Below are 144179 nucleotides of genomic sequence, written 5' to 3'. Positions count from 1 at the left end.
CTATTTGAAGGAGAAAAGTTCAGAGGTCAGCATGGTCACACTGAGAGAATTTGCCCAGGATCAGGGACATGGTCTGTTTAGAGGGCACATTACTGGGTTACAGGGACTATATCTTCGCTAATGTCTTATGTTGTGAGCACAGAAAGAAAAAGATCTGTATTTATCTGGAAATCTAATAGAGTTGGAATCAGTACTGCCATAGTGCATTTTATAGTTACTATAGGCACCACCTCCCCCTACTATACCTGCTATCCCACAGCCACAGTCCCTTCCCAGAGGCTATTATCCCCCCACTGCTACTATAGGCACCATCTCTCCCTACTATACCTGCTATCCCACAGCCACAGTCCCTTCCCAGAGGCTATTATCCCCCCACTGCTACTATAGGCACCATCTCTCCCTACTATACCTGCTATCCCACAGCCACAGTCCCTTCCCAGAGGCTATTATCCCACTGCTACTATAGGCACCATCTCTCCCTACTATACCTGCTATCCCACAGCCACAGTCCCTTCCCAGAGGCTATTATCCCCCCACTGCTACTATAGGCACCATCTCTCCCTACTATACCTGCTATCCCACAGCCACAGTCCCTTCCCAGAGGCTATTATCCCCCCACTGCTACTATAGGCACCATCTCTCCCTACTATACCTGCTATCCCACAGCCCCAGTCCCTTCCCAGAGACTATTATCCCCCCACTGCTACTATAGGCATCATCTCTCCCTACTATACCTGCTATCCCACAGCCCCAGTCCCTTCCCAGAGGCTATTATCCCCCCACTGCTACTATAGGCACCATCTCTCCCTACTATACCTGCTATCCCACAGCCCCAGTCCCTTCCCAGAGGCTATTATCCCCCCACTGCTACTATAGGCACCATCTCTTCCTACTATACCTGCTATCCCACAGCCACAGTCCCTTCCCAGAGGCTATTATCCCACTGCTACTATAGGCACCATCTCTCCCTACTATACCTGCTATCCCACAGCCACAGTCCCTTCCCAGAGGCTATTATCCCACTGCTACTATAGGCACCATCTCTCCCTACTATACCTTGTATTCCACAGCTAAAGACTATTTCCAAAGTCTGTTATCCCCACTGTTACTTTAGGCACCAAATATGATTCTAATAAACTTTCCAGTATAAATTGTAGGCATTTTCAGCGATGGTTGTGTTATTAGTCAAAGTAACTGCAGCTGAAAGAAAAATTTGCACTTAAAGGAGAAGGAAAGGCAAAGTCACTTGGGGTGCCAAAATGTTAGGCACCCCCAAGTGACTTGAATCACCTACCTTTTACCCCAGGCTGGTGCCCCTGTTGGGAGAGAACAGCACCAGCCCGGGGTAGCTGTGAGCTTCCTCCTTCCTGTATCACTCGCGCATGCGCAGTAGAGTGAGTGGCGGAACTTTAACAGAGAAGTCGGCTTTTCACTTTTCTGCGCATGCGCCTATGTGTTAGTCACAGCAAAACAAAGGCGGAAGCGCTGCAGCTACCCGGTGGCTGGTGCTGTTTTCTCCTAACAGGGGCACCAGCCCGGGGTACAAGGTAAGCGATTCAAGTCACTTGGGGGTGCCTAACATTTTAGACTTTCCTTCTCCTTTAAGACTCTTTAAATAACGTAGCAGAATTCAGCTCCCCTCCAGCCTGACAATGCCTGGAATCTGCTATATTGTTTCAATAGTCAGAACCATCAGTGCAGTAAGGGACAAACAAATAGTAACTTTTATGGATATTGAAAAGTTGTTTAAGGTGGCATTTTCTTTCATTACCAAGTAATTTGGGTGGGGTTCCCCCTTTATGGACAACTCTACCCCTGCTAAAACTGGGCCTGGCTGGGCAGACCAATGAGAGAGTGATTGCTGTAAAATGAGTGTAATTGGAGCAATAATGCCATCTGGCAGTGAGCAGTATGTTCCCCTGTGCAGTGGGGTTAGTCTTTGCAATATGATGCAGCTGTGGGATGCATTCCCCTGTGTGATGTAATGTCTGTACAAACAGAAAGTGGGAGCCAGCATCTCCTAACCAAGTCCTGTTCTGTCTGAGGCCGGCTGGGAGGATTTCTGGAAGCACTCAGCAGCATTCATTCCATATTCTCCCTGCGTCACACCAGCAACTTCCATTGGACTTCATTAAGTAGAAAGTTCCACCACCCTAGATGGGGACCATGCTGCGGGTTAACTATACACTATATTCTCCCTCTGTCCCACCTGCAGTCATCCAGAACTTGCCTAGCTACAACTCCCATCATCTCCTGACAGACAAAGGTTGGCTCTTTATTGCTGTAAAACCTATTTTCCTGAACATGTTGTTATATTAATCATCTTGTATGGATAGACTGCAAGCTCTTCCGGACAAGGTTTCTATTTCTTTACATCACTAATTATGCTCTTCCAGTCTTCCAGTACATTTTGGCTTTGTATACACTGTGTACATCTATGGTGTTATACAATAATAAACTTTGCATACATAAATATACACATATATAAATATAGTTTTTTTTCCTTCTATAAATAACATGAACAGTCTGTTCTCTAACATAGTGCTCTGCAATTCTTTCCATGCACTGGCCAGACTTTTCCTCATATCACATGACTAGATTATATGAAAAAATTCTGTTTTACAAATAGATCCATAGAACCTTAGAGCAGGCTGGGGGGCTAAAAAGTGACTTGGAGGGACACCAGTTGGACTGTTTTTGCCCCTTATTATGCATTGTCATTGTTATTATGCATTATGCATTTACCCATTATTTATGCATTGTAAACACCATTACACAGCACTTATATACAGAGACTGTTCATCATTGATATCAGCCCCCAGTAGATCCTAGGCTAGGGCCACTTAGGGTTGTTTCACTGCCAGAGTATAAGCTCAAGACAAAAAACAGCCCCTCCGCTCAAATCTGCTCTCTGTTGTGTCTGTACTGCATCGGCCCAGGCGCAGATATTTCAACACCAAAATCTGCCCCCTGTGTCTGCACCCAGGCCACTGCACTGTCTCCGGGTGCAAACCCAACAGAGAGTAGGTTTGAGCAGAGGGACTGTTTCTTGGCTTGCATATAAACTGCCCCATGTGGCCTTAACCTTAAGCAGGCAATACATTATGATCAACTCTTTTGGCAAGGTCAGCAAATAAGCCTGATTAACGTCTGCCTGATTTTTGGACAGATATTGGTCGGGTAAGCCTGTTGGAGGGCCCTCATAATTGGATACCGAGATAAACTGCTAAATTGGTCTGAAAGGCCTGAATCGGCACCTTAAATTTGCCTGTGTCATCAGGAGCCAATTAAACTGTCTGTATGTTTTTGGAGTATGGGGGGAAAACCAGAGGGAAAACACAAACATAGGGAGAACATACAAACTCCTTGCAGATATTGCCCAGTGCTGACCATCAGGCAGGGTAAGAAGATGGCATGTCCCCAGTTCAAAAAGCCATCCATGGTAACAATAACTATGGGAATGGATAACATAAGAATAGTAACCCAACATGACCCCACTGATTCCAGCTTTCACCCTCTGCCTATGCTGTGTTGCTGGAGCATGATAAAATAATTGCCTCCTGTAAATCAGCTAAATATTACCAGGGACTGCCAGCCTTAAGACTTAAGCCAGAAACCCAGACTTAAAGTCAGTCCCTGAAAGTTGGTAAGTATGGCATATATTGCCAGCAGGGACCTTTATCACACAGTCATGTGACTGAATGCGAAGCAAGGCCATCATCATAAATTATGGGGTTCCATACTACTTAGTTAGCAAGGCCTTCCTAAAATAAAATCAAATGCTGATATATATACAGGGGCGCCTCTGCCATTAGGCGAGTTGAGAAACTTGCCTCAGGCGGCAGAAGCGCCCCAGTTACCAGGGGCGGCAAAAAGCCGCTGCTGGTAACTTTAAGTTACGCTCTCTGCACTAGCGATCTCACCGCCCCTGGACCCGCTCCTGCGCTCAGAAGGCGGCGATATGTCCAGAATCGCCCCTGCATATATAACAGGTCTGACCACATCTGATCTGCCAGTGACCCAGCCAAAACCCAGCCTATTCCTTCTGCAAGACTGACGAATTTGACTTTGAAGAATTTGACTGCCGCATTTGTCCAGGCTTCTGTACTGCCATGGTGACTGGCCTAGCAAAACAATAAGATACTATAATTGTTTTGGAACAACTTACCTTACTGAACCTTGCCAAGAGTCCAGTTGAAATATCTTGGAGGCCCACCTGCCTGAAAAAGCCTTGTCCAGCTGCCAAAATGTTGCTAAACTCTCCCAACAGTGCAGGTTGCTTCTCTGAGATCAGTAGGGCCCTGATAAGTGAATTGTTTGTGTCAGATTACTTGTAGTGTTAGAACATTATGGGGCCAATTTAAAGGGGAGAGTAAAGCCGGTCATACACACTGGGCTCCATTGCCCGATTTGGCACCTACACACCTACGTTATGGGCCAAATCGAGCCTATGCAGGCCCATCAGGAGAAGACTGTATAAAGGCACTAATGTGATCCACTGCCCCACAATGATTTTTAAGGCAGATATCTATCAGATAGGCCATTGGGGAGTGCCCATACAAGGGCAGATAAACAACAAACTTGGTCTAAAGACCAGCTTAAATCTACCCATGTATGGCCAGCTTTAGACATATTCGTCCCATTGAGGCTGGCTGCTTGTGAAATTGCCCCAAAACATTCCTCCCAAACACAAGACAATTAGAGGCTAGAAGCCATCCTGCCGGGCAAGGTTTTACTTGATAATGAAGTGCCTAACTGCTAGTGTTTCTGTGCATGTATAGGCTCGTCTAACATGCTACTCACTGTAATTCCTATTGTTCACTTTGAACTTCTATTGTTTTACATTTGCCAAGTCTCCTCTTGCAGGGAGATAAAGAAGAAAGAGAGAATGTAATGTGATAGAAAATAGGGTTAAGGTCCCCATACACGGGCAGACACAACTTCTTCAGGCAAAATACAAGTTTATTTGGGCCAAACTCCTCCCAACATAAACATCACAGTTCATCAGCAAACAATTCATCAAACTTAATCATGACTTGTCCCTTCTTTGGGACTCTTACCTTCCAGGGTAGCTCTCACACTCTGGAACCTTTTCCCGAGACTTCTCGCATCCCCAATGTCCTTCTCACATCTGTGGTGACTCTCACACTCATGAACACTTGGGCTACTCACTAAGCCTTGATGTTCCGCTTCTCATTAAAGAGATACTGTCATGATGTTTATAGTACAGGTAGGGGATCAATTATCTGGAAACCCATTATCCAGAAAGTTCCAAATTACGGAAATGCCGTGTCCCATAGACTCCATTATAAGCAAATAATTCTAATTTTTAAACATGATTTCCTTTTTCTCTGTAATTATAAACCAGTACCTCTACTTGATCCCAACTAAGATATAATGAATCCTTATTGGAGGAAAAACAATCCTACTGGGTTTATTCAATAGTTAAATGATTTTTTGGCAGACTTAAGGTATGGAGAACCAAATTACGGAAAGATCCCTTATCTGGAAAACCCCAGGTCCCGAGCATTCTGGATAACAGGTCCCATACCTGTATACTTTTTATTTCTAAATGACACAGTTTGTTTTTTTTTTTTAAAGATTTTATTTTGCATTTTTCAATTTTAAACAACAACATAAGGGAAATTTCCCTTTGAGGAAAATAAGAAAAGAAGAAAGAGATAAGAAGAGTCAGAAAAAGAAGAAGAAGAAAAGGGGGAGTGAGCTGGAGGGGTGCTATATCCAAGGTTTACATTTATACAAAGCCAAGATGGGGACCTTGTGTCTTTTTTGCTGAGTGTTTCAGGTCGGCTAAGGTGGTGCATCTGCCAGGAGCCATGTCCCCCATATGGCCTCAAATTTGTCCGGGCATCCGCGGGCTTGATACACTAGCTTCTGTTTTGGTAGGGAGTCATTAATGAGCTTTTTCCAAAAGTTCAGAGAGGGTGGTCCTGTAGATTTCCAGTGTAGTAACAATGCCTTTTTGGCATAGTATAGCAGTTGTAAGTAGCACAATTTGGCTGGAGGTCCCAATTGTAGGGTGTCCAGTATACCTAATAAGCATAGACTGGGTGACAATATATTGGGGAGTGCCAGTGCTGACTCAGCGTAACTGAGCACCTCTCGCCAGAATCCCTTTATTACTGGACATTCCCAGAAGAGATGGTAGAAGGTCCCCACCTCGTTGGGACATTTAGGGCATAGATCAGAGGCCCCAGGATATATTCTAGCCACTCTTTGTGGGGTAAGGTACACTCTATTCAAGAACTTGATCTGTATGTATCTATCTCTACTGGAGATGGTTATCTGGGGTACCTGTTCTAAAGCGTCTTTCCACGTCTCTTCCTCCCGGTCTGGTATGTTTTCACACCATTGTTGTTTAACCTTATGGTATTGGGGGGTATTTGTTTGCATTATTACTATATACATGTATGTCAATGCTTTAGCCAGATCTGGCCTACGGAGATACCTCTCCAATGTAGTTTCAGTAATTGTTAGCGGCCTTGTAGGGAATTGTGACTGGAAAGCATGCTTTAGTTGCAGGTATTGAAATAACATGTTTGTTGGTAGCTGAAATTCAGCTCGAAGTGCATTAAATTGTTTACATTCCCCACCCATGGTGATGTCTCCTAGTGTTTTTATTCCCGCGGCTGCCCATCTAGCTATTTCAGGCACAGTTTGGAAGTGTAAAAGGTATTTGTTGCCCCATATAGGTGTCCATTTGGACCAGACAGGTTGTTTATTTTGAGCTACTTTGAGTGCTTTCTGAAAGGACTCTACCACAGTATTAATGGGAAGTGTTGTTTGATAGTATGGAGAAATGCCCCTATAGGGTAGTTTAGCTAACGCCTCTAAGGATCCTACGATGGCAGCCTCTAATACTAATGCTTGGTTATCTAGCCTCGGGACAGTCCTAAATGACACAGTTTACATAGCAAATAATTCACTCTACCATTTAAAATTTTATTCTTGAACCAACAAATTTATTTTTTTTAGTTCTAATATTGGTGTGTAGGCGCCATCTGCTTTGTAGATTGTAAGCTCTTTTGGGCAGGGCTCTCTTCACCTCTTGTATCGGTTATTGATTGCTTTATATGTTACTCTGTATGTCCAATGTATGAAACCCTCTTATTGTACAGCGCTGCGGAATATGTTGGCGCTTTATAAATAAATGTTAATAATAATTGTGCCTGAGTCTGAGCTTTCAGAAGGAGCCGGTGCTACTCATTAGAACTGGTTTTAGGTAACCTATTGTTTCTCCTCCTCCCATGTAACTGGAGGAGTCCCAAGCCGGACTTGGATTTCTTACTATTGAGTGCTATTCTGATACCTACTGGAAACTGCTATCTTGCTCCCTTCCCATTGTTCTGCTGATTGGCTGCTGGGGGGGAGGGGGGTGATATCAGTCCAACTTGCATCTCAGCAGTATAGTGTGACTGAAGTTTATCAGAGCACAGACCACATGGTTGTGGCACCCTGGTAAATGAAGAATATGGCTAGCCCCATGTGAAATTTCAAAATTAAATATAAAAAATGTGTTTTTGAAAGATTTCAGTGCAGGATTCTGCTGGAGAAGCTCAATTAATTGATGTGTTTTGACAAAAAACATGTTTTCCCATGACAGTGTTCCTTTAAGCCTTGCTGACTCTTCTCAGCTCTCATACACTTGGTCATGGCTCCCTTTGCTCCTTGCAGTGACAGGCACCACCCCAGCCCCTCTGGGAGTTCCTCACACAGGCAGGCAGCCTTCCTGCTCTGTGCCCTGCTCTGAGAGACCTTTCAATCTGAGTGACTCCTTTCTGAGTGACCCCTCCACACTGAGCGACCCCCAAGGAGTGGGAGCACATCCCCTTTAACCTCTCCAGGCAGCTCCTCTCTCAGCTGCCTCTTAATTAGACTGAGAGGGATTATTAACCCTATCTGCACTAGGAATCCCCATACAGTCCACATCATACACACTCCTAGGGCGCCTGGCCAACTCGGCCCGCCTCTGGGAACAGGGTTATACTTATAAGTCCCCTTTTTACTTGAAAAAAGGTTCTGTCAACGATTTGTTGCAGATGTTAAGCTCAAGGGAGGTTACTTCTGGCCAAACCCCTGGCACACCCTTGGCAGTGCCCTTTTATGCCCTTCCATCAATGACCCCATTGCACCGGAGCACTATAGATATATATATGATTTGTCTTGTCCGGTGGCCATTCTAATTCATGTCTAATCTGTGACTGACTATAGACTACAGCTGGGCATTCATATGCAAAATGAATGGCTCTTTGCCAAATTTGGCACCAACATACTGGATTAAATTAGGATAATTTTACCACTTTGACCTTGGACCAAGTATAGGTTTAAAATTGGGCCTAGGATTCCTGCTAGGAATGAAACCGAGAAACATACAACCCAAACAATCATGTAAACTAACTACACATATCCTAGTGGCAGCAAGATCACTTCTAGCAGCTAACTGGAAACAACCCTACATACCTGGTATACCAACACTGATAACAAAAATAAATTGGATCAAAGCCATGGAATCGATCAGAGATAGACTCCTTGACAGGAGCTATGAAGGGGAGCTGGAGTGGTATCCATGGGCCCAGTACCTGGAGAGCCAGCAGACAGAAAGCACCGTATAGAAACTGACTGAGAACCGGTAACCTTTAACCCTTCCCCTATTCTGTCCCCCTCTTCACTTACTCCATTAACTCTACCCCTCTATCTTTACCCCACTTACCCTATAACCCCAACTACTCAATCAACCATAGCCCGATAGAAACAAGAAAATAACCATGAAAACAAAAGGAAAAAATGCACAAAGTTATTATGTTATTCATTTTGAAGCCTTTATTGTATAAAAGTAAGAAAAGCAGTTGAAATGCATGACAAATTTGTTGATTGTTCTTCTTTTTCTCTTATAAAAAAAATCAATAAAAATTTTCAAATTAAAAAAAAAAAAATTGGGCCTAGGGTGACCAACTGGTAAAGGGCTGAATGAACACAAATACGTGTATACAGAACTCATCCAATAGGAGTGTTTAATCTGCCCGATATATCTCTGACTATTAGGTTGGCTCCATAGACAGGACAATAAGTTGCCAACTTATCTTTTTTGTCTGTGTCTGGCCACTTTAATTGTAGATTCAACTACTTTATAAGTGGTCCCACATGAACATAACTGATTATATTGGGGGTGGGAATAAAAGAAGTGCACACCCCAGAAAATCACCTCTAGAAAAGAATGCTATGGGCCTGCAAAGGATAGTGTGTGATAAGTCTGACTTTGTGGTCAGTAGATACCAGGTATTCAGGTGAACAGCAGGCAGGTTTATGGTAATATCACTTTGCAAACCACTTCGGTGCTTTCCATGTGACATCCAGGTCACTGTCTCTCCCCCTCACCACCCCATTCAAAAAGCAAGGGGAAGTTCTCACTTTCACTTTTGACAAAGTGTCAGTAATGATGGTTTACCATCATTGTGCAATCCGGGGATAGCCGAACCACAGCTCTGCAGCTGAAGGGCAATACCCGATATCCACAGCCAATCAAAGTTGTCCGTCAGGCAGATGTCGCTGTCTCGTATTACTTTATATAACCACTTCCTATAAATGCTGTCATTACTCTGTGTTTAATACAATCCTTATCTGGCAGAAAGTGACTAAAGCCCCATGTCATGGGATACTGACCTAAAATTAAGTGATTGCTGCTCCCTAACACGTGCCCAGTTTGTGAGTCTCCAGTGAATGCAGTTATTCCATTAAATGGATACGGACAGTGGCATAACTAGATAATATTGGGCCCCACAGCAAATTCAATTTAGGGCCCCAAAACATTACTAAGTTAACCAAATCTACTAAGATATATTGAAATAGCTCATTAATAAGGACCTTACTGGACCCCCTACACTCCTGGGCCCCCAAGCAACCACAGGGCTGCTTCCTTTGTAGTTATGTCCCTGCAATATGGCAGCACTCAGTGATATTAATAAATGCACCAATGCAGGGAAGGAATGTTCTGTGCAGACAAAAAGCTATAATAACATAACTGCATGAGTGTTTAACAAATATAAAATAAACATCAATCAATCATAATGAAAATATTTCATTTTTATTCTACAGGGCATGCAATAGTCATACTATAATTGGCTACAAGGGGCTTCTTGACTGATGCATATTTTGAATATTTCTGTGCAAAACAGATCATCCCTAGGCTGGGGGGGTCCCTAAAAGTAAATGAGCTGGGAGGCCTTCTTACACCAAGGCCGTGTTTGCTTTTATTTTTCTTTGTTTTTGTTTGATTTTGCTTCAAGTATGGCTGACCCAAACAAATACTTACAGTATTTTTCTGCTCGGGGTGATTCATGTTTGATTGAGATGAAGTACAAAGGCAGGGTTATTTGTGCATGTGTAAGCAATTATGGCATCAGTGGAGATCTCCCTGCAAGTCTCATGTTCTCCTTTCCTTTAGAATGAAGCATGTTCTGCCGCAGAGAGAAGAAGAGGTGCCATAGTGCATGCAGCCCAGGTAAGAGAGTATCTCCTGCCGCACATGTGTCTGGGATGTTGTTGGTACATAAAGAGCAAATTGTGTAGCATAATATAATAGCATTTGATTCAACAAATACTAAAAAAACTAGGAAATTACATATATCTGCTTTTTCTATACGGGTTTTTTATATGTGGAAGAAATGAAAACACATGTAGCAAAGTGCCAGGGATTAGACATTTCCAGGTTCTTGTTTTTCCTATGAGAATGGTGCATTGTGAGCCAATGAGTGGTTGCACTCATGGCATTAAAGGTGCTACAATGACTACCTTTTCCTTACTATACCTGCTATGCTATACCTACTACAGCTGAGCTCTATTGGGGTTCCACTATGAGACCCATGGAACTCAGCACTGCTTGAACCCCCTAAAGACAACTCATTTAGATGTTTAATTGGCCACACAAGTTGATTGTAAAATATAAACCCACATATGCCAATTATAAAACAGACTTGGTAATGCTATAGAGGAGTGCTGGAGCTATGTGATGAATACAATTCAAAATGACATAGTTTGGCCCCATGCTTCTATGAGGACCCTCTCCCCATCGAGGGCTCCAGTTAGTAGTCCACTGCTGCCTGGGTTGTTGGTCCTGTAAACTTTGTATAAAGTGGACCCAATAAAAAAAAGTCAACTAAATTCCATGCCTGGCCACACCCTAACATACCCAGCCAGAATAAACCTGTGATCCACCTAAATCCCACCCACTCACCAACAAGCGCCCAATTCCCTTTAAAGCCCACATATTGTACCCACCCTTCTCTCTAGGTCCTGCTTTGTCATTAGCCCGGGGCAATTCTCACCCTGGAGCTGCCCTGAGGTGGCTCCTGCAATGCTGCCCCCCCCATCCCCACCCCGAGTTAAAAAATGGAAATTTAGAAACCAGAAATTGATATTGCTCTGTTCAATGTTTTAATACACAAACACCTAAAAATTCTATACAAAAGCTCCTCAACTCACCTCATGGTAGCATTGCCCCTGGTCATGGACAAGCAGGGGAACAGCTGGGGGGGGGGGGCAGGAATCCAATTAAAGCATTGTACCCAGACTACTGCAAAAGGTATTGGGCTTCCTGCCCAAGGAGTGGGGGTTTAGGTGTATCCGAAGCAGGGTTTGGGTGCATGGGCATAGTGTCTGAGCAGACCAGTGGTTTGGTCTTGGAGGCATATGGCTCACCTCAATTCCTAAAGGCATCCTAATAGCAATCACTGATTAGTTTTGACCACTTTGTGCTACACATTAGAAAAGGAAACCAAATATTGGATTGGTTGCCATAGGAAACTGCACTGGTTCAGTAACTTAGTCCCTCTGTTGTCATTGGGCTACAGCAAGTTCTACCAGCTGGGAATGATGTGCAAGATCAGTGTTGCTCTGAGGTTTTCTAATGTGTCTGCAATAAAATTTCTGTTAATGTTCTCCCCATCCATATAACATTTTCCAATTTTAAAACTGCTCCTGTTTTTGTGCTTGGGATCCCCTGTGCTGGATCTGTCATGTGTTCCAGCCAGTGTTCTGGGGGAGGCGAGGCCCACAGGAAAACTTAAACTAAGCCGCTCCCCCCCCCCCCCAGCTATGGGCCACCTCTGGCACACTGCCCTGCTGCCCCTCCATGATGATCACCGCTATCACAACAATAGTTACCACTGCCTATGTGCCCAGGCCTATAAAACCCAATGAGACTGGGGCCCACCACTCCCCCCAGAGGGCCAGTTCAACCCTGATTCTAGTGCAGGACAAAACACAGAACTGCGAGGCTCATCTGTAAGAGCCTTTATGAAAACTTTCAGACCTAGGCCCAAATTTGAACCCTATCATAAACCAGACAACGAAGAGAAGTTCCTAAAAACAGAACTGCAGGAATTAAAAAAGGAAAAAAAAACAGTCATACAGTTTGTGCAATCGACTTGTGTTCTACTGAGCTTCTGGTGGCCCTAAACCAAAGGAAACAGCAGCTTCAAACTTTTGATCAACATGACACAAAGTAGCATATATATCAAAGGGTGAAAATAGAGCAAACTCGCCACAGTTTGCTAGAGGGTAATTCCTCTGATCTCTAATCACTGTATTGGTTTTAAGGGGCAAATTTATCCAAGGGTGAAAATTGATATTGCTCTGTTTTAATGCTGTAATAGATACCCCTAAAAATCCTATAACTATAAAGAGATTAAAGAAAAAGAATAAAGAGCTGTGATATTTCCCTCTGATGAAATGAGGTGAGCTCTATTTTCACTCTTTGATGAATATACTTCTTATACTTATACTTCTTCTCTTAGGCTATCGATACACACAAAAAAGGGTATAAACCTGATCTATTCATTTCTACGTTGTTACTGCCTATATTCTCTTGTTTTAGGTTTTATTTTTGAGTGTTTCATGTAAATGGTAGGTATAAACATACATTTTACTGTACTTTAATCCAGTGTTAAAAATCCATCCCTCCTACTCTGGGGCATGTTGGAAACTGTTTCCTCTGGAAAGTGTGAGCAATGTTACAGAAAAAAGAAATGAAGCAGAGAGTGCGTGAGAGAGACCCCTGACCACAAACCCACTAATCACTCCTACAGGGTTGTGGGTCACAAAGCAAACAGGGCAAAGGGAAGCTGTATCACATATTGTGTTAGCTAAAGCTGATTTGCAGATTTCCATGATTTTACTATAAAGGCCTTATATTTAAATATTGGATTTTCTGGCAAGTGATTATAATCATGTGCAGGACACAGTGTGGGATATAACGGTATCTGCATTTTAGTATACATAGCAGTGGGCATAACAGACTCTGGGAAGGGACTGTGGCTGTGGCATAGCAGGTATAGTAGGGAGAGATGGTGCCTATAGTAGCAGTGGGATAATAGCCTCTGGGAAGGGACTGTGGCTGTGGGATAGCAGGTATAGTAGGGAGAGATGGTGCCTATAGTAGCAGTGGGATAATAGCCTCTGGGAAGGGACTGTGGCTGTGGGATAGCAGGTATAGTAGGGAGAGATGGCGCCTAAAGTAGCAGTGGGATAATAGCCTCTGGGAAGGGACTGGGGCTGTGGGATATCAGGTATAGTAGGGAGAGATGGTGCCTATAGTAGCAGTGGGGGGATAATAGCCTCTGGGAAGGGACTGTGGCTGTGGGATAGCAGGTATAGTAGGGAGAGATGGTGCCTATAGTAGCAGTGGGGGGATAATAGCCTCTGGGAAGGGACTGTGGCTGTGGGATAGCAGGTATAGTAGGGAAAGATGGCGCCTATAGTAGCAGCAGTGGGATAATAGCCTCTGGGAAGGGACTGTGGCTGTGGGATAGCAGGTATAGTAGGGAGAGATGGTGCCTATAGTAGGAGTGGAATAATAGCCCCTGGGAAGGGACTGTGGCTGTGGGATAGCAGGTATAGTACGGAGAGATGGTGCCTATAATAGCAGTAGGGGGATAATAGCCTCTGTGAAGAGACTGTGGCTGAGGGATAGCAGGTATAGTAGGGAGAGATGGTGCCTATAGTAGCAGTGGGGGGATAATAGCCTCTGGGAAGGGACTGTGGCTTTGGGATAGCAGGTATAGTAGGGAAAGATGGCGCCTGTAGTAGCAGCAGTGGGATAATAGCCTCTGGGAAGGGACTGTGGCTGTGGGATAGCAGGTATAGTAGGGAGAGATGGTGCCTATAGTAGCAGTGGGGGGATAATAGCCTCTGGGAAGGGACTGTGGCTGTGGCATAGCAGGTATAGTAATTAGAGATGGTGCCTATAGTAGCAGTGGGATAATAGCCTCTGGGAAGGGAATGTGGCTGTGGGATAGCAGGTATAGTAGGGAGAGATGGTGCCAATAGTAGCAGTCGGGGGATAATAGCTTCTGGGAAGGGACTGTGGCTGTGGGATAGCAGGTATAGTAGGGAGAGATGGTGCCTATAGTAGCAGTGGGGGGATAATAGCCTCTGGGAAGGGACTGTGGCTGTGGCATAGCAGGTATAGTAATTAGAGATGGTGCCTATAGTAGCAGTGGGATAATAGCCTCTGGGAAGGGACTGTGGCTGTGGGATAGCAGGTATAGTAGGGAGAGGTGGTGCCTATAGTAGCAGTGGGATAATAGCCTCTGGGAAGGGACTGTGGCTGTGGGATAGCAGGTATAGTAGGGAGAGATGGCGCCTAAAGTAGCAGTGGGATAATAGCCTCTGGGAAGGGACTGGGGCTGTGGGATAGCAGGTATAGTAGGGAGAGGTGGTGCCTATAGTAGCAGTGGGATAATAGCCTCTGGGAAGGGACTGGGGCTGTGGGATAGCAGGTATAGTAGGGAGAGGTGGTGCCTATAGTAGCAGTGGGATAATAGCCTCTGGGAAGGGACTGTGGCTGTGGGATATCAGGTATAGTAGGGAGAGATGGTGCCTATAGTAGCAGTGGGGGGATAATAGCCTCTGGGAATGGACTGTGGCTGTGGGATAGCAGGTATAGTAGGGAGAGGTGGTGCCTATAGTAGCAGTGGGATAATAGCCTCTGGGAAGGGACTGTGGCTGTGGGATAGCAGGTATAGTAGGAAGAGATGGTGCCTATAGTAGCAGTGAGGATAATCCTCTGAGAAGGGACTGGGGCTGTGGGATAGCAGGTATAGTATGGAGAGATGGTGCCAATAGTAGCAGTGGGGGGATAATAGCCTCTGGGAAGGGACTGGGGCTGTGGGATAGTAGGTATAGTAGGGAGAGATGGTGCCTATAGTAGCAGTGGGATAATAGCCTCTGGGAATGGACTGTGGCTGTGGGATAGCAGGTATAGTAGGGAGAGATGGTGCCTATAGTAGCAGTGAGGATAATCCTCTGAGAATGGACTGTGGCTGTGGGATAGCAGGTATTATAGGGAGTGATGGTGCCTATAGTCTTCTTTCATACCAGTCTGTGTGATTGTACAGCATTAAAGGGGAAGGAAAGGCAAAGTCACTTGGGGGTGCCAAAATGTTAGGCACCCCCAAGTGACTTTAACCGCTTACCTTGTACCCCGGGCTGGTGCCCCTGTTAGGAGAAAATAGCACCAGCCCGGGGCACCTGGAGCGCAGCGCTTCCTCCTTCCACTTCCTAAACTGCCGGTGGCCGGGCATGCACAGTAGAGCGAAAAAGCCGACTTAAATGTTTAAGTTCGGCTTTTCACTCTACTGCGCATGCGCGCGCAGCGAAGCCGGAAGGAGGAAGCGCCGGCAGCTACCCCGGGCTGGTGCTGTTTTCTCCTGACAGCGGCACCAGCCCGGGGTAAAAGGTAGGCGGTTAAAGTCACTTGGGGGTGCCTAACATTTTGGCACCCCCAAGTGACTTTACCTTTCTTTTTCCTTTAAGCTTATTTTTGCCTATATGGATAGTATTTCAGTAAATACCGGTATGACTGCAAATATGTTACAGTTGGACACATAAAATTCTACTTCCATTACTGGCAGTTAAAGGAACAGTAACACTAAAAAATGAAACAGCTTTAAAGTAATAAATATATAATGCACTGTTGCCCTGCACTGGTAAAACTGGTGTGTTTGCTACAGTAACACTACTATAATTTATATAATAAGCTGCTGTGTAGCCCCGGGGGCAGCCATTCAAGCTGGAAAAAAGGAGAAAAGGCACAGGTTACATAGCAGATAACAGATAAGCTCTGTAGAATACAATAGTGTTTTATCTGTTATCTGCTATGTGCCTGTGCCTTTTCTCCTTTGAATGGCTGCCTCCATGGCTACATAGCAGCTTATTTATATAAATTATAGTAGACTTTCTGAAGTAAACACACAACTTTTACCAGTGCAGGGCATCAGTACATTATATTTTAATTACTTTTATACACTTTCATTTTTTGGTGTTACTGTTCCTTTAAAATTAGTCAAAAATTATCCAGTATCCTCAATTTTTTTGGAAATAGGGGGCCACATTTATCAGTATATGCATTTCACACCCCACTGATTAGCTTCTGCCCAGAAATAAACCCCTGCCTCTGTGCAAACTGTACAAACTTCCAGCTTCCGCTTATGATGCCCTTGATTTACTAGCAAGTCAGGTCAACATCAGCTCCACAGCACAAGTGCAACCACCACTGGGAGAAGGATGAATATCAGCAGTATCTCCCCCTCCCCTGTGCAACACACACTATTGTTGTTCCTCAGAGGTCACTGAATTGGGATCCTTTAGCACAATAACGATTCTGTCACACTTACAGCCCTTGGGGAATTGTCATTAGCTTCACATACTTCTCTTCTGTCTAGCAATGTTCATTATCTATTAGCTACCATGTGCCATAGGCTGTTCCCACACACTATAATAGAATGAGTCGCCAAGCATTTCCAGACTTTATAACTGGAATACTACCATTGCTGTAAGAAATGCCAGGATAGGGTAGAAAGGGCCTTTGGCAAGACTTTAAACTGAGCAAGAGTTTGGTCTTTGTTTCCTACAGCAGCCATTCACTTTTGGAGGTTACATACCCATTGTGTTGGCCTAAATAGTAGGCCAATGCTCAAGTTCCACACTGATAATATTCTGGTTTTGAAGCCATGTGGTACCGCTTTGGTGTTTTTACTCCATTGTAACCTCAACAATGTGGTACAATGGAATCAACGCAGTTATCTTGACATGGGTGCTGCCATTTTCAAAGGATTCTATCCTGGAAAAGATTTCTAGAGTGCATATAATATGTGACTCAGCATTCTGAGCAGGAATGCACTCTGACCGGTTGCAAGCACTGAGCGTGTGCTACCTGGCTGTGTTAAGGTATTTTTAAGATCTTTAAAGAGATAAGGAGTACATGGAGTTGCATACTTTTTGAATATATGGAATGCCTATTTTTCTGCTGGCCAGGTTTTTTGTGTATGTGTCTGTGACCAAAAATGTCCCTCAAAAATGTCCCTCATTCAGAACTGTACTAATTCATAATAATCTTCAAGCCCACTGGTTCAGTCTTTTTTCACTATGGCCTCATCTGCCCGTTATAGTTAACAGCCAGAATTCACTATTGAGATATAACTGCCAAAATGCAATCAGGTACTGGAGTATAAAAATAAGTGGATCCAGTTGTGGGTTTAGTGGGTCAGTTTTAGGGGTGTTGAAGAGAAGAACAACCCCATCAGTTCTAGGCATGGGGGCACAGTGTGGACTACTGTAGGGGGGGCAGTGTATTTTTGGCCTGGGGTCCCATAGACAACATTCCTTTTTTTTTATTTTATGCAGCAATATCTGGGACATGGTGTTGCTTGTAAAAAGCCAACTACACTAGAACTAAGGTATTTGAGGTGCTTGGTGGCATAACATCAACTTTGTGGCCAAAGTCACTAAACAGCTGGGCAGGGCGCACTGTGAATACAGGCAAAAGAGCAAGAGCTAGCCAAGACAATCAGGCATCTTTCTTTAGTTAGTGGATTTAGGCTGGAAAATAGTTATGGAGGTTTAACCAAGCCAGCTTGTTGCCTGGTGAAGAAAGGTGGCCATACATTAAAGGATTCACTGGTTTGGTGAGGTTGGATTGGATCATAATGACAGGGTTACAGGTGGCTCAATATGCCCACCGATACAGCCCGTCAGAGGAAGGACTGCATCAATAAGCCAATGTAGTCCTTACCCTGATGCGAATAACATCTGGCAACAGTGGAGTAAGTAGATGATGCTGGGACCTACAGCAAATTCAAAAACATTGGTAAGTTGACCTGTTTTAACAAGATATATAGAAAATGGTCATTAATTGGGACTGCACCCCCCAGCAACCGCAGGGTCTGCTTCCTCTCTAGTACACTCCTCTCAGGCAGAGTTTTGGCCAAATATCAAATGGGCAGGCCTGTTAGAGGGCCCCATACATTCACAGATAAGCTGCCGACTTGGTTTGAATGGGCTGAATTGGCAGCTTAAATCTGCCCCTTTATGGGCAGCTTAAATTGATCTTCACTTTGAAGAAGATTGTTATCAGCTTTAGACCTACTTAACTACTAATTGTTTTTTTTTTTTCTTTTGTTTTTTTTGTATTGAATCTCATCACACTTATCATTTATTTCTGTGCTCTATATCAAGACCAAAGTTAGACATTAGTAAACATCATACGCAGTCTTTGAACTGATCGTCAGCGAAAGCCACGGCAACCCCTGAACTGACAAAAAGTAAATATATTTTACAAACACTGCATTCTTTTTTTTCATGAGACCCAATTGTTAGTGAAGTGCTGTATAATCAGAAAGATAGTTTTTTACTTCTGTCTCATTGTAGTGAATGTTTGCAGGAGGATTACTGGGCAACCTGATAGTGAAAGGTACAATTCACTTGCAAAAAGTGATATCTCCTTGGAGTTGACATTGCTTAAAAATGTATTTAAACAGCAGAGGTGGTATGCAGCAGTAGTGCCGTTACGCGTGGCAACCAAACAGCTCTGCATTGGTGCAGTGTAGAACTCATGGCTGTTCATTATAGGGGCATTAACTATTAAAGTCTATTTATGGGGCCCTTATTATAAAGTTGCTGTATAATTTAAATTAATACTCTTTTCCTATCAGAGCTGTTTCATGCAATAAATCTAAAAGCTTTGGATTAAAGCCCAGATTACAATTCATTTGTATGGCTTTGCTTTGTACTAAGGCAATTTTTTTTTTCAGTTTAGTTTTGCAGGTCCACCTGCCTAAGCCACAGTTTGAAGGGGGGCTGATCTGAGTGAGTGATGGAGTAGTGAATGAGCGAGTGGCAGTGGGCAGGAGTGTGGGCTGGAAGAGTTGCGGGTGCAGGGGATGAGCTGGTGGTGCACTGGGCCACGTAGTATTGCCTTGGATAGCAGTACGGAAATAATAAAATATTAAAAAAAAGCTATAGTTCCAAGAATATCAAGGAAAGCAAATATAGTACATATTCACCCCAAAGCTCAACCTAACTGGCCTTTAAACTGGACTGTCAGGTTTATCTAGGGGATCAAATGGCCATTCTCCCTAATTATCACTATAACTGGTCTGCAGCTTGAGCCCACACCACTAATTTCCCCCCTTCCCCAGGCAGGTCAGCCCCACCATTTGGGAACCACTAGCATAGACTATTCAAATACCTAACAACAGACAGCAGTTCTGTGCTTGAAAAGTTTTAGGCCCCCCATTGATATAGGACTTACCCTCTGGGATCTATTGGCGTAACCTTACCTTTCCTAATGTTCTAATAGGCAAAGAGTGTGAATAGTTTGCTATTCAGAGGTTAAGGGTAATGCTTTGCAAGTGCATAAAGAACCCTGGACCCAAAAGCCTGGCCCTGCTCAATAGCAAGGACCTGGAAAGGGAGCGGTGCCACTCTGACATCAGGCAAGCTTGCCCCAGGTCGCACTTAACTAGGGCTGCCTTCTATAGTAACAAACAGCGGCAGAGTTTCATGTTTTTAACTGTTCTAGTTCAGATAAAGCAATTGCACTGTCAACACTAAACCCATGCCTCCCCCCAGAGTGCTGAAAATGTAAGAGTGGAGGTGGAATCAGGTACAGGGGGTGGGGAAGGTATGCCCCTCAGAGGAAGCACAAAATCCATGGAGCTCGAAAAATAAATCCTGTAGAATAAGTAGTTATAATACAGAGACGCAGGGCTGCTGACCATTGGAGGAATTATGAAAACCACATACCTTTATTTTTATCCTTAGATGCCCTTTAACCCTTAAACTGCCTGTCTGCACAGCTCGTTCTGGCACCAAGCGTTGATAGGAATGTGTATTTTTCCATAGGATGGGAACACATTTTCAGTCCTGGGCCCAGCATTGCTGGTGTTCCTCTGACTATTTCCATGTACGGCTTCCAACTCTGGCTTAACCAAGGGGCACAAGAGCAGTGCTGTACAGGAAATGCAGGAAAGGGGACAACCCTAGCACAGAATAAAATAAAAACATGCAGCCATCTTGAAATGATGTAACATAACCATAAAGTGAATTGTGCAAAGCACATGTGTTTATATTGGTAGGATAGAGGGAGACCTGCACTGGGAGCTAATGCATTTGGTGCAGCCGTTCCACCCTTGTACAGTTTTAATTGCAATTAGGCCCTTGGGAGGACAAAGCATGCAGAGATGGGATATGGGTAGGGGCCTGTAAATAGATGGTAAATAGAAAACAGTAGTATCTATGCATACGTTTCCACTAACAAAGTAACAATTTGCTATTACTGTCAGAGGAATAAACTAGTCTGTTGCTGTAAAACATGTTGTCAAGAAACAAAACGGGCACCTCATTCATACTGTCTGTAACTCTACATGACATTTAATAGACATTAAGAAAGAGAATGTGAAAGTACATGAATCAGGAACATCCCCATGTTATTGCTGGCTGTGACTTTTTATCTTTTAGAAAGCAGTGGGGGTGATAACGTAAGGAAGTGTCCGCATCCAAATTACATATTCCATTTTATGTCTTTAAATACAAGGGAATCCCTGGCAAATCTGCAGCTTGATACTTTGTGTGTAAGGCCCAAAATACACAGTAGTATCAATATCCATATGAATGAATGTATATGAATGGTGTTGCTATATTGCTCCAACAAAGGTAAACATTATTGGCATAAAAAGAACAATTTACTGCTGCTCTTTAGGGTGAGCTCTTACCCATTACTAACAAGCAATAGGCCAACTGCCAATCATATATATTCATGAAAATGTGGAGGGAATATAAAAGTTACCTGTCAAAAAATTCTATATGGTAGGTGACACTTAAGCCAGTGATACATTGAAAGATCTGCTTTGGCGAGGTCTCCAAATAAGTGGATCTTTCCCTGATATGCCCACTTTGACGTAGGGAATATCAAGCTGATGCGATTGGATCACAATAACAGAATGCAGGTTGTCTTGCAAGGGCCTCATCAATTAGCCAATGTGGTTCTCACACTGATGGGATTCTTATACCTGCCTAAACGATATCTGCACAATTTTCAGCCAGGTAAGGCACACCTGTAAATTGCCGGATTTACATTTTGGCGGTGGTATGGCATTTCGGGGAGATTAGTCGCCCGCGAACAGGGAGATTTGTCGCAGGCGGCTTATCTCCCCATGTGCCAGAGCCCTAATCTCCCCGTGTGTAAATCAGCAGCTTTAGAGCGAAGACACACTGGGCAATTAGTGGCAGCGACTAAATGCCCGCAAATTGTTACTACGCAGATTAGTCATCGTGACTTTTTAAAAAGTTGCGGCAACTAATCACCCAATGTGTCTTTGCCCTGAATCTGCCTGTGTATGGACATTTTAAGGTGTGATAGCAAATGCGTCGCTGCAATATCCCGCAGTCGCCAAAGTTTCCTCTCAAGGCAACTTCAGGCGACTGCGGGACATCGCAGCAACGCGTATGCCATCCCACTGGCGATTTGCATTCTAAACGGTGGGATGGCATTGTGGGGAGAGTTGTCACTGGGTGACTAATCTCCCCATGTACCCCTGCCCTTAAGGGTGAAGACACATGAAGCTATGTAATAGCAACTACTTGTTAGGGCTCTGGCACACAGGGAGATTAGTCGCCCGCGACAAATCTCCCCTGTCACGGGCGACTAATCTCCCCGAACTACCATCCCACCGGCGAAAATGTAAGTCACCGGTGGGATGGCACACGCTGCGCAGTCGATTTCGGCAAATTGTCAAAAATACCTTGCGAGACAATTTCTGCGATTTGCCGAAATCGCCTGCGCAGCGTGTGCCATCCCACCGGCGACTTACATTTTCGCCGGTGGGATGGTAGTTCGGGGAGATTAGTCATACATTGGCCACAACATCAGGATGATCTTCAGGCCCTTTATATTTTAGAGACATAGGTTTCTGGAAGTTAAAAGGTTATTTTCCATAATGGTCCAAGTTTCTGGGACCCAGGCTCTGTACATAAAGCTAAACCATGACATTTTATTTATAAAATACATTTAGTCATGGGATTATTGATCCGTGGGTGTCAGAGCAATGTCCAAGGTGTCATGCCACAAGGGTGTTAAGTTATAAAGCATGGAAAAAAAAAAAAAGATCATGAACAGTTTTCTATTTGGTGCCTGTAACAGGATCTCCCCAAACCCCTGCCTGCAAATGGCAAGGGGGTGGGGAAGAAAGTGAAAGAATGTAGTATTATTGTTGGGTAATGTTACAGAGGCCTGGTCATTTCCTGGTGCAGGACCCCTGACCCTAAATACACAGTAACACACACTAACTCTCATCTAGGAATTACTCCGAGGTGGCCTCCCTTTACTCATCCACCAAATTCACTCCATGCCTCAAGAACAAATGTGTTAATCTATGGCACTAGTCCGAAGGTGGGAGATTCACCACATTATTCCCCACACATTTTATTTTCTATCAGTCTTCTTACCCCATTCTAGTAGGCTAATGGAAAACTGCAGCAGATAAAAGCCCCTGCCCAAATGTCGACAGTAGTACCAAGACTGAATGGAAGGGACCTGGCTGATGCGCATGGGGTGCTGACAGGAGGACCTCTGAGGGGGCTGTCTGTCATCACTCTGTGACTGTCAGCCAGGGTGCTTTCCATTTAATAACATTATGGGTGGTGACTGGTGTGTTTTGACCACCTGTGTCTTAAACAGTGGGAAAAATGCCCTATATACTTTTAGTTCTACAGTGGCTCATGAGGAAGCTTACTTGTTTTCCTTTCAGTCTGTTATTCTTTACTTGTCCCTCCCCTTGAGCAGCATCAAGAATAAACAGAAACACAGAGGTTCTACTTGGCTTGTAGATTCAACATCTGTTGCACATAATGGGTTAAAGAGCACTAATAGTATTCTTTAAAGCAGTACAGAAAACTCACTTACTCCTGTTTCATCTATGACTAACACGATGAAACCCACTACCTCGGCTAATACTGAAGGTAAACAAAAAGCATGACCAGGGCATTAAGATGTTAGAGAAAGGGGCACCACTAGTGAGAACTGGCTATCTCGCTGCCGTGTTGTCTCCCAACTGTTCACACCATATTATCCTCCTGAGTATCATTCCCTCTTGCACTATCTGATCCCTCACACAGTGTATATGAAAGCAAGAACCCTTCTGAGATTATCCATAGCCTTTCATGCAATTTGACTCCACTTTCCCTTTACTCTATATCCTTCCAGGCCCAAAGGTGGATTTCTTACATGCAATATTGGGAAAGAATCATGTGTTAGCACTTAGAAACAATCCCACAGACTATCAGTGAAGGCAGTTTCTTGGGCACTGACTGCACTTTCAGCACAAAAAAAGAAACATTGAATACTTGACTGCCCATGCCCTGACATTCCCTGTAAGGGTGCCATATTTTCATCCTATTTTCATTGCCACCGGGTGGTCAAAACACCCATTTCCAGCCATGCTACTGCTACTAATTAAATTGCCCATGCTGAAAGAGATATGGCAATGTAATCGCATATGCCATCCCATCAGCAATTTACATTCAAGCCGGTGGGATGGAATATCGGGGAGATTAGTCGCCCGCAACAAGGGAGATTTATTGTGGGTGACTAACCTCCCCATCTACCACAGCCCTAAGTGTTCGATGTTGCAACAATTACATCTCATGCAATTGAAAAGAGTCCATGTCCTGCCCCTCCCCTTCCCTTACTTTTAGATAAATCTCATTGCCTATATACACTGACAGTATTCTGTCAAATCTAAAAAAGCTGGCAACGACACAAATGAGATCAAAACTGTAAAAAGTTATTAGAATCCTATTCCTTTAAAAGTATTATTTAAAATCTTGATTGTTATTCTTGATACAAGGGCTGAAACAGAAAAACATGTCACAATATTGATAAAAAGAAGTGTCATAAATACAATTTAGGTAATAAAAAATGTATAAAGGGAAAATTTGAGTTAATATTCTAATAGAAAGAAATAGACTATCTTCAGTCTACAGTGTAGCAGTATGCCTAGGCAGGATAGCAAACATGATGTCCCAGGGATCTTCTGTCCACATAGCCTCTGCTGGAATCCTTTATCTGTCTACAGAAGCATAGCCTGAGTGTTTAATGGAGCAGACTTCATTAGCCAGGGACAATGACATGTGGCCTTGGCATAAACTTGACATATTTTGGCATTTCATTAAGGGCTCTGGCACACGCGAGTCTTTTTCGGCGATTTCCGGAAATCGCCCCGCCGCGTCTGCCATCCCGCCGGCGACTTACATGTTCGCCGGTGGGATGGCAGGGGTAGGCAACTCGGGGAGATTAGTCGCCCGCGAACAGGGAGTTAATCGCGGGCGACTAATCTCCCCCGTGTGCCAGAGCCCTAAGTGTCACAAGCCCTGTTGCACAAACATGTAAAACAGTTATTTATATTATACACACATCTACAGGTAGAGAAGAAAAGAATTAGGTGGATTGGCTATTTGGCCTAAATAGTTTATGTTAGCTTTGGGTGCAGGACATGAATGAGTACTGCTGGCCACTGGTGACTTTAACTATTATCGCCATGGGCCACCAGAAAAAGTATATGGTGCACTCTGTTAACACCTTAGGACTAATAGATTCATAACACTATGCCCATTGTCCCAAGCACTCCCTTTGAGTCTCTCCCTCCCGCCCATAGTTTGTCACCTTTGTATTAGTCAGTAAAGGGTAAGTACAGGTCATAGCATTGTGCCCCTTAAGGCAACACCTCCTACATCAATTGTACTTTCCCTTTCTTCTCCAACACTGCAGATTCCTAGGCATCCTCCTACAATACCTGTCCCTTCCTATAAACATTCCTGCCTTCCTTCCACATTCAAATGGAAAAAGTGTTGGGGAGCAACACAAGCATAAAAATGGTTCCTGATGGTGCCAATAAGAGCAATAATTGGCTATTTAATTACCCGTATGTGGACTGGCAGCCTACAGAAGGCTCTGTTTGGCATTATATTGGGTTTGTGTATGCAACCAAAACTTGCCTCCAAGCCACAAATTCAAAAATAAGCACCTTTCTTGAGGCCACTGGGAGCAACAAGTTGCCTGGGAGTCACTGGTTGGGGATCACTGGTTTACACCATACCCTGCATATTATTCCCCAGTGACCTGGCCCCCACAATTCTCTGCTTCCTTAGGCCCATTTGGAATACAGTATTGCCCTGTGTGGTTTCTTTTGTGCTTAATGCAGTGATCCCCAACCAGTGGCTCGTGAGTAACATGTTGCTCCCCAACCCCTTGGATGTTGCTCCCAGTGGCCTCAAAGCAGGTGCTTATTTTTTAATTTCTGATAATGAGGCAAGTTTTGGAGGCATAAAAACCAAGTATAATGCTAAACAGAGCCTTCTGTAGGCTGCTAGCCCACATAGGGGCTATTAAGTAGCCAATTATAGGTCTTCTTGTTACCCCCATGAACCTTTTTTCATACTTGTGTTGCTCTCCAACACTTTCTCCATTTGAATGTGGCTCATGGGTATAAAAGGTTGGGGATCCCTGGCTTAATGTATAGGAGAAAAAAACAATTACAGTTAACTTCTACTTCCACTATGGTGCAGATCAGAAAAAAGATGGAATTATACAGAAATCACTCTCAGGTATGACCTTACGGATAAATTCTCTCTTTATAATTGAGATCAAGGGGCCATCTTAGGTTAGGGCCTCAATTTGATGGGGAAAAGTTAGCAATAGAGCTTAGGGCTGCCCAAGCAGATGCTGAATGAATGCCTTTGGTGAGATACTTGGAGTTGCACTACAGCTAAAGGGCCGCATATTGAACATTAATATGTGTAAAGTAACTGTGTAACAACTGCGCTCACTGGGCCTCTGTAACACACGGGCCCCAAGTTCACTCTCGCCACAAGCGGCCGCGCTGCTGTCCCACTACTACTCCCCGGCCCCGCAGCTGTCCCACTACTACTCCCCGGCCCCGCAGCTGTTCCCGAACTACAACTATTTACAAAGTTTAGTGGGAAAGCACTGGGAAGTACAGGTGGGCTTATAACATTGCCAGCCGCTGTATGTATGGCGCGGAATTGCCCCACTTGCCCCGACCCTGTCACTTTCCAGCGGCCACATGTTTCTCACTGTAACACTCTATAACACACACCTTCCCGCCCCTCCTCTCCCCGTGACGTCGGTATCGTGCGTCGGCGAAGAGGGAGATCTCCATGGAGACGCTGTGAGCTGGGTGACGTCATGTGGGGGCGGCTCCCCGCGGCGTGGGCGTCCCGCGGGTGTAATCTGAGCGGGGGGGGGGAGGAGGAGGAGAGCCCGGGGCCCGAGCGGGAGGAGGAGAAGCAGCACAGACCGGAGCCAGGCACCGAGGGGAGAGCAGCGCCAGTGGGACACAGCCATGAAAACCCCGGCAGAGCCAGGTATTCTTCCCCGCACAGTGGCAGCAACTAAGCGCTCCCGGACACACGGCTGCTGCGCGTACACAATGCGCTCCCATCGGCACACAAGTCATGCAAACTGTCACACAACTACCACTGAGAGTAGGCAAACTACTGCACAAAGTGCAGCGCACAACTCTGAAGCATACAGCTCTTGCGCAAAGTGGAGTACACAACTCCCGCACACACAGATACTACACAAAGTCAGAGACACAACTCATAAAGTACACAAAGTATCACACACACGGCTCCCAGGCACACAAACAGTATACAGAATGAGAAACGCGGCTGCCATGTTCACAACTGCTGCACAAAGTTACACACACAGCTCCCAGGCACACACACACTATACAGACTGTCATACACATCTCTCAAGTGTTACACAGATAAGGCACACTACTCCCAGGCATACGGATACTACACAAAGTGACACACACATCAGGTACACAAACAGAAAGCAAAGTGAGACCCCCAGTCCCTAGGCAGGCAATCACTAAGTGACACACACAGCTCCCAGGCACACAACTGCAGCACAAAGTGACACACAGCTCCCAGGCACACAACTGCTGCACAAAGTGACACACACAGCTCCCAGGCACACAACTGCAGCACAAAGTGACACACAGCTCCCAGGCACACAACTGCAGCACAAAGTGACACACACAGCTCCCAGGCACACAACTGCAGCACAAAGTGACACACACAGGTCCCAGGCACACAACTGCAGCACAAAGTGACACACACAGCTCCCAGGCACACAACTGCAGCACAAAGTGACACACACAGCTCCCAGGCACACAACTGCTGCACAAAGTGACACACACAGGTCCCAGGCACACAACTGCAGCACAAAGTGACACACACAGCTCCCAGGCACACAACTGCTGCACAAAGTGACACACACAGCTCCCAGGCACACAACTGCTGCACAAAGTGACACACACAGCTCCCAGGCACACAACTGCTGCACAAAGTGACACACACAGCTCCCAGGCACACAACTGCAGCACAAAGTGACACACACAGCTCCCAGGCACACAACTGCTACACAAAGTGACACACACAGGTCCCAGTCACACAACTGCTACACAAAGTGACACACACAGGTCCCAGTCACACAACTGCTGCACAAAGTGACACACACAGCTCCCAGGCACACAACTGCTGCACAAAGGCGCAACCACAACTGCTTCACAGTATTAGAGACTTTTGCCCAGTGTCACAAGGTGAGGAAAGTGCTGCACAAAGTGACACACAGCAACACAACAGATCGGGGCTTTGTAATACACACGGCAACTACACAATTCAGAGAACACACCACACTTCTGCAGCACTTGATTACAGAGCACAATGCAACACAGTGAAACAAATACCAAACACACTAAGTTGTCCCAGCCACACACAATTATTCAAACACACTAGGGACATTTCCTATAATCGCATGTGTGGATTGTGGACTATTGCACTTATTAGATGTTGTGTGACACTTGTGTGGGTCACATTGTGATGTGTCAGTGAGATATGGCAGCAGCCTCTTGCTGTGTTATTGTCGCAGGCTCCCTATCATTGCTGCAGTAGCAATAGACGCGATGGGGTCGTGTGTACTTCGTGCCGATGAGTGTGCTGTATTGTTGTTAAGTTGTGTTGGTTCCTTGCTACTCATTAACCCTATTAGATTTCGGGGTACCTTGCGTTGGGTTTCCAGGCCCCCCAATGAGGATACAATGTATCCGATCTGTACGGAACAAATGGAACTTTTTCTCCCCGCACCAAACAACGTGCTGTTAAGGTGGCGGCTCCGGCCCGGACCTCTCGCCTGAACTTTGATTTCGGGAAAAACCAAGTTCTATCCTCGTAGGGGGACAGGGGTTGTGATTGGAACTTGGGATATGAGTGGCGGGTATTGTTCCACCGAGATTAGCGGCACAGCAGTGTGTAACATGTAGGAAGCCCCGACTCACACACTATTGTGCTGCTTTGCCCACACTTCCTTCTTCTCACTATAGCTAACACATGCTGGCATGGGGGCTACTGCCCATTGGGAATTGTGTACAAAACTTGGGGTGTCACCAGTTATTGGCTGAGCCTAGCTGAGATTCATTGGAGTTGTTATTGTTCAGCATCTAAAGCAGAGGTGTGTGAGTTGTGCTTGTATTGTGACAGCCAGAAGGTGTGTGTTGTAGTTGAACCACAGCTGGATGCTGCACATACAAGGCAATCCCCACAGCTATCTGGCCTTGAATTTGACATCTGCGCTTAAAGCAGATTCATCTGCGTGGTTTCCCTATATTTTTTCCCCCGGAGCAGTGTTTCTGGCACCGGCGCTGGAATAATGTTAATGTGTGTAATTAGGACAGCTGGCTTTTATTTTTACAGAATGTACTAGTTTGGAAGCTAAGTGGCATTAGTGTTTCTTTACACCTTTTATTTCTAGAGTGCCCCTAACTACCCTAAATCCGACTTTCTACTGTGTCTGTGTGGGAATGAGCCAATCGTTTCTCCGCGTTCATATAGGGGCTTCTGCTAATGGGCTTAAACGCTTTTTATGAAGGCGACTTGTACGTGTCATTTGTGGCGCTCACGGCTAATTGTTTCCAAGCCAAACAAACTGTTTCCAGGTGTCCAGCATCCTCGGAGGACACAACCTGTCACCTCAAGTCCTTAGCTCCCTTCTCCCTCCCTTTCTAAGCAATATTGTTTTGGGTCTGCTTTCACCCTCAAATTGGCGCCACCTTAAGCCCACCCCCCTCTCTGGGTAGCCTGATTGTCTGTCTTTTGGAATTTGAAGCCTTCATCCCCCCTCCTCCTCTCTTCCTAAAGTCTATTCTGCTTCTGTTAAAACTTGTCCCTCCTTGAGCCTTGCACATTATCACATAGCGAGTTTAAAAAACAACAGGATTTAAAAAAAAAAATCTTTCTTTTACTGAAGAATAGGCAAACTAAATGAATATACAAGAGTCCCATTCATAGAAGTCAGCAAAAGCAGGGTTAAATACATGTGCTTGTGGAAAGCAGAGATTGCTTTGTACTTTCATATAGTGAACCATCACAAAGGGGTTTCACTATAACGTTTTCACTATCGCAGCAGTTTCTCTGTAACTTTTTATAAATATATATATCCAGTGTTGGGGAATAGATTACAGACCCATGCACAATACTCTTTGCCCTGGCACGTGCCTAGTTATCCTTTACAAGGAAGGAGTTAAAATTGTTGTGTTAAGTTGCAGGCCCAGACAGATGGAAATTCCTTGTAAGGTTTCCACAGTGTAAATGTAGCAGTGTCTGTGCCCCGTTGCTGCAGACTGTGTCTTTAAAGCTGTCCTGGAATCGGAGTGATGTAATGTTAGTTTTTGAAGCAGAGATTGAATTCCAGCCTTTTAGCTTTTGGCTCAAGGGATTAGTGAGAGGGTGGTGTGGTTTGGAATGGGGAAAAGAGGGAAAGGGGGGGGGGGGGTTGGTGCATTTAAAGAGACAGCAGCGCTGTTGCTTCTTCCAGGAACACTTTGTAGAAACTTGTTAGGGCTTTTTTTTTTTATCTTTCAGACAGGCTGCCCCACACTTCCCTTTATAGTCTGGGAAGACTGGCCACAGGGTGGGCAGGGTGATAAAAGTTGTCTTGTATTATTGTTAAGGAAGGGACACCGTGTCAGGGGGAGTGATACAAGTGGAGCCTGTGGGGGCTGTTTGGAACAAAAGCCAGTATGCAGTCAGGGGGTCTGTTTGTGTGGTTTAGATATGCAGATTGCACAGAAGGTGAAGAGTGCTCTCACAATTGTAAATTCTCCTTTTATGTTCCTTTTTATAACCAACTTCTTTGCTCCTCCACCCCTTCTATAAACATACAGAAGGTGTTCCCATGATAAGAGCCTGTACCTACAGAAACACAGTCACTGCATAGGCATGCGGGTGATGGAAACACGCACGGTCTAATGATTATCCACAGCCACATATGTTGTCAGTATGAGAGCGAGCCGCTTAATATTATTGTTATCAGGTTACACAGTACTGTACAGTGCTATCGGAAATTAATCTGACATACAGGGCTCCCAGGAGGGAACAGAGTGCCCCGTGTACGTAAGTTTACCATCTGAGAAATTCTTCAAGAGCTGTTAAGGAAGTCAGAAACATTTTCAAATATTTTATATATTGATGATGCAAATAAAAATAAACCCTCCTAATCTTCTTGCTGCTGTTTCAGAACTACAGCTCCCATCAGCATGTGGGAAACACACTGGTAGTTTTGGCACAGACCAGCAATATTATATAGGATTTCAGTGTATTGTAAGTTGACTTTCAGTGAGTGTTGTATGAAACTTTATAACCTCTGTTCTGGAAACTGGAAAGTTCTGGTTTCAAAAGACACAGATTATTTTCAATTTGTCATTTTTGTAGAGGGGCTTGTTGCGTGTATCATGTGACACATGGCCTTGTGCAAATATTCACACGCAGGTAGATTGGGTGTCTCCTAATGAGCTGTAGATAAGTCAGGCAATGGGAATGGACTAAAGGTGGCTCCGTTGCTGACTAAAGGTTGCAGTGCGAATATGAGACCCTATAAAGGAGCACCTAAAGGTAGCCATAAACATTTAGATTTTAGTTTACTATGAACGTTCGGGTATTGATTGTACATTTTAATGCAACAATCTCAAACTAACATTCTGATTGAAAATTGTAGGATTAAAGTCCTAGAAAGAACAAAGTAGACAATGTTCTGACCATTAATAATTGCCAGACAACAATTGTATGAAAATTGTTTCCCAGAAATACATTGTAGTTCCCAAGGATATCGCAATACATACAGATATTATCATTATCCAACTGATATTTTCTAACCTATACAATCGACTAAATGACCACCGTGTTATGAAAATTGGTGGAACGATATTTAAGAGCCCCCACATGGTCCAACAAAGTTTCATACGATTATATTAGTGTATGAATGGATGGCTTAAGGGTGGTTATATGGTGTATCAGCATAAGGTTTCCCACAATCACATGCATTCAGCTCCTTGTGATACACATTTCTGCATAGGCATGGTACATGAAAAACTGCTTAAAGGGGAACTGTCAACATTAATGGTAAACATTTCCTCTGGGAACCTGAAACCAACATCACTGGAAAAGTTCTGTTCATTTTGTACTCTTGCATAGGAAAGTGCTTTCATTGTGTATGTTTCATAGCTGAGATCCCAGGTTTACATCACTGGGAGACAGAGCCCCTGACAGGGTTAATTAAATGTGATTGAGATAAGAGAAGCAGTAACAGTGTTAGTGCCCTTATGTGGTGGCAGCTGCTTGATATGGCACACACATCCTGTAGACCAGGATCCCCAACCAGTGGCTCGGGGGTAACATGTTGCTCATCAGCCCTTTGATGTTGCTCCCAGTGGCCTCAAAACAGGTGCGCATTTTAGAATTTTTGGAGTCATAAGGACCATGTGTACTGCCAAACAGAGCCTCCGGTAGGCTGTCAGTACACATGGGGGCTACCAAATAACCAATCACAGCCCTTACTGGGCACCCCCTGGGAACTTTTTCATGCTTGTATTGCTCCCCAGCTTTTTTGATATTTAACTGTAGCTCACAGGTAAAAAAAAAAGTCTGGGCCCCTGCTGTAGCCAGCGCTTGAGGTGGTTGGTATGGTGCCAATACACGCACAAATATTTTATACGACATTCAGTGGGTGTATGGTGTGTTGAGATGGCCAATATCAGCAAAAGCTCTGGATATTGGTTGTCTCATCGATAGACCAGGGTGGAAAATTTTGATCAGTAGGGTAATGCTGAACTGTCAGATGGGTTAGACTTCTGTTGGTTCTACCTGCATATCTGAGATTCAGCTGTTAGGGCAAAGAAAGACAGGGCGATTTAGTCATTGTGAGTCGCTGTGATTTTAAAAATCTAGTTGTGGCGATTAATCACCCATTACAAAAGTCGTGGCAACTAGTCCCGTGTGGTACATTTCGCACGCTGCGACTTGTATCGAGCAATCGTTTGTTTTCAAAATTGCGCCAAGTAATCACCCTGTCTGTCTTCGCTCTTAAGCTGGCCATACACGTGGTGATCTGACATCGTCAGATCCGCCACACACCATTCAGGGCTGAATCGGCAGGTAAGGAGGTAGAAACAATAGGATTTCTACCTCCTTCTGCCGATTCAGCGCTGAAGGGAGATTTTGGTCAGGCGCCTTCTATGGCGCCCGATCAAAATTTTCCAACTGGTCCGATCAGCGAGTCGGCCGATATCAGCAGCTTCCTGCGATATCGGTCGACTCGACGACATACCATACACACACCGAATATTGTATGAAACGAGGTTTCGTACGATATTATCGGTGCGTGTATGGCCACCTTTAACGTTGGTTGAGGGGACACACAATCTTTCCTGCATCCAGTGGTCACCGGAAAGATCGTTATTGCAACGTGTATGGCAATCTTGAGCTGGAAAGACTCTTTCTCATGTTCTTCAGTGATTCCAGCCTGATAGTGCCACTGTCTACCCAGGGCCAATGGCATAGTGAGTCTCTACCTTGGTTAATTTTAGAGCTGCATTTTATTGAAGTATTAAAAACATGGCACTTAAAGCAGCCCCCACATAAGACTTGAATATATAAAACTGTTTATCGTTGCAGACAAAATGCTGCGAGTGCCATGAGCCTTAGAAAAATAAAGGCAGAAACAACATCACAGCATTTTTAAAAATTGCGGTTAAATGTAAAAGTTTTCCCTTTAAACTATGCATGCTGCTTCTCTCAATCGGAAAGGCAACTACAACTCTCCTTTGCAGCCCACGGTGGTTTAAGTGATGTGCTATTTATCATCCACAAAAGTGAAAAACCATTGGTTTACTTTAGAGATTTCACAAAGTGTGTGTGTGAAGTAGAAGAACTCAAACATTTAATTATGACTCAGGCTGGGAATGAAGCTGCAAGCCCCTTGTGTACTTGGGGGGAGGCCAGGATTTAATAGAAAGTATGGGGGTGTTAGAGTGGTTTTGTTCTGCTGCTGATCAAGTTAAATCTTCTCAGCTGACACCAGTTGTATCTGTGTGTTTTGTGTAGCTGAGGCTTCTGGATCAGTCACGCTCGCTGTGGAGGAGAGCAGCGTGGGTTCCATCTTATGTGCCCCCACAGATCAGGCTGTGAAGGAAAGGGAGGGCTCCTGAGTGGCACCTATGTGGGAGGAGAGGGGTTTGGAACACATCTGACAGCGTGGAATGGTACACTCACCATTGCCATGGATGTATGTAGAGATGGCTGTGTCACACCCTCAACGCTTTCATTTGTATTCCCACTTAATTCCTGAGCTAAAAGAGCTAACAGTTACTAGTGGGCTTCAGCTGCTACTTAACGTGTGGGAACATGAAAGGGATCAGGGCAGTGATTGGCACGTCCTTGGCATTAGACTTGCACGAGTAGAGTGGATTCCCACACCTTGGCTGGCGCGCACAAAGCCTGGTATTCCAGCCCCAGCCGTTTGCCTTTGTTTTTCTATAACACCTTCTGTCGTGGCACCTGTTGAATTGGTAGTTGTGTTCCTTGAGGAGGGAGGTATTTCAGGACAAACTTGAAAGCGTTCTGGGATCTTAACTATTTGGCTGCCAGGTCTGTAGCACAGGAAAAAAAAAAAAGATATATTGCGTGCAAGGGAACAATCAAGCTCAGTCAGGCTGTCAAGTTCCTGGCGGTTTATATCCTGCCTCAGTCCTTGTGATTCCTGTATTCTTAGTCTGGGCTCACGTGGGTAACTTGTCCATGCAGGGTTTCCCATCAGAGCCCATTCCATAAGGAGAGTGACGCCTAACATTAGGTTCCAAGTTGTGGACAAAGGGGGATAATTTTGAGTATTTTGACCAACATATTTGTTCTACAAAAAAAAACCACACAAAATCACCCTGTGTGCCATTACCCTGCGAATATACACAAATCTCCATATTTGTACCAGAGGGCCCACTGTTGTTTCCAGTCTATGCAATAAAAGTACTAATTCTGTAACGTGTGTGGGTGAACTTGAACCTCCCCTTATCCTCTGTTAGACTACACCCATTGTAGGGTGATTTTGTGTCTGGCCATATTTCCCAAAAACCTGCACCATGCAATGAAGGCGAGAAAAAAAGTAATTCTCACTAACTTCCTATGATAAGTTCTTGTGTCGCAGAGTGCACCAGGTTTATTGTAACAGGGAAGTGGCACTTAAACTGAAAATCGCCTGGTTGGAAACTACTTACAGTAAAAGTTTAGCTGTTTTGGTTCCCCTAAATAAATGTGCAGGAGAATATTGTACTGGGAGCAAAACTCATTTCCTCTCTATAGTCTTCATTTAGACATATGGTTGGGTGCTGCCATATTGCTTTTTTGGTCAGAAGCATTGTCTGTAGATAATAAATCTTCCCTTATTAGTCAAAACAGTGTTTTTGCAGTTGTTGTATATGGAGGATGCACGACTGTAAGCAAGAGATTTCTTTTTTTTTTTTTTTTTTTTTTTGGCACCTTCTGGAGTCAAGTCCTGGTTTGCAGCTCAACATTTGGTCAAACGTAAATTGCCTTCTGACCAGGATACATACACACATACAATGTAATCTAACATAATAGTATAACCTGTGCCTTAAGTATTTACAGCATCTTGGATTCAAGTTCCACTTTGTGTTTCCACAATTAGAACCCACGTAGTGTTATAATGACCTTGTCCTAAAGACACACCCTTCTGTTCATCCCATACCTTGCCCTGGTTCCCTCCTCAGCTTTGCTGGGACCATATCCAAAGGGAAACTATACCTTAAGCAAGAAGTGTGGCAAATATGGTAAGCAGGAGGAGCTTCCTCCTTGTGGATGTCTTCTTTAATTATTAAAGATTATGGTGAATTATTGCTTGACTCTAGCAGTCAAAGGTTAAATGAATTCAGGGCTTGTACTATTATACACGGTTAAAAGAATCTATTTGATGCAAGGATCCTGCATAAGCTAAGCCCTCTGAAACCCCAAATAATGTATTGCTAAGTTATTAAGTGGAGGAATTTAAAGATTCAGTTTCTGGAAATAAATATACCATCATTGCAAGCTAATTTATATAGGGCTTTTGTTAAATGTGGCTCTCTGATTTATAAATAAATAAAGGCCTGGTGGGGGTTGAGTGAGTGTAGCGATGAAAGTACTGCAGGAATGTTAACGAGGGGAGATAATTTTTGGACTTTGGAGTCCGTGATTGGAGTTTTGAAGCAGTGACCTTAAAGGGCAGTGCACTCCTTTGTATACATATGTACACGTGTGCATTCAGTGTATTCACATTAAGAAAACGCATATCTGCCCTGCAGATGAGATTTACTGGGTTAAAGAGTTAGTGTGAAAGTGTGTGTAGAACTTTTTCAGAAATGTAAGTGGATATTTTCATATTTTGGAAAAAAGTAAAAACAAAGGCATAGATTCACAAACTGTGGGTCAGACCACCCCCGCCCACCTGGCGGCCCAGAGAGGTTGATGGGCCAAATTCTTATTTGTTTTTCCTGCCTGAAGCTGGCTGTAGATGCCCAGATAATATTGTTCGAAACAAACATTTCTATAGTATTCTCTGCACGATTGGGCAACTTTGAAATTTTCATTGGTGATACAGTCGGCCAATGAATGATGCAAATGAGTAAGCGAAGAGGAGCCTCAGGGGGCAATAGAAAGCCAGAAAGTGTTGGAGATTTGCTTGCGTACCTTTAAATTAAAAGCTTCACTGGGGCAGGACCTGATATGTATATAAGGGGTAATGGAGACACTGGCCACATAGTCCAGATATAACGGAGTACTGTCAGGGAAGAAGGTCTGTTCCAGTAGCCTTAAGGTGGCCATACACATAGCAACTTCAACCTTTCGTGCAACCATCGGTCTCACGAAAGATCATTCCCACCATCCACTGGCGTTCAGGGCTGAATTGTCCGATATGGAGGGAGAAAAAATAGAAACTGTACTTCCTTACGCCAATTCAGCCCTGAATGTAGATCTTGCTTGGGCGCATGAAAATCTTTTAACCCACCCAAGCGACCGATATCCGCAGCCTTTTGTGATATCGATCGCCTTGTCGAGCCGTCATACGCACACTGAATATCGTACGAAACAAAGTTTTGCACGATATCATTGGTGCGTGTATGGCAGTTTAATCTGTCAGTGCTGGATTATGTTGCTTTGAAGGGTTTCCTCTTCTGTAAATTTGGAGGTGAGGGGGCTACTATCACTGATGTCAGTTTAATCAAAATCTAGCTAATGAAGTCAAGGCATCTCTAAGGCCTGTAGCATATTAAGAATACACCCTGTGCGCCATTGGCCTACATGTTATATCTACAGAAAAACTCAAGCTTTTGCTCCCCTTTAATCATCAGCCATCCCTGAGCCGTGGGAGCCAGTTGCACAGACATTGCCCTGTGTCAACAGAAAGTTTCTGATTCATTTACATTGTGCAGAGGGGAACATAAAGGCATTTAGGCATGGGCTATTTCTCCAGTGTGAGATTTAATAATGATTTTTATAAAAGATAATTGACTTGCTTGCTGGTGTATTTTCCTGTCTCTTGTTTGTGTCATTCTCTTACGCCTTCTCAGCTTGTGATTTATATGTACCCTCTGTCCTTTTAGTTGGCAGCTAAACTGTACGCTTCCATATCTGTATAATTGATGCAAGGAACATAAAGTGGAGCTATAAGTTATAAACCAAGTGAAATATGGAATATTCCCCTGTTTCTCAATGGAGATGAAACTGCCATACTGTTTAACCAGCAGACAAGCTCACAATAGATTTCTTAAACAACCATAGGTTGGTTATCTTTGTAGAGTATTGCATTTGAGGCTGCTTCTGTTAAAACAGCTGATCAGAAAAGTGCTGTTGGCTTTATGGGCACCATGCCCGCCTACCTCCATGCTCTGCTCGAGTCCTGGCCTGCCTGCACAGGCTGCACCCTCTCTACCCACCCTTGTTAAGGTATGTCTACATTGCTTTTGCCCAGTGAACAAAGAATGTTTATGGGTCTTTGTGCTGCTTTGTCCCTCTTTGGTTGGACTAGTAAGGTTTTCTGTTTCTTCCCACAAATAATATGGGTGCATGTTCAATGTACGTAGGGCAGCATATCTCTAGGTTTATTAGTGGGTGCTGCTATATTGCTTGTCTAACTAGAGGCGTACACTGTTACTCTAATCACGGCCACTTGAGGTGCTGTTTTACAGACGTTTAAAAATATTTCAGTATGGCAGTTTTAATAGCCGAGGTCCAATTCCTGTTCCTTCTTCATAATAAGGAGACACAATGCGGATTTTTTTACTTATTTACTCTTCAGGATAACCTTATCTTTTTAGGTTTATCAGTGCAATGAATGATCGCTATATGTGTTTTTTTTTTTTTTTTTAATCTGATTTTTTTTTCCTTGGTCTTTGCCTATCAGGAGCCACATTGAGCTTGGCTCTGCGCATAGCCTTCCTGTACATACAAGCTGTGGGTTTTCCCCTGGAGATCAGAAGGAAGACTTGTGGGAATCCTGCACTAAAATAGATGTACTGTTGAGATTGTGGGCTGTTGACATTTTATTTTCCCAAACGTATACTGGCGAGGCCTAACTCTTCTCCTGCCGGAGATCTGCATCATGTGGTGCTTTGTGTCCCCCACCCCGACACACACACATACACACACACTAAAGGGTTAATGTCCCATTGCAGGTACCACTCCCACGCAGTGGCCCGCGGCAGCTCACCAGGGATCACAAGCTGAGCTTTGTTTAAAATTTGTCACACCCTGGGGTGGGTTTTGGGGCTGCCAGCCAGCCAGGCGAAGGGTGGGGGTTAGGGTGGCTTTTAAGGTAATGTGGTCCCAACAAAGCCTTATTTGTTTGGGGTCTCTGGGAAGAAATGGCGATACAGCGAAGCATTTTCAATTAACAGATCACTTGTTTTGTATGTTTGTTTTTTTTTTTTTTTTTTTGGTGGGGGGATGGCTGGTGATGCAAACACTACGCTGCCTTTTTATCCTCACTAATATGGTTGGGCAAACACAAGCATAGTGAATTCCTTTACTGTACCAAGTTGTATGTAAAGGGGAAATAAACCATGACATACATGGCAGCCACTAAGTGATTTATACTAACAAAATATGGCCCCTGTTGGTACAAGCTCAGCTGTGATTACTCAGTATGCTATGCACAGAGAGGTGGCAAGGCGTATGTGTGTGGATCGTACCTGTACCAGCATGTTGGTACATGGCATTCAGTGGAGTAAAATTATTTTAGGATAAAAGGTAAGTCTTCTCTTAAATTCAAACATGGTCACGGATGCCATATGATGGGCACGTATGCTCATTAATCACCCAGCACCCAACTGAATAAGAATCAAAACGTAGCGACTATGTATGTATTTTTTAAAATATTTAAAATCCCTGGCTGTGATTGGCTCTACAGTACTGCTCGGGCAGGAGCAGCTTCTGTTCTGCTGTACATAAGGGCTCTGGTACACAGGTAGATTAGTCGCCCGCAACAAGGGAGATTATACGTGGCGGCGTGATTTGCAGAAATCGCCGAAGTTGCCTCAAGAGACAACTTCGCCGATCGCACCGTCGCGTATGCCATCCCACCGGTGATTTACATTTTTGCCGGTGGGATGTCATATCGGGGAGATAAGTCGCCCACAACAAGGGAGATTTGTCGCGGGCGACTAATCTCCCCGTGTGCCAGAGCCCTAAAGCTGTGCTTGCAGTGTTCTCCCTTATCTCACCTACACTTTCTAGGGATGCAGCAAATCCAATGTTTGGTTCCCATATCTGGAGTATTTCCCAGCAGCTCTTAAATTAGAATGCTACATGCCATAAATCCCTAACACTTTCTATATTTTCTGTTATTCGGGCCCTTCTTTTATTGTGTGCAATCCCTATTGACAGCAAAGAATAAACCTTAGGAGAAACCCATGTCGAATAAAAAGGGGTTAAGTGTGCAAATGTACTTAATTCCTGCTTTGTATGTTGTGTGTCTGTTCCATATCTCTCCCCGTGACCTTGCCAGAGATGGAGGTGAGATCATAGCGCTCGTCCTCTTGGTTTAGCGTTTCCAGAAAAAAACTCTCCGTATTGATCCGTAACTCTATCCTGCTGCCCTTGTGGTGGGTGATTATAGGGCACTGGCAGGTATAATTGGCGCAGTGTGGTTAGTGTATGCTTGTCTGCAGTTCTCTCTCCTGAGGCTGCAATTGTACTCTCTTTGGCTCTGGGGCCCAACTCTGTCTTCTATTTCTCCTGCATGCTGGGTCACTAGACTTCTGCAGTGCTCCTGGGTCCTCTTTTTTAACTCTCTGAACAGAGTCACTGGTCTTTGCAGAAAATGCAAACTAGCAATTATTAATGCCAGGTACTAATGCCAGGGTCTAATGTTAAACATTAGATGGTTTGTTTGTACTGCCTCTTCTATTCTCCACTCTCAGTCAATCCCATTGACTTGGACTACATGTGGCACAATTATTGCCAGGACAAGCTTTTGCCCACATTATTGGTTATTTTGTTTGCGTCCCATATTTACTGCCTTATTCTTATTTATCCAAATGGAAAGTATTCAACTGCAATTTTCTTTATTCCTAATCCTTTAAAGGATCTGCTCTAGCAGTCTCTGCTCTGCAGCATGGCAGCTCCCACTCATGTAAAATGCAGCTATGCAGAGCATAGGTGTTCTTAGTCTACTGTAGTTTACTGTGTATCCATTGTATCCACCATTCCTAGTGTATGCAGGATTAACTTTATTTATATTCTATTTATAAAGACAATACAATTTTGAAAGCGCATATACTCGTGCTTAATTGTTTATATGGGTCATACAGAGCTGTTTTTCCCAGCAGCAGCATTTAATATAGATGGCAGTGAAACAGCACCCATAGTGGTCAGATATTGATAGTGCTCTGTCTGTTTACTGTGAAACAATAACATGTAAATATGGTGTAGTCTCCATTTAGCAAATTCTGTTTTAACAAATTTGTGGCTTTGCCTGTTAGCTTGCAATCTGGAGTGTGAGAGAAATGCACAGAAACTATACTTGGTATACATGGTTTATACATTTAAATTAAGGGGATAGTTTGGTAAGGTTCAGAGATTCATGTTCCAGTTAATTTGGGTCATGGGGAAATGAGGGCTGCAATGAGCCTTGTTTTAAGAAGCAGCAGTAATGGTGAGGGCTTGTTGACATACATGCTGTTTGCCCTTGTATAAGAACATTTCATGTTTATATAGTGTGACTCGTACAGTACAGCACAGCAGATGTTTACATACTCTGAAGCCATTGTGAATAGGCCAGTGTGTTGGTGTGTAGTGCACGAGTGAGGGACTCCAGACAAGGGCTTGTTGTTGAGGCTTGTCATGCTAAGCTGTCCATGCCAGCTGTTGGTGGAGGGCACTGTTCATGCCTGGGCACCCTGGCACTGACAGTGTCTATACAATTGTTGTATTTTTGTTTGATCCACTGTGTCTCACTGGCTAAAGATAGTGGTAAGGTGTGGTCATTCTTCAGTTCTTTGCCCCCCCCCCCCCCCATCCCTGCTCAGCAGAGTTAGCAATTATTCCATTGTGGAACTCGCCCGTGGGTGCCATGCCGCTGCTCCAGCCTTGCACACAGAGCCCCATTGAAGTCGGCTCTTAAGGATACATTCAGACTGTGATGTCAGACACTGCTAACTTTTCCTCTTTAATTAGGGAGAACAGGCCGGACTGTGTGCTTGAGTCAGACTAAGGGGGAGGGAGAGTTGTTTGGGAGGGTGGAACGTGGGGGGTAGAAGGAGGGAGCGTGTGCTAAGGAGTGCTGTGATTCACCAGGAGATGTGGGGGCTCACGTCTGGATGCCTGCCACTCAGACACAGCAGAAATGCAACACGTGGCCCACCCATGTGCTTAACCCTCCCCGTGCAGGTGGGGTGGCAGCGCTTTGCCTGTGCCTATGAAGTCAGCACTCGCGCTCCGACAGGAAAGCGCATTCGAGCTATTTTTGGTCAATACTGTTCATTCTTGAGAGTTGTCATTGTGTGGCTCTACGTGCATCATCGTTTTGTCCTCATGATCTCCTTCTCTGCAAGCATGCAATGGCCCAAGCTAGGGACTTGGGGTGGGATATTAAGTCCATTCCATTTGGGTCATCAGGGGGTTAAGTGATTTTGTAGAGTTGGGGGCGAGTCAAGTGGTCCAACCCAGGCCTCAAATCAATGGTCCCATTGTATCTACTCTCCCCCTAAGTCTGCCCTGTGTCTCCATCTGGTTTCACGTGCTAACAGCAGCCAGGTCTGTGGGGCTTTTGTACCTGAACAGCACAGCAGTGTATGAAGTCGAGAACAACTCTGGATCCTCCCCATTCAATTCTCTGGCCGTCTGCAGTAACTGCTCGTCGGTGTTAAAACTAGAACTTGCAGGCCACATCAAACCAATGCAAAAATGTATAGAGAGAAGCTACAGTTCTTCTTACCCCCTGGTTTTATTGGATTCTGATGTGTACGATTAATGTTGCCTCAGGGCACAAAACTTGTAAGGCTTTTGTCTATTCTCTTATGATAAAATTGACATGTTTCCTATATACACATTCTTTGAGGGCCTTCCTTGTTATGAAGTTCTGACATGTTGTCTGACCCAGTTTTAAAAGTTAAGACACATGCTTGACCTATAAACTGAACTATTTCTACCCCTCCTCTGTGTGTGAATTAGATGGAGTACCTGTTGCATACTGAAGCAGTAACATTGTGGTACAAGAGGCACGTGCAGTCTGTCAGCCGTGGCCCCATGATGATGAATTGGCGCAATAGGAGGAGACAGTCTGGATCAGAGCGTTATCCCTGACTGCACTACGGGACAAAGTCCTGCCGTGGGAGGGATGCGGAGGGCTTGGCACCTATCCCGCCTAGTGCGTACAGGAAACCTAAAGAGGAAAGAGATGAAAAGGTCAAACACTGAGAGAGTTTTCACCTGGGCCCTGAGCCAAGCTAGAGAGAAAGCGGCCGCTCGCTTAACCCTTCCCCATGATATGGCCTTGTAGCACTCACTCTGGGCTTTGTATCTGGTAGTACTGACTAAGCCAATACCCAAAACTGCTGTGAATTCCAGTGGAAGTGCACCGTGCTTGTAGCATCGCTTGATACTTAACCCTGGATATGTCCTGGGGGAGGCTGAGATCATGGTAGTCTTTAGTGTGAGACTGACTGGCTGTGGTATAATGGAAATACTGGTGTGCGGCACAGCGTGCCTTGCTGTTCAGTCATGTATGTTAGGGCTGAAAGTTGGCTGGCGCAGCATCCCTGAATTTTATTTGTGCCAATTAGCGGGTCTCTAAACTGAGCTGTGCAGCTAGAGCCAGAGGCTACAAGTGACCCTTTAATGCAGAGATATTAACCTTTTCGGTTTTAGGCTCATCTCTGTGGTCCGACATTTGGGAATCCCCCTTTGTTGGTCATAATGGTTACTTTGCCACATTGGCAGGCAACATACGGTACAAGATTTTTACAGGTTCCTGAAGGGATAGATATTATTTTGCTCTTAATTAGCAAAAGTGATACCCAATTAATGTTCAAGCACAATGTAGGTTGGCAGCACACCATTTCTTTGATAGAGCTGTTTAGGACCTGTACTATTTGTTTGTTCGCAGTCCTTCCCACTACAGATAAGAAACTGATTTATATTTCAATTAGCGCTCACGGTGCTTATGCCCCAAACCTTTCACTTATCACTTATTTTCTCCGTTCTGGTGAGTATATGCTCATGTTAAATTCAAAATGCAGGATGTTCACTCACCGCTTCCTTTTGGTGGCCCGGGTGCCATGCCTCAGACCCGCAGCATGGGTAGATTCAACTTCAATAGCCAGCACAAAACGGCATGCACTCGTCAGGCTCCAGGACAGCGGATAACATTTTAAAAAAACTTTATCAAAGATAAAAACCTAACGCATTTCGTGTGACTGCACACGTATTCATAGTCACATGAAACGCGTTAGGTTTTTATGTTTAATAAAGCTTTTTTGACATTTTATCCGCTGTCCTGGAGTCCGACGAGTGCATGCTGTTTTGTGCTGGCTATAAGAGCTGTTTAGGAACCTGTGTTGGAACATTTTCCAAGTAGTTGGCCAGTTATCCATTATACATCTTAGTAAGAAAAATTTAAATGATGATTTCACAGAAATATCCGTGGAACCCAAAAAGAGGCGAAAAAAAACATTTGGCAAGATGGGGGTTAAGGTTTTATTTGCATGTCCCCATTGATCCCCACATAGACTGTCCCTCAAGGGGTTGTAAACCCAATTGTAAAAATTACATATAAAATGCACTAATTGCATACAGACAATTTTAGCTACCACTACCCTCCATCATGGAACTGTGGCAATGATTGTGTGACTTTCCACACTCCTGATAGCACTGAATTTAAAGCACCCTAATGTGAATGGACATTGAGCGTTGGCAGGTAGACCCTGGTGTCAGAATGTTCAAGCTTTGAGGAAATGGTTTCCAGGCCGCCATGTATATGTCTGGTTAGTGTTCCAGTTGTGGATACTGTTTGCTTGCTGAGAAAGTACTTCCTATGCACCACCTACGTGGGAAGTTAATAATATTTTCCATATAAAACACTCTCTTCTATTGAAGCCAACGTAGGGTAATCATAGGTGGTATCACCTGTTACTTTATGGACGTCACTTCATGAGGAAGTGGATTATTTGATAAGGCTCCCTAAATGGGCCTCTCAAATTGGGCCAACGTAATGTGGTAACGACTACGCACACTCAAGGTGCATTACTGGCAGTCTGCTCACCTCGGCTGTTTTAGACAAATGCCACCTCCAAAATAGCCAACAGGGTGGGACTGAGGTCTGTATACTCTCCCCATGCACATGTGGGTCCCCTCCAGGTACTGCAGTTTCCGCCCACAATCCAAAACCATGCAGGCAAGTTGTTCCAGGATTCTTTAGCACTGTATCAATAGAGTAATAGCAATAAACACCTACCATATTTGCTGTACAAGTTGAAGTTGTACAACAGTTCATATGATGCAAAGTGGCCCATCATTACTTGTATATTACTCTACGCTCCTAGCGTGTGTGCATGCCCATCACATTGTACACAGGAAGTGGAACGTACCAAGTGATGGTCTGCCCACATTTTGTTTCCACTGCTTTACTGTGTCTCTGTGGTCAAAGGTGGAGAATTTTTGTTGTCTCTGTAACCATGGGAATTGTTTTTGTGGCACAGAGGTGTGATTAGCACAAACATGACTGCTTATTACCTGGTATTGTTGTTCGTTCTTTATGCCATCATGTTCAGTTGTGTGTCCCTTGCCCTTGGGCCCGCTGGTTGTGGCCCCAAATCGTAACAGAAGTGACTTCCATACCCTGATTCCTTTTAACACTTTCTGTTGGGTGACCGTGTTGGAAATGGCTTGCTCTGGGTTAGAGGCATGCATGGCCATTCCCTGTGCTGTACAGTGTATGCAATTACTACTTCTATTTTCTGCCTGTGTATCTGTTAGGGTTTGTCCACCTTTTTGCCTATTTATGTAAGTAGCCTTATCTCTCCCTCCGTCCCTGCCAATCCTTGTTCCAGTACATACAGGCTCTAATGTAAGTAGATGTTGGGCACTGAAGGGTTAATACGCATGCTGTATACTTGGTGTATTGTAGATCTGGGTGTATTTTCCTGATCCTTATTCTTGAAGTAGTTTATTTTTAGCTTGGCTTTCACTCTTTCTCTGTATAGCCCGTTGCTTGGAGACTGCCACTGGTTTCTCTTTCCTGCCTGTTCAGACAGCCGCCACCTCCTATTGGCGTACGTTTGGAACCCTTTCTTTCCTGAATATGGCCCCACCATCGGCTATCTCTGTCACGAGTAGACTATGGAGCTGCCAGGGCCCTTTCTTTTTTTTTTTTTTTTTTTTACTGTGCCCTGCTGGCACCATATACACACCTCCACTAGTGCCTGTAAAGTGTATTGCAGGCCTTGAATGGGTTAGATGTGTGGGCTACAGCAGGTAGAGCATGATATTTAGCAAATACTACATTATTTTTGGTAGGGTTTTGACAACTGCTTAATTGTCACATTTTACAGTGTATTCATCTTTCTGGGCTCAAGCCCCACCTGTCTTCAAAGGTGAAAGTGCTGGGGTCAGTGAGGTCTTCTGGGGCCTGTTTTGTCTTTTTTCATTTTGTTTGTTTTAATACAATTCGTCTTTGTAACTTTGTCCATTATGTTATAGTTAACAGACCTGCTATCCCACAGCCACAGTCCCTTCCCAGAGGCTATTATCCCCACTGCTACTATAGGCACCATCTCTCCCTACTATACCTGCTATCCCACAGCCCCAGTCCCTTCCCAGAGGCTATTATCCCCCCACTGCTACTATAGGCACCATCTCTCCCTACTATACCTGCTATCCCACAGCCCCAGTCCCTTCCCAGAGGCTATTATCCCACTGCTACTATAGGCACCATCTCTCCCTACTATACCTGCTATCCCACAGCCACAGTCCCTTCCCAGAGGCTATTATCCCACTGCTACTATAGGCACCATCTCTCCCTACTATACCTACTATCCCACAGCCCCAGTCCCTTCCCAGAGGCTATTACCCCCCCCCCCCCCCACTGCTACTATAGGCACCATCTCTCCCTACTATACCTGCTATCCCACAGCCACAGTCCTTTCCTCATTACTACTATAGGCATTCTTGTGCTTTCTGCACTGTAAGTATGTGTCATGATTCAGAGCTTTTCCCCACGCTCTTCCTACCTACATCTGCATAGCTTTTTTTTTTTATATCTAGACGCATGGCAGTGAAACCTATTTGAATCCCTATGAAAGATTGTGTTATTGAAGTGTGCAACCCCAAGCTATTGTAGATAACTACTATCCCAATAAAACCAAATAGTACTACTAGTACTACCCAAGAATGCATGGTTGACTTTGGTGGCTACATGCGTTTATAGTTAATTTTATTAGAATCTACAATTTACATTTTTGTGTAGAAAACTCCAATTCTGTGTTGTGTGACTAGTGATGGGATGCATATTCTCATAGTTTTAGGTGTGACAAGTAGGTCCCCCCCCCCCTTCTTGAATCTTGCCATTAAATGACCTCACCCTCTTAATGCCTTTCCTTACGTCCTTGGCTTCTCTCCTCTTGCTCCCAGGCGTCCATTACAGGGACGTTAAATTATTGATGCCTCCTGATTTGTTTGGGGTTTGGGGAAATGGCAGAACCACAGAAACCGCTCCTCCTCCCTTACCCTCTGTTATATTTACAGATAGGAAGCATCTCTGGAAGCAGCAGGGGCTGCTGGGAGGAGATGAGGTGGGGGGGGGGTCGAGTATCCTGTGGACAAATTACATTTGATAGTAACCGCAGACGTAATGAACGGGACTCTGTAGAGGTCAATTCAAAATCGCAGTTGGATCGTCACTTTACCAACACTTTCTTTGTTTGCTCCTTGTTTTGCAGACACTTTTTCACCTTTCCAGACAGCAGCTACTCCTAATAACAATATCCTAGACCTGCCCGGGCATGCTGTAGAAATATGCATTGTCTGAGAAAGGAGGATATCTGATACAGACCGACACACAAAATCATTCTGAAGTGTAAAATAACAAGAGCAGTTAGCCAAATCTCTAATTCCTTTATTCCACAATGACTTAATGACTTGTAAACAACCCATTACTCATTTAGGCTTTTTTTGTTTTGTCAAATGCAGCAAAAACACATCTTGCTTAAAAGATGTTTACATATTTTCTTGCCTATAGGATGTAAACAGGGCCTTTATAGTAGAAATATAAGCAGGCTTGTACTTACAAATTCTAGTTGCATTTTTGACCACGTGCAAGACACTGTGGTCTTTTTACACCCAACTGGGCAATTTATTGTACTGTATTTTTGAAGTTAAAACAGTTGGTCCACCCAATCCACAAAACCAGCAGATTAATTGAACTAGCACATTGTTCACATCTCCCATAACATAGCTAGTTGGCATCCCTAGAGATTAATTGTGTAGTCAACAGAACATAAAAGCAGCACCACAATGCAGCCCCAAAGGTAGCGACACAGAGACTTATTTATGGACTTACTGCCGCTTCAGCAGCCATCGCTGTCTAGGAAGCCATATCTTATATGTGACCATGGTCCCCTGCATATCGGGCTTACTTGCTGAGCCTGTGGTGCGTCTTATGCCATCTAGATGGCTAGCACTTTGAAAATTTAATGTTGACAGCCCAAAACTTGATGTACTAATGGTTTTTCCTTGGTGCCACAAATACACATTAAATTGGTAAATTACATTATTTAGTTTTTTTGTCTTAAGGTTTAAACTCTTGTGTGTGTGTTGTGTGCTGCAGGAAGACACATGGAGCTACTAGTAGCAGCTACTTGTCGTGTATACTAAAATACACAATTCTGAGCATTTACTGATAATTGTCTCTGTGTGTGTTTTAGCAGAGGCAATTCTTGGTGTTGTCAGGGTATTTTATGGCGTTTAGTAGCCATGAAATAATAGCTGCTGTTAGTAGCCCAGCATGTCTTCACCCTTAGTCCAATTTGGCAGTTTATCTGCCCCTTTATGGGTCTCTCTGTGTGTGCCTTACCAATATCTGGCTAAAAATTGTCCAGATATCGTTTGGGCAGGTATAAGAATCCCCTCAGTGTGAGAACCACATTGGCTAATTGATGAGGCCCTCGCACGACAGCCTGCATTCTGTTACTGTGATTTGATCGGATTGGCTTGATATTCCCTATGTCATAGTGGGCATATCGGGGAAAGATCCACTGATTTGGAGGTCTCTCCAAAGCTTATCTGACTTTTAGGTATATGATTGTTTGAATTTTATATATAGCTATCAGTGTTTTCCAACCATACCCCTGTGAGATCTGGATGTAGATAGCTTTGCTTGCTTGAATGGAATGGAAAGATTGGCAGTCGACTGCTCTGATATTTTAATTAATCTACTTGAGTTCATGCAAGAATATAACCTTAAATGTGAGAGATGTGCTCAGAGGACCAGGGCTAGAAACCACTGATATTGGTTGGCTAACTGGTATGTGGTGCACTGGTGTGCTACTTTCTGTATCCATAAGGACAGTGACCCACGGGGTGGTTTCAAAGGGCATTTTTGGTTACCTGTTGCCTGCAATTTCACCCAGGTGACAAAATGTGTGTCATTGTCCCAACAGTACAGAACATTTTACCAAAATGGCTAGTGTTTGCCTGCTGAGCATGTTTTAGGCTACATTTCATCTGGGATATGTACTCTAGAAATTGCTTCTCGCAGGAGAGGGTGTGTTGCTTTAATATGGTGGTTAAAGATGAACTGGAAAAGAAAGAATTAAGCTAGAAATGCTTTTTGTTATGTTTAGGGCTTTTGTACCAGTATTTAGTAACTAATACAGATTCACATTACATGGCAGCTCAGAGCACACTGAGCATGTGCAGTGTCACTGACACACAAAATCCAAGATGGGGAACTGCTGTGGATAACTTGGAAGGCCTGGATTTTTACTGTTATTGGGCTGCTGAATGTCCTAGCTGGAACAGTAAGCATATCAATTATAAAATACAGCATTTGTAGCTGTATTAATTTTTAGGCTTTAGTGATTCTTAAAGGTCACTAGCTAGATGCCTAATAAATATTGGGAAAATTTGGGAAGCCATTATGTTTTATCCATGTGCCTGTAGTGCTGAGAGCGGCTGTCACTTTGTTAGTTTTTCCAGTGATTCTCTAAAATTCCAAGGTTTTCATGATGAGTTTGGGCTTTGTTTTTTACACGGCCTGTTTTTTCACTGCCGCTGACCGTGCATATTTTCCTGCTTCCTGTTGTTGTTGGTACCGGCTATAGGTCCGGCTGATATTTAACCTGTGCAGTATTGGAGCGTGGTTCCTCTCCTTCACATGAAGCCAAGTGGACTTTTGAATTTCCGGTCACGGTGGCGGATCACCAGTCATTATTTTCTCCTCTGCTGCTTCCAAGCATTTATTTTTTTCCCCTGAACCAGACAAACACATTCCACATAGGTCAACAAAGTAAAGGTGAACTGTGTTTGCTGCTACACAATGGGCAATAAAGTGAATAAATGTCACCCTGAATTGTGAGGGGGCAGCCTCATTGTTTGTGACCCACAGCAGTAGACGGCACAGTATAAGAGCTTGGAATGTTTTAAAACCTGGTTGGATAACCTGAGCTACCTGTGTTGAAACTGCTGTATGCCTGCGTGAATAGTATACAAAGTATTGCTTCTGTAGCGAATAGCATTAATTTTTCCCTCGTTGGCTGTACCTCCTGCTTTCCAGCCAAGTAACCGTACGTACCAAATTGCTGCATTTTACATTAAAATATGTGCACCACATACGCAGAGAAGGGATGTTCTGTACAGATAATCAGCTGTGCCCTCGCACTTCAACTTGTATTTATTTTCCCTTTAATTAGAGTGCCAGGGCACGGCTTGACTTTCTGTACAGAGCATGGCTTTTATACCAAAATCTGTCACTTTGTGTGTATTTCCCTATTTCTCCTAAAAATGATTTCCCTGCTAAGTTGGCTATAGTAAATAACAGCCCTGGGGCAAAGCAAATAAGCCTGTTGGTGTTTATCTGCCGCTGAACTCTGTTTGGTTTCTTTATTCCTTGGCACTGACCCGGCGGTACTGCAGCCCTCGTGCGTGCCGCTCAGAGTGGGTTATTGATCCAGGCTAGGGGAAGAGGGCTATTTACTGGAGTCAGGAAGGAATTTGTTTATTTTCCTCCGAGAAACGGAATTGCCAAGTGCTGTTTGGTGGCTTTCTATTCTCTGCCGTCTTCCTGTGGGTCAATACAACTTCTCACCCGCAGGGAACAAGGGAAGGGGCAAAGCCATTGGGATATCTGCCTTCATTATCCTTTAAAGCACTCTCGCAACCTTATCATTATTATGTATTTATAGGGTGCCTGCATATTCAGCAGCGCTGTACAGTAGAAGGGTTTCTACACCAAGCATACAGATTACAGAAATTAGAGGTCCCTGCTCATTAGAGCTTACATCTAAACCAAAGACACTATTTTAAGTAACTATATAACTGCATGCTAAAGTATCTCTACCTGTGAGCCTCTTATCAACTGGCTAGGGGGATATCAAAATTACCTGACGCACAGAAACCCTATATCTCCTTGCATCATAGACATCAGCAGAACATGCCATCTCTTTGACCACTGCGTTGTTTTATTTCAGTCCTACAGAGAATGCCTTGTCCGAGACAAACAGTTTGGTAGCACCAGCTCATGAATCACCTTCTGCTCGAGAAGGAAGGTTGCACAGTAATGCCATGACTTCACCCATTGTTGTTGACTGAATAAAGCCGAGTTGGGTTGCTGTGGTGGTGTTGCCAATCTGGCACATGTATGTTTAGATATGCCACTTGTATCTGGCACCGCTGGCCGGCTGAAGTTACTTATAGCAGAGATAAATTGGAAGATTGTTAGGTCTTTGGGTTTAAGTTTAGTTTCGGAGATCACTATGCTGTGTAGTAGCCGCCAGCGTTCTTTAATCACTTTTCTTACATATTATGCTTGTCTGTGTGGCAGAATCTTTGCCCAGCTCCTGTGTTTGTGTTATACTTGGTACCAGTGGTGGGGACGTGCATGTAAGGATGCTGCTTCCCTGGGAGTAGGGAATGGGACAGTCCTTCTCTCCCTCCCCCCCTCGCATTTTCCCTTTACCACTTGTTCCCGGAGGGAATGTGCAGGAGACGGCTGCTCTCTCTTCCCATATAAGAAAAGGGCCTTTGTGTGTGATGATGTGACCTCAGACTGGAGCTATTTGGTGTGTGTAGAGGATGGAGGGTGCTGTGGGCTGGCAGACCACATTCACACTCCGCAGTCACATGTCTCCAGCAGTTTCATGTGGTAAAAAATAACAGGCCTAGGCCTGTCCTATACAAACCCCCTCTGCTTGCCTGTTCTGCCTTTGCCTACTAGTCCTGTGCTACTGCTTCAGCCAACATTAGGCCATTATACGTCTATAAAGTGGCATGTTCCAAACTAATGTCTATGTAAAAGTTTGTTTGGTTTCCCTTAAAAAACGTGGGCTGATCCATAAGTGAGGCCAAGGGTTTGAATCCACCCTACAGGCCTATTGGTCAGATGTCCTAAAAGTGGGCAGCATGCAGCCAGCTGTACAGTAGTCAGTATTAAAGGGCAGCTAAAGCCCTTTTGCTCTGTCCAGTGTAGCTATTGCATAAGTATACTTCCTTGTGTGCCACCGTTCTGTACAGTACAAGTATTGCTAAGCTGGTGTTTAGTGGCTGCACAGTCCAGCCAACCAGGTAGTATAAGATCTGAGCAACATGATTTGGTCTGCCAGTCTGAACAGGCTGTTGTTGCTCATATTACTGGAGGAGCCATATATGTTGTTTGACTAATAACTGATAATATACACATGCACCACAGCCAACTCTTACTTTTAGGGCAAAGACACACAGGGTGATTAGTCAGCGTGACTTAGTCGTGGCAACTTTCTGCCCATAGAGTATAATTGCATCATCGCAACAAAACGCATGCGCAATTTCGGCGCGCAGATTAGTCGTTGCTCAATTGATAAAACCCACCAGGCACACAGGGTCTGCTTCCTCTGTTGTTGTGTACCACTGTACACACACACCTATGTTTTCAGTGGCTGAATAGATTTACCATAGAAATATGTGATAATTGGATTGTAAGCTTCTCTTGGGCAGGGACTAATGTGATATTAGAACAATCTTTTTAGTGACTTACATATAGAAAAATTATGCTTTTTGTACTGCCTTACAAAATGGGTGGTAGGAGAGAGTCCCAACTACAGGCCTGTAAGTCTGACCTTGGCAGCTGGATGAAAGGATGCTGTATAATATAATAATATGTACAGTCATTTTTATTTGTTGGACTTTGTTAATAGTGTTAAGGAGGGGAAGTGCAATATATTTTAACAAGCCTTTAGTACAGCATTGGGTACGTTCCTCATAACTAATTCACAAACAGCTCTGCGTCGGATCTGACCCTAAAGTAGTAAACGAGTAACCATGTTGGGGAAGGGGGGTACTAGAGTACATTAGGGGATTGTGGATGGGGCTTTTTTGTATTTAATATATTTCTAAGTGACATCTCAAGTGGTCTGTCTGAAGCAAGGTTTGAGCTTTTCGCTAATGCCACAAAGGTTTGTTGGATATGATACCCAAGGGGGATTAATTGGATGAACTGTGATTTGACGGAGTAGGAGATGTGGTCTAGCACGTGAAATTCAATGCCAAGAATTGCAGAATAATGCATTTATGTTGCACAAAATTCAAATAATGTGCTCCTAATGATGATGTCTGCAGCCATGAAGGAGGGAGAGATTTGGCCATTACAAGAAGATATTATCTAAATTAGCACACAAGGTATAGCTGCCTGCTGTTTCAGTGTGCCAGTCACCTGGGCAGGGAGATTTAACTTATGATTAAGGGCAATGACACACGCAGCAATTTGTTGGCGGAAATTTTTTCCTGCCGCAGGGACAGCATAAGTCGCTGCGACAAATAGCACACGGGTTTTTGCTGCACTAATTAATCGCTGTGACTTTTTAAAAAGCTGCGTTGACTAATCACTGCGTGTGTCTTTACCCTAAGGGTTACTATACATTACACATTTTCTTCAGACTTATACTTCGTATAGATGGATGTTTATTCTGATATTAGCAAACTAAACTAAGGGGCTCATTTTTGGCTGTTTGTAGTTCTCCCAATGACAATTATGTTATACTACTTCAAAGGCCGCCCTTCTTTCTGTCTGCTCTTAAAGGGATTATAATACAAAAGGAGCTAAGGACAATAATTAGGATTGCTGATAACCAGACACAGGCACATCTGTTAAACTAATTTACTTCATTTTCAAAATGCCTATAGTTATGTGGAACAGTAAAAGGTATAAATGTGTGTTATAACACATTCTGTCTTCTTTTCCAAAAACAGGGTTTGCCTTTCCTGACTGGGCCTATAAACCAGAATCAAGCCCGGGCTCGAGACAGATCCAACTGTGGCATTTCATTCTAGAATTGCTGCGGAAAGAGGAGTATCACGATGTCATTGCCTGGCAGGGAGACTATGGAGAGTTTGTCATCAAAGACCCGGACGAAGTGGCACGTCTGTGGGGTGTTCGGAAATGCAAGCCTCAGATGAATTATGATAAGCTGAGCCGGGCACTCAGGTGAGCAAGCATGAATTACATTATTAACATTATTATGTGGAGTAAAGTGGGCTTGGTACCTGCATACTTTATGGCAAGACTTTTAGCAGGGCTCGTGCTAATTCAGGGGTTGTATTATGCAGTGGCCATGGTTCTGTTTGTCGCCCCATAATCAGCTTTTAGGGGTTGATATACCTCATTGTAGTGGGTAAAATAAGTCCTGGCTTCATTCACTCATTACTAGGGGGCCACTGTGAGGAGTACTGCTGCTCTGTGCCTATAGAAATGAACAGGCAAGTCATTCATGTATATGACATTCGCGACTCCAAACCATTAGGAAAAGGATTACGAACGGCAACACTATCCCATGTTTATCTGTCATATCTGCAGGTGGGGAGGTGGGGGGGGGGGGGGGCGCTTTGTGCTAATTACAAGGTCTTCAGTCTCCAGTACATCTGGGAGTGTATGAAAGACAGATTGTTTGGCTTGGGTTAATTTAAGTGTTAGAGCAAGTAAAGTACACACTGCATAAAGTTAAAGGACTAAGGTCAATTACAGTGTTTAAAAAAGACCCTTTACAAAGAAATATCTTTAAAATTAATACTATGTAACTATATCAGCATAGGTAGTATCCTTGTAGTACACACATTATCAGGGAATTTGATGGGAATTGTACCCCTGCCAGCTGTTTTGTGTAGACAACAACACTTTGTGGTTTGTTGCTGCAACTTCAGGTTTGTGTGAACTGCCCTGTGTATAATAATGTATCTCTTGTGTCAGCCAAGGTGTAGACAAATCGCCAGTGTGAATAGCTCCTTATGCCCTTCTCTTCTTTTTCCCAGGTATTATTATAACAAGAGGATTCTCCATAAAACCAAAGGCAAACGCTTTACCTACAAGTTCAACTTCAACAAACTGGTGCTAGTGAACTATCCATTCATTGACATGGGCATGGGAGGTAAGTGCAGGTCCATCTAATTGCTGAGTGGATATGGCCTGGCAGATCTGCTAATACATGATTTTGAGTGATGGGGAAATGTCAATCAAAAGACTTTTTGGCTGTCTATAGGAAACCATTTAGGGTTTCCCCAAAGTATGAATTTGAGAGGCTTTTATGTTCGATCTCTTAATTTTAATCTAATGTGAGTTTTTTAAGGTGTGTATGTTTATATAACTTCTTGTTTCTTTTCTCTTGTAGGAGGGCCGGTCCCTCAGAGTGCCCCACCAGTTCCTTCAGGCGGCACACACTTCCGCTTCCCTCCATGCACCCCATCAGATGTCTTATCTCCCACTGAAGAGCTGCGATCGCCCACTCTTTTTTCCTCTGTGGCACGTCGCTTGGCACGGGGTTCAGTCAGTGACTGCAGTGATGGCACTTCCGCTAACTCTGAAGTAGAGGAAAGTATAAGCGAAGAGCAGCACCGCAGAGGCCCAGGGCCTGACATTCCTGCATTTAGGGGCCCTCACCTTCCACGGATTACACCTGACGGCATTTTCAGAGTCTACCCTCGTCCACGGGTGCCAGAGCCTCTCAGCCCATTCCCAGTGTCGCCCATGGGTGCACCAGCAGGTCTTCTCCCTCCACAGCTCTCACCTGCCCTGCCCATGACTCCCAACCACATGAACTACACCCCTTCACCCACACTAAGCCCCATGTACCCAGGGGGTAGTCACTTTTCTTTTAATCCTGAAGACATGAAGCGCTACCTGCAAGCACACACACAGAGTGTCTACAATTACCACCTCAGCCCACGGGCATTCCTGCACTACCCAAGCATTGTGGTTCCTCAGCCCCAACGCCCAGAAAAGCCCTTGCATCTGCCTCCTGAGGAACCACCCTTTAAGTTTAAACTGCAACCCCCTCCACTGGGCAAGAAACAGAAGGAGCGGCCTTTAGAAGCTGGATCATCTTCATCCTCCTCTTTAGGGGTCCCACAGATAAAGGTGGAACCTATTTCTGACACTGAAGAGGATGATGAGGAGCTTATGGTGGAAGTTACTGACATAAGTGAGGAGGAAGAAGAGGATGAGGAAGTATTTAAAGCTCCTAGTGCCCCAGAGCAGAAAGCTCCTCCACCTGCACCTTTTGGAAGGGAAGAGGAGCAAGTTAGTGCTGGGGGAGAAAGTGGCCGATGTATCCCACTCAAATTGCGCTTTAAGCGGCGCTGGAGTGAGGACCAGCGCTTGGAAGCAGAGGGCGTGAGTGGAGAAGAATCTGATAAAAAAGTGCGGGGGAACCAAGAGGAGCTCATTTTGCCCCCTCAGCCTGCTGGTGCTCCTTGTAGAAGGGTGAGTACTGACCTGCAGCGTGCCACAGAGGAACTCTCCCTGGAAAACCGGGATTCCTAATTAATGTTATATTGGCCCCCTGAGAAAGCAAAGACTTGCAGCGTCCAAGGAATTTTTAAACTAATTTTATTTCTCCAGCATTGCGTAGGCGGAGAAAACAAAAAAAAAAAACTCAGATGAATTGTTACCAGGAGTTTATCTCTGGACCCTTCTTAAACCAAACACATACAAATTTTAAGTCTGATTCTTGATTTTTGTAATTATTAAATTTTTTTATTTTGTTTTTCCTTTGACATGAAATGATGGCAAGTACAGACCAGATTAATTCCAGAAGATTTCCTTAAGAAAGACTACCCCCCCCCCCCCCTTTCCTTTTGAACCGAAGACGTCTGCGTTATAGATAACTTGCTGGGTGGCCGCCCTTAACCCATTCTAAGTAAATATGTAAATATTGCCTCACCCATGAATAGATAACTGCTCAGAGCCTTAATAAGCCACAGGGCTTCATTGCAATTTGGCTCTAGAGAACAGCAACAAAATCCCAAAGGAAGCTGCAAACCCATATTTGTAACCCTTCACTGCCCTCTCGCCCGGGCTCTGCTTTTGCCAGCGTAAGACTGGTGCTTACTCAGGTTAATTGGGGTGCAACACCTCTCATTTCACCCTGGGCATACTCCCAACTCCTGTGCATCAGCTTATTTTAGGGGTTTGCTGCCATAGGGCCTTTGATCGTTAAAACGTTGAATCTAAAACAACCAATGATCTTGTGTTTCCCTTTTGCTGCCTTACAAATTAATGGCTTTCTCTGCATTTTATAGACTGTTTTATACTATGTCGTGCACCCTTCCCCCTTACTTACAGAAGGCTGGATTTTGGCAATCTATCTCTTTCTCTCTCTCCCTTTCTCTTTTGGTTCATTCAATGTTTATTTTTGGTTAAAAGTTCTTTTTTGGGCAGGGTGGGCACAAGGATTTTTTTTTTTAAATGAGATTTTAATGTATAGAGGTTTAAAGTATTAATGAATTTAAAAAAATGCATATAGTTATACAGAATTTTACCCCTTTTGGTTATTTTACTGCTCTAGAAGCACATTATGAATTTATGGGCTTTTACCAAACAAACCTCTTTCCAGGTTTTCTACCCTATCCCAAATTCCAGGGAATCTGTTATGCAGGGCATATACATAAAATGAAACATGGCTGGTTTGTGGCTCACTAATGTAACTTGTAGTGTCTGTAGCCCTTGGAAGTCACAGTCCAACATACACTAATGTGCCTTACTGACAGGAACCTTCAGGCTGCATCACTGAAAGTCTTAAACATACAGTACCTTCCCTATCTTCCTAGGTAGGAAGGGCAGAAACCATTGTTCATCTGCGCTGCTGCTTGTATATAGGAGACTGAAATGGGTTTTAGCCCTCTTGCATATATACCCTTGAATGGAGTGGTGTTGGGCATTTGGCAGTGCAGACATTCACCACTATACAGATAATTTGCTGAAATAAAAGTGGAAGCTGCAGAATTTGCTCATATATGAAAAAGGGTTCTAGGTTGTTGAAAGCGATAATATACTCGGCTGAGGAGGGACACCCCTAACTAATAAGGTGTGTGGGGGGGGGGGGGGCTAGCACAGTATGTTATCATTATTATAACACATTATTTTTCTGCATAAATAGTCATTCATAGAACAGTGCAGTCTCTTTTAAGCAGGGTTGCACTGAATCTATGTTTTGACTGAATCTTAAATCTTTCTCAAAGTATTTGGCCTATCCCAAACCAAATACAAACCCCAAAAAGAAAAAAAAACTGCACGAGGAATGCTTTTTGATATTTTTCTTAATCATGTGACCTAGAGTCATGCAATCTTAAGGGTTCGACCAGGCATAAATCCTGCTGAAAAAGGCTAAGGCAGGATTTATTTACTGTATAAATGCAGTGGAAATATTCCATGTCCTTATGCAACTCTTTCCCTTACAGTAACCCAAATGTAAAGAAAAGCACTACTTATTGTGGAGGGAACCAGTAAATGACATCTCCCCAAACCCTCAGCCAGCTGTAATGGGTGGCCACCCGATCATTTGCTTATCTAAAAAGTTCACTGCCAAAGGCTTCAGACACCAGCCCTAGAAATCCTCAGGACTATATAAAGAACCCCCTCCCTAAAAACTGGAATCCTAAGCCTATAGCTTCAAGGGTTTTCTGTGACCAGTCTCACTGCCAGGGGGTGGGCTCAGAAAGAAGATGGTGTTGTGAGCTGCGTAGCCCTTTTGGCAGGGGCTAGTAATGGTGCAGCGCATACCAGCAGAACTGAGGGCATAGGGACAAGGGTCTCGCTCTGGGACGGGTACAACTGTTTTCTGAGTTTAACCTCAATATGTATATTAAATTTTCCCCTGCATACACAAAGATTGTAAATATATTTAGCAAAGTCTGTTCACATTTAAGAATGTATATCTCAAACAATAAAAAAAAACTTCAAAGTTCATCTCTTACACCAGCTGCTGTTTTCTTTCTCCTCTGTTATCATTTCTTCTTTAACATGTAATCATTTTGGGCTAGAGGTGGGGCTTATACACAAAAATGCTAGAGAAGTACATTAATAATGGGATAATTTAGTTCTGTTTAACCAGAGGTCCTCAGGCTCCATCTGCTCCTAGGGATTTTATGGCTCCCAGCATTCCCACATTCGCTTTGTATAATTGCCTACACCATGTAAAGTCATGGACAGCACTGCTCCAGCCTACCAGTGTGATGCACAAATAACTAATGTATAAGAATGTATATAGCTGCCTCTGCTGTAGGACCCCATCTACCTGAGCTTGGATTCTTAGCAGTAATATTATTCCCAAAAAAATATGGATTTAGAAAAGCATTCCATTTGCCACAAGGGCAATAATATAGTGAATGTGGTATCTGCAGAGCAGCCATGACAGCAACCAAGCTGGCCATACATGCACCAATATTGTATGCAACAAGGTTTTGTACGATATTCGGTGCGTTTATGGCAAATCGACAAGATGACCGCAAAAGCTTTGGGTATCTGTCGTGCTGTTGATGGGACGGGACAAAAGATTTTAATTGGGCGCCATTGAAGGCACCTGAGCAAAATCTGTGTTTAGCGCTGAAGCTTCAGGTCGAGGTAGAATCCTTATTGTTTCTACCTCCCTATCTGACAATTCAGCCCTGAACATCTGTGGAGGGTGGGAGTAATCATAGGAATAACCCCAAATATGCCTATAAACAAGGATTTTGGCCCAGAATAACCCTATCTTGTTATCTTTTATCAAAACATTTTTTAAGGTGGCCACCTAAGGGCAGATTTAAGCTGCTCATTCTGAAGATTTAAGATGCTGATTCAGAAGATTATCTGCTAATGTATGGGCCTTTCAACAAGTCTGCCCAACCAATAACTGACCGGTTTAAAAATCCCTTTGGGTGAGCACCAGAAGAGCTCGTTGATGTGGTCCTTGTCCTTGGGCCTGGATACCTTTGTAGTGATCCAGTAGTTTAGACCTCAAAATCGCCCACCTCAAGGTAGGCATATTGAGAGAAATCTGCTCATTTAGTGAATCTTTACATGTGTGTAATAGGCTTCTCACCATGCTTTGTCAGCCACCTATTAGTTACTTGTGCTGCACTGTGTCTTAATAAGTATGTGTGCCTATGGGACTCCATGCAGCCACATTTAGTAGTGTGGTGGCTACAGTGTATATTTTATAATAATACGTTCCTTTGTTCTTTCCTTAATAAACGTACAGAAGTAATCAAGTATTTCCATTATTTGGACGAGTGCAGCCTGTCTCCCAAAACTGTTCCTGCTGCTGTAGTCTTGTCCAGCTGCCTTCCAAACAGTGAGCCAATTCTGGTTCTCACCATGGGAGATTATATGGAGTGGAAAAGATCATATGTGGATAATGATCATATGTGGACCCCCCATCGCCACAATTCCATGGGGAGAGCTGGGATGAACGGCTGACCATTTTCCTGCCATTTGAGGAATGCTGAGTTCATGAAAAAGTAGCACAATATTCTATAAATACTGGAGCAAATCTGGAATGGGAATTGCATGTTATTTATTCTGTAAATTCCCTGTAAATTAGAGGTATTTCTGGGCAAGGCACTAACATCTTGTGTTCAGGTTCTGAATCCGTCCCCCCCCACCACCACCAAGACTGGGTACAGCCCCTGGCTGTGTGGAACAAGAGTGCTCAGCACATGTAAGGAATTGTTCTAGTTTATGATTTAGGAAGTGCATCTAAGTGTATTTAATCCAATTTTCTGTGTCTGGGTTTTCTCCTCTCTGACATCCCACCATCTCTTGTGTGCGGCAGTTCTACGAGAGTAGCGAGCTCTTGGTAGTGGTTCTCAAGCTTGTGCGCAAAAGGTATAATTATTCTAAGGTTCTTCCTTATAATGGTAACACAATATAATATTTAAGGTAAACGATACCCTTTTCCTTTTAAATTTTATTTGGTTTTAAAATTATCCAGCACTACTTCACACTGTATGGACCTGTGCATATTTTCTGCTATAATTATAGGCCACGCCTGCGGCAGATCAGTGGGAGGAGACTAGCAACATTTCCCAATGCTTTGACTGCTAATGTGCTGCAGTCCTAAGGAAAATCTGAACTTCTGATCTAACACTATCTGTGCCACTCAGAAATGCCAGTGATTAGGCAGGAATGCTGAATAGGTTGAGCCGCCACTGATAATTAGCAGTCACAAGTTTACTTTACATAAGATAGAAAACCAAGTAGGGAAGAAAGGAACTCAGTCTGTCTTGCAAATAGTTGAATTTGTAATGAATTATGTACTGTATTACCATTGGGGAAAGAAAACACGTTATAGGGATTGGGGGCCTAGTTATAAATCCATGCTTTCCTTGGTGACAAAATAAAGGTAATTGTATCAAAGCCATGTAGCTCTAACTCTCTCTGTGCTGCGCCTCTCCAGTCGCACATTGACTACACCATGTATAAGGCTATATACTACAGTATTAGGCTGATGTCAGACGAGGCGTCTGGCGTATATTTTCGGCAAGCGGAAAAGCGCTTGCCGAAAATACTGCCATACGCCCTCCTACCTGTGCCTGCACCGGAATGAATGAGATAAGCTCTGGAACAGGCACAAGTAGCCAAAATACGCATAAGAACGTGAAGTCTCACGTTTTTATGCGTATTTCCGCTACATTTGCCTGCACCCGAGCGTATTCCATTCATTTGGGTGCAGGCACAGGTAGGAGGCGTAGGGCTGTATTTTCAGCAAGCGATTTTCCGCTTGCTGAAAATATACGCTAGATGCCTTGTCTGACATTAGCCTTAGTGTCCTGCCGAACAGAATCCTAACTGTAAGAGTGTGTCCTGCTCAGAGAACAGTTGGTTGCACTCCTTGGACAGGGAATGTGCTACTATTAAGCTGACTCGGATAATGTACAGTCAAATGGCTTAGAAATGTACAGTAAATCAACCTTGGGCATTTGTTAAGAATATTTGCTACTGAGTCAGATACACATCATTGTGAGTCTGTTCCACTGTGCCCTCCCATAACCTCAGCTTCTCATCAGACACTGCTGCTCCCAGAATGGCAACTCCCATGAGCCCTTGCAGCTTATGCAACACTTGCACCAAGCTCTGTTGTTACTAATGCCCATGGGAGATGGCTGCATCCAAAGCACTTGAAAAAGGTAAGGCGGGACATTATTAACTCATTGGCTGCCTCAAAAACACCACAAATGTATTTATTATAAATTAGGGGTTTACACCAACTAAGTAGTATAGGGGCCCATAATTACTGATGGCAGCCCTGCCAGAAGAGGCTTAGCTGCGTCCTCAATCGCATTCTTGACTGCCCCTAAAAAGCCCCCTGCACCCCATTCTGTAACTGCTAAGTTGAGCAGCATGGTTGGTAGATGCCATCTTCAGCATCAAGCTCCCTACCAGTCATTGTGTGGAAAATGTGCAATAGAAGGCCCAGGGACCTTTCAGGGTAGGCACCAATGTCTTTGGGAAAGAAAGGAAGGAAGGGGGGGGGCAATAAATTACAAATGGAGGGTGGGGAGTTTACATCTCATGTACCTGAGGATGCTGGAGTGAACAGTTCCTCAATTGTAGAAAAGGGCACAAACCACAGTTATTCTGATCTGTATAACTTGTGCTCATGGGTAATGTAGTGACACTGTATGCCAAATGTTAGGCCGGTGTTGTGTATCGGAATGTAAACGACCACAAGGGTGCGCCAGAGAGATCAAACAAAACAGTGCCACGTTGCCTACTACAGGGTAATCGGTACAACTGCAGGATAATGCCAGCAGAGAGGGCAAGAAGCTTCACTGATACAAAGATGAATATGCCTCTGGCTTCTGCTTAAGTTGTATGAATAATTAAAGTAGGAACCAAAGTATTTAATAACTGATTACAGAAACCTCCCAATTTTAATAACCTCTGCTCACTGCAGCTGCTTCGCTATTTCATACTAGGCATGTTGTCTGCCACTGTCTTCCAGCGGGAATCCCTCTGCCTGTTACCATGCCTAATACCAGTGAATGAATAGCATCTTTTTTAGATACACACACAGCAGAAACTGCCCAAAACCTCTCTGATTATGTCTTTTTTTTTTTTTTTTTGCTGGATTTCAGCTCCAGACAAAATCCACATTTGCCATAGCCCTAATTTATCACAGCATCCGGCTAACATTCTAGCTTGGTACGCTGAGAGACACTCAGATAAAGTGATTTGCTCAAAATTAATGGCCAAACACAGTGAAATCCGCTCACTTGGCAAGGTCACCAGAAAAGTCAATCCCTGCCAGCCCAGTGTGAATGGCTGTGCTCCGGCCCACTGTGTTGGTGGTGATACCGGACCAGTTTTTGCCATATACAGGCCCAGAATTCATGGCTCCTTCATGTCAAGTGCATTTGTGGTCTTGAAAATGTCCCCAGTCAGTTGCACATAAAACCACTTTCATTTTAAAATGAAGAGCAATAGTTTTTGGCTGCTGGGGTCAGCGACCCCCATTTGAAAGCCGGAAAGAGGCAAATAATTCAAGAACTATGAAAAAATAAATATTGAAAACTAATTGCAAAGCCACTAGGAATAGGGCATTCTGTAGCATACTAAAAGTTAATATAAAGGTAAACAAACGCCATGTTCTAATGGGGATAATGATCCATTCAGAACTTATTTCTTCTTAACCATTTAGTGAGACGACAAATGTAAGTATGTATGTATATCTTTATTTATAAAGCGCTACTTATGTACGCAGTGCTGTACAGTAGAATACATTAATACAAATAGGGTGTTAAGATAATAGATAAATACAAAGTATAATAATAAATACAGATAAATACAGCAGCAATAAGTTAAGAGTCGAGGACACAAGAGGAAGGAGGTCCCTGCCCCGTAGAGCTTACAATCTATATGGGAGGGTAACTAACAGACACAAATAAGCAAATATAAGTGCTGTAGGTCACAGTGGGTGACACTACAATATAAGTGCCAGTTCCCAGATCAGGTGCTGGGCGAGTGCTCCAAAAGGTAGTCTTTAACCTTAGTTTTAAAAAGACCAGGGGAGGATTCTCTCCGGAGGAAATCAGGGAGGGCATTCCAAATGTAAGGGGCAGCCAGGCAGAAAGGTTTAAGACGGGAAACCGCAGTAGTAGTGGGGGGCGCAACCAAACGATTGCTCTGCGAGGAACGAAGGAGTCGGCCGGGAACATACGGAGACACAAGGGAACGTACGGAGCCACAAGGGAACGTACGGAGACACAAGGGACGAGATGTAGTGAGGAGCAGAGGAATGGAGGGCTTTAAAGGTTAGGAGAAGAAGTTTGTAAGCAATTCTTTGTTTGATAGGAAGCCACGATAAGGACTTTAGCAGGGGAAGGGCCTGAACTCTCCTGGATGAGAGGAGGAGAATTCTGGCAGCAGTGTTTAATATAGACTGTAGGGGGGAAAGATGGGAGTTAGGGAGGCCGGTTAGTAGCAGGTTGCAGTAGTCCAGTCGTGACAGGATGAGAGCATGCATGAGCAACCTAGCTGTTACAGTAGAAAGAAAGGGGCGGATTTTGGCAATATTGCGTAAGAAAAAGTGACAGGTTTTGACAGTGGAGTTAATGTGGTTAGAAAAGGAGAGACTGGAGTCAAAGATCACCCCCAAACAACGCGCCGAATCGACGGGGTTGATGAGGGTGCCATCAATAGAGATAGAAAAGGGGGGAGTAGGACCAGGCTTAGGCGGAAAAATCATTAGTTCAGTTTTTGTTAGGTTGAGTTTGAGGTGGCGTTGGTTCATCCAGTTAGAGATGGCCAGGAGGCAGTTAGAGATTTGAGTCTCAGTTTCAGCTGTTAATGAAGGGGTCGACAGATAAATTTGGATATCATCAGCATACAGATGGTATTTGAAGCCAAATGAACGGATAAGATCTCCCAAAGACAGCGTGTAGAGGGAGAACAACAACGGCCCAAGTACAGAGCCTTGGGGTACCCCCACATTAAGAGGAACTGGAGATGAGGTTTTGTTAGCATAGGAGACAGTGAATGAACGGTTAGGGCTCTGGTACACGGGGAGATTAGTCGCCCGCGGCAAAACTCCCTGCTCGCGGGCGACTAATCTCCCCGAGTTGCCTTCCCCCTGCCATCCCACCGGCGAACATGTAAGTCGCCGGCGGGATGGCAGACGCGGCGGCGCGATTTCGCGCAAATCGCCGAAAAAGACTCGCGAGGCTTTTTCGCCGATTTCCCGAAATCACCCCGCCGCGTCTGCCATCCCACCGGCGACTTACATGTTCGCCGGTGGGATGGCAGGGGGAAGGCAACTCGGGGAGATTAGTCGCCCGCGAGCAGGGAGTTTTGCCGCGGGCGACTAATCTCCCCGTGTACCAGAGCCCTTAGAGAGATACGAAGAGATCCAGGATGCAGCCTGACTGCGGAGACCAATCGAATGCAGAATTTGCATCAGGAGGGAGTGGTCAATCGTATCAAACGCAGCCGATAGATCTAGGAGGATTAGTATAGAAAAGTGACCTTTGGCTTTGGCAACCTGAAGATCGTTTGTAACTCTGCACAACGCCGTCTCAGTAGAGTGCGCAGGTCGAAAACCAGATTGCAGAGGGTTTAATAAATGATGGTCATTGAGAAAGTTAGTAATACGGGAGAAGACAATACGCTCTAAGATTTTGGAGGCAAGCGGTAGAAGTGAGACAGGGCGGTAGTTAGAGAGGCAGGACTGGTCCAGCGTGGCCTTTTTTAGGATGGGCTTGACACAGGCCTGTTTGAAGGAAGAGAGGAAGCTTCCAGAGGTCAGAGAAGAGTTAAAGATGTGAGTAAGAGCCGGAGTAAGTTCAGGAATGCAGTGTTTGAGCAGAGAGGAAGGCATGGGGTCAAGAGAGCAAGTGGTGAGGGGAACAGACAAGAGAAGGTGGGAGACCTCGGAGACAGTTACGGGACCAAAAGAGTTAAGACATGCAGAGCGGGGCTGAGGAAGGAGGAGCTGGTCTGTATTAGTAGAGGGGGGAATCTGATTGCGGATGGACTCCACTTTGTTCATGAAGAACTCAGCAAAGTCCTGGGGAGAGTGCATAGGGTGAGGTAATGGAGTCTGCGAGGGACGCAGAAGGGTATTGAAAATAGAAAACAGGCATCGTGGGTTGGATTTATTGTGGTTTATGAAGGTGTTATAGTATTCCTGCTTAGCCTTCGACAAGGCAGAATTGAGGCAGGCCAATAGGAATTTATAATAGATAAAGTCTGCTTGCGTACGGGATTTCCTCCACATACGTTCCGCAGACCTCGTACAGGAGCATAAGAATTTGGTGTGCACATTCAGCCAGGGGCGGGGGTTTTGAACCCAAGTACACTTAGGCTGATGGGGTGCAAATAGGTCAATGAAAAATGAAAAATCTGGGACTAAATCATTAACCCCCTAATTTAACTGAGATATCAAATACCTGGGGGGGGGGGGGGTAGGTAAAAGGCAGAAGTACAAGCAAACTAAATATTGTGTCCCAGCATCCCTCAACTAATAGAACAATCGCTGCTCGGCCACCGCTGCCCAGTTCCGCTACACTTCCCCTTGCGGCCAGGGACTACAAGCCCCGGGAAGCATCGCGCTAACATGCGCGTCTCTAGGGTGTTTCCACCCACGCATAGCACTATGGGAACTGTAGTCCGATTCTTTAACATAAAGCCTGACCTATTACTCCCGGAAGCAAAGTTGCTGCCATGTATGTTCAACAGCGATGCCGGGGAACCCGGCCGTACCGTAAGTCTGTCAGTACCTGTGCGTGATTTGGTGGCTTTTTGCAACGATATTTCAATAACCAGAATGTTAGTGTTTTGGCGATATTCTTTTTATGTCGCGAAAATGACTTCGATTGGGTGTAGTAAGATGGCGGATGTGGATTTCCGGATGTGCGGTGACACGTGCGTGTTTGTGCGCAGTAAGATGGCGGAGACTGATGAGGTGTTTTGGTGGAGCTAGGAAAGATTATTTAAAATGAATTAGAAACTGCGTCTGTGTAGATATTTTTGTTATTGCGTGTGGTTATTAAGTACCATTCTCAGTAACAGGCATCTTTGTATTCATTAAGTGGAACTGGCAGGGGCAGTGTTAGGGCAGATAAGCCATATATTCTTGGCCACAATCCAAACTGCAGTTTTTTAGTTGGTGCTGAAATCTGTCAGGTGGCTTTTGTCATTTTTATACCAGCAACACACAAACAACAACTAGAGCATTGGTAATTGGACACCCTTGTTGCCCATTTTCCCTATTCACATTGGAGCCCCTGATTTAGTTGATCACATGTAACAATCAGCCTGTCAGAATAGTATATACATTAGCCTTCAATCCGTTTACTGATGTTGAACCATATTTCCCAGTGATCCAGGTGGGCATATAATATTTTTTAATATTAAAAAGGTGACACAATCTCCCAGACATAATCAAACATGCTCCCAGATCTGTCTGAAGCCTCTTTTACCTCCCAGTAAGTTCCTAGTCCTCAGTAAGTGTCATTTTGAGCCACAATGCTGCATACATGGCAGGTTTGGTATTGTAGATCAAGTGTGGATATAAAGGAATGCAAGTAATCAACATGACTCTTCATCAGTTTCTATTACTACTACTTTAGCAATTAGATAAAAAAATCCCATTACTTATTACTATGTCATAGCTGCGAGCTGACGTCCTGCCTTCCGTTTAGCCTCCAGAGTTTGCAAAAAGGCAATCTAATTGGGCAAGCGAAGTTAAAATTGCTCAAAGGTAACAACGGCAAAGCTCTTGGAGCACAGACTGTACAAATGTGCTGGCTCCAAAATGCAATGTAAGATCATATTCTGGGTATCGGATCCATACACTCACGGCACCTGATCTGGGAACTGGCACTTATATTGCACTGTAACCTGCAGCACTATTATCCTCCTATTTGTTACCCTCCCATTTAGATTGTAAGCTCTATGGGGCAGGGACCATTATCCTTTTGTCTCTTTTATTCTGAACTTATTGCAACTGTACCTTGTATTTATTTATATTTGTTATCATACTTTGCATTTATATATTATTTTAATAATCCCCTGTTGTATTATTTTTTTTTTATACTATACAGCTCTGCATTTATAAGTAGTGCTTTATAAATAAAGATATACATACATATGTGTGGATAGCCAAATTGCACAAAAGGGTCACCTTTGTCTTTTTCTGGGTCAACAGTGACTTGTAACGAACGTGTAAAGGCCTGATTTTGGGTCCTGACTTACTGGCTGTGGTCTGGTCTGTTCGGGACTGCTGAACGGTATTAGCCTTAGGGCAGTACCTGAGTAATTTGGACAGAATTGACTGAACTTCCCAAAGAAAATCTGTGTGGGCAGCCATGGGAAAGAGCAAGGGGAACATATGTGAAATATATAGAAAACAGTGTGTAGAAAGCAGGGATTCAGTTAGGGCTTATGTGAGGCAATATGTTCAGTACCAAAAAAATTGATAGCACAAGCAAATCCTAGGGATATCTGGGGAAAACTAGATTTTTCCTAGTTCAGACCTTGGGCTATGCAGGCTGTCTAACTCACCCTCCATTTTTATGTCCCCAAAGTAAGTTTGTTTATCAGACACAATATTTTACTATGCGAACAACAGATCTGTTTAATGAGCATTCCTTTCCCCACATACTCTCTGCAAATTCATTGTTATTTGCTCTTTGTCTCCTTTCCTTGAGTTCTCATAAAGAACTAAACTGTTTGCCGTGCCTTCTAGCTACAATCTCCTCTCTCTTTTATCCGGCTTTGAAGTTCTGGTAAAAAAAAAGTTGTATTTTGCCAAATACAGGTATGGGATCCGTTATCTGGAAACCCAATATCCAGAAAGCTCTGAATTACGGAAAGCCCGTCTCCCATAGACCCTATTTTAATCAAATAATTCAGATTTTTAAAATTGATTCCCTTTCTCTCTGTAAAAATAAAACAGTACTTTGTATATGATCCAAAGTAAGATATAGTTAATCCTTACTGGATGCAAACTAATCCTATTGAGTTTAATGTTTTATTGATTTTTTTAATAGACTTAATGTATGAAGCTTCAACTTATGGAAGGACCCCTTATCCGGAATACCCTTGGTCCTGAGCATTCTGGATAATGGGTCCTATACCTGTACTCATTTTCATTAACTGCTGTTGCTAAATCTTTACAGTCAGGATTTTCCTTGACCCATTTGTGATGGCTAATACTGCCGAATACAGACTTACTTATATTTCCACTTATTGATTGATTTGTACAATCTTTATAAACCATTTTCTAGTTTCCTTCTCCAATACCTTCAGCTACTGTGTTTCCATCGCTAACCTGAGCAATGGATGGATCTCTGTGAACCTCAAGGCTCCCTCTAAACATGCAGTCCCTTAGGAAACCTAGTTCATCTGGCTTATTGTCTTTACTCAGATGACACCCAATTCCCTTTCCACACCTGACTGGTCCCTCTCAGTCTCAGATGTCAAACGGTCTCAAAGTGATTTCACCATGGAGAGTAGAAAGACACTAGAAGATGAACATTCCACAAGCTAATTCTTGTGCTTTGTAAATCATGCCAGACAGTAACTTTATCTCTGCTTGTCAACAAAGCCATCATTTAACCTGATTCTCATATCCCTGTTTGCCTATTATTTTTACATTGCCCTACTCCTACCTCCCTGCTTTCTACTCTGTCATGATTTTTCTATCCACTAACAATAAACACTCCAATTCTCTCCCACCTTGACTAGTGAAATATAGTATATATCTGTTCTTGAGTTCATAACTTCTTCCATGGATATTCCATTTTTCTTGGAAGCATTGAGTTCCTTGCATTAAAGGGGTGGTTCACCTTTAAGCTAACTTTTAGAATTACCTATTCTAAGCAATTTTTCAATTGGCCTTTATTATTCATTTGTTATAGTTTTTTTTTAAATTATTATTGCCTTCTTCACTTTGCCGTTCTTTAAATAGGGGTTACTGACCCTGACACCAAAAAACTATTGCTCTGTGGGGCTACAGTTTTATGGTTATTGTTGTTTTTTTTTAAACTTAATTTTATTATTCAGGCCCTCTCCTATTCATATAATGATCTCTCATTCAAACCACCCCATAATTGCTAAGGTAACTTGGACCTTAGCAACCAAATAACTGCTGAAACTCCAGACTGGGGAGCTCCTGAACTGAATATAAAATAATTACAAAAAAAAAATGAAGACCAATTGCAAATTGTCTTGCATATTACTATCTACATCATAGAGAGTGAAAAACCCCTTTAACTCTCCCTATGAGCAAGGAGCTGCATATGCACTAGGCACCTCATTTGCCCTATAAATGTAATTTGTGCCTCTAACACTTCTGGTTACAAGCTTGATCTTTCACTGTACACATGCTATGCAAGCTTACAATATATTTTTGCACAAACCTGTTTCTGACATTTATGCACATCAAGCATTTTTATCAAGTTGAAAGGGCTTCTTTGCTCACTTAAGAATATTACCAAAGCCCAGCTGATTGGGCATGATTGCAAGAATTAACTGGAAGTGCTACTGGTGTAACCGGTAACCTAAGCTTGGGGTCACAAGCTTTCCCATTATATTATAGGTTCCTGGTCCCAGCAAAGTATCTGCAGCTATGGCTATAGCATAGCTCAAACGGTATGAGCTCTAATAAAACCTATTTGATATTTGCACAGTTGCCTAGAGGAGGCAGCACTAGTATGGTGGAAGCTGAGGTTACATTGTTTGCAAGTGTAAGTAGTGTGGCAGCGGAAGGAAGTGGCAAACCACAATTTGGACCGAAATTAGTGGGATTAGCACTTTCTGCTAGGTACTAGCATTCAGCTCTCCTGTTTCCATTCTGTGCATAACCTGACTATTGTAAGCGTGCCGTCAAGTGTAATGCACGTTACATATAATAACAATTTCATAATCTTGGTGCATTTCTACATTTTGTAGTTGCCACACATCTTTAATGTACAGGAATAGTCCCTGCTTATGACTCGTGCCTTGTAATTCAATTTTCTGTATGATTCTTATTGACACAGGGAGCCTGAAAAGTTCCACTTGTACATGTAAAAAAAAATGTTTTATCTGAAATTGGCACTCATTGCCAAGGTAGGCAAGTGGTTTAACAACCCAATCTGGATTTTGGAAATAGGCAGAATAAAGGTAGCCATATACAGGCAGATTTCAGCTGCCGATTCAAGCCTTTTAGACTGATTTGGAAGCTTATCATCCCCAACCAAAATCTGGGTTAAAATTGTTCAGCAAGTTTGATTTTCCGTATGATTGTGGACTGCATGGGGCTTGTTGATGTGGTCCTCTGTTTAATTTGAATTGGCTCGATATTGCCCACCTTAGGTGATCACCAAACAAGCGGACATGTATGGCCATCTCTAAGAAAGCAAAACCAGTCAGTCAAAATCAAGTCCGTATTTGATGCCCCAAAATACAGGCCTATCCTTCAATATCTTCAAAAGTTTAAAAGGTTAACTTCCCCTTGAAATCCAGGCATGTAGCTACAACCTGTTAATTTTGAGCTGTTGCTGAAATACAACCTCCAGCCTTCTCCAAAAATCAATGCCTAGCCTTGCACTTCAATAACTGCTTACAGATCCCTGGGTAGTTTGTTAAACAAAGGGCATCAAACCTGTTGCTGTTAAACAATGCCCAGAATCGACGTACAGCCCAGCGGTTTACACTTGGGCAACCCTGGGAAAAGGGAAATGAAAATGGGAAGATTAAAACTTTCGGGGAAAGATTTGTTATTGTAGTTTAATCACCTAATCTGTATCAGGGCTATGTCTGTGCTTTATTGCTTTTATCTGTCTGAACACAGGAACATTTGAACTAGTATTGTGGCACAGTCTAAAAATTTATTTCTGAAATATAATTTCCTAATTTCTAGTCCCATAATTGTCACATTTTTTTATAGTCATGTGTTATTGAGTGGGAAAGGGTGTAGACAAATTGCTTGTGTGATATGTTTTTGGGTAAAAAAAAACAAAATGAGGACAGTTTGTGCTCACAACTTGCAACAGATTTCCACGCAGTGCTCACTTGTAAAAACTTTCCATAAGATCATATATTCCTTTACAAAGTAAATAGACCAGCAGAGGGCGCATTCGTACTACTTTATAAATACTCTACTGCAGACTGAATTTAGATTCGCCTTTTCAGGAAGATTAGTCTCCTGCAAAAAATCTGTGCTATCGCGGGCGACTAATCTCCCCATGGGGCATCAGCCTTAAACACATGCATTTAGTGGTAAAATTTAATCAGTGGCTATAGGTTACTAGACCTGTTGCAAACTTTGTGACTTTAATACAATGATGCTCACAAGCTTATGTTCTGCTATGTGCATGTGCTATTGATTTCCTGCTGCTTAGGCTAACAACCTATGGAGTGGTTCAGGCTTCGGTATTCTGGAGTCACGCAAAGTTTACTCCTGCAGGCGACTTCGGTAAACCAAAGCGAAGCAAAGGGTTTTTCACCCTTGCTCTTATTGTTTCTGATGGAAAGCCATTTCAGAGATCTTTGCTTTCACGGGCACCTTAACTGCTCTGTGGGTCCTAGCCTTAAGCATAGTGCCCACATTGCGGGCAGTCCTGTATTAGTTGTGCCAGTGTGAATCACAGCCAGCCAATTGGTTGGATGTTCTGCTTTGGAGGTGTCAGCTGTATGAAGGGGGTCAGACATTGCTACAGATGGTAGGGATGCCCAGCACATTTCTTACATTATGCTTTCTTGAGTCACAATAGGGAATTAATAAATAAACAAATGACTGTTGGTACCTCTAACAGATAAAAATTAGGGTATCTGGTTATTTTGTCTTCCACAAGTTATAGGTTTGTGTGTCCACTTTCAAATTATGTTTTTACTCCTTGTTGCAAGAACCTGACTAAGCTGCTGTTAAATCACCCTTTGGTTTACCCTGTTAAGGGCATATAAATTCCAGAATAAATTTTCTTTAATGAAGAAGTTTACAAAATAAATTTTCAAAATTTTCAGTCTGTTTGCCCTGCTGATTCTGACTCTCCAAACAAAGTAGCAGCCATCGGCTCTCCTCCAGCCAAAACAGGTCTGACACTTAAGTAGCTTCTGCAACACTGATTCAGAAGTCAGAACCACCATAGCATGGGACAGAGTTTTCAATAGCAATTATATAATTAAAATATAAACATAACTATATATAAGAAAGTTGCTTTAAACTGGTCTCTGTTTTATATTAAAAACCTCCTCAGGCTTATTACTACAGTCTAAAAGCATCAATCAGGGCTTGCTGAGGGATCATGGGAACCAGCCATAATGAGCTGTAATACAGATGGAGTGATTAGTAAAGTATGCCTCTTCTTTCTAACCCAAGAGGTACATTAGCGAGTTCCCCAGTGTGCAATCCTCTCTTGGTGGAATAGGAGCATACATTATTTAAATTCCCTCTGTTTCATCTTATCACAATCTGATAAGTGAGTAAATCATTAAGTATAAATCTATCCTCCGATAACCACAGACCATATACGGTATGAGTTCTTGGTGTTTATGCTGAGGGGCCAGTGCAGTGCATTTGAATCAATCACTGTTCTGTATCTCATCCCATTATTTATATTGTAGGTTGGAATGAAATGCATCGAGGCTGCTCACAGTAAAGCTGGCCATACACGTGGCGATCTCACGATGTTTCGTACGACCGTCGGTCGCACGAAACATCGTCAGATCCGCCACACACCATTCAGGGCTGAATCGGCAGGTAAGGAGGTAGAAACAATAGGATTTCTACCTCCTTCTGCCGATTCAGCTCTGAAGGGAGAATTTTGGTCAGGCGCCTTCTATGGCGCCCGATCAAAATTTTCTAACTTGGCCGATCGGCGAGCCGACCGATTTCAGCAGCTCCCTGCGATATCGGTCGGCTCGCTGACATGCCATACACGCACCGATTATCGTACGAAACGAGGTTTCGTACGATAATATCGGTGCGTGTATGGCCACCTTAAGGGCGTTTAAAGTCTGATAGACTTTTGTCACAATTAGTTTTCCTTTATGCTTTAAGTTGTGGCAGCAATATGATGTCCGGATTTGTTTTCAAGCAAAGCGTAAGGGGTAAACCCCCTTTTAAAATCTAATAATGAAGTCTTGCTTCCAGGACCAAAACTCCTAGTACACATCTATCATATCCCAGTAGCCCAAAAATTATCTATACAGCTTTGTGCCCTCTTTGATGGTACACAAGCTCCCCATTATATACAATTCCACCAAAAAAATTCCTGCATGGTGCCCTGAATGGCTAGCATTATTGGTGGGCAGTTGTGCACCTCTATCCCCTCTCAAAATTGCTGCCTTCCTCCTGTCTACAACCAACATGGTGTTCACAGACATGTAATGTATGGTGGGAGGCAGCAGGCCCTATGCCACTAGTGTTTTCCGCTATTTTTTTCTCTGAATTTTTTTTTTCCATATTTTGTGAAGACCATTTTAAATGCAGTGATATTCCATGGATTTTCTAGGAGGCTTTCTAGACGTTTTTAGGCACATTTACTAAGTGTTATGTAGATCCAGGCTGGCAGGGGTTGCTGGAAGATTCTGTAGACCATTGATATTTATTGGCCCTGTGGAGGGCTTTTTGGGCCTCTGTATACTTGAAATCCCATATCCTCTTTTAAAGCTTAAATGGGCAAATGTACTTTGATCACCAATCTGTAAGCACTTGCACAGTGCTAACTGTACCTTGCAACAGGCACAGGGGATCCATATATTTGTCTGCTGTCTTAAGCTCTTGGTAAGTACAGGTCCTTGACCGGGCCTTGTATCCCTATGGTGTACCTTTTGTTGAATCCAAGTAAGAGCATGCACGGGGATGCTAGCATCCTGTCCCTTTTTTGTTGGTTGCAATTTGCACTTATATGCCATGCATTTTAAACCCTAATGCAGTGTTTTCTACAGCACTTGAGTGGTAGGCTTATGTCCCATGGAGAGATTTAGTCAGCTGTGATAGATCTCTGCTACCGTGGGCAACTAATCTCTCCAAAATGCCTTTCCCCCGGCAACAATACAGATCACTGGTGGAAAAGCTTATGCATCGCTTCGGTTTTCTGAAGTTGTGGAAAGATACCTGCAGGAGGATACTTCGCATGACTTTGGAAAAACAAAGCATAGTATATATGAAGTGTGGTGACGATACAAAGGCCCATTAAATATGCTATGAATTAAATTACTATCAGTCACGTGACTCAATAATTTCTTTGTTACAAGCAGTTGTGAGGGAACCCCTGTTGTAGCACAGCTCTAAAGTACAGTGCATCTTGCTTTTGTTTCATGTATTTATTAGCACACAGTTACAGTGACTTTATTTGCACAGCAAACTTCCAACTACAGGTATGGGACCATTATCCAGAATGCTCGGGACCTGGGATTTTATGGATAAAGGGGTCTTTACTTAAAGCGGACCTGTCACCCTTAGAAATAAGTCCAAATTATTTTCTATATTGTTAGTTGAGCAAAATAAACTTTACTTACTCTATATAAATAATATAAACCTTGTTTCCTTCCGTCTTGGAATTACACAATCAAAGCAAGCAGGCAGGCACCATTTTGTGGACACTGTTATGAAGGCAAGCTTTGTATCATGCCAAAATCTTGTTTATGTGCCAGAATGGGGGACCAGATGCCCATGCACTGGCTACACGATTAGATGAGGAGGAGGGAGGGGAAAGTGAGATGTGCAGTGACATCTAGGAAGTGCTGAATGGAAAGCTAAAGTTATTGCCTGCCCCGCCTCTATGCCTAAGGCATAGAGGCGGGGCAAGCAATATATGATTGACAGCTGTGATTTTTAAATGTCTTTAAAATGGGTTTGGATGTGTTAATATAAAAATGAATTTGGGTTTTATGTTTAATTTGAACAGGACTTTTATTATACAGATTTTCATGTCTGGGTGACAGGTCCACTTTAAGTCGGATCTCTTATCTTAAGTCTGCTAAAAAAATTAATTAAACAGTAATTAAACCCAATAGGATAATTTTGCCTCCAATAAGGGTTAATTATATATTAGTTGGGATGAAGTACAAGGTACTGTTTTATTATTACAGAGAAAAAGGAAACCATATTTAAAAATGTGAATTATTTGATGAAAATGCAATCTATAGGAGATGGCCTTTCTATAATTCGGAACTATCTGGATAATGGGTTTCCGGATGAGGGGTCCTGTATCGAAAAAGGAGACAAAAAGGTAAAATCACTGAGGGGTGCCAAAATGTTAAGCACCCCCCCCCCCCCAGTGACAGTAACTGCTTACTTTATATCTGAGGTTGGTTGCCCCTGTTAAAAGAAAACCGTACCAGCCTGGGATAGCTGCAAACAAGTGATCCTCTTCCTTCTCTTGTTTGGCTTTTCACTCTACTGTGCATGTGTGAGCTACGAGAAGGAATAGGACTGCTCTCTTGCAGCCATCCCAGGCTGGTGCAGTTTTCTCCTTACAGGAGTGCCAGCCCAGGGTATAAGTAGTTACAGTCACTGGGGGGTGCCTTACATTTTCGAACCCCCTGGTGATTGTACCTTTCCTTCTTGTTTAATATCCAGAGATTCCCCCGGACCTTGGCGATTCACTGACCCAGCCAGTAAAAATAGTATTTGATGCCAATGTTATTAATACTGACAATTAAGGTTTTTTATTATAAGTTTCCAGAAAAGGCACCCTTTTAAGACCCTGCAATTATAGACTCTATCCCATTCCCAAGAAATGTCTGTCCCTGGAAATGTCTTTTTAAAATGTCCAGCTGCACGTTTGATCCCATTTACACTCCCAAAATTTGAAAATTGTAAATGGGGACAAAAAATAAGTCATAGTGCAGGGTAATTTTTTTTTTTTACCATGACTATTTTGTGACCATACTCCCTAAATACCACACCCATTTTACAAAATCTGGCAGGTTATGTAAAGTTTGAACACATTTCTGGGGGGCTTTGAGGTCTCCATTATGTGTTATTACTATATTGCTAATGAAGGTGAAATTTCCCTGCAAGTCTCTGTTCCCCTGAAAGACCTAGTTTATGTTATTAGTTATAATTGTATCTAAGTGCAGGTGTTGAATATTCTGGGCTCTCTGCCAAAAGCTACTTATCTAGTTTAGTTTTAGAAACTTTGATCTCCTGCACTAAATGGCAGAAAATGATACAAAGGTAAATGGGGGGACATTTCCAGAGGTGTCAATTCTCAAATTTTGGGAGTGTCCCAATTTACCTGGGACTGTGCTATTAAAATTGTGACAGTTGTGAAGTATGCATTTGTGGCCATACAGACTAGGGGTGTATTTATTAACATTAAAGACAAACATCACTGGTGATGTTGCCCATAGCAACCATTCAGCAATTAGATTTCAATGGACACCTACAAGTTAGAAAGCAAAGATCTGAGTCATTGGAGACAAACGTCATCGGTGATGTTGCCCATAGCAGTGTTAATAAATAATCCCCCTAGTCTTTTCTATGTATAATTTGTAGGGGGGTTGACACCTTTTGCATTTTCTCTGTCTGCAGAAAATACAATAGAGATAACACCAATATGGTGCCAAACTGCTCTTGCAATTGACTAATTACAGCTGCCTGCTGAGTGGATTTTGAGTAGAATGCCAAGTCAATGGCTGCCGGGCCCATGATTTTTTTGTATAGTGGAGTTCTCTCCTGATGGAAAATCACATTGATATTGAGTACCATTAATACTTCGTAAAATACAGGCCATAAAACAGTGTATTGTGTGATGCTGGCAGCTGTGGCATAACTGACATGACTGTGACTGAAATGCATATGTGAAACACTAGAACCATTTTACAGTTGTTGTACTTATGGCTTTCAAGCTTTATTTATATATATATATAATATATTTTTTTTTTTTTTTTACTGTGCATTGATTCCATGAAAGGTATTGGTGCAGGGCCAGACTAGCAATCTGTGGGTTCTGGCAAACACCAGAGGGGTTGCTGTAAGAGTTCAGTCATTATTTAATACATCCCTCTTATATAGTCTATTCCTAACGAACGTCTATTTTGAATTCCCGCGCATTTCTTCCACATCCGCCCTTTTTTGATAAACTAGTAGTCGATATGTTGCCCAAAACGCATATGGCGCTTACTCACTTCCGCCCCAATTTACAACTAGAGTCCCAGTCTCCCACACATCCGTATTCCTGGCCCTAGTTCGACGGCTGCCGAAGAGTGGGCCTTTTAGTTATTGTTCGATACTAGATACATATTGCCTAAGAGACAGAAAACATGAGCAGGTCACTGTGAATGTTATGAGGTAGCCCCCAGCCCCACCCACAGGCAGCTGTTTCCGTCATTAGCACGGCTGGCATTCACGCCACTTCTGCTCTAACGCGGGGGCATGTGGTAGTTGTAGTTTCCGCCCCCCGGACCCCCGCATCAGGTGACGCTGGAATCCCATAGTTCCTTGCGCGCACTACCACGACTCAGACACCGCGTGGGAAGCTGGGAGTTGTAGTCCTGCCTGGGATTGCCTGTGACTGGGGGGGCAGAGCGGGCCTCGGATTCCCAGAGAGCCGCACGACGCGGCCTGGACTTCGGAGAGGCTGATTTTGAGGAGTGTGGTGGCGGCGGCCGCAGGGAAGGTTCCCTAGCCCGGTACCATTCAGCGCTTGTACTTGTCGCTCCTCAGTATGAGCGCCGCCAACCGGGCCCGGGGCGGGGGCGAGGCCTTCGTGGAGCAGGTACAAGCGGGGACAAATAAAGGACCCGTGACTTCCGCGGCTGCATCTGGCGGAGCGTCCGTGCCCGGGGCCTTTATGAAGATAGGGAGTAAGTATATAGCGCCATGGTGGCTTCCTGCTGTACAGGTGGGCTGGGGAAAGGCAACAATACACTTCATTCTCAAGTGGGGCGTCCTGTAATTCTATCTCCCTGTTATCACTACAGGGGAATCTGCTCATCTACAGCTTCCGAAGCTCTGGGGCAGCAATGGAGTAATGGCTTGGGCAGGGGGCTCAGGCTGAAGGCCAGCTAGGGTGGGATATGGGGAGACTGTATATTCGTTTGTTACACCACAAAGCCCCGCCTGAAGGTCACTTACAGGGAGATTTGGGGTGACTGCTGCCCTACATATTCCCCAAACTGTTACTGATACCCCACTCCTTCCCTATGTCTGTAACCTTGTGCATTGAGGGGGTCTTGCCCAGTGCTGGACCAACTGAACTGAAATAATACAGGGACCACTGATCTACCCTTGTGTCCAGGATCTGCTGTCTTCTCTGAAAATGTATTGTATAATGTCACCCTTAAACTCCAGCCAGTGACAATGTGACCCAGAGCCAAGGTACCAGGACAAAGGTAAAGTTGGTTGCCGAATGAGCAACTCTTTCCCCAAATGCCAGCCTTGAGGTGGGCAGGATTGGGTCACATTGATGACATACAGGCCTTCGGGACTAGGGACACTTTAATGTTAACTCAATATCGTATTAATATTAATCAATATCTAGACGATCTTAGGCCAGATATCAGACTATTCACTTAGTATTGCTGAGCTATAACTCAGTGGTACGGTGGTTGTCAGTTCAAGCCCATCTTTGTGCTCCAACATTCCCCCCCCCCAGTTTAGGAACCACTGTTCTAGTAGTACAAACAGTACAGCACATACCTTCTTTGAAGAGGCATCATAATAAAAACTTTGTTACAGGTAGAGAGTAAAGCTGAAGAAAGAAAGAAAATTAGAAAAGCTAGTCTACAACCTTTAGCCAAGCTATGAAGGATGCCAAAAGTAAAAAGACATGGAAAGGGTAACACTTTATGGGGTGCCAAAAAGTTTATCCATGTAGCGGAGACTGTGAGTTTTATCTCCTATTAAATGATCTTTTTGCAAAGGCATGCTTACTTTATTATATTAGAGCGAGGTTTTAGCTGATTTGGGTTTTTCTCTGAACCGTATCAGATTTGGCCACAAACACAATAGCCTAATGAGGGCGATCCGACTGTTTGGTCCCAGGCTAACAATCAGATCATAATGTGGGCATGTGAAGTCAGCTGATATTTGCGTTACATAGATCCCATGCACATGCATCCACCAAAAAGTAGGTGGCTTTAGGCTTGAAAATTGTAAGAGGTAATATAGGATCTCTGTAGACAGGCTATTTTGTTGTATTGTATAAAATGTTATTTATAAATGGAAGCCTTTAGGATTAAGAGACTAAGGGAGATATCGGCAAAAATGGTGAAGGAGGCATTTTTAAGTGATTTCCTGGGGTCGCTGCTTGTAATGTGTTTTACACACATCATTTGAAAGGAAAATAAAGGGGAAGATATCGTCGGGCACATTCAGCGCCTGCAGAAGAGATGGTTTCCCACCAGGTGATCAAGCCAGTCCGACATTTAAAGCTGCCGTTTGCTTCTGAAGGCAAATTAGCACTTACTAGTTGTTAGGCTTATGGGGTTACTGGTTGCACAGTTCCAGCACGTCTGACTGGAATCTTATTGACCTAAAGCAAATTATGGTTGGAATTTCAGGTTGTTTAGAGCTCGCACACATGCAGATGGCAGGGCAGTTTAAGTCTACATTGCGCAACTGTTGGCCTGCATGTGGCTACTTTATACAAACCCATAACTGTTTCTCGTGGGTCATTTGTCCACCCATCAATTAAACACAATTGTGCAACGGACCAGTTAGAATTTACTTAGCGATCCATGCTGTGAAACAGGCACTTTAAAATGTTTTTTTTATAGTTATTGGTTCTGACCATGTATGTAGGAGTTGTATAAAAATAGCCTATACTATAAACAGAGTTCTTTTTGTACATGAATGAGCTTGACGGGTAGAGTGGGAATTGTTAACCACTAAGAGACATATTTAAAACTATTGTGAATGTGGACGTGCCCTGGCTGGCTGTGGCCCTTACTAAGTTTTAGCAAAGTTTTCGCTGGTGGGATGGCTATTCGGGGAGATTAGTCGCCCGCGAACAGGGAAATTTGTCGCTGGCGACTAATCTCCCAGTGTGCCAGAGCCCTTTATAGTGTAGGGTCATTGTCACATTTACACAATGGGCAATTTAATCAGTAGCCAGCTAACTGGTCTGGATTTAGAGTGGGGGGGGGGGGGGGGGTGCAAGATACCCGGGAAAACCCTGCGTAGGCAGGATGAGAACATACAAACCGCTTGCAGATCGTGCACAGAACTGATCATAGAGCTTCAATTTAGTAGTGCTAGCCATTGAGCTTTTATTGAATCGCCAGTAAGCACTCCCTAAACTTTGACTTTTTAGATAACTTCTTCATTATTAAAACTGAGTATCTGACCCGTTTGGGGCATTTGCCTATAAGAGAAATAATCCTTATAAAAATAAAATGTGTCCAAAAGTATCTGGGCAATCCATCTAAAGTCGCTTGTCCGTGTAACTGTTGCTGCTCACTTCCAAAATGTTTCCCAAAGCAATGGCAGCTCATGAACTATTCTTATGGGACATTGATTGCCAACAAAACCCCAAAGATGAATTAACCTAACATTGTCTGCAGTGCCACTCATCTGCTGGGGTGCTGTGAAGCTAACTACCAGTGCACTCTCAAGCAGTGGAAATGTGCCCTCTGGAGTAATTGATTTTCTGAGTCCGATACAAAGTCTGGCTTTGGAAGATGCTAGAAGAGCACCAGCCAACGGAATCCTTCCTGCAGGCAGTAAAGTTTGGTGGGCTGTTTTGCTAGGCACCCTGGTTCCATTGAACGCAAACCTTAAAGGAACAGTAACACCAAAAAATGAAAGTGTTTCAAAGTAATTAAACTATAATGTACTGATGCCCTGCACTGGTACAACTGGTGCCTTTGTTTGAAACTTTACTATAGTTTATATAAATAAGCTGCTGTTTAGCCATCGGCAGCCATTCAAAGCTGAAAAAGGAGAAAAGACACAGGTTACAAAGCAGATAATGGATAAACTCTATAGTACACAATGGGATTATGCACAGCTTATCTGTTATCTACTGTGTATCCTGTGCTTGAATGGCTGCCCTCATGACTACACAGCAGCATTTTCTAGAAACTATAGTAATGTTTCTGAAGCAAACACACCAGTGTTCCCAATGCTGGGCAGCAGTACATTGTACTGCTCCCACAGTCCTGGATACAGTGTTTGTCAAACTTAATTATATAAGTAGCTTTTGCCAAAGAGCCCAGAATACTCAACACCTGCACTTAGATACAGTTGTAACTTATAAGCTAAACAGGTCTCTTGGGGGAACTGAGACTTGCAGCTTAAAGGAGAATGCAAGTCAAAATTTAAAAAGCATACTGCCCAATAGTCCTCCTATTGTTTGGTAAAAACGCCACACTTTTGGCTCACCTAATCAAATATTTACTCAGTCACACTTACTTCGCATTTTCTAGAACAGGCAGCCATCTCTAAAAAGGTATTCTCCCTTCCTTTCCCTCCTTGCTTCATACTGCACATGTGTTTCATTCCCTCCCCCCCTCCCCTCTGCCAGATCCGCTTCTGATTGGCTGGTGGGCATGTGTAGCTCAGAACAGGAGACAGGATCAAGTTACACACATGCTCAGAGAATAGGAAGGCTGCCGCTGGCACCTACAGGAAGGGGAGAGAGATTTCAGTGATGTCACTGTAGGCTTCACACTGCTGTAGGCTGCCAGCACCATATCTCAGAGAAGCAAGCAGGGATCTGGGAATTTAGATATGCAGTAAGTACTTAAAAAGAATGCCTTTAGACTTACTTTTAATTTATATTAACCTTTCATTGTCCTTTTAAAGGGCAATTTCACCTTTTTTAGCAAAACAGTAATAACACATAAAACAAAACCTCCACAAATGTGTTTAAAACTTTTAATAACCTGCCAGATTTTGTAAAATGGGAGTGGTATTTAGCGGGTGTGATGGAAAAAAAATGGGCGTGGTCAAAAAAACCTTTCTATGCGCACCATTTCGTCCCACATTTTTCAAATGTTTAGGTATGTCTATGCACAGCTCAAATGGCACATCCAGCCTCTTCATCTCTCATGTGCTGTACTATCCCCTATGTGCATTATTTATATAGTGCCTGCCAGCAGCATGACTATACAGAAGGCTTATAATACAGTTACAGGCCAGCCTCACAGAGTAATACATGAGGAATAGGCATATGTTCTGGCAATTGTATAAAATTGTCACTGACCTTATGACAAAGATGCGACTGCCCGTGCCATGCACTTAGTGCTGGTGTTTATGGGTGACTGGGGGGGCATGAATAACTGGTGGCGCCTATACCCTTGCTGATATTTGTTTTACTTACAGGAAGTCTGGCCGCAAATTGGTTTGCACTGGGGTGTTAATTGCACTTTGGTCATTAACAGAGGAAGTTGGTGACGCCCCTGGTGATGATCACACCTCGCTATCAGCTGCCGGGCACCCAGTATTTGTCAAGCAGGCGTAGCTGCTTTGAAAAATGTTGCTAGGATTTGAAAGCTCCATGGTCGGAACCTTCAAAGGGCTGTAAATCACATCGCCCGATGTGTGTGTCTGTTTGCCTGCCAGCTGTACAGCTTTGAGCCACGCTGTCCATCCAAACATACATCCCTGGCTCCTTACTAATAAGAGATGCTCCTGGATCTTCAGATGGCTTTGTGATTTTTGCGATTTTTGGTTTTGTTTTTTTTCCCTGGAACTAGACAGCTTGTCCTAGCCTCCTGTATTATCATTGTTCAGCTGTTCCTTGCTTTGGATAGAACACCTTGTTGGGATGATTGTAAAGAAATACAGTGTACCTTTATTATATTCTGCAGTTATCTCCACGCTACAGGGGGGTATTTAGGACATGGCACACCAAGTATTTAGGTGGCAGAGAACACGACTGTGCAGCCGTTCATTTGCATTAACAGAATCCTGTGACATTTAGATTCCAGTAATGCTAATGCATTTGCACCCTTCCCTGCCAGGTAAGAAAGGGCAGAAGGTTACTTACCTCGTGCCTGAGATTTGTGGGCAGGGGGGGCGTGGCAGCAGAAAAGCAACACCGCCCCCAAGAAAAACTTTAATTAGGCACCTGATTGAATTAGAGTAGGTGTGAGCAGTTAATTCTGTGCGATGGTGTGGCTTTCTAGCTTATAATTAGATGTGGGAATATGCAGTAATTTGGCCTCTAGAAACGATCGGCTAGAAGTTATTTACGGCTACGCTTGTTTTTGGTTAATTGCTGCTGGACTACTCCCTGTATGCGTTAAATGGGGTTTTTCACCTTTACATTTTTAGTATGATGTAGAGAGTGATATTCTGAGAACTTGCTATAGGACTTTGTTTTTAATTATCTGCGGCTTTTGTATTAGCTTTTTGTTCAGCAACTTTCCAGTCTGGAATTTCAGCAGCTGTGTGGTTGCTGGGCTCCAGATTACCCTAGCAACCAAGCAGTGGGACAAATGACTGGAATATGAATAGGAAAGCTAAATAGAAACATAAGTAATAACATGTGAAAATACAATTGTAGCCTCTCAGAGTTATCTTTTTTGACTGCTGGGGTCAGTGACCCCTAATGTAAAGCAAAGTCAGAAGGGCAAATAATTTAAGAAAAAAAAAAAAACCCTCTAAATTTATTTTCTTTTCATAGGAGACAATGGAAAAGTTACAACAGTGGTAGCAACCCCTGGTCAGGGACCAGACCGCCCACAGGAGGTTTCTTATACAGACATCAAAGTCATTGGTAATGGCTCCTTCGGGGTGGTATACCAGGCTCGGCTGGTGGGCTGTGGAGAAATGGTGGCTATCAAGAAAGTTCTACAGGATAAGAGGTTCAAGGTAAGAAGATGGAAAATTTGGTTACTGTGTGAGAATGACATGTTAGCTTGTAGTGATATTTTGAAAACCTGAAATAAGGTTCATATTGCATTGCTCTCATCTTTTTCCACCTAGGCCCTTGGGCCAATGATCAGATCATAATGAGGGCCTAGGCACATTGTTAGAAAGAGGCCTTGTTAAAGGGGCCAGAAGCTTATAGCAGCTCATACATGGGTACATACTCTGTACCAGTAACCAGATGCTCAATCACTTTGTGTCCCAAAGCCCTAGGGCAGGAATCCCCATCCAGTGGCTCACAAGCAACATGTTGCTCACCAACCCCATGGCTGTTGCTCCCAGTGGCCTCAAAGCAGGTGCTTATTTTTGAAATCCTGACTTGGAGGCAAGTTTTGGTTGTATACAAACTAGGTGTAATGCCAAACAGAGTCTCCTGTAGGCTGCCAGTCCAAAGAGGGGCTACCAAATAGCCAATCACAGCCCCCAACTCTCTTTATATTTGAATGTGGCTGACGGGTAAAAAAGGTTGAGAATCCCTGCTCTAGGGCACGTGAGGAGACATTTGCTTCCTTTCTTTGTCATTTAGTCCATTCTGGCTAGGAACCCATCTTATTTTTACCAGTATGGAGAGTGCTGGTGTAATCCGATAAATGTGGTAAGTCATTACATAAGCCAGTCTGATAACCATATTCAGTTTTTCCCACTGTTTGTGCAGCAGTTTTCAGCATTTAGTGCTTTTGATATCTCGGTACCCCTTGAGTGCACTGACACTAAACAGCAGTACAAAACCATACATTTAAAGTGCCAAACATAAGTTTGTTCTCTATGTCCAATAACGGTTCCAAAGAGTAAGCCAACCCCAATAAGCCATTTTTTTTTTAATTGTAAATGTATATTTGTTTTTAAAATCAAGAACCATTTAGGAAAAGGTAAAATCACTCTATTAAATAAATTCATGCAAAATTAAAACTCAAAGCATTATAACAAGGAGAGAATTATACATCTCACTTGATGTTTCCATGAAACAAATATAAGGTGTACATAGAGGATTGTGGCCTGGGGCTGTTCAGCTTCTGGGGGTTATCAGGCTGGCCTGCTCTTGTGCAAGTCATGAGAAATGAGCTGAGTCAAATAAGTGACTACATAGTCTAGTTAAATGTTAACTTTCCTCTTAGTTACAGACTTGGCAATTACGGGGCTTAGTTGTCTGTAGGGAAAAGTTAAAATTGCTCAAGGCCTGGGCAGCCATTTAACAGGCAGGGACATGAAACAAGTGGAGGATATGTGCTGAGCCATTATGGCGAATAGAATACAGGGCTTAAGTCACTGTGCCTGAAAATAAACATGCTCATTGTGTGTTATTTAGGTATAATGTGTAATTAAAAAGTGTATTAGGCTCGCAGATTAAGAAAATCCAATGCGATTCCATTGGCAAAAAAAAACAGAATCTGATCCATGCATCTGAGTAGAATGGAGCACTTTGGCTTTTCTCCATTTGCGTAGAAAACGAAGGCACGGCCATGTGCGCCATTAGCCTTAGTAGTGAAGTGTCTGTTTTGACTTCATGCATGTTTATTATATATGGGTGCCTCCATGGTAAGTACGGCAGTATCGGTAAGCTCCAACTCATTGCTGGCTGCCTTCAGCAGAATGACTGACTTAATCTGTAAATGCACAAAAGCTTGGATCAGGGAGAGCGAGAAAGGGATTAGTACTGGCACTTGCAGGGTTAAGCATTTTTCTTTGGAAACTTTTGTCTGCCTGCCTGTATATGAAACTATTTGGGTACCACATGTAATAAACACTCTAAAAATACACACTCTAAACGGGGGAGTGAGACTTTCTTTCTTCCAACAATGCCTGGATAGAATACAGACAATAGCAGTATCTGTTGGATAAATCCTTTTCAAGGTTAAGTTTTTTTTTTTTTTTTATAAAATAACCCTATTTTTGCTCACTGTCTGAATATCTATTCAGCACAAGGCCAGTGCAATTGTTCCTGTTTAATAGGGGCTAGGTTGAATTGCTTATCCTCTGTAAGTCATGTCCTCCAATTAAAATGTCCCTTTCTTCCTACAGAACCGGGAGCTGCAGATCATGCGCAGGCTGGATCACTGTAACATTGTGCGCCTGAGATATTTCTTCTACTCCAGTGGGGAGAAGGTCTGACTTTTCTTGTATTCCCTGCAGACAGTCTGTACAGCTGATTCTGTTCATGTACTTGGACATAACCCTTTAGTTAACCCCTTCTTTCTGCCAATGTAGGTAGCTAATGGATTTGTGGCTTTCCAAGTCACAGATAACAGAAGGAAAACCATTACTTCTTTAAACATAAGAATAAATCTTTATTTGTGCTTGATTAAATGCTCCTCTGTTATAGAACAACAGATCAAATCAGCACAACTGTACACTGATGGGCATTGTTTCTTTTGGGTTCTTTAACCGTACACTAGATTCTGTTTAAACTTTGACTCTTTGTAACTGTGAGCTTCATCCTTTTATTTAGAAAGACGAGGTTTACCTAAACCTGGTCCTGGATTTTGTCCCGGAGACTGTCTATCGTGTAGCTCGTCACTTTGCAAAAGCCAAAACCTCATTACCGTCCATTTATGTGAAGGTGAGAAAACCAATAAAGATCCTCCACTAGAAAAATGCTATCTGGGAATGCTGGGCTATGTAGAATAAGTTGCCCTAGAGCCTCTTCTTTGCTACTGAATCAGAAGTAAACGTGGGAGCAAGAAATAAGTAAAGCAAGCTGGGTTTCCCATGCCAGTGTTTCTGTAAATAAGTAAATGCCATTTTTATGCCTGCTGATGAGCTTCTTTCCACTTACCATTTAGGTATACATGTATCAGCTGTTCCGCAGCTTGGCTTATATCCATTCTCAGGGTGTCTGTCACAGAGACATTAAACCACAGAACTTGCTGGTAGATCCAGACACTGCTGTACTTAAGCTTTGTGACTTTGGCAGGTGAGTGCCATGCGTTTTTGTGTTTTGTTTTTTTCTCTTGCCCTTCTGTATATCTAAGCCTGCTGCTGTACGTTTGGATATAAACCATTCTTTCTCACTTTCAGTGCAAAGCAGCTTGTTCGTGGGGAGCCAAATGTGTCCTATATATGTTCGAGGTATTACAGAGCCCCAGAGCTCATTTTTGGAGCCACAGACTACACTGCAAATATTGGTGAGCTATCTAATATTGTCATTTGCTATTTAAAGCTATAATATATTTTAAGTGGTTTTAGTAATATTGACAATTTAACTATAGCCCTGTGCACAACCCATTTTTCTACTTGGCCTATATGTAGCTGACCACAGGTCTAAATTACTACATGTGCCCTCCCTAATAGAACTAGGGGTTCTCTTTGTAATTGCAGTTTATAATTAATGATGGTGTGACCCCACAAATCAAAGCTTTCAACATCTGGCCTAGGTGAAGTTTTTAGGAAAATAGAGGTTAGGTGCAGGATATGGCTAAAATAGCCTATTAAATTGTAATCTCTTTTGAGCAGGACCCCTGTTATAGGTGGAGTTTTTTAATGTAATCTAAAGGTTCAACTCAATTAAAGTAATTCACTGCAGAATATAGTGGCACTTTATACATGTTTGGTACTAGTAAATACAACCTGAAGGACATGATGCTTTAGAGTAAAGCAAAATTGCAGCAGCATCACACATCCCTCCACCCAAAAAAGCTCTTGCATAGTGAAAAACTACAATTGTTAGCAGTTTTCAATATACATTAATTAAACCTAACTGTTAGATGCTGCTTTTAACAGCAATTACATTTGCATGCTTGTGGCTGTTTATATTCTCTAAACTGTTAATTCTGACCTGGAGGAAAACTGCATACTGCCAAATTGTTTCAAAATTCGGAACCAGACAATGGAGAGGGACAGACAGATACTACTCTCAATAACAATTACATTAAAAATAGCGGTTTTAAAAGATATTTGTTAATGACTATATTGACATGGAAAATGTAGCATTCCTTCTATTGATAGATGTATTTGTTTAGCCATTGGCAACTACCATTTTTATTTATGGCTTTTGTTTTTGTCCATGTCTTTAGACATATGGTCAGCAGGTTGTGTCCTTGCCGAGCTGCTCCTGGGCCAGCCTATCTTTCCCGGAGATAGTGGAGTGGACCAGCTGGTGGAAATTATCAAGGTGAGTAAAATACATCAGGTTGCCTCTATATATTTGTGTTGGGCAGGGATCCCCACAACCTTTTATACCCGTGAGACAGATTTAAATGGAAAAAGTGTCTGGGAGCAACACACGCATGGAAAAAGTTCCTGGGGGTGCCAATAAGAGCTCTAATTGGCTATTTGGTTGCCCCTATGTGGACTGGCAGCCTATTGAAGGCTATTCAGCTTTACACTGTGTTTTATGCAATCAACACTTGCCTCCAAGACAGGAATTCAAAATTGCGCATGTACAAACCGGATTCCAAAAAAGTTGGGACACTAAACAAATTGTGAATAAAAACTGAACGCAATGATGTGGAGGTGCCAACTTCTAATATTTTATTCAGAATAGAACATAAATCACGGAACAAAAGTTTAAACTGAGAAAATGTACCATTTTAAGGGAAAAATATGTTGATTCAGAATTTCATGGTGTCAACAAATCCCAAAAAAGTTGGGACAAGTAGCAATAAGAGGCTGGAAAAAGTAAATTTGAGCATAACGAAGAGCTGGAAGACCAAATAACACTAATTAGGTCAATTGGCAACATGATTGGGTATAAAAAGAGCTTCTCAGAGTGGCAGTGTCTCTCAGAAGCCAAGATGTGTAGAGGATCACCAATTCCCACAATGTTGCGCAGAAAGATAGTGGAGCAATATCAGAAAGGTGTTACCCAGCGAAAAATTGCAAAGATTTTGCATCTATCATCATCAACTGTGCATAACATCATCCGAAGATTCAGAGAATCTGGAACAATCTCTGTGCGTAAGGGTCAAGGCCATAAAACCATACTGGATGCCCGTGATCTCCGGGCCCTTAAACGACACTGCACCACAAACAGGAATGCTACTGTAAAGGAAATCACAGAATGGGCTCAGGAATACTTCCAGAAACCATTGTCAGTGAACACAATCCACCGTGCCATCCGCCGTTGCCAGCTGAAACTCTACAGTGCAAAGAAGCCATTTCTAAGCAAGATCCACAAGCTCAGGCATTTTCACTGGGCCAGGGATCATTTAAAATGGAGTGTGGCAAAATGGAAGACTGTTCTGTGGTCAGACGAGTCACGATTCGAAGTTCTTTTTGGAAATCTGGGACGCCATGTCATCCGGACCAAAGAGGACAAGGACAACCCAAGTTATCAACGCTCAGTTCAGAAGCCTGCATCTCTGATGGTATGGGGTTGCATGAGTGCGTGTAGCATGGGCAGCTTGCATGTCTGGGAAGGCAGCATCAATGCAGAAAAATATTATATTCAGGTTCTAGAACAACATATGCTCCCATCCACAAGTCATCTCTTTCAGGGAAGACCCTGCATTTTTCAACAAGATAATGCCAGACCACATTCTGTATCAATCACAACATCATGGCTGCGTAGGAGAAGGATCCGGGTACTGAAATGGCCAGTCTGCAGTCCAGATCTTTCACCTATAGAGAACATTTGGCGCATCATAAAGAGGAAGGTGCGACAAAGAAGGCCCAAGACGATTGAACAGTTAGAGGCCTGTATTAGACAAGAATGGGAGAGCATTCCTATTCCTAAACTTGAGAAACTGGTCTCCTCGGTCCCCAGACTTCTGAGTGTTGTAAGAAGAAGGGGAGATGCCACACAGTGGTGAAAATGGCCTTGTCCCAACTTTTTGGGGATTTGTTGACACCATGAAATTCTGAATCAACATATTTTTCCCTTAAAATGGTACATTTTCTCAGTTTAAACTTTTGTTCCGTGATTTGTTCTATTCTGAATAAAATATTAGAAGTTGGCACCTCCACATCATTGCGTTCAGTTTTTATTCACAATTTGTTTAGTGTCCCAACTTTTTTGGAATCCGGTTTGTAGAAATGTAACAGCCAATGCTTAGGTTTTGTCTTGCTCCAGTCGCTAGTAAGCCTATTCGTTAAACAATATCCACTTCCAGGGTAGTATATGTAAAAGGTGCATTTTGCTGGAATCCATTTCTGAAATGATATTAGTTGCATGGTGGCCAATAATAATAATTGGGTTACAGCAAAAAGTGCTCTAATATCTATGCAATGACCTGGCTGGTAAATATATATTATAATATCAGTCACATTGTTATATCTTATGAGTTCCTCTCTCTGTCAGAAAAAGGCAATTGGGTCAGAGGTCAGTTTGCACAGCTGGCTACTTGGATATCTGGCAAAGGCTAGTGTTTGTTATCAGTACTGTAGTAGCTGTTATATTTAGGCGTTGGCCAGTGGCCACACATGGATAGCCAGGTAGACTCTCATTGCTAAGGGTAGCCAAGTGTTGAACTACAAAAGGCCTTTAACCCCAAAAGGTTGATTCTATTCCAGCTGCTACTGCCAGCTCATTTATTCCCTGTGGCATGGATTAATGTCTTGGGAAATCACAGCCGGCATTCCCTTCCCCTCCCAAAGCACCTAGGCATTATCAAATGAAAGTCAATAGGAGAGCGCTCTGCCACCCCACGATTACTCCTTTCAACCCTTTAGTGCAATCAGCAGTTTCAGTACCCAGTAAGCCTTCACTTTAGATTTTAGGATGCTTTTATTCATATAAAGCTGCAGGGGCTGCTAAGAAGTTGAGATCCCTGGATTAGCAGTTTCTGTACTGTTTCCCTATTTTTGAGGCACTTTTTTTTTTTTTTCTTAGGTTTTGGGGACTCCCACACGGGAACAAATAAGAGAGATGAACCCAAACTACACAGAGTTCAAATTCCCACAGATCAAAGCACATCCTTGGACAAAGGTAGGCGGTGGCCTTGTATCTTGTCATTCCTGTTTACTTCTTAGAACTGTGGAAAAAAGTAGCCTTCAGAGATGTTGTAGAACTACAGTTCCCAGCATACTGACTGTTGTAGTTCTGCGAAATCTAACAGAAGTTTTTGTTTTCACTTGGTAGGTCTTTAAACCCCGAACCTGCCCTGAAGCCATAACATTGTGCAGCCGGCTATTGGAGTACACACCAGACACTCGCCTCTCCCCACTGCAGGCCTGCGCACACTCCTACTTTGATGAGCTCCGTGACCCTAACACACGCCTCCCTAGTGGACGCGAGTTACCCCCTATCTTCAACTTCAGCTCTGTAGGTTGGTGTCTAAAATAAACTCGATAACGGTGACACTGGAGTGACGCCATGGGAGCGGGGGTGTGTGTGGCAGTGGAGAATTGCTAATCTTTTATTTACTGTGGTTTTTGTCTCCTTGTCCCTTTCAGAGCTCTCCATTCAGCCTTCGCTGAACTCCATCCTCATACCCCCCCACCTGCAGTCTTCTCATTTGCATGGTGAGTACCTCGGAACCTTTAAGGAGTAGCAGCCGGTATGTGTATGAGGAGTGTGTTTGTTAAACTGGAGTCCCCCTGGAATTGAGCAGCCAGTTAAAGGCACAGTCACTTTTCAGCTTTATTATTCTCTATTCCTCCTTTAAATGGTTGCATGTAGGCAGAGTTGTCTCATCTTTTCATATTTTTTTCTTTTTTCCCCCCTCTGAAGGTGACGGGAGACCTGGATCAGACAGACTGAAAAGCGGCGATGTGGCAGAGCTGAATAGCTCCTGAGGAGTGCATCCTTCCCCAATCCCCACCACTTATATTAAACAGACACTCGACCAATCCTGCTCCCACCAGAACTTTTACTTACTGGCAGCCAGCTCTGGGGCTGGTCAGTTGATTGGGTTGGTAGAGTTGTTTTGTTCTCTTTGCCTCCTGTCCTACTGACTTCTGATGCTCTCAGTGCCAGCAGCCGAACACATTAGGGGATAGCCACATCACTCACTCCGGGTTACCTACAGCGATGGATCGTTTGGACTGTGCTGAGGTTTAGAATCAATACTTTGTGACGTTTGCAAACTCTGCCTTGTATGCCACATAGCTCCTACCAGTGTGACTGTGGCGCTTCTCTGAGGTATACCTGCCTGAGAGACCTCCCTGCCCTTGTTACAGGTTGGCTTGTCTGAAAGCAGTAAACAAATGTAGGTTGTCTGAAGGCCATCTGGTATATACATTGCATTTTTTGAGCTTTTCTCATTGGGTAGGGAAAGCATAGTATGTTCCCAAACATAAGGCAGTTGCTGAGCCACTACCAACAGAATCCATTGCCTACTAAGGCCCTCATTTCTGTGGCTCAGCAAGAGCTGTACAGCTCTGTTCACTATTATTTTGCTATATAAACCAACCAGGTGACTTAAAACAAAATTCAGTTGTTCACAGTGAAATTCTTTGTGGCTTAATATTTGCTTCAAATGCAAAGCTTGGCCCTGCTTCCTTTTAGGATTGTAGTCTGGATCCAATCTTGGGATAATGGTACACAATACGTTTTGATCCCTACTGCCCTCCAACCACATCAGCGGTGGTCAAAACGTCCCATCAAACTCTCACTCATTACATTGTGCAATTTGCAGTTTACTGCTGCCTCCTTGAAAGTTGTAGGGTTTTAAATTTGACCCCTGCTGCTGTCATCTGGATTATACTGGGAAGCAGAAGGTCACCCTACCTGTAGATTTCTTCTGTGTAAGCGTTGAATAGTGATACAGCCTACTTAGTAGTAATGGGACAAATTTAGTAGGGGAGACACTGCTGCTTAGGGTGTCACATGGCTTCAGGAATTATCTTGGGGCGTCCATGCTTTATGGGGAGACAGAAAAAAATACATCATTATGCACCTTATTAAATAATACATATTAATGATATTGTCACTTATATGATATTAATTGAGTCCTTTGCCCATGCCCAACTGAGCGAAATTCTCCAGTTTGGATCTGGTGGTTGCTTGTGTAAGTGACTGTAGCAACCAAGCTGAGTGGGATCCAGAAAGGGTTACACCATTGTAAGTATTTAATATTAATCATCAAGGGTGGTGCTTCTTATACATATCTTTCCATTTTGGTGGAACTTTAATTGGCCCTATTTTGTATTGTGACTGCTAAAGGCTTTTGCTGTTTGGATCATAATGACTGATGCTGGAATAGCCAGTGTATAGCGGATAGTTTGCCCCATAGCAGCCTTTGTGTACCGTCTTGCTTCTGTTATGTGCTAGGGCAACTGCAGCGGGATTGGCCTGCCATGCAGATGTCAGGCCAGGGGGGGACACATTTTTGGCCTATGAAATTGTACTTGTGTAACTGGTTTTAATTGACTCTTTAATGAACTTGACCCAACTATTTAGCTTGGATTGTGATGATAAGGTGTGAATGTTGAGTACTAGGATAGGAGACTTGTTAGAATAAGGCCCGATGATATAATCACGATGGTCTCATTGGAAAGGTAACCGAATGGGGACCAGCACGTTGTATAGAGAATCAGAGAGCAGCAGGTGGAACCCTGAATGGAGCTGGCAGCTGACTTGTAACTGCCCTGGGATGGGCAACTGTCCAGTCCAAACATATAAAGGTACCCCTGCATCCTAAACATGAATGGAGTTTTTACCCTATTTTTAAATATCTTAAGCAATGCGATTTTTAATTACCCTCCCCAATATTTATTGTCCACTATAAAGAGTGGCATGGCTAACAGCCTTGTGTTCCCCTGAACTGTACCAAGAAATCTCCCTCTTCTCTATGTACTTCATCGCCGATCAGTCGTGGCTGCTCTATAGGTAGCGCCCTTATATTGTGGTGTCACCTTTATAGCCAGGCGAGCTGGACTCTTATACAGTGGGTTCCTACATTCTTTGTGCATTATTATCATCTCTCACAGTGACTGGGATGCAGATATAACCCTTTGTGTGCTGGGACCCTACTCTGTATCACTGTGTCCAGGTGAAGGCTCTCGTGCTGGCTGTCTGTCTGGGGGAGGGAGGGTGTGAGGGTGCTGGCTGTCTGTCTGGGGGAGGGTGGGTGCTGGCTGTCTGTCTGGGGAGGGAAGGAAGGTGCTGCCTGTACCACCTCACTGCATAGCACACGGGCATTTCTTATCCCACATTCTAGAACTTCCCCACCAAAAAATTATTTAATTCTTCCCATTCTCCTTTGCTGGGTCAGGTTTGGAATTTTGTTTGTAAATATATATATTTTAGATCTTTCTTTTTTTTTTTTTTTTCTTGCCTCATACTACAAATTCTTGTATCTAAGGAAATGTAGCTAATGATTTCTCTGTAAATATGTTCATTTTTTTTCTTAATGAAAAATTGTTGAGTCCTTGCTGATTTACCCTTTTTTTTTTTTTTTTTTTTTTCTTTTGCCTTTTTGGTACCCTCCTCCCCCTTTTTAACCATTTTATTTCTCAGACCCTTCCCTTTTTATTCCTGTTTTAGAATCAAGAAGTGAATACTGTATTGTTAGAAGCAAAACAAAAAGAGCCAGGATGTAGTTTGTTAGGAGCCCGGTCTCTGGCTTCTGGTTTCTGAACGTGTACAGCAATCTTGAATAAATTATTGGCATGAAGAAGAGCTGTCTGGCTGTTTCCTCGTGTTAGATCTGCCCTGGGCTCAGGCTTTTCTGTACTGATACACACACATTTGCTTAGTGGCTGGAGTGGATTAGGGAAACCTCAAAATTGGTGCCTGGGCATCTAAATAGATGGTTGGGGCATTGAACATTGTAACCCCTCAATCACATTCACATTGCATGAGGCTGTGCATTAAAAGATCCAGTGCATGGGGGGGGGGGGGGGGGGGGCTACACAGGTAAAGATGCTGACAGGTTATTATGAAAATCTTTAAAGGATAAGTAAACAATATAATTAATTTTGTAACCATGCCACTTGGTGGTCAGTTCCTGTAACAATGCAGTCAGAGAGATATACCTTCAGAAGGGAAAGAGAGAAGGGTTCTGATGTTGCTATGCTGAGAAAGGGCATCTGAGGCTTCTGATCTTTCCTGAGCAGCAGAGCAACTGATACAGGTACCAGTGGGCTGAGGCCCTGACTTTCCTATTTTATATGGACTTCACTATGATCTAGGAAAGTATATTCTGAAAAGTTACTTTGATCATCATTTTTTTTTATTCACATTTTCTGTGTTGGCTTTTTGTTCAGCAGCTCTTTGGTTGCTAGTGTCCAGTTTACCCTAGCAACCTGGCAGTGGTGTCGGTGAGAGAATGGAAGGAAATATAGGACAGGGAATTAATTGAAATGCTGTATTAGCCCGCAGAGGTGCAGGTTAGTAGAGCCAGTGCTAGGCCGCCTGTATCAGGAGGGAGCTCCCAGTGCTGGTGGCCATGTTGTTAAGTGTGCCTGTGCTGTGGATACAACTGACCCACCTACATCACGCGCATGCAAGTGCCACAACATGGCTGCCCAACCCGGCATCTCCCGGTTCAAGCAGCCTTTTACAAGAGCTTAGAAAATCACACTGAGCAATTTTATTTACTTTAAGGCTAAAGTAATGCTGGGATTGATGGCTATTCTGCTGCCTCCTGCTTTTGTTTATCAGCACAGCATGTACCATATTACAATATAGGGAATAAATGTTAAAAAATGAATTTGTTCATTGAACAAGGGGTTTATGTTGGGGCCCCCCATGGGCAGGCTGCTGCCAAACAAAGGAGGAGACCAGCCCCCAGGGAAACCAACCTATCTTATACCACCCCCACCCCCCCCTTCAGCTGTACTATAGCCACATGGCTCAGGTGAGTTATAGTAATAATGTTGTACAGGTGGTTTTTCTTCTGTAAAGAACACGCTAAAGTGACAGAGGTAATGTTGCGTGCCTGGGAAGTGACTTCACTTTGCTTTATGATTTGAAATATTTATGGGCACAAAGTGTAGCAGGACAGGCGTGCATTTTATATTAATGAGAATCGCTGCATGGGCTGAGCACTTCATGAGAACCCTGCTCTCGGGGGACTGTAGCTTTAGAATACGGAATTGGAGATGTGGCATGGCGGCTATCAGCTCAGTTAATAACAGTGAATGGAGAGTGAATAGTTTCTCCTTTTATTTACAATGCAGTGGAATTGGGGTAACCACATAACTTTTAGGGCTCCTATGGTATCATCCCACTGAAACTGCAGAGCAGCCACATGTGAGTGCCAGTGAGTGTGTCCTGAGCTGCTGTATAGTGACAGGACACGCTGAATCTACACAGAGCCTGTCTCTATCAGTAGGAAGGGCTGCACTATAGGCAGGTGATTGGCGCTCTGCTCTCTGACACAGTCTGGGAAACTTGCATTGCACAATGTTGCCACCTCGCTCTCACATTCCCATAAAACCTATTCAATGATTTCCAGACCAAGGTCAGAAAGTAGCCCGGTCCCAGCATGGTTCTGCCCTTTTCTCAATGGCTATGTTTTGTTCTGCACTGCTGGTTCTGACCCTTGAAACAATGTAGCAGAAGCCAGCTTTCCCAACAAAGACACGGGCAGCCAAGACCATAGCTCAGCAAGAGGCCCTCTGTCCCAGTTCTCTATTAATGTTCTACCCATAACAGTGTAAAGAACTGTTGGCTGCTAATAGAATGTAGTTTGCACTGCTGCTATTACTGGAGCAAAGTTACTGCACAACTATGTGGGATCACAGCCCAAACCCAATCTGACTTCAAATTCGTTGGTGCAAAATCAAATAATGCATGGAGCTGGATCCAATCACAGTAAGGCAACTAGACCAACTGCAATTCTTACAAAACAATAGATCAAAACTACCTGCTGAATAGTTGGCTTGTAATACCAATTTTGACCCCCAAAAGATTAGTTTAAAACAGACTGTCGAGCAGCTGGGAAAAGTTTATAATCAGAAACCTTTGCAGATCTTATTGCGTCACCTAAATATCTACAGCAGTGCTGTCAGACTTTTTGGCACCAAGGGCCTACATGGCGAAGGGCCAATAATGGAAGTCGGTTTTGATAAGAGATTTTAAGACCATAGTTGGTGCTCACTGTAGGGATATCACCCTTTATTTATATGTGAAAGAATTATATTATTTCCTATTAATACATACCCTTAAATCCATATGCCGCTGACTCCTCCCCTGTGGATAGCACAGCAACCCCAGCACATAATTACACACCTTAGGGACCATATAATGACTGTTTCCAAATGCTAACAAACTCTCACCAGGATCAACTCCCACAGGTAGGGTAGGGCAGGCAGAGTATGGCACACACAGGTAGCATAGGGCAGGCAGAGTATGGCACACACAGGCAGGGTAGGGCAGGCAGAGTATGGCACACACAGGCACCATAGGGCAGGCAGAGTATGGCACACACAGCCAGCGTAGGGCAGGCAGAGTATGGCACACACAGCCAGCGTAGGGCAGGCAGAGTATGGCACACACAGCCAGCGTAGGGCAGGCAGAGTATGGCACACACAGGCAGCGTAGGGCAGGCAGAGTATGGCACACACAGGCAGCGTAGGGCAGGCAGAGTATGGCACACACAGGCAGGGTAGGGCAGGCAGAATATGGCACACACACACACAGGCAGGGTAGGGCAGGCAGAATATGGTGCCTTGTTTGTGCCATACACAAACTAAGGTGTGAACATGTGGGTACTTACAGTCTGAGCCTGAGGGGGTTAAAAAAGCTGGGACTAAAAGATGTGAACAGTACAGGGAATGACATGTTTAAACAATACAGGGGGATTACAGCCTAAACCTGAGGTGTGAACCATGCAGGGGGGGACAGTTAATCTCAGTATCGATACCATTTAAATCTTACACAAAGGTAAGTATTTACAGCAGAAAGACAGGTGGGGGGCCACAAGCTGCCTGTTGGACAGCACTAATCTACAGTATGTAATCATGTATGTTGCATCTCTGCACAGAATCCAGTACAGGCTGCACATTGTGGGCCTATAATGGACTTACAGTGGCTTGCAAAAGTATTTGGTCCCCTTGAACTTTTCCACATTTTGTCACATTACAGCCACAAACATGAATCAATTTTATTGGAATTCAAGGGGGGCGAATACTTTTGCATGCCACTGTATATGTTTTCCCTGTCGGACACAGGCTAAAGGTCCCATGTTGTGTCAAGGTGTGCACCTGTCACTGTTCTGAGCCAGACAGCAGTTCTGTACATTTTCCAGTCTGGGTGCACAATGACAGAAAGACACCACTCACAGCACAATTTATATCTGCATAACTCCTGGAGTTGGATGCAATAGTGCAAACAGAAGCATGGTTCTTCATACACATGGTTATTTTCAGCCGACTGGCTGGGCTTCCTGACTAAAGCTGGCCATACAGAATATGTGGCCTTATGGAACATTTCCCAGTGGGCTAAAATGAAATTCAAATGAGTAACTCCCATGAATTAGAATTTAGTTTCCTTAGGTCTTAGATTAGTTGGCTGATTGCATCAAAGAGTAAACGCCACATATTAAATTCCCCCCTAGAACATATATTATAGGCAGAGCCACCATAAGGGGGTATAGTCACCCTGGCTCTGGTCAAATTGATCCAATGGGAGAGACTGGCCAAGTAGGACAAGGTTATACAAATTGCATTACTTACTTATAAGGGGTTATTTTATGACCCCAGGGGAAGCACCAGGTAAGGAGCCTTCTGACACTTCTACTTTGTGTCTCATGATGTGCAAAGCAGTGGCGGGTAGAGGGCGGAAGGGGAAGAATTCTACATGCCCCCCACCCCTTTTGAATGCAGAGTTGCCTAATGCAGGCTATACTGAATTCAGAGTGCAGAATTTAAGTACTTATGGTAAATTACACTGACCCCCAATAAAATGACTGACTTCATTAGCACATATGAACTTTTGCCTCACAGTAAGAACATGTGGCCCCTAAATGTAAGCAATGTCTGCAACATATGCAAAATCTCATTAATTTTGTAGCAACTTCTGTATTAAGCAATGACAAGGCTGAGCGGTGTGATGTGGGCAGAGAGGTGGGTAGGGTTTAAACACTGGGCAAACTCCACTGACGGACTTATCAGCAAATTAATTATTGGGACTATTTCTACAAACTACTTATTATAGAGCAACACCAGCTGTTTATATTGGGATCTATTTACTAAATTAAATGGGTGTCTCCTACATGAACAGCAGTGGAATGACTGGTTACTGGGCACCACAGAAAGCTCAATGGGCCCCTAAACTTTGGGAACAAGACATTTTCTATATATTGCAGCTGCTTATCAGTTCCATTATAGGTCCGGCGTTCACAGCAATTGCAGGGTCTGTTTTCTATATAGTTACACCCCTTCTTTTCAAAAAAATGATTTGTATCATAGAAGCAGTAGTTGAAAAAATAATAACCCCCAAGTTCAACCTTTTATCCTAGCTGGCCTAGGTGTGGCCTAAAATGTTGGTACTGCATGCTTGCATTTATTGGGGACCCCAGACAAATAATTTGCATGGGGCCCCAAAGTTTTTAATGGCGGCCCTGATAGCTAACATAAAGATACCGATTCCTCTTATTTAACAACATCAAAAAGAGAAAGAATTTTATTTAGACAGTGGATTAGAAATCATATTGCACTGGCTGCCTTCCAATACAGTCAGATCTTCTACCTGTAGATTCCCTTCCAGAGCAGTCTGGTAAATTTCTATGGTCTCTACAAGGGGAATGGTCTCAACACTTTCTATTATTGCTATGGTCTCCCCCATCTCTGTGCACATTATTGTCTGTTGTGGTTGAGCCACAGCTTCCTTATGTGTCTTGCGGTGGCTGCGCAAGTTGGATACAGTCTTGAAGCTCTTGCCACATTCAGTACACGAGTGTGGCCGTTGCCCTGTGTGGAGGTGCCGGTGCTCCGTGAGGTGCATAGACTGGACAAATGTCTTGCCGCAATCCTGACAGTGATACGGCCTTTCCCCAGTGTGCAGTCGATAATGCTCTCGCAGGTGAGTGGCCTGTCGGAAAGCTTTGCCACAGTCTGGGCAGGGAAATGGCCGTTCTCCTGTATGAATGCGCTGATGGAGGCGCAAATTAAAGGAGGCCAGAAATGATTTCCCACAAATTTCGCACTGATGCGCCCGTTTTGCTGAGTGCCATCTCTGGTGCCTTTGGACATGTCTCTGGCTTGGAAAGCACTTTCCACAGACCTGACATCTGAAAGGGCGCTGATCTGAATGCACCAGTAGGTGGAGAATTAAGCTTGTTTTGGAATTCAACTTTTTGCCACAGTTGGGGCACACATATTGTCCTTCGTTATTGCTATGGCACTTGTGTTCTGCCAGCTGCGATTCCTCTTCAAAAACCATAGCACATTCATGGCAGTGGAGAGGCTCTTTTCCCTGATGGCCAAGCCGGTGCAACTCCAACAATTCTTTGCGCATAAAAGATTTACCACACTCTGTGCATTTGTAAGTTAAGGCCCTGGTGTGAGCACGAAGGTGTAACGTCAATTTAGAAGCCCTGTTAAATTTCATCCCGCACACTTCACAAGGGAACAAACTGGCACCAGTGTGTAAAGTCCGATGTTGCTTCAGATTGGACTTTTGCGTGAAACCCTTTCCACATAAATCACATGCATATGGCTTTACCCCAGTATGGGTGAGGTGGTGGCATCTGAGACTGGAAATGGACCTATAGGCTTTCCCACAGTCTGTACACTGGAATGGCCGTTCCCCTGTGTGAGTGCGCATGTGATTTTGAAGATGCACTTTCTGCTTAAAGTGCTTCCCACATACGGTACATTTGTGCTTCAGCTCCACCGCGTGCACTACACGTTTATGTCGCACCATCCGAAGACGGGTGGAAAATTCTTTGCTGCACACGGGACATTTAAAGCTCTGGACTGTAAGCCTTACTTCTGACTGTGCCTCTAAAGGTGGAATGTTTTTGACAACACCATTCACCTGGCATTTAGTAAGCACAGGGGATAAATCTGCTGTTTGGAAAGTTACAGAAGGGGAAGCTGCAGTCTGTTCTGTCAAAACGGGGGAAACTGGCATCTCCGTAACAATGGGTTTCTCAGTTTTGGGAGTAGGTACCCCACTTTTACCAGCATGAGTTCTTCGGTGGTATAAGAACTTTGTCATATTGCTAAATGTTTTGCCACAGTGGCAGCGATGGAGGGGATCTGCTGTATGGCTTTTCCGATGCAATACAAGGGTGATTTCTGTGCCAAAGCCCAGGCCACAGTCTACACACAAGTACAGGGCTTCTCCCCGATGTACTCGCATGTGCTGCTCTAGAGATGCCTCTTTCTTAAACACTTTGTAGCAGTTTGGGCATTGAAGAGTTCCTTCCACATGTACGCGCCGATGCGACTGCAGCCGGTTGGCAGAGCTAAAGAGACGATCACAATCCGGGCAAGGAAATTCCTCTGACTGGTGCTCCTTGCGATGTTTCCGCAGCTCCTCTAAAGTAACATACTCTTTCTTGCACTCTTGACATCGATATACACGCTTTGTGGTTCCCAAATCCACTATAGACACCACTTCTTTTTCATCCTGAAACCAATCTTTGCGCAATCTTTCAAGAATGGCAGAAGAGGGTGCTCCATTTTCCACAACTCCACGTGAAGGCGATGTTGCGCTCTCCTTCTCGGACACCATAAAGTGCCTTCCCTGGTGCTCAAGAAATTCCTCAGGAGTGTGAAAAACCAGACTGCACTCGGAGCATTCATAGGGGTGCATCTCAGGGAGTGGTATAACCTCATCCTGCACTGTAATGGTTTCAGATAAAGTTGAGGGACATGTTGTTGGAAGGGGCTCAGCCGATTCCTCTGCACTTGCCACAACAGCTGGCATCTCCATTCCCCAGCCATTTAGGGCCCTCTCATCTAGAAGTACATTTTGGAGACTAAGAAGGGCCTGAATACCAGAACTAGTTTGCAGGACCACACTCTGCTGAGGCTCCTCTGCCTGCTTTTCATGCTTCCGACGGTGAGCTATCCAGAGTTCAGGGGAAGTAAAGAGTTCCTTACACTCACAACACTGGTAGTGTATCTGGCTGGTTTCTGCGGAAACTGTGGATTGTGGAAGTTCTCTCATGTGTGTTTCTTGGTGATGTAGAAGCTCATCAGGAGTCAGAAGAACCTGACCGCATTCCAAACACTGATATTGGCTGTCTTGTACCAAACTCTGAAGCTCACCAATCTCCACTGAAACATCCTGGGATAAAGTAGCTTGAACAGCCCCTCCAATATGGCTCTGTTGATGAAGCAGAACATCCTCCAATGTGTTGTACAGAACCCCACATTCAGAACACATGTACTGGTGCTGGAATATCACTGGAGACTGAACATCCTCTGCCATTATGGAATAACTCTAAATCTGTTGGCAGTGAAGAAAACAAAAGATAAATAGCAGGGAAAGGAGAGGGTTAAACACACATAAATGTATGCACAAACAGGTAGGATGACTTAACTCTCAATAAATAAAGGTTTATCTATTAACTATATTAAACATATGTGTTGTTCAGTATTCTCCCCAGAAAATAAAAATGTCTGGTGGGGAAAAAAAGCCGCTCCTCCTGCAGAGATCTGTATTTGTATGCCTGATGTATACGCCCTTCTTCAGTACAGCACTGTGCAACATGCTGGATAATGTTAGAAATACATGAGTAACAACCGTATAAATTAGGCATATCCAGCCTGTGACTACAGTTAAAACTTGTAGAACAAACAAGAGAGCCCACAACACTAATAATGTTAAGGGAGCCAACCCCATTTACTGTGCAAGTGGAACTACAGGCCCAACATGTCAGAGGGGACGAAGCCTTCCCTTTAGCAGGTGCCCCCTCCCGCTAAGCTGTCCCCCTCCCGCTAAGCTGCCCCCCTCCCGCTAAGCTGCCCCCCTCCCGCTAAGCTGTTCCTGTGCTTCACACTGGGGCACTAAATGGGGTCTCCTGTGGGCTCTGTGCTGCTTATGGCCGGGGCCTAGGGGCAGTTACAGTAACAGCCTCAGCAGCTGCAGGTTGGATATTCATTCCCTCATTATTATAGGTTTAGTATAACTGTAACAGCCCCTGTGATACTTGCAGCCCCATGCAAATACCCTTACACAGTCCCAAACGTAGACCTTCCTATATAACTATATATAAATGCACTGACAGGCCTTACCTGCTTGCTGGACACTACAACTGACACACAAGCAACAACAACTGCCAGCATCCCCGCTATATGTACAGAAATGCTGGCTTCCTACCTCTAGTCCATCTGCCTCTGTAATGGCACTCCTGACACTATCTGTACTGCCTGACAGCCCAGAAACGCTCCCACCTACTGCCTTCCGACTTTCTCTACTAATGCGGCCTGTACCGCTCCATAGAGCCCCCAGCTTGCAGAACCCCCGCCCAAACATACAGTGACCCCCCCAGCAGAACACTCTCCGCTCCCACAAACTCACATGCGGCGCTTCAGCGCTTCTTTCTTGCAGCCGAGGTCTCTCAGCGCACTTCCCAGCATCCCTTCGCCTTACTGGCTGCGCAGGCTCGGCCAATCACCAGATACCTCATGACGCTGTTCCTGACTGGGCGCCTTGTCTGACGTCGTCGTCGGAGAGAATACGAGCGATGAACAGGAAAGAGCAGTGACCTGGCCTTAGGTGGGCGTGGTAAGAACAAGAGCCAATCAGAATCGCCGTGTGGTCTGGAGCGGCGTTTTGTATACTGTGAGAGGGCATTTGTTTCTATTGATAATGTCACAAGTAGTAGTCAATGCGTCTTGATCGGGTGTCTGACGTTTTATGTTTGGCAGTATTCCTGATTTTATGCCACCAAAGCTTGTCTTTGTTTTGTCTTGTCTTTTGCCAGAAATTAAAAAATAAGCCCTTGCTTTGAGGCCACAGCCAAGGGATTGGTGCGCAGCATGTTATGAGCCACTGGTTGGGGATCACTGGCATGGGAATAAACCTGGTGGGCCCTGCCAACCCAGGCCCAAACGTTTCCAGCCACTCACCCCTTTAAAATGAAAAACAAGTTAAACATAGTGACAGCATGTGGGGGCGGGGGCGGGGGGAATTAGTCCAGCAGGTTGCAGGGTGCGTGTCTGGGGTGGGGCACCCTAAGAGCAGCCCTAGTGAGCCTGGGACACCCCAGTCCAACACTGATCTCTGGTCAAGAGAAATACATTCAAGGGATGTCCTGCGCCTTTATGTATGCTGCTAGGTTCTGCCTGCAGAAAGTATCCATTTCCACTTAAAGTTTGCAGATTAGAAATCACCCCCCTTTTTTCATTGCAGATTTTGAAAGTAGCATTGCCATCTGTCCAGTTTTGACCCAGACAGCCCAGTTTTTCAAGGGGATGTCCAGGTCAAAACGTTTTGCCCGGTTTTAAACATTCTGAAAACCAGGCAGAAATCCTCAGATTTGCATCCAGGGGAGGCAATAACCCTGCCCCTGACATCATTATGTAGGCAGAAACGCCATCATATGATGACATCAGCTGATGATTCCACCGAGATCTCTCATCTGTCCAATCTCTGACCCTGATATGTCCTGCCTGCTTACATTAATGGTGCACCTCAATAAATGTGCCCCTCCCCTGAAATCATTATCTTGGCTCCTCTCTATCAGTCTCCTACACCTTTCATATTACTGTCTGGTTTCATAAATTGTTAAAGGTGGTAACCCTACCATAGGGGTAGAACCAGAGTTATTTCTTTTGGCTGCAAGTTTAGTGACACAGAGCCATACTGAGTAGTCTTGGACACAACTCACTGCACCCCCACTAGACCATACCCCTACACACCCACTAACGCACTGTAGCCATGCCAGGCTATCTGCGTAATGCCCCTCCCTACTGCACCCTGGGCACATGCCTTTGCTGCCTACCCCTCATTCCGGACCTGCAATAATACACAAACTGAAGTGCTAAAAATAAATTAAAAGAGCTTCCCCTAATATTTAGGTGTGATTTTACTTAAGCAGCCAAGACGGTCGATTTACAGAAGCAATAAACTTCACTAGTGTGGGGAGGTAGAGCAACCAGATCAGAATTTAGCCTTCATTTTCTAAATTTGTGTTAGCTCACAGATGAGCAAGGGAAACTAGATGTCCCTGTTTAATATGTCCCGTTTTGGTTAGGAGCTTGCAAGAAGGACATTGTTTCTAGGCAACATGGCAGTTTCTTTCTTAATAAAATTTATAACTCAAAAAAATGTACTTTTTATAATTAAAGGGCTAGAGCACTGATAAGTCCCAATGGTTTAGAGTAGAAAGCAGACAGCCATCATGGTCAGATATAGACATGTTTAGGCAACAGGGAGGTCAACAAGGTCTCTCAAATTCAATAAGTTAAATGGGACAGACAGGGGTCGAATCTAGAAATCAAGTAGAATGGAGCAGAGCTCTAAAGAACACATTACTGAGACATTACAAATGGGAAAATATTATTAACAACACTGCTGCTTTTAAAGGGAGCATGCTGGCTACAGTATTACACACCAGCTGTGCCACTGCCCCTAAGTTATAGCTACAGGGGACTTGGGAAGTCTCAGTGCTCCAAATATATAACTACTGTATTTCATCAAGAGACACACTGTAAGATAATGGAGGTGTTTCACAAGCCTAAATGGGTGTGACAGGTAGCAGTGGGCTTATAAAACTGGTGGGGGTGCAGAAAATGTATAGAAAGGAGAGAAATCTACAACACATTTTGCAGTAGGACCCATTGCTCTCTAAATATGCTCTTGCACTGGGCACACCAACACTACCAGGAAGGTTGCTAAAGAGGATAGAGGGAATGCATTTGTTAAAAGCAAGGCAACACTGCACATATCCATAACTCCCAACATTACTGTTTTCTATATCTGAAAATGGGCAGGGCACTATAAGCAGTGTCAGACTGGGGTGTCTGTCCTCCCCAAGGACCCACCATCTCAGCTGTGGCAATCTTTATAAAAACAAACTACTTAAGTTTAAGCTCTGAAATACTAAGTTTGTTGGTGTAATGCAGTGAGTGTAGTGTTTGGAAAGCATTCAAGCAGAACTGGACATAGATTCCTTCCTTTCTTCTGGCAGAACTAAGGGAGAACTGCAGTTCCTTTCTGTTCCAGCAGGGAGCACTGGTGCAAAGCTGCTGATAAAGCTCTGTTCTGGTTGATGACTGTATGTACACTAAGCTGAGTTCATTCCATCTGTATGTTACATTGGCTATTAACCCAGTGAGTGCTACCAAGGAAAATGGTTGCTGACCAACTGCCCCTTCACCCTAAAGACATTACTAATTCTACAGACCGAAAAAACTATTTTTAGGATAATGGAGGATAATTCAGAAGCACAAATATCTGTTAGGGTTTCATGTATTTTGGGATAACCAGGACACCTATCCAGGCAGTGGAATTTCAGTAAGGTACAGTGTGATCTCTGTTTCTTTATCATTAAATTATAATATTTAAATTGAATTCCTTTATCATTGCTGTCATTGCTTCTAACTTTTATGTCGACCATTAAATATCCCTAACAACTGCTCATATTACATTGTATGCATATAATTCTTCATGATATGAGACATACTATGAATTTCCAACCATTCCTTCTGCTTCCAATAACTGAAAGCTAAACAGTCACTATTCCTCCAGCATTTGTTTAACTATAACCTTCAGGTACCCAAAAAGCCAAAGCAGGTCTGAAAGTTTTGATGCAATGCACATAATAATATATTTATATAAATATATTATTATAAACTTTTATTAATGTCATAATTTTTAACTAAAACGTATTACAACAGACTTGATGTTGAAATTTGTATGTTTGTTCTTTTTAAAGTATAAAGATGACAGATGCCAATTTAAAGTTCCAGATCACGTTGAAGATCCAAGGCTGTAACCTTGTGCCTCTGTACAGGAACAGGACTTTTTGGTAGCTCCTAATATCCTTATAATTTACAGTTGGGGGTACAATATCCCTGATAATACATGAGTTCCCTGTCAAAATCAGCCTGCAGCCTTGTGTCTTTATATGGTCATAGAACCTTTCGGTCACTTCTAATATCCTTATAATTCACATTAGGGGGTACATTATCAAAAGAGGTGCTGAATCTTGCACATTCCCTCGCTACAGAAATTCTTCTGCTATAGTGCTTCATTGGCTTCACCTCCACCCCTGACAGACTCCCATGTTAAAATGCCGTGACCCACTTTCAAGGCCTTAGCCTGTTAGATCTAAGAGAACATGGGGTTTGTCAAAGAGCCCAAGGGACCGCCAGTGACCTGTGTGACTAGGACAACACGCCCATGACAGCAGCTTTCAAGCACCTTCTCGAAACATCCATTCAGAATTCCCTAAATAACTTGGGTACATGTTATGAAATTTAGAGCCTTACAAAAATATAATATATAATTTCCTCTTTATGTGCCATCAAAGCTTAAGGTTATGAGGGGAATCTTCTAATGTCAGCTTGTATAGGGTGGAAATTAAATTCACAATATAGCTTTGGCCGTGCTGTGACGCCTGCAGTCTCTCTGCAATCTTGTCTGTCTCCTTGATGAACCCCCTTTGTCCTGTTAATTCACCATGTCCCTTTCTTGTCCTTACTTGGTGGCCTCAGGCAATTAACCAGTTTACACCAGCTCCCCTGCAATTTACATCTGACAAAAAATGGGTTAAAAATGGCCAAGCTGTTTTAATATGTAACCAGTAGATTTATTTTTGTTGTTGCTTTTTTGGTGTTTTAACTACTTTGCGGCCAAGGTAACCTGTATGCCAACGATTGCTAACCTTTTTCAGGCTCTTCTAAAATAAAAGGGGTTAGGAAATGTGTGGCCCCTTTAAGAAGACATTGTGTATATGGGTTTGTGGCATTTGTTCGCCTCCCCCCCCCCATTGTGCGGGGGTACCACTGGCTGAGGGAGGTCAGGGGTCAGCCCAGCCAGCGTTGTCACTGGCTGACTGACGGAGCGAGAGAGGCAGAGAGTGCTGTTGTCACGGCAACCGAATACCCAGGACATTTCATTATTACAAAATAATTGTTTTTTTTTTTTTCCTTATCGATCGGTTCTGGCAGAGAGCGGAGTCCGGGCGGCCGTAAAGACACCGAGGAAATGGCAGAAAGAAAGGGGGGTTGGGGGAAAGGATCCTGTGTAATCACTGCCAAAGATGAACACAGGATGTATGTGGTAAATATTTGCACTCGCAAATAAAATATTTTAATCATAGATTGCGTCTGTTTTATAGAAAACTCTCACCAGCCGGGCCCTCGCCCTGTAGTTTGTCTCCCTATGCCTTCTGTCATAATTCTTCCTCTCCAAATACACAGCAGTGTGCTGATGTGTTATGGATGTTGTATTATAACAATGCTATAGGAATACATTGGTGTGTGTGTACAAACAATCAGCCAATACACACAACACACACAAAGGTCAATTAAAGGTATATATAAATATATAAAAGTTAATATTATCCCTGGACACATCTAATTCTAGGCACAGACAGGCTTAATTTAGAAATATCTAACCAATGTATGACTGGCCAATCAGCAGGATGTTAGTGCTATTTGACCACTCACCTGCATGGCCGCTGATCCAATGGACTTGTCTACAGGTCACTAGGCAGAAGTGCTGCCCAAACATGCACTAATCAGATAGTTGCTCTGCTGTTCATTTGGACGGCTCTGGAGCAGGGCCCATTGTAGGGATTTGCCCTAAGCCTCCAGTAACAATGAAGCCCCTTAGTGGGGTTGAAAAACAGATAACGTGTATTATGAAATTTAAAGATGGATAGATATGTTCAGCATGTATAGCTTGTCCCAACATATGGCTTTCCAGTTGCTATGTAGCTACACCAACAGCCTGACAGAGTTGGGACATTACTGATTTACTCCTACGTGACCCTACAGTTTGGTTGGATATTATATAAAATATCTTTGCATTAGTGGCCATTAAATACATGGAAGAGTAGTTGCATGCAGATAAAAATAAGAAACCATTGAGTTTTACATTACAGCATGGAGGATCAGACTTTGTAGCTTGTCCCCTGCGGTTTCATGAGGAGATTTTGTGGGACAGAGAAGTCTATCCAACTATAGCCTCTCATCTGATCTAATCCTTAATCTCCACTAATCAAAATCCCAATCTAACTGACACCAGTTGGAGGTGCTGTGAGTAGTAGCCCTCAGCTTGTCATTGTCACATGTGATTCAATGGAACATGATTTCACCTATGCAAAAAACAAAAACCAAGTGCAGTTGCTGTTCTTCTGCATCTTGAGCATCCCAGCTCCACCCCCCCCCCCCCCCCCCATTATCTTGGGAAACATGGCGTCTCTCGTTCTAGATCTGCCAACAACCAGGAGACACATACACCAAGACATAAGTCTTTTAAACTAACACTACGCCAATAATTTAGGGGTTTTCGAGGTGGCTTTTGCACACTGACTTCACACATACACAATGCACACCCATGATATAATTTGAAAAATTTACACAAACATATATACATCTGCACTGAAAAGTGTTTTATTGCCCAGAAACTAGTTACTTTATTATTTTAATTCTGTGATTTTATTGCATTCTATTTGCATTCCAATAGAACAAAATCACAGTGCCATTATATTTTTATAATACATAAGAGTAAATTATATCCTTATATATGGTGCTTAGTGATTTCATCAGTTATAATTGGTGCTTAGTAATGTGATTCCTGTCACACACTCACTGAAACTTGTGTATTATAATAAATAATTATATAGTACAGGTATGGGACCCGTTATCCAGAATGCTCGGGACCTGAGGTTTTCCGGATAAGGGGTATTTCCGTAATTCGGATCTCCTACCTTAAGTCTGCTAATAAAATGATTTAAACAGTAATTAAACCCAATAGGATTGTTTTGGCTTCAATAAGGATGAATTATATCTTAGCTGGGATCAAGTACAAGGTACTGTTTTATTATTACAGAGAAAAAGGAAACCATTGTTTCGCAATGTGTACTTTCCAAAATGTTTTTTTTTAAATCAACTTACTATTTGAGGACTTTTTGGCTATGTAATCTATACTGCGCTTATTTCTAGTGTGATGCTTTGAATATTTAATATTGTACTGCTCTGGGGTTTTGAATTATGCAAGTTAGGAATCACCACAAAACTATATTGTAATGAGTTCAGTTAACTGGACTGTGGTTCCACTGGGAAATAGACCTTTGTGTACACTTCCAGATACTTCAAAGCAGAGGCAAAGACAATTCAGCATAACTGGCATTTGAGCAATTTATTTAAAGAGTACGCCAAGAATACGCCCCGCTATGCTAGATTTACCCTACCTTGTGCCTGCACCCGAATGAATGAAATATGCTCGGGGACAGGCATATGTGCCGTTATCCGCCAAAAAACGCGAGACTTAATATCTTCAGTGGATATCGGCTACATGTGCCTGCACCCGAGCATATTTCATTCATTCGTGTGCAGGCACAGGTTTGAGCGTATGGCGATATTTTGGCAAGCGTTTTTTCACTTGCTGAAAATATACGCCATATGCTATATGTGGCATCAGCCTTAAGGTGGCCATACACGCACCGATAATATCGTACGAAACCTTGTTTCGTACGATATTCGGTGCGTGTATGGTATGTCGGCGAGTCGACCGATATCGCAGGAAGCTGCTGATATCGGCCGACTCGCCGATCGACCAGTTTGAAAATTTTGATCGGGCGCCATAGAAGGCGCCTGACCAAAATCTCCCTTCAGCGCTGAATCGGAAGAAGGAGGTAGAAATCCTATTGTTTCTACCTCCTTACCTGCCGATTCAGCCCTGAATGGTGTGTGGCGGATCTGACGATGTTTCGTGCGACCGATGGTCGCACGAAACATCATCAGATCGCCACGTGTATGGCCAGCTTTACACTGAAAACCCAGCTCCTTTTCTTAGGGAGTCAACCTCTGCGCAGCTGAAGCCTAATCATGCAGCTTACCTGTCTGGGAACCCAATTTACCTGGAGAGGCTTACTTGAATGGAGGACTCCATTTTTTGCACTTTTGTCCATTGACCCCCGTGACTCCATAAACCAGCTTTTACTTTAGCTGAACAATAGTAACATAAACACTTTGTTTTTCACATAGCAAAACTGACATTTGCTGAAGTTACCTTCAGCACATATGACAGGAATCTAGGGGGAATATACACTGCATCAAGCTGTTCCCCAGTCTCTTACTATATATATCAATATGGTAGCACAGTGATGCACTTAAGGACTTCATATTGCAGTAAAAAAAATAATAAAAATAATTTTTTTTGTATTTTGTTCCTGCAATATGAGGTTTTTGTGAGTGTGTCACTGTGCTAACATATTGATATATTCTCATATTCTCTTATTTGACTATCTGACTGCACCTGGGCATTTATTTGAGTAAGCCACCTATTTGACAATATATACATACTACATATATCGTAATAGTACCATATAATACCACATAATATATATATACAGTGGCTTGCAAAAGTATTCGGCCCCCTTGAACTTTTCCACATTTTGTCACATTACAGCCACAAACATGAATCAATTTTATTGGAATTCCACGTGAAAGACCAATACAAAGTGGTGTACACGTGAGAAGTGGAACGAAAATCATACATGATTCCAAACATTTTTTACAAATAAATAACTGCAAAGTGGGGTGTGCGTAATTATTCAGCCCCCTTTGGTCTGAGTGCAGTCAGTTGCCCATAGACATTGCCTGATGAGTGCTAATGACTAAATAGAGTGCACCTGTGTGTAATCTAATGTCAGTAGAAATACAGCTGCTCTGTGACGGCCTCAGAGGTTGTCTAAGAGAATATTGGGAGCAACAACACCATGAAGTCCAAAGAACACACCAGACAGGTCAGGGATAAAGTTATTGAGAAATTTAAAGCAGGCTTAGGCTACAAAAAGATTTCCAAAGCCTTGAACATCCCACGGAGCACTGTTCAAGCGATCATTCAGAAATGGAAGGAGTATGGCACAACTGTAAACCTACCAAGACAAGGCCGTCCACCTAAACTCACAGGCCGAACAAGGAGAGCGCTTATCAGAAATGCAGCCAAGAGGCCCATGGTGACTCTGGACAAGCTGCTGAGATCTACAGCTCCGGTGGGGGAATCTGTCCATAGGACAACTATTAGTCGTGCACTGCACAAAGTTGGCCTTTATGGAAGAGTGGCAAGAAGAAAGCCATTGTTAACAGAAAACCATAAGAAGTCCCGTTTGCAGTTTGCCACAAGCCATGTGGGGGACACAGCAAACATGTTGAAGAAGGTGCTCTGGTCAGATGAGACCAAAATGGAACTTTTTGGCCAAAATGCAAAACGCTATGTGTGGCGGAAAACTAACACTGCACATCCCTCTGAACACACCATCCCCACTGTCACATATGGTGGTGGCAGCATCATGCTCTGGGGGTGCTTCTCTTCAGCAGGGACAGGGAAGCTGGTCAGAGTTGATGGGAAGATGGATGGAGCCAAATACAGGGCAATCTTGGAAGAAAACCTCTTGGAGTCTGCAAAAGACTTGAGACTGGGGCGGAGGTTCACCTTCCAGCAGGACAACAACCCTAAACATAAAGCCAGGGCAACAATGGAATGGTTTAAAACAAAACATATCCATGTGTTAGAATGGCCCAGTCACAGTCCAGATCTAAATCCAATCGAGAATCTGTGGCAAGATCTGAAAACTGCTGTTCACAAACGCTGTCCATCTAATCTGACTGAGCTGGAGCTGTTTTGCAAAGAAGAATGGGCAAGGATTTCAGTCTGTAGATGTGCAAAGCTGGTAGAGACCCTAAAAGCCTGGCAGCTGTAATTGCAGCAAAAGGTGGTTCTACAAAGTATTGACTCAGGGGGCTGAATAATTACGCACACCCCACTTTGCAGTTATTTATTTGTAAAAAATGTTTGGAATCATGTATGATTTTCGTTCCACTTCTCACGTGTACACCACTTTGTATTGGTCTTTCACATGGAATTCCAATAAAATTGATTCATGTTTGTGGCTGTAATGTGACAAAATGTGGAAAAGTTCAAGGGGGCCGAATACTTTTGCAAGCCACTGTGTATATATATATATATATATACACAGGGTTGGAATGACAGCACACGCAGGATGTTTTTCAAGAAGAATCACAGAGGTTTAGATAAATAAATGTGAGGCTTTATTCAGTCCGACGTTTCAGTTCCTATCTGGAACTTTCATCAGGGACAGTAACATCACAGTGCAGTACAAACGTTTTTAAGCACAAAAGGGCGCCAAGCCTGTTGCTAGGCAACCATAAACAAACAAAAAAAAAAAAAAAAAAAAAAAAAAAAAAAAAGTCCAGAAAAAAGATAATAAGTCCAGAGCTATTGATAAGTCCAAAAAAAAGATAATAAGTCCAGAGCTATTGGGTACAAGAAAAGAAGACCTCAGGGAGTGACAACATCAGGCCATTTTGTCTCTTTTAAAAGTTGCAAGAGCATGAAAAGCCCCACCCCCTCTTGCCTCCACTAGTGCTGGGAAGGAGCCACCTGTACAAAAAACCAACCCCACGGTACGGAACCTTGAGCACACTCGCAAACTAGTACCGTCGCCGTTGCTAGGCAACCAACCTGCGTGTGCTGTCATTCCAACCCTGTGTATCTACGCTTTCAGCACTGGCACCCAGGTATTATCTTGCTCTTATGGTGTGCAGCTTTCCAGCAACTCGTTTCTATATATATATATATATATATATAAATATAGTACCACATAATACCACCGTTTCCAAAACAGTTGTATTTATTTAAATATGTTTATTTTCCTGTTAGAAATATTTAATAATTTCATGTTTTCAAGTATTTAGAATCATATAGATATTTTTTAAATATAAGTGTCTCCCCAGGAAATGCCCCTAACATGAAAGAGCACAAAATGTGCTGGCAGTTAAAAAAATTAATTGCAAACATCATTTGACAGTTAAAGGGTTAATACTTTTTGATTGCTGCATTTATTTTAGATTTTTTTTACTGGCCTATGAATATATTTTTAAAATTCATTCAAGTATTAAAGAAAATATATGTGCATACTGTATATACTCATATATACATTATATATACATTATTTTTCTTTGCGGCAGCACCTGGGCTTTTCTTGCCTTTCAAATTCTATATATATTCACAGAATATTAAGCCCTATCAAGATGCGGAGGACAGTTATCGGTTGTCATTGGCCTACAAAGGCAGCGCACTTAACCAAAAAAGGCAAGATAAGCCCAGGTGCTGCCGCAGTATACTCCAGTACTCCAGAATGTTTTTGTTACCTAGAATCCTTTAGTACTTAAAGGGACAGTATACACTTCTTCTCAAAATGAGTGCAATGAATAGGGTTTGTGCCAAACATACTTTTTACCTATTGAGAAATATCTATGGTACCTGTTATTTTTGGCACTAAACAAGAATATGAAGTCAGGTTCACTTTCTTCTATTTCCTGATCCCATAGAACTGTAGAGGATCTGATAAAACTAACTACCAGTCCACTGAGAAGCCCCTGATAATAAGCTGCTTATAGGCTGCTGCTGCTGCTGTTTGTTTATTCAGCTAGATAGGTAGGGTTACCACTGGTGTTGGGGGCAGGGTGGGTGGTGACAGTGGTGGTGATGTTTAGTGGGAGAGACTGTGATGTTAGGGGGCAGGATTATGACATGGCAAGCCACATCAATATCTTCAGAGTCCTGCTTTCTGTATATATATATATATATATATATTATTTATTTTTTTTTTTTTATTTTTATTTTTTTTTTTTCTTCATTAAAACAGTAGGCAGAATGTAAGTCTTATTTATTGTGTTCTTTTTGGCAAAGTTGTTTTTAGGTATATACAGTCCTTTTAAGCAATTGAATGGCTGGAAATGTCATCCTGAATCATAGCCCACTCCTTTTCATCTAAGTCACGAATCTGCAACCTATTGCTGATCTATAATTCCCAGCTTGGAAAATGCTGGAACTGTAGTTTTGCAACAATGTTGTATTGCATATTTGTTATCAATGAAGAAGCTCCAATATTCCTTCTTATTTTTTTATTTCTATATTTATGGCATCTATAAAAGTCCTTCAGAGGTTGCTTGGAGTTGATTTCTGTTGTGATAAAATGTTAGTCCAATATTTAGAAGCAAACAAAACTACATGGATGCTTAAGGAAGTGGCATAGCAGATAGGGGATATGGCCTGGATGGGGTTATGGTCTTTCAAAAAACATAAAATATAGGCATACCTGCAGCAGGAACAGCCCCCCCCCACAGCCTGTTCAAATAGGTGCTGTAAATGTGCACATATGGCAAAACTGAAATCCTCCATACTAAGCACATCAAGCAGGAAGAATTTAGTGTATAATAACCTTTTAACATTCAACATAATATTTACAAATTTGATTTCCTCATAGTTTCCACTGGTAGGGTTAAAGGTTCTTGGAATATCATTAATATTGTTCGTTTGGAAAGTTTCATTATCTCCTGAGATGTGAAGAAAAGGTGGCTGACTGCATAAATAAACACTTTTCATTTTCCTTTCTCTTCCACTGTCAAGTAAGCCTGTAAATGGGTGCTTGATGCACTGCTGACAAAAGTGGAATTGGCATCCTTCACCACGGATCAATATCCAGCTATCCTATAGGCTCCCGTGTGTATGTTCAGCGCACATTTGCACAATGCAAATGCAATGAAAGTGCCCCATGTGCCATTATACTATGGTGGCAATAACAAGGCTGATGTCACAGTTATGTAACTATAAAAGAGCATTTACCAAGCAGATCTGAACTAAAGTAGAGGGGTTTCACAATTCATCCTGGAGAAGTTAACATGGCACTAAGTAATTTGTCCACCCAGGGCTTTCTTCTAAATGATGAAAAAATGTCATTATAAAGAAACTTTCCAATGTACAAATATAGAATTATTTGTACAGAAATAGAATTATTTGTACATTTAACTTCAACTGAAAAGCACATTCGTTTATCCTTTCTGTTCTCTTTTCTGATTCTTCAAACAATGTAGCAGAATCAATTCTTCTCTGTTCAGTTGCTTCCTGTTTCAAGAATCAGTTTTGGGATGGAGGGCACCAAATGAAGCAGTGCCCCCTGTGGTTGAATAGCGATGAAAAATTGTTGAATGTTAGCTCACTGGGTTATACCATGCAGGATGTAAGCATATCTCAGGGATAGGGTTCAATACTTAGCTTTTCATTATCATGTCCCTTGCAAAGGAGATTTTTTTTCTTGTGATTATTGAGATCCTCAGAGACTCCTCATCTTTGACCTCAAGCATATCACCTTGCACATTCATCCTCTCCAGAGAGACTGCATTTCTGCAGAACTCAACAGTTCAATTTCCTATCAGTGTGCAGTTATTGTCCGACCAGCGTTAAAATGCGTTCGCTTTGTGGTCAGATTCCAGTTGCAAATATTAAGTATAGGCTTTGAGTTTCCTATGCTCTAGGCATACACACAAGTGCATTGGAGGGCGGCTCACAAGGGGCAGACCAAAACCTACTCATCTGTTCTCAGCCATAGTTACTTGTTGTTACTAGAAATGTATCTAACACACTCTGCAAAGAGAAAACATCTTGCAAAGGCCTGTTGCACTACATATTCATTAGCAAGTGGGACAAATAAGTGACTAACTATTGATAACATACCAGCAGGTTTAATGTCTCCCCCACCCTAATTAAAAATGTATTAATATGTAGGTGTCTTATTAAATTGTGGGCATTATACGTCTTATTTCCTGCATTACAGATCAACTTAGTTTTTTGGACTGATAATGCACAATTTGACCTGTAGCTTGTGACCTATAATCTGGTTCAGCCACAAGTCTAAATTGAGACGCTCTATAGACAGTTTTCAACTAGGGTTGCCACCTTTCTTAGAAAAAATTTCCATCCAGTTTAATAGGGTGGGGAGGGGTAGGACAGTGAGGGGCATGATGATACAACATGGGTGGGGTGAGGACACAAAGGGGTGGGCTAATGGTGTAAATGGGGGGGCATGAGACTGATCAGCCACCAATACAGAAGAAATTGTAAGGAGGAATGGGGAGGAGAGAAGAGGACCCACCTGCAAGCAGGGGTCAGTGCAGAACAACAGGTAATTATAAGATGAGTAAGAGTAAGTTTGTGGCATTTAGCAGGGAGGGAGAGGAGGTGGATATAGTGAGCATGTACTGCTTAGCTGAGGACCAACATCATATAAGCTATAGGGATGTTACCCTTAAGAGTATCCCAAAAATATCCCCATACACAATCTTTCAGACACAGCTGTGTCCCACCGGCTAGAATGTAAATCGGCGGTGGGATGGAATACGCAGCGCCGTGATTTCCTCTCAAGGCAAGTTCGGTGACTTCGCAAATCGCGGCGCCGCAACAACAAATTTCCGTTGTCGCAGGCAACTAATCTCCCCACAATGCCATCCCACCGGCTAGAATGTAAATCGGCGGTGGGATGGCATACGCAGCGCCGCGATTTCTTCTCAAGACAAGTTCGTTGACTTCGCAAATCACAGCGCCATGCCATCCCACAGCCGATTTACATTCTAGCCGGTGGGGTGGCATTGTGGGGAAATTAGTCCCCCGCCATAACAAAGATTTGTCACGCAGTGACTAATCTCCCCATGTGTCACTGCCCTAAGAGCCGAATTTCCAATTTTAAACTGGATATTCGGCTCTTCTGGTGCAGGAAGTGCAATTGTGCTCTCTGCACTAGGGCTACGGACACTGCTGCTTACACTCTAGCACATTCACACACAGTTAAACTGTCTGTATGTTCTTGGATTGTGAAAGAAAACACAGGGAGTACATATAAACTCCTTGAATATAGGGCCCTAGCTGGAATCAAAACCAGGGCCCCAGTGCTGCAAGGCAGCAGTGTTATGTGAAGTAAAAAAAAGGTGATGCTCTGACTCCAGTTTTACTAGTGATTCCTGGAACAGTCAGCAGGAGCTGGAAAAAAGGGAAAGAGTGGGCTGAGGGAAAAGAATAGGAAAACAGAACAATTACTTGGTGATGAAAGTTTGGCCACTATAGCTGGTTGCTTGGTTATAATACAATAAAAATACAATGATCTATTTAGGGGAGCTGAAGGTTAGAATAATATGATGCTTGCTAGATGCATACTCACATTTGTGTGTACAGCTTGCATATAATGCACATTCCATATCTATTCTGTATTGTCTCCTCCAATTCTGTTCAGCCAAGGTATTTTTATAAGCTTGTTTTCAAATCCAATAGCAAGAGAGCCATTCATTAGAATAGAAGAACAAGGATCTCACTGGGCAGCAAGATGTCTCAAGCAGGCTATGATGGCTGCATTGTGTGATCAACAGCGCAATGTAAAAAATAAAAGGTGCAAAGTGGTCTAGTAACCAAGATCAACCAATCAGTTTCTAGAAACTGTTTATAGAAAGTTTTACTGTCATGCTTTTTGGTGTACTTTATTTTTAAATTACACTGTTTACATAGCAAATAATTCACTCTACCATTTGAAATTTTATTCTTGAACCAACACATGTATTTTTCTTAGTTGTAATATTGGTGTGTAGGCGCCATCTCAGTGCATTGTGCCTGAGTCTGAGCTTTCAGAAAGAGCCAGCGCTACTCATTAGAACTGCTTTCAGGTAACCTTTTGTTTCTCTTACTCCCATGTAACTGGAGGAGTCCCAAGCCGGACTTGGATTTCTTACTATTGAGTGCTATTCTAATATCTATTGGGAGCTGCTATCTTGCTCCCTTCACATTGTTCTGCTGATCAGCTGCTGGGAGTGGGGTGATATCAGTCCAACTTGCAGCTCAGCAGTAAAGTGTGACTGAAGTTTATCAGACTACAGGTCACATGGCTGTGGCATCCTGGGAAGTGGAGAATATGGCTAGCCTTATGTGAAATTTCAAAATTAAATATAAAAAAATCTGTTTTTGAAAGACAGATTACAATGCAGTATTCCTTTAAAAAGTACTGATTGGTTCCCTAGATTAGGAGCAAACTTTGTATTACATGGGGCAGGCTGAGGCAATTGCTAGAATCTCAAGACTTGTTTTGCCTAGCTGGTGATTCAGAGATATATTTAATAACCATGGCACACACCCAAGAGATTAATGAGTAAGCCTAAACAATGATTCTCACTGGAGGGTGTCATGGAGTGTATGGCAAGGTAAACAGGGTTATGTAGCAGCTCTGTTTCTTCATTGTGCTTGTTCTTAGAACTCCACAAGCTGTAACTTAAGATATTGGAATTTTTTTTATTTTTTTTATATTTCACAGCTGTCTGTTAATTTTGCCTTAAAGGGGCTAATGGGCAGATTAGTCGCCCGCGACAAATCTCCCTTGTCGTGGGCGACTAATCTCCCCGATATGCCATCCCACGGCTTGAAAGTTGCGGGCGACTAATCTCCCCGTCTCCCTTGTCACAGGCGACTAATCTCCACGTCTGCCACAGCCCTCAGAGCACACTTCACATGCCAGTGGCACCCTGGGAAATGAAGAATATGGCTAGCTTGAAGGGAAAACTTAAATGTAAATATAAAAAAAATCTGTTTGCATTTTTAAAAAATGAATTTCAATATAGGATTCTGCTGGAGAAGCTCTACTAATGGATGCATTTGAAAAAAACATGTTTTCTCGTATGTCTATGAAGATTTTAATTCATCCAGGTCATGGTATATCTAGTATAAATAAATTTAAAGCAACTGGACTCGTAACAGTATTCATTTAGCTTAAACAAAGTTTTGGCAATAGTTACCTTACACTGATGGATAAACTCTCAAACCCTTTAGCTCTCCTTACTACAAGTACAAATGCCTAGTTCCAACACTGTGGCAATCAATGCAGAGGCTAAAATAAAGGAATACAAACATCTGAAAAGATGTTTTTCTGAAAACTTGTGGGTACCCAGGCCTTTATCAAAACAAAATCAAAGTCAAAAAGACCAGACCAAACAGAAGGGAGGAACATAGCAGTCACAGCATTCCTTATGTTGCTGGAACATCAGAAAAATAATTGAGCAACACCCTGAGACAGAAGTTGGTGACCCTAAAGATCCCACACGTAAACACATGAAGAGTAATGTGGTCTATGCTCCCAGTGTAGTGAGGAGTGCTCAAATCTATACCTTGGGGAAACAAAACAACCTCTCTGTAAGAGAATGGCACAACATAGGAGGGCAGATTTCTCAGAAGACAGATGGTGTGAAAAAAGCCGTTTATGCCAGAGTGGAAAACCATCCCTGTGAGTTTCAGCTAACACCTAACTGAATAAGTTCATTGGAACCATTCTAATTGGGTGTCTGTGACTGTACAGTATTACCCTCAAGGGTTTCAATGCTGGGGAATTCCCTAACACTCTCTTGAATTGAAGAAGCAACTTGGATGAGTGGTGAAACATTTTCAAGAAGCCTCAGAAACCCCAGTTGCTTTAGACTTAATTCATTTATCATCACCTGGATGAATGAGAATCTTCATAAATGTACCTAGTTCTTTGTTTTTGGCTGTATGCTTTGGACTAGCCATGGCCATAATGACATAAGACTTATGCCCACAATGTTCCTTAAAACGGCCAAAAATGGTGATTCCGAGATACCCTTGATAACAATGGCACACACCCTGAGATTAAGGAGCAAGCCCATCATAACAATGATTCTCAGTGGAGGACGTCATGGCATATTTCATTATATAAAGGGCAAAGCAAACATTATGCAACATGGGTTCAAAGTTACAAATCTAGTCACCATAGCAACCCATGGGCAGGCAGCAATTAAACAACAAACGTCTGATTGTTATCTATTAGTTGTTCTCCTAGTGTAAACTTTCAGCCTTTTATATGACATTTCTCTGAGTCATCTAAATACTAAACAAATACAAGCTAAGTCGATAGTTTAGTTTCATCTCCACGCTTGTTATTAGAACTCCATAGCAACCGTTAGTCACATTTGCGCAGTTTCACGGCGATGCAGCCATGTCACGCAATCTATAATGCGTATCTGTTCTCTATGAATAGCTCTTATGTAAAGCCCGTCGGCTGGCTCTGTGTGATTGGCTGGGCAGCCTTTAGGTAGTCACATGTATGCGGCAGGTTGAGGTGTGTGACAGCGCAGCACTCCCATCAGCCTCACAATTCTAGCGCATGCGTAGAACATGTTTTGGCTGAAAGGGGCGTAGGTTTTGTTGCTGTTTTGCGGGCAAGCGCAGTGGCAGGTTTTGGTGGAAGGTACCAGAATCGTTGACGAGTTCGTTTCGGTGAGTTGTTGGGCGACACGGCTGCACTTCGATATTGGCAGTTAAGGAGTTGTTTTCCCTTGGTGAGTATGAGAAGAAAATGAAGGTTTGTTGAAGCAGGAAGGGGTTGCTAAGTCTGTCAGCAAAAACAGCTGTTCCCAAGCTAATGGCGAGATATGCCTGTCAGTAGCTACAAAATGGCTGCCGAGAGTTGTTTGGTTCCTCCCTAGCTATTTTGGGGCAACTACTTTTCTGCAGGAGGAATCTATACCCTCCAGCTGTTGGTTGTCCTACCCATGGCTGCTTGCCCTCCGGCTGAACTACCCAGCAGCCTCTGCTAGCACACAAACTTATATTCTATTAGCAGTGTTTGGTGGGAGAACGTTTTGGTGGTGGAACTCTGGAAACTGGGTTTTAACGATATATTCGTTTTCTGTGGTTTTAAAGTTGTAGTAAAGGACTTAGTCTATGTAGATCCGTGACTGTCCGTATTCTTTGCACTATTGGCCCCTGAAACACTGGAGCAGAAGGCAGCTGATCGAGCTGAACTGAAACAATGTTAAACCATTGGAGATGTTTAGCTGTAAATGTAGTAGTCAAATGTTGTTTAGCAGTGACATTAATGGGGCTGCAAATTGTCAATCTATATTGATTCAATAATAATGCATTAATAATGTCCCCCTCTCACATTGGGGTACCATCCCTTCAGGTGTGTAGGAATAGACATTTGTATAGGTTAGGGAGTTTCAGGTGCTGTAAATTATTAAGCAAAAGTATGAGAGCAGGTTTGTTGACAGGTTCAGCCATAAACTGGCATTGAAGGAAAGAGATTGTTGCTGGCTCTAGGGTAAGAATATATTTTTGTCCACCAAGCCCCCAAAATTGAGTAGATCTCTGCAAAATCATATCCTATATTCATGTTTGGATATGAATAGCCTTCAGTCTACATCAGTGATCCCCAACCAGTGGTTCTTGAGCAATATGTTGCTCCCCAACCCCTTGGATGTTGCTCCCAGGGGCCTCAAACTAGGTGCTTATTTTTGAATTTCTGGTTAGGAGGCAAGTTTTAGTTGTATACAAAGCCAGTGTAAAGCTAAACCGAGTCTTATATAGGCTGCCAGTCCACATAGGGGCTACCAAATAGCCAATTATAGCTTTTATTTGCACCCCCAGGAACCTTTTTCATGCTTGTGTTGCTCCCTAACTCTTTTTCCATTTGAATGTGGCTCACGGGTATAAAAGGTTGGGGATCCCTGGTCTACATACAGCTACTTAATACATAGTAGTTAAACTTCATGTTGTGTATAGCTAAAATTATTGCCCTTACTATATCTTATATTCCCTATTATAATCAACTAGCCGTGACTTTAGATAGAATAATTATTTTTTAGATTTCACAATTTCCCTATGGCTTGCTTTGGCCTCAGTCTGTTCATTTTACCTTAACTTCCTGGAGTGCTGAATAAGGGCTGTTATTGGTTAGTTGGTAGCCCTTATATGTACTGACAGCCTACAGGAGGTTGTGGTTATCAGTACATGTGATTTTTTATGCAACCAAGTCAGGAATTCAAATTTGCTGCTCCCACAGGGAGCAACATCCAAGGGGTTGGTGACCAACATGTTGCTCGTGAGCCACTGGCTGGGCATCACTGTTTTAATGGAAGTCTTCCTCTGCAGTAACAAACTCTTGGCCTATACACTTGTTTTTACCCCTTTTTGTTTTTGTCTGTCTCCTTATCTATAACATTTTAAACTCTTTGGAGCAGGGACTTCATCCCAACTGTGTACTGAAACACTTAATCATAGAATTACTATACCCCACTTTGTTTGTCTTGTAAAGCACTGTGTACGTATGTGGTGCTGTAAAAATAGATGCAGTGGGTGGTGGCTGCTGAACTGTAGAATTCACTCTGTCCCCAGGGGGCTTCAACGAGAGAAAAGAATATTCTACCCAGATCTCTTACACAGTTTTTTAATAATTAAAATTTCACATGGGGCTAGCCATATTCTTCATTTCCCAGGGTGCCACAACCATGTGGTCTGTGCTCTGATTAACTTTCACACTTTACTGCTGAGCTGCAAGTTGGAGTGATATCACCCCCCCCCCCCCCAGCAACGATCAGCAGAACAATGGGAAGGGAGCAAGATAGCAGCTCCCAGTAGATATCAGAATAGCACTCAATAGTAAGAAATCCAAGTCCGGCTTGGGACTCCTTTAGTTACATGGGAGTGGGAGAAACAATAGGTTACATGAAAGCAGTTCTAATGTGTAGCGCTGGCTCCTTCTGAAAGCTTAGACTACGGCACAATGCACTGAGATGGCGCCTACACACCCATATTACAAAATATATATATATATATTCATTCAAGAATACAATTTTAAATGGTAGAGTGAATTATTTGCTATGTAAACAGTGTAATTTAGAAATAAAAAGTATACCATAAAAATCATGACAGTATCTCTTTAAGACAGGCTCGTTTAGCCAAGATCCTGAGGTCCCTAGGGGGAGGCAGCATTAGACCTTTTAGAAACTGTCTGATACAGTAGCATGTTCAGATGTTTATGACCTTGTTAAGAGGTAAGAAGAGCCTGGAATGAATAATGCACGCAAGCTGTTTATTGGCCTGTGCATAAACATAGGCAAAGTATTAGCCCCTACACACCAAACACCCTTTCCATGTGCCTGCACTTGGAGCCACTACGTCAGCCCAAGTTTAGGCATACAGAGTGAACATTTGGGCACATGGAAAGGCCATTCAGAGTGTAGGGACAGAGGTTTATCTGCAGGCCGAGAATCAGCCCAGGTGGTCATAGCCAGAAAACCAGTGCCCACAAACATATGGGGATATTCTGATGGTTTTTTCCACACATAGTTAGTGTCACAATGGATAGTAGACTATATTCTTGAATCAGGGTGCCCCATGATATTTGGTACAATTTTTTTGAGACCAAACTATCTGGCTGTGGTGTGGGCCCAAATGATCATTGATTAGACTCTGCATAAATGTTAACTGGAAGTTAACTGGTTATTTGGTAACTGAACGCTGCTACTAATCCAGTTATTATGTAGAATCAACAAATGTACATCTAAAGATTACTATCTTTATCACCTAAGTGAGTTATAAATGAGCAATTATTATTTATTTTTATTTCCTGTTATTTATATAGAGCTACATATTTCCACAGTGCTTTACAGAGATTATACATCATTCATCAGCAATTAAGTGAGTTTTAATTCAGACAAACGCATTGCTCATTCCTTCTTCCTTTAATTTAGAATTATACTGGCATTAACTAAATTATATAGCATTTTCTAAGAAGAACTTTGTTTACAACAGGAAGCAGCTGGTAAAATAATAAACCTGTATCAGTGTATTATTATGTGAGTCTGTAAATTATGACACTTTAAGGATACTTATTAATAATAGTCACCAACATATTCTGTATTGCTGCAGAAGGTGTATATTCACCAAACCTACAGCTTATATATTGATACGGGTTGTTACAGGAGCCCTAGCTGGAGGGCCCTGCTCACTGGAGCTTACCACACGTAACCAACTCCAAGGCTTTTGGCTGTATCTGGTTTTGTTAGGAGTGGGTCACGAGTAAAAGTCATAAGCCATTTGCAGATTTTCTCTTGGTCAAAGAAAATAAATTTTAGCAGGTGGACATTTCCTACATTATTTGGTACTACATATCTCTAGTTGGACTGAGAATATTACTACAGGATATATTATCCAAAAAACTGATGGGCAAGAGTCTGTGAAATACAACTGCCATTTCCTTTATATCCTGCAATTTCTCGTTTAACAAACAACACCTCATTTTTTTACCGCTTTGCTTTTTTCTGTAATAAAAAAAAAACACTACCTTGTGCTTGTTGTTTGAAATTCTGGGAGGGCAAGAGATGCACCTAAAGGCACCATGTGCAACTCAGGGGCAGCAATATGCACAAGGCACTTTAACAATTCATTTGTTTTCTCTGTAACAGCTCAATAAAAGGTTGCTCTCTAAACTGTTACAAACATTGATTAAACTATGCCCCTACTAAGCATTTTCTTTAAATGAAAGCATTACCAGCAACTTATGTATCAAATTGTAATGGCTTCTCTATAACAGAACTATACACAAGAAACAGTGGAAAAATAAGTGGAAATAACCCACTTTAAATTATAAAAACTTTAAAACACATTATTTGTCCTGTACCATTTAAAAACAGTATGTTTTGTGAATGGGAGCTGACCATTTACATTTTTTAGCAGCATGACTTTACAATATTGCCTTAAGTGAAAACCAAAATAACAAATATATGAAAACATAACACTACCTGCCTGTAGTTTCAGGCCCATTGTTTGGCCAGTGGTTTCCAAAGGAATACACTTTCTCTTTAAACAAATCAGGTCAGCACAAACCATCATGAACTATTATTGATGAGTAAAGATAATGCAGTTATAATAATATTCTTATTTGTAAAAATAAAAAGGGGCACTTCATCATAAGCTCATCACTAAGAGCCACTAAGACACAAAACATGTAAGGCTTGTGTCTTGGGATTTTTTTAATAATTTATTTATACAAATCAAGATATTTTTCTTACTGCATTATCTGTACTCTGATGGTACAATTTGTGCCAGCCTGCTTCATTTAAACATAAAGTGTATTCCAGCCTCCCATAAACTGATAACCTGGGGCATGTGCACCTGGAGCCTTGTCTCAAATGGTGAGACCCCATGTCCTTAATTCTCTTATAATGGTTTTCAAAGGCTTTGTTCCAGTTATTGTAAAACATGACACAAATTCTGTTCTTTTCTGAATACATAGGGGCTGATTTACTTACCCACGAACGGGTCGAATGGAGTCCGATTGCGTTTTTTTCGTAATGATCGGTATTTTGCGATTTTTTCGTATGTTTTGCGATTTTTTCGGATTCTTTACGAATTTTTCGTTACCAATACGATTTTTGCGTAAAAACGCGAGTTTTCCTATCCATTACGAAAGTTGCGTAAAAAGTTGCGCATTTTTCGTAGCGTTAAAACTTACGCGAAAAGTTGCGCATTTTTCGTAGCGTTAAGTTTTAACGCTACGAAAAATGCGCAACTTTTCGCGTAAGTTTTAACGCTACGAAAAATGCGCAACTTTTTACGCAACTTTCGTAATGGATACGAAAAACTCGCGTTTTTACGCAAAAATCGTATTGGTAACGAAAAATTCGTACAGAATCCGAAAAAATCGCAAAACATACGAAAAAGTCGCAAAATGTTCGTTTTCAAGTCGGAACTTTTCCAATTCGGGTCGGATTCGTGGGTTAGTAAATCAGCCCCATAGTGTGCTTATTTTTCTTATAGGATTTGGCTGCAGGCCTCTGTAGCCAGGTGGCGAGCAGGGGCCAGGGACAGTAATGGCTGGATCTTGCCTTGGGTGCTAGAACCCATTGGTCTGGCTCTGTTTTTTAGCGGTAGTTTATATTTGCAGTAATTAACATAGTATTCCTGTTGGATGCAATGTTAAATCTGAATTGGGCCCAGCCTTATGTATTTGTATGAACTACTGACAAAAAGAACAGGGATGGACATGTCACTATTGAAACATGTTGAAGGCACCATCAGACTAGCTTCCACATTTAGCTGAGTCATTTGATGGCAGGTATATGTTTGGGTGGCCTTTTGTATCATTGAACTGTGGCTGGGAGCTCTCTTTAACAGATGTATGTGTATGTATGTGTGGCTGAACTTGCAGGCTTTATCTGCACTTAGAAGATACTCCAGGGCATTGCATTATTATTAACAGCTGCATAGAATCATTGATCAGAACTGTGCTGAATATACACCTGTTGTATATTTATAGATTGACAGAAATGAGCTATATTTTCTGTGTCCTTATTAAGGCGTTTTTGTCAGGATGTTGAATATATATGATTCACTTGTGGGGTAATGAAGTCAAGAGTGATTAATGAGCATCTTAAAGATGGGAATACTCTTGGTTTATTGATCATTTGGAATTCCATTCACAGCGCAGCACCAGTAAATCTCACCAGGTTTCTGCTTCTTAAGAAAAAGGGGCCCCGTTCAGCACTTTGTGGAGGAACAATCTTATTAAATCTCTGTGTATTATATGAAGGTGCATCAGAGGAGCGCTAACACTTCTTTCTCCAGAATGTCTCTTAGGTGTGCTATTCACATCAGGCTTCAGCATATAGCATTAACTGATACACAAAGCTGTCAATCTTCCTGCTTCCTCTAAAACATTACTACTCAGTGACTATCTTTACCTCCTTTCTTACCCCTGCAAAGCACCTGCATGTTAGGGGGGCAAGGTTTGGAGTTTTAGTCTGTAAAATGCCAATATTTTTGTGAAAAAGGCTTTAGTTTGGAGGACTTTCATTGCTACTTAAAGGGGTGGTTCACCCTTTGCGTTAACTTTTAGTATGTTATAGAAAGGCCAGTTCTAAGCATCTTTTCAATTAGTCTTCATTTGTTTTTCATAGCTTTAGAATTATATGCCTTCTTCATCTAACTTCTTCCAGCTTTCAAATGGGGGTCACTGATCCTTGAACCAAAAAACTATTGCTCTGTGAAGCTACAGTTTAATTGTAACCAAAAGTTAACTCAAAGGTAGACAACCCCTTTAACAAACTTCTTCTTGCCTTAATACTAGCCATATACAGCAAGTTTTGCTTATTTGGCAGGTGTTGCAAACAAGAGGATACATTCCTGACTTGCACACTCAAGTGTAGGCCAAATCAGGTTGATTTGATCACTTAGCTCTTAGGCCCACAGTTATTACATGGCTGGCCTGCACAGACCACATAAATGGTTAATAGTATCCTATGCTGCCTTGATTTTCCAGCCTTTGATATGTATCTGAACCAGCTTTATGGATCAGTGAGGCTGTAATTTTAACCCCACAGTCAAGTGAATGGTAAGTTTAAATATTCTATTAAATATATTGATTTAAAGCAGATGTTTGTTTTGTTTTTTCAAACTATTTGAGTTTAAGCCTCCTTAGTGCATAAGAAGGTCAGAGATATTCAAAATATATACCTGTTATAATCCCAGTAATCCCAGGTGTACTCAGTTTGAAGAATTGTCCACAATTTCACTCAAATTGCCATTGTATTTGCTCCTCCTTATTCTCTGCAATAAATGGGGGGGGGGGGGGGGGGGTGTCACATTTTGAAACCTGTCATATAGAGCATGTATTTCCAAGCAGTATTTTTTCTGAATTCCAATGCCAAGAGAGAGGCCCTTCTGTAGCTAAGCAACAGCTGAAGTACTGTAAAGAACATATATCTTCTTAGCCAGATGTTTTTTTTCTATTGTTACTAACTTGCCAAAAAGGATTTCCATAATGAATAACTGCAAGGTTCTTTTTTTTTCTTTTAAGTTGCCGTGGACTGATTTTGTGACAGCAAGTACTTTATTTGAGATAATCTGTCCAAAATGCCTGGCAGGAAAAGGCCTGTCCTGTGTCAGCCATGGGAAGAGGATGAGTGCCTGGACTACTATGGCATGCTTTCCCTTCATCGCATGTTTGACATAGTTGGTTCCCAACTAACACAAAGTGACATTGATGCCCTATCTTTCCTGCTCCATGAAACACACCCCTTTACACATCCCTTGGATCCCCAGCTATGGACAGCTGAAGACGAGAGTGGTGAAGCAATGCCTAACAGTGCCTTGCTATCAGCTTGGCAAAGGTTGAATCGTGACAGTAGGACACTTAATGAGAATAAGTTGGACTCTCCAGATCTTCAACCCAAGGATGGGACTGAGCTACTGCTTAAACTTGAGAGAATGGGAAAATGTGATGAGAGCAACTTTACACATCTCTTGCAACTGTTACGTGTATTAACACGTCATGACCTGCTCCCATATGTTTCCATGAAAAGACCCCGCACAGGTAATAAACTACTATTATGTGATACTTAACCTGCAGTACAGTTAGGCTAAGGGCACAAGGTGCAGCCTTGACTTCTTCCCGCCTACAATTGCAGTCACTATGGCTCATGAGGAGCAGTCTCCGCTATCCTCCTGCAATTACTCTGCAGGCAGAGAGAAGCCAATGCACCCCCATCCAATCTGCTGTGTCTCTGCACTGACAGATACGGTATGGTCCTGTGTCCAGACACACTGAGCGGATATGTGCCTATTTCCCTGCTACTATCTCTCCATCTGTCTGCATGTAGGCCAATTCCATGAGTACAGGAAGCGCCTTGGCTTCTCTTCACTTGCGGAGAAAACAGAAACGGAGAAAAGCCAAGGCTGTGCCTTTTAAAAATTGCAAAGATAATTGTTTTACATTCTACAACTTAAAGGGCTAGTAACACCAAAAAGAGAAATACCTCATCTTTAATGTTTATAACATTTGTACAATTTGATTTTCTGTTGTTAGTTTAGAGCCAAACCAAATACATGTCACTTAAATGAGGCTTTTTTTACCTTGCATTTATTCTACTTTGCATTAAATGAGAAATTTGGCAAGGAGTAGGCAGTAAAACAAATTGATTTTTAGACCAGTAATTTCTTTATGATAAGCAGCTTTTCATCACCAAGTTAACAAAGGCTGTAGTAAAGGGAAGGTAAGGGTTTGGCTACACAGATATTATTATCTCCTTAAAACAGATACCCTGGTTTACAGGGATTGGCAGTGTTCAAGATAAAACACATCCTTTGCTTTAGGATACCAAAATTTAAAAAATATTGATTTTATTTTTTTTTTTAAATTGCCAGAGAGCATTTTTAAGTTGTTGACTGTGCCAAAGGCTACTTATAGTTTTTTCCAATAAAATAAGTGTCAAGTTAAGCTGGCCATACACTGAAATATCAGCTTGTTTGGCAAGGCCACCAGACGAGAGCAGACTTCCCTTGTGGTGAGTGACATGGGCCAAAATATCAGATCATAGTGACAGGAATGCAGGCCGTTGGGCTGAATCAACAAGCCAATGCATTCCCACCCTGACAGGATTTACAAACCTGCTGATTGATATCTGCCTGATTTCCGGACAGAAATCGGTTGGGCAGGCTTGTCAGAGGGCCCCAATATACAGGCCAATAAGCTGCCAACTCAGTCCATCATCCGCTTATATTGGTCTGTGTGCGTTTATTTTAATCGCTACGATGGCAGTCTAAATACTTTGTATTACAAAACCCTAAATTTAAAGTCCACTAGACCCTTACATATATCCTGAATTTGTTTAAAGGAGAACTAGAGCCTAAAATTGAATATGGATATAAATGCTGTGTTTTATAAACTGAACTATGGACCCAGAGGTTCTTCAGTCCTATATTATCAGGAATTGCTTATATATGTTGTTGATGCTGATGCTACAGGGCTGATAATTCTAATGCTGAAGGTGTTGGTTTTAATTTGCCTAAGAGCCACAGTAGCAACATGAGCAAGCTTAAAACTGAAAGCAAATGAAACAAATGAGCAATATTACAGATAAGTGTCTTTAAATGTCCCTTTGAGCTCTATGTAAAATGTGCCAGTTTGGTGTTAGGGTAGTTTATTAGTAAGAAAATGTTCTGTTTATACAGCACTAAGCCAAAGACTTGCACTAAAAACATGATATTATAACCAGCATTGAAATTATGTATTTTTAAATCTTACATTACCTATTGCCTTTTTTTCACATTGTGATTTTCATTGTGTTTTATCTTAGTGTCCCCTGAGAGGTATACACATGGCCCATCTATATTGGATTCTGACAAGCAAATGGATAAATGTCTTAACCCAACCCCTTCAGGCACCAGTGAAGAAAACTGGGAAACAGGTAATTTTTGCTTAAATGTAAAAAAATGGCTAACCAGGCCTTATATTTTCCCACACAATGAAAAATAAATGCAGGCCCTTTGGGGCATAAAAAAAATAAGCCTTCAGTTCTGCAGAGTAATGTCTTACTGTACAGGATATATGGCAAGGATGATCATGGGTTATTTCCTTGTAGGTACACACCAACCCGGATTTGGTTTAGGATTTATCTGACTCCAATCTTTTTTTGGCTGGATTTAGCAGAGTACGAGTGCTTAGCTTGTCAAATTTAAGCCCTTAAAAACATGTGACTTCAGACCATGTGAAGATTTTGGTATTTGGACAAATATAAATAAACTGCCTTAGCAATTTGTGATTGAAAGTGAGACGTCTTGAAATTTTACTGTTAACGTGTTATACAGAACTGTAAATTATATAGTTCTTGGCCATTCCTCCAAACTTTATAGGATTTTTTTATTGTAGCATTTTGTTGAACGTTATGCGTCCAATATTTGTTTTATCTATTCCATTTTGATTTTTTTGTCTTTATAGGGTCTAACGCCAGCAAAAGAAAGAGAAGCGGGACTCAAAAAAGGGGTCGCTGCCCCAAACCAAAGAGAAATAAAGCGAGCAACACTCCCTCGCAGAATCCAATTAACCAGAGCAAAGTAACATGTGGTAAGTTGTATTCAGGCTATGTCTTTGGCCATAATCTAATGGAAGTAAATATCTTACTGTAAAAGGTGGGAAACCTATGCATATAGTTTTTTCCCACTTAAAGAAAATATTATTACAACAGCTATAAACTATAAGACAAGCTGGCATTTAAAGGGGTTTATATAAAGATAGGCACATCAAGAGCAAAAATTATGTAAGAATTAGTTAAACTTTACTAGTTGCTCTTGTCAAATATCCCTAACTGTGGAAACTCAATGGCTCAGTTGCTTTATGTGGTTTAGTACTAAGGTTCTGTAGTTTAAACACTTATGTACTTCTTGTGTGTCTACAGCATTGTTGCCTTTACCTTCTGAAGGCAGAATCTGTATCTCTTTTGTGTCATTTCACTAACAAATTTTTACCACTGGCCTTCAACACATTGTAAAGATTTTTTGTCTTTATATGGTTGAATTAACTTGCTCTTCCATATCGCTTTTGAAGAAAGCTCTAACTATCTGAGAATTTCCACCACTGCCTCACTGCATTGTTTATTGCCCACAGAGAGCAAAATGAAGATCAAGTCAAATAATATAGTGATTTTGCAAACAACTGATGTTTCTGGCACTTAAAAACTTTTATTGTATCCTATGGAAAACTGATTTAATTAGTGCCATTGCTGAGATCTTGTTTGCTCTTCTCAGAGTATTTCCCTGTTCATTGGTACAAACAGCAAGTTATTGGACGTTTTAGGTATAATTAATCAAATAATATTTATGGTGACAATATCAGTCCTATTATTTTATTTTAACACAAAACTTTCACTTGTCTTTTCATGACATGTCAGAGAGGTAGAAAAAGAGGTAGAAATGCTTCTGCACTGTAATTTTTTTGCGGACCCCATTGCAAATGGTTTGCATTTTCTAAACACTAAACCAAAATACCCAAACCATATTACTTCTCCAATTCGCAGCATCTGTCTGTTGCCTGATCCCCCCATTCAGTTTTTTAGGGCTTTGTCTCAGTCTTTCATAACAGTTTCTGCAGGCTGCAAAACAAATAACCAATCTGAAGCAACTTCATTCTGTGTGCTTTAAAAATGCATGACTAATAATATAAAATGGAAAGGCTATCTGGGTTATATCTATGCAAAGCCCCTTTTGTGCTTCAAGAGGCACATTCAAGCATTTTTTTTTTTTAACTAAACCTAAAAACTTTCCCCAGTATAATGGTTGCCTCTAAAAGCATTTGCAAATATTATACTGTTTCCAGCTCACACAACTTCTCTCACAACTGATCTCAGAGTAGCACAAACGCATTTTTATAACCATTGTTTAATATTTCTGTGCTGCAATATTTCTCACGTTTCAACGATTTGCAGGAAATGGGTGCTAAAGAAGACAATCACTGATTAAAATTAAAAATACTTAATTACGTCAAACTTCTGATAGCTTCGTGGATGAAACAGTAAGACCTTTCAACTCTTCGGTGTTGTGTTTCTTGATCCTTGTTGCTACCAAGGGGTTATACAATTCACTGTTTTTAATGTCTTGAATACCCCTTGGCAGTGAATGGGTTAAATATATATATATTCTGTGTAGTTATCAATATATTTTTTACTTCAGGTGACATTGCCCGCATAGTGCATAATCTGGTCTCTGTTAAGCAATGTCATGGTCAGTTCGAGAAAATTTTACTTTTTGAAGCTATTCCTTCATTGATTTTCAACTCCTAGACATTCTAAGCTAGCGATTCAAAGGGACAGTACTGAAATGAGTACTTAAAAAAAACATGTTGTAACATACTTGAATGGATCACATTGCATAGTTATGTTCTGGTTTCAGGGGGATATAATGGCCTTTTTCCTAATTGTGCTTAAATACTTTTTGGCACACCCACTATCATTTAATTCTTTCATTGCTGAGCACTTGGTCTAATGCCAATGCTTTGATATACATATACATTTTTTTTTTAAGCATGCATACTCAGACTTGCAGTTCAACTGCAAGCAAAGAGCCATAAGAAACTCTCAGAAAAATGTCTGCAGGCTGCATGCAATATGATCCTAATGTCAAACCATGTATCCAAGATAAGTTATAATGACAGGGTTCCACAAAGAATGCCCTGTGTATCTCCTGAATGTTATGTCATGGCAAGGGATCTTCTTGTTTTTAAAACTGGTAGGTTAGGGTGTGATGTCTGTGCCTCTACCCCCTGTGTTTTGTGTTATGCACCTTCCCTTAAAATCAGGGGCTTTGTTGACCTTATCTTTTCGATACTAAACTGGTGGGCACTGTAGGACTCTTGAAACTTTAAAACACAAAACTACTAAAATGGAAACATTTAGTATATTTTATAGTGAAGCTGAAACAATGAATTACACAGAATTATAAAAACCCTCTTTAATTCAACTTCTACCAGTTTGAGGCAACCACACCATTTCTAGTAGAATTTTCAAGGTATACAACTTGTAATTCTAAGTCCTAAATTCCCTGTACTGGCCTATTACATTTAACAACAAATGTCTGGTCAGTTGGCTGTAAAATGCCACCTTTGTGGGCTTTCAATTTTTACAGATACTTGATAAGTTTGTAATATTTTGGATTTATCCCTAAATAAACAGTTACCTCATGCTTATGTATGTGGGGCGAGGACATAGAGATTGCATCACATAAAAAAGATTTGAAGGGAAGCATTATTGTTTTCAGGTGTTGCCAAAACATTTTACTTTACCTATGCTTTTAGCCATTAGCCGTGGGTTCCTTATCACAGGCCACAGTTGTTTAATTTTGGGTCTACTGTGGCTTACAGAAGGGATGGATGTGCCAACATAATGTTACATTTAAAAGGACTAAAACATTATTGATATGCATAGTTTAGCTTCAACAGGCTTAGTGACGAAGCAGATGGCTGATGCAACTGGCATAATTGGCACACCATTTATTTTTCAAGCATAGGAAATAGAATGTGACTTTCTGCTGGATTCTTTAGTAAAATCTGCTGTATCTAAATAAGTTCATGTTACTAGTGTGAAAGTTACTTTGCATCAAAATATATCTAGACAAATTAATAAACCCTCTTTATATAATGACCTTTATATAATTGACACTGACATGAAAAAATGGTTTCTTTTGCACAAATGCCTAATGTTACAACACATTTTTTGCAGTAGTCTCAGTTTTACTGTCCCTTTAAGGAAGTCCAGTCAGTTCCTTTCATTATAGCTTATATATTTTTTTTTTTTTATCTTCAGACTTGTCCTCTGAGCATTTGCTATGTCTTGGTGTAATGTTGCTTTTCTCTTCAGCCGACCTTTCTCTAAAATTTAAATTCCAGGTGTTCTGAGCAAAGGTTGATGGTTAAGAGAGAAAGTCTCTTAAATAACGAAATGATCATGCGCTCTTCAGTTCTCAAACAAGCGCACCACAAAGGTAAATGTATGCATTCTAATAGCAAGGAACTGCTAAGGGAAGGCATTCCCTCTGATATAAGTGCCATGCCAATAGTGCCTTTCATCTCTTACTCTCCTTGCATGCAGTTAATGAAACCAATTAGCATGATCACTACCTAGGCACTGCAAGGATCTGTGTAGGCCCTTTTAGGGAGAGTATAAAATAAATGTGCTTACAGGAACCTATTCTACTCAAAACACTTTTAAGGTGTTTCAGATCCTCCATTGCTTATTTGTATGCTATAGTTTGAATTTTTGGGGGATTGTTAGCTTTTTCTAACCTAAATATATATTTAGTAAATTTTGTAAATTCTTGTGTAATTAATATCGGGATTTACAAATATTTCTGTTCTGATGCTTAGCGCAGCAGATACCAGAAATATAGGGTTATGTTTAAGCATTTGTCCTAAAATTACTGTAATGATATTGGTATCAATGTTTCTCTTATGGATCCATTAATAACTCTCATTATTATCAGACATTTACCACATAGGGCTTGCAGTATTCTTTGTGAATTCTGTAAGCAGCTTCAATAGAATTACAAATCCAGAGCTGGACCCATTAAGCATTTCTGATTGATGACTCCTACTTTAAAATGTTTGGGATCCTTAGTGGTGACTGTTCATAACAGACCTCATACTTCAAGTTATGTGACAGATGAGCAGGCTGTCACTGGCAGACCTTATTTTCTGATATCTGCTGATCCTCAACATATTTAGTTCATTTAGCGGGAAATTTCATATTCAAATAAATATGTTCTTACATTGTTAAAAACATTACTTGCTACCTATTAGAAAAGTGCTGTGCTGTAAATGTCAAAAGCTCAATCTGTCTCTCTCGGTTCACAGTTAAGATCGCCAATGGAAAAAAGCCTTAACTAGCTGCTCTGACAGTCTCTGGCACTGCAAGTCAATGGTAAACTTGGGAGCAAAACACAGGCTTGTTTGTTTCTGCTTCCGTCTGTGCTCTATATACGACCTGCTCAACATTTTACAATAAGCATCTCAACATGGACAATTATGTTACGAATATTGCAAAACCTAACATGTCTTCAGCTTTCTCCTGGTTGTGGTCCCTTTAATAAAAGGGAAAGAGTTTGTTTTGGATCTGTTACTGTGCTATTAGGAATCAGGCCATGGCTGCCAAATTTTACAGAAAATTGTGTTACTCAGCTGGCTTAGGTGCCATGAATACCATCATCGAAAAGTTTTGGACAGCCAATGATATTCAATTTTTTAACCTGATTTATCTTTTTAAATATTGTATTGTTCTATTATCACCTTATAATGATAAAAGAGTGTTTTGAAGTGTATATTTTGGTTTTATCACACATACTTGCTGTTTATTTATAACCCCTTTGTGTTAGTGACTGCATACTGTGTTTATCTATTTATGTATTTGCAGTATGTTTTTAACACAAAGACCACCACAGCATTACTGTCACAATGGGGTTAGTATAGAGGAAAATAAAACACAACCAGAAAAAAGTTTTTGTCCTAAAAAGAAATGTTTAAAAATATTGGTTTATCAATAGTTTTTGTATTTTTATGGTTAATTCTTTTGGATGTTAGACACAAGATATGTAAAGAGAACAAAGCATTTTTACATTACTGTGTGATCACAGACTGGCTAGACTTTCAAGCACTCCTTGAGAAAAAGGTATTCCCAAAATTATATTCTTGAACAAAGCTCTATTTAAGGTGGTCCTGCACTGTAAGATCCACTATTTGGACAAGAAGACATTGGGCTGATCTGATCATCTGATCCCCAGGCCAACAATTTGATCAGAATGGGGGCCTAGGGATATGGTTCTCATATGATTTTGTAACCTGCCCTGATTTTCTGGCACATATCAGTAAAAAAGACATTAGAATGGCACCATACATGGGCCAAAATGTTGACAACTTGGTCTGGAGGGGCTGAGATGGCAGCTTTTATCAATTTGTGTATGTGCACCTTTACTTGAATATTGATGTTGCTGGATTCTGAAAACATGTCTCCCTGTCTATCTGTAATGTAACGTTAGAGGTATTTTTTTTTTTATAAAAAAAAAAAACCTACAAGTACTGATTATTTACTCGGTATGTGGTACAGGTTCCGTGCATGGAATGGTAAACAGAAATGGCTGTGTGAGTTTTATGGTATTGCCTTAACCTGATTCAAATATATAAATGGCACAAGCTAGTTAAGAGACATTTCCTGAAAATTGAAGCCTGCTCTTACACATGGGCTGTGTTAAACAGTGTAATTTTACTTAAAATATAAGCTTCATATGCACAATGGCAGTATCTTTCTTTCCTTTGCAACAGAAAATCATTTGCTTTAATATTACTGCAGTTGAATAATGCTGAAAGCAAGCATTGTTACAACCAGTGAGCAGCAATACATCTTATACAACTGCATTAAACAATTTACATTTGGTACAACTGGGTTTCTAGCAGCTTTCTTTGTCCAGAATTTTGTATTGCAGTCTATGTATACTGGCTATTTAGTGTATAGCACCCAATGCTGCAATGGGTTTCTGGTATTAAAAGATAGGAATACACTGCCAAGTAAAATACTAAATACATTGCTTTAGGATTTGGCCAAATACTGTATATCATTTAGAATATTAAAACTAGCAGCAACCTTTATATGGTCACTATGTATCACTTACGCAAGAGCATCCCAAGTGTTGTCAATTCTAATAAAGATTTCACTGAAAGGATGCTAAGGACTGTGCTGCTGATTTCTGATAAATACTGTCATTTCTGTTGAATCCTGCATGTTGTGCTTCCTTGGTGCAAATTGCAACATACAGCAAGTATTACTCAAAGAAAATGGCTTTAAAAAAACCCAATTGAACATAGCAGCATTACAGTGGCTGCCATACTTTCCAGTGCTATGTCTCTTTTCATTGTGCAGAAGCACGCCTGTTAATCATGTACTTGAAATCCAGCAACTGTTACTAGATGTGCAATATTGAATACAATTCCATGCCTTTACAAATTGTTCTGCAAACTCTGCATTCTGTAAACCGAATTCCTTTGCAATCTATTGTGTCATGTAAGAAAGATTGTGTAAATTAAAGAAAGAGAATGCTTTCTCCACTTCATTACTCATCAGCTCTTTTGTTGTCAGTCACTTCATTAAGCAAAAGGGTAAGATGTTTGTTTGCTCTGTCAGATTTTAGAATTCATCTGTTATACTTGTTGCTTGGGTGTGAGCTTGAGATACTCGTTTCTCCCATCTTCTAGTAACTATAAAATCTCATGACTATACAAAACAAATCTTTATTATTTTAGCACTATTTATACAAAGTAGTTTATTCTCCCCACAAACAAATCAATCCTTACTAAATCAGCAATTGTAGGTGTCCTGCATATTGCACTACAGCATTAATCATCCATTAGCATTCTTATCTGATGGAGGCATGCAGGCAGTTGTCTATTCTGTGATATTTTAATGGGTAGATGGCACCTGTCCCTGGATTAGCTAGTCTTTATATGGTCATAAAATCAAATGTTGCTGCATCCATCTTTTTACTTGGCATTGGCTGTTGCTCTGTAAATATGACTTTACCAACTAGAACACTTGAGATAAAATCAGTCATGCCATGTGGTAATCAATATTCAGCTATATTTTTAGTGTATTGATATTGAACTTTTACTTTTTTTCTTCTAACAATAATATTTTAAATGCTAATCATCATGTGTGCCACACCATAAATAGATTTGGTTTAGAGATAAAAGGCCAAAACCTATTGACATAATTGCCCATTTTTATACTTTATTTCTTTGAATGGCAATTTACTTGGGAGAAACTGTTGCTGTATGATTGGACTATCAAAATGTGATATTATGCGCTCTCAGTTAAACACTTCTGCAGGTTGACCTTCCACAAGAAAAAGAAAAAATAAAGCGGAAAAAAATCACTAAATAAGCGTATGTAACAAGACAATTTTATTTATAAAGATACCTGTATTAGTTGTTTTGGACATAGGATTTTTTTTTCTATTTTTTTTTTGGTTTAGACCCAAGAAATCGGTATGAAGAAAACAAATCCAGTATAAATGTTCTGACTGAACCATTTATTCAGCTGACCATTTTAAATCTAACTGTTGCTACAGTTCTCTTCAGTGAGCCAAACCAGCAGTATACCATGCTAAGAATTATTGCAGTGTGTTTTCTTTCATCATTTTGTGTAAGAGGGGCTGTCCTAATGTTAGGCCTTATGGAAAATGTCACTGAAAATGGCACTTTAAAGAAATCTGGATTTGAAATTTCAAAAGTTGGCCTGCTCCTATATGCTTTTATTGATTGTTATACTTAATGCTTTTTTGGAGCTATACTGGGTCCTTCTTATCTAGAAAAAAATTAAGTTACCAAGTTTTAATTCTTGCATGACCTAATTTCATTCATGAATGAATGTCTGTAATCTTAAATTCCCAATTTTAATAGATTCTGTTTTTCTCCTCCCTTCCCCTTTCTCCCTTTGTCCCGTTGCCCTTTCTTCTAGGAATACGCTTACGTGTGCGAGCAGAGTACTGCCAACATGACTCAGTCTTGAGTCAAAACGTGCTGTCTGTCAAGCAGAACCTGTTGGAGAAGCAGTTTGATCTGTTCAGCCAGTCAAACACGGTTCTGAAATCCCGGGACCTTGGCTCAATTATTTGTGACATCAAGTTCTCTGAGATTTCCTACCTGGATGCATTCTGGACTGATTATATGAATGGTTCCCTGCTTGAGGCCCTGAAAGGGGTTTTCATCACAGATTCTCTTAGAGAGGCTGTAGGACAGGAAACCATACAGCTCCTGGTTAATGTAGATGAAGATGATTATGAAGAAGGTCGAAGACTTCTGCTAGACAATGTATCTCAACCATATGACTAAACATCTTTTGTATACATTCTCCAGAATTTGTGACTGTACTGTACCTGCTATTTTTTCAGGAATATAGAGACTTTAAAGTTTCAACTGGCATTCAGCAGTTATTTCTCATATGCTTCTAAAAGCTAAAGGTGCTGTTAATTCTGAAGAGTACAGTAGTAATTCATAAAAGTTGGTTTATTGGGAAGGAAACTATGTAAGAGCTGGCAGTAAAAACTATATATTCCGGTGGTGCAATATTATTCTTGTAGTTGTACTACATATTTGGTAAGTTAATTGGGTCTGATTTGCTTAATTACCTCTAAACAAAAGGTATGTTATGATACAAGTGTTTCTGTGGGTCCAACCATAGTTTTTGTTAACTGCCAGAACAAATTGTGAATCCGCTATGACTGCTACAAAAGGCATGTCTATTGATATTGGTACATCTGGTAGGTATTGCGGCAATCACTTAGAATGAAACCTGCTGGAGAATCTTATAATCTTTAATTTTGACTTGTCAGATTCTCCATTTTACTACTATGGGCTATGGACCTTAAGGTATTGAGGAAACAACAACAAAAAAAAAGCACAAAAAGAGAAATTCTAACCTGTTGTGGATCAAGATGTAGGAAGCTTAAATTAGTGCTGCTTAGCAAGGGGCATTCATTGTGGAGTTTATGCCATCCGTGTGTTTGGTTAAGTTTCAAATTAACATATTCTATAAAACAAATCAGGGATGGTGATTGTGAAATCCTGAAAACTTTTAGTTTCTACTCTGTTTTTCAGGCTAATTTTGAAATGACTAAATTTAAAAAGAAAATTGCATTGTGTTATTTTATGTAGTAGCTAAATAGTAATTTTGCATTCACTTGAAAAGCCCACAAAAGAATCATATTTTAGAAATATAGTTATGATCAATCATATTACATTCTTTCTGTAGTTATGTAGCAATAGGGGTGCACCAAATCCATCATTTTCAGTTTTGCCAAAAGCCAAATTGAAAGATTCAGACCATACAAATAAGATAGCTGATATGCATATTCCAGGTTGAGCGTAATGCTTCAAAATTGGCTTAACTGGGACAAAAACAGTTGTCCTCAACTGATCAGCTGAATGCTATAATTCAGCTGGATCCCAAACTGAATCCTGGATTTGTTGCATCCCTGATTAGCAAGAGAAGTGATAGCAATATATCCATATACTATATAATAGAACTAAAATGACTTCATTTAACCATTGAAAATACAATGTGTACCCAAAAGTATTCGGCTTAGGTCTAGAAAACCTAAAAAGTTGGTTAGAAGTGTGTTAAAGTTAAGCCTAGCATTCCATGTCCTTTTCTTATTAAGAAATTGCGAGGCCACGAAAAAGGAACAAATAACCTTAATGTCACTAGCGCTAAACGTGTGGACTGCGGATATGTTTTTGGTCTTAAATTACAGATTTTCATTCAAAAAAGTTCCTTCCTGAATGTTCATACATACAGTTGTGTTATTTTTGCCAGTCATCCCTGTATTTAAGTGGAAACTTAAATTAGGATTTATTATAAAGCATAAATTCAAGCAAGGATTTATTTAAAAAAAAAAAAAAGTTAAAAATTAGGCTTTCAAAGAAAGCTTTATAAATGTTTTTGTAAAACAAATTTATTTGTGTGTCCTGTAAATAAAACTCTCATTTTGAATGTTGTCCTTTTTTATTCTGTGTGGGCTTACCTTGTGATTCTTTCCTGTACTCCAAATATACAAAGTGTGTGAAATTGTGCTTTCTCTTACCTAGCTAATGGGTAGTATCTTACATATTGGGTTGGAGAGAGGGGAATGATTTGCTCTCATTACTGCTGGATACTGTATTACGTTTCAGTCTATAGCACCGTAAAACTGAATTCTGTTACTTGCAACACTATTAAAGGATTATGTTTCCCAAATACAAAAAAAAAAGTATAATGAAAGGAAATATAATTCTAAGCAGTTTTTAGTGATTTTAATTCCAGATGTAAACGCAACTGCAATTGAAAGTGTATTTCTGGAAGCTAAAAGCATTGAGTAGCTTCACTTTTCCTTAATTTATCCCTGTTTAGCTCAAGAATATAAAATAAATATAGACATACTGTATCTTAATTATACAACAGACTAAAAAGTGTTCCTCTCAAGCCTTATTTGTTGAACGAGGTGGTACACTGTTCCACTGAAAACACAGTGTCAGCTGGGCAGAAAACAACTGTCTGATCAAACAGCAGTCGGGAAAAAAACAAAACAGGCTAAATGTAAAGTAATTTAAAAGTATTGTTCACCTTTAAATGATATGATAGTATCTTTTAGATCTTTTAGTATGATATGATATTCTGAGGCAATTTGCTATTGGGTTTTCATCTTTATTATCAATATTTAGCTTTTCCTTCAGCAGATTTCCAGTTTTGAATTTCAGCAGCTATCTGGTTGCTAGGGTCTTGTTTACCTCAGGTAGTGGTTTGATTGAGAGACCAGAATATAAATAGGAGAGTCTAAATAAAAAGTAACGATAATAAAAAAAATTTGTAGCCTCACAGAGCAACAGGTTTTTGGCAGCTGGGGTCAGTAACCCCCCATTTGAAAGCTGGAAAGATGCAGAAGAGGAAGGCAAATTATTCAAAAACTATAAGAAATAAATAATAAAGACCAATTGCAAAGTTGCTAGGAATAAGGCATTTGAAACATATTAAAAGTACATTTGAACCTACTAAAAGTAAATTTAAAGGTGAAGCACCCCTTTAATATCTTTCCTTGGATGTTACTAAGCCTCGTGACCAGACTAAAGTGTAAATGAATAGTAGGGAGACTTACCAGAAAGACTGGTTAAAAAAAATAATTAAACAAAAAGCCTGCATAGCTTTCTTTTGCCATTGATGGTAGACATAATGTAGTGGGTAGCCTCGTAGCTAGCTACTACTCTGGGAGTGCTTTGAATAAACAAAGGAGGACCCTGAAGTTTGGATCACTGCAAAGGCAGGGCAGTTGGCTAGATGTGACCCTCCAAGGGCTTTATATGGCTCCTACATCTGCTTAATGGTTTTCCTTTTATCTAGCTGTTTCACATGCAGAATGAGAGATTCTCCTTTTTGTGGGTGCCTAAAGAACTGTACCTGACTGAACACTACATGCAAAACAGGTTGGACTGGGCCCCTGGTTCCAGTAAGGCAAACTTTAACAGTACAGTACACAATGATGTTCTTGATGGTTCTATACAGCGTTGGACTCGATCAGCAGTGGGCCACTGGGGCTGCACTCATGTGCCACATCGACAACTTTTGCCTCCTTACATTGAATCTTTGATGGGCGGCGAGGGCCCACCAAACCCTGGTTCTATACACCCTACTTTGTAGTGACTGCTTGGGGCAGGCCAATTTCAGTACAGCATGATAATGACCTTGTTCACAGAGCATGTAGTGCCTGCACAGATCTCTGACCACCACCCAACCGCACACCTGATGAAGTGAAATGCAAATTGTGAGCTGGGCTTGGTTGCCCAATATCAGTGCACATCCTCACTAATGCTGAATCCAAGCAAATGCCAGTGTTCCAATGTATGATCAAGAATAAAGATGCTTACAAGAAGATTAGGGGCCATTATATGAGAGGAGTAACTCTGTATTAAAGACCTTGTTTTCAGAATGAGATGTTGGACAGACAGATTTTTGGTAATCTATATGTATATATTATATCTACCTGTCTACGTTTTCAGTACGCTAGTTCAGTTATTTTTTCTACAAAATCACTTTAATATATTAATATGAAACCTAATTTCTGCCTTTATGCCTGTAAGAAGACTTATCAATACATAATCATGTGGAAAATGTAATGGTACCTGGTAACTCTTGGTGAAGGTCAGTCAAGGGTCAATTCTGACCGTATGGGTATGGGGTGTCAGATCA

At 42.3% G+C, this 144179-nt stretch overlaps 4 protein-coding genes across 7 annotated transcripts; 3 read left to right on the top strand and 1 right to left on the bottom strand.

Annotated features, from left to right (window-relative positions):
* Positions 1–26668: 26668 nt before the first annotated feature.
* On the top strand, positions 26669–58676 carry erf (ETS2 repressor factor). The gene is given in 4 exon segments (NM_001015821.1): positions 26669–26736; positions 53692–53926; positions 54748–54863; positions 55104–58676. Coding segments are annotated over 4 exon segments (1524 nt in total). The 5' UTR covers positions 26669–26714; the 3' UTR covers positions 56255–58676.
* Positions 58677–66350: 7674 nt separating this feature from the next.
* Positions 66351–95002, top strand: gsk3a (glycogen synthase kinase 3 alpha). Of its 2 annotated transcripts, none has more exons than XM_004916257.4 (11): positions 66351–66452; positions 84262–84449; positions 86526–86609; positions 86953–87063; positions 87287–87417; positions 87522–87628; positions 88517–88614; positions 91273–91368; positions 91522–91708; positions 91836–91904; positions 92113–95002. In XM_004916257.4, exons 1-11 carry the CDS (start codon positions 66413–66415, stop codon positions 92175–92177), a joined length of 1176 nt encoding a protein of 391 aa, XP_004916314.1. In that variant the 5' UTR covers positions 66351–66412; the 3' UTR covers positions 92178–95002. The 2 variants fall into 2 exon arrangements, with proteins under 2 accessions (XP_004916314.1, XP_002936450.1); XM_002936404.5 differs by lacking the exon at positions 66351–66452 and adding an exon at positions 77831–78493.
* A 4915-nt stretch (positions 95003–99917) lies between these two features.
* On the bottom strand, positions 99918–103868 carry znf526 (zinc finger protein 526). The gene is given in 2 exon segments (NM_001126692.1): positions 99918–102732; positions 103807–103868. A coding segment is annotated over 1 exon segment (2760 nt). The 5' UTR covers positions 102715–102732; positions 103807–103868; the 3' UTR covers positions 99918–99954.
* A 17603-nt stretch (positions 103869–121471) lies between these two features.
* Positions 121472–141953, top strand: dedd2 (death effector domain containing 2). 3 transcript variants are annotated; one of them, XM_018095434.2, is made up of 6 exons: positions 121472–121649; positions 128414–128485; positions 128951–129466; positions 131229–131339; positions 131870–131995; positions 139920–141953. In XM_018095434.2, exons 3-6 carry the CDS (start codon positions 129007–129009, stop codon positions 140291–140293), a joined length of 1071 nt encoding a protein of 356 aa, XP_017950923.1. In that variant the 5' UTR covers positions 121472–121649; positions 128414–128485; positions 128951–129006; the 3' UTR covers positions 140294–141953. The 3 variants fall into 3 exon arrangements, with proteins under 3 accessions (XP_017950923.1, XP_012822197.1, NP_001072481.1); NM_001079013.1 differs by lacking the exons at positions 128414–128485; positions 139920–141953 and adding exons at positions 135308–135402; positions 136271–138526 and having other exon boundaries at positions 121482–121649; XM_012966743.2 differs by lacking the exon at positions 128414–128485 and having other exon boundaries at positions 121473–121649.
* The last annotated feature ends 2226 nt before the right edge of the window (positions 141954–144179 follow it).

Source organism: Xenopus tropicalis, chromosome 7 (genome assembly GCF_000004195.4).
Source record: "Xenopus tropicalis strain Nigerian chromosome 7, UCB_Xtro_10.0, whole genome shotgun sequence".
NCBI classification, from domain to species: domain Eukaryota; kingdom Metazoa; phylum Chordata; class Amphibia; order Anura; family Pipidae; genus Xenopus; species Xenopus tropicalis.
This window is presented reverse-complemented; position numbering and strand designations above follow the sequence as displayed.

Bases quoted from the DNA above. Each gene is read 5' to 3' on its own strand.
- gsk3a (XM_002936404.5), top strand. From the start codon at position 78,355: ATGAGCGCCGCCAACCGGGCCCGGGGCGGGGGCGAGGCCTTCGTGGAG. The intron at 78,494-84,261 runs GTAAGTATATAG...TTCTTTTCATAG, and splicing joins GGCCTTTATGAAGATAGGGA to GAGACAATGGAAAAGTTACA. The intron at 87,418-87,521 runs GTGAGTGCCATG...TCTCACTTTCAG, and splicing joins AAGCTTTGTGACTTTGGCAG to TGCAAAGCAGCTTGTTCGTG.
- dedd2 (XM_018095434.2), top strand. From the start codon at position 129,007: ATGCCTGGCAGGAAAAGGCCTGTCCTGTGTCAGCCATGGGAAGAGGAT. The intron at 129,467-131,228 runs GTAATAAACTAC...GTTTTATCTTAG, and splicing joins CATGAAAAGACCCCGCACAG to TGTCCCCTGAGAGGTATACA. The intron at 131,340-131,869 runs GTAATTTTTGCT...TTGTCTTTATAG, and splicing joins TGAAGAAAACTGGGAAACAG to GGTCTAACGCCAGCAAAAGA.